The following is a 105,434-nucleotide window of genomic DNA, read 5'->3' as shown; positions in this document are numbered from 1 at the left end:
AACGAGATTCTTCAAGTTTAGTGGAACGCCATATCCTTTCAAGTTGTCTCGACTTTTGCTTTATTTTGCGGGTTTCGGCATTATGCCATGGAGCTAATCTATGTTGTTTTATTTTCTTCTTTTTCAAAGGAGCAACAGAGTCTAATTTTATTCGCAGCGCATCTATAGCACTATCAACAACATGATCAATTTGGGGTGGTGTACATTTTGTATAAGTTTCCTCCCCTACATGCAGACATGCTATCGAGTTAAGTATTGGTGGAATCTCTTCCTTAAATTTGGCTATAGCACTAACAGATAGGTTTCTGCTGCAAGAGCTTTTGACTAATGCTTTGTAGTCTCGTAAAAGTTACTAAGAAATGGTCGGATAAAGCAGGATTATGCGGTTCGAATAATAGTTGCTCAATTTCAATACCATAAGTCAGAACAAGGTCGAGAGTGTGATTATAGCAGTGGGTTGGTTTATTTACACTCTGACAGAAACCAACAGAATCTAATATAGAGTTAAATGCAACAGTAAGGCTATTTTTATCATCGTCAACATGAATATTAAAGTCACCTACGATAATTACTTTGTCTGTTTTAAGAACCAAAGTTGATAAAAACTCAGAGAATTCTGATAAGAATTCTGAATAAGGACCTGGTGCACGATACACTGTAACAAATAAGATTGGCTGCAAATTTTTCCAGGTTGGATGCGTAAGACTAAAAACGAGGCTTTCAAAGGAGGTATAATTTAATTTTGGTTTAGTATTGATAAGTAAACTTGAGTCAAAGATAGCTGCAACTCCACCTCCTCGGCCCGTGCCTCGGGCAATATGAGTGTTGATATGGCTGGGTGGAGTGGCCTCATTTATGCTGACATATTCTTCATGTCTCAACCAAGTTTCAGTGAGACAGCATATATCAATATTATAATCTGATATTAAATAATTTACCAATATTGCTTTAGATGCTAGAGATCTTATGTTTAAGAGACCACATTTAATCTTCCTGTTTTGTTGCACTGTAGTAGTTGTTACATTTACTTTTATTATTTTATGAGCTTGGTATCTATTTATCACCTATTCACCTGGGGTGTCTCCCCAGCAACAAGCAAACAACAAGCTGAGGCTGAGAGAGAGTGTAAGCTGAGCTGGCAGACAGCCTTATGTTCCTTCCTCTGCAGCATCTGCTGTCCTTCAGAGTAAAAAATACACACTGTGTATACTTGAAAGAACACATTGCAGTCCGCCTGGCCTCAAACACTGGCCTGTCTCCAGAAACAAAAAGGCAGCACTGACGCCAGATACATGCTCTGGTCATAAACACACACCCCGACTGTCAGAACACATTCTTGCACATCAGCATCTATTCCTTTCAGTTCTGAACCTTCTCCTTGTGAATAAACTACTGAACAGCCACTGTTAATCAGCTCCTTTCTCCCTCCCCGTTCCCAGGACATTTGCCAAGGTTACAGAGATGGGAGGGGAGGGGAGCTGACACAAAGAAGCACAGGGGGGGTGAGCCGCATGCAGAATGTATGAGACAGCTCAGAGGAGGCAGAGGTCCACTCTGAGCGGAGCAGCTGCAGTTTTGTGAGGCAGCCTGCGACAGGACTTTCCAAGGATTTCCATCACATTACATCTTTGTGGGACATAGTGGGACAACACATTTGGATGCTTCTGGATTGCGTCAGGAGTCAGCTGACTGGGGGGGGGGAAGGAGAGGAAAGAGTAAGAGGTGAGGTGATAGAGGAGGAGGGTGCAGGAGCTATTGAAGCAGAAGGAAGGGGGCTGGGCCTCTCTGACAATGCTTGTGTAACCAATAAGGACTTTCGCAATGTGTGGACTTTATTCTCAGGGCGCAGCGTGCAGGCAGTTTATCTCCGGCTGTGTGTAAGAGGACACTAACCGCATGGTGAGCTTGTTGTGAGCCGGTCACCAGCACGGGAGACGACATGCAGAATGTACCAGAGGAGTGGAGGGAAGGAGAGGAGAGGATGGAAGAGATGGTAGTGAAGAGGATAGTGGACTCAGAGGGGAAGAAGAATGAAGGGCAAGGAGGTGGAGAGGGGGAGAAGGAGTCGCTGATGATGGAGCTGACCAAGCTGGTGCAGAAGGTTGTGAAAGAGAGCAGCTGGTGGGAGAGGAGAGGGATCGATTGCAGCATCCTGGCAGCAGCATTCCTCTGTCTGGCCCCGGGTAAGACTTCAGGCATGCTTTGGTGAAAAATCAAACGAACATCATTATGACATTTCCCAGGTTGATTACTTTCATTAGGACAAGCATTTTTTGTATTAAAGGTTTTCTGAAAACGTATGTTTGAATATGCATGTATGGTATTATTTTATTAAATATGCTATTGTTCACTCTTTTCTCAAACATAAATCTAAACATTTGATAAATGTTCAGGTTCAGATGAGTATTTTGGAGGTTTCTTTTTCCATTAGTCTGAAAGCAAAAGTGCTCAAACCCTTAAAACTGACCAGTGTCTGAAGAACGTTTCCATCAGTGTCTCATCTTAAATGTTGGGGTGATGATAAGTACTGTAATACGGGATGTTATTGTTTATCTTAATTTGTTATTTTCTATAAATCTTTTTATTTTCATGGATTGGACTATGTAACAAAAGATAGACACATCAACTTGGACTGCAGATATCATATTGATGTTAACTAATGTTGATTTTAATTACAAGATATTTATATCAACGGCTTTAACTAAGGACTATTTCAATATAAGTCTGTCCATTATTTTATTAATTAATAGACTATTATGACCAAAAAAACTTGGGGGAAAATGTATTCTAACAATCACCTAAAGTCCAAAATAGGCTAGCAACTCACCTTTAAGACAATTTAAAAACATTTTTGGCATCTTAAACATAGTTATTTTTGTATCAATCATGTTTTAAACTTTCTCTAGTCTCAGTCCAACAGTGTTGTTATCCATCAGTGCATTACATATTCACAGCATCCTATGGATCCCTGTATCTGGGTCACTGGTGGTCATGTTACTGACCTTATTAGGACTGGTGCCTATTGTGACTCATGTCACTCGATCATTGGAAGTGACAGCTCCCAGCAGCAGGACGACACCTGGTTCAAGCTGCAGCTGTAATCTAGACTGGTAGACTGGCTGCCAGTTAACACATCACTACAGCATTCAGCTGGGACTAGCCACTCCAACCAGGAAAATACAATGTTGTATATATATATATCCCACTATGGATCTTCTATCCCACTAAGCCCTACACAATAGAGTGCCCTTGAACCCTCACTAATACACCCCGCCCCCACCATTAGGTCTTAAACTTATTATCTTTTTTTTGTCTTTTTGTTTTGCCCATAAATGTTGATCCTATTATGTCACCCTATAGTGACATATCTTGCTTCACTAAATACAAATAAAAAATACGTCTAAAACGATAAATTGAAGGTTCAATATCTAAAATATTTTCTTAATGTAGTTTCATTTTTTGTAAAGCACTTTGAATTGCCTTGTGTTGAAAGGTGCTATATAAATAAACTTGCCTTGCCTAATATATCCTCATTAAAAGATCTTAAAGATGACTAGATATCCAACAATTTTATAAGCAATAGAAATCTGTATTTCTAATAAAAATGCAATGGTTTTATTTGATCTAGCCTACTAATGACGTTGTATCCCCTTTGACCTACATCAGCGTTATGTTTGTCAGAGGCATTCATATTATTATAGTACATTTTAAATCTTTGTTGTTTTAACTATGTATTTTTGACTAACTGAAGGATTTTAGCCTGAAGTTATCAGAGAAACAAGCTAAGCTAACGGTAGCGGCTAGCTAGCAGTCCACTGAAACACTGATGTTTAAAGTGAAGCTGCTTTACTCAGTGTTTGTTTTGGAAAGGATCACTGTGGATATTTTGGTTTCTGGTCAAATCATCCTGAATGATGAACAATGAAGGAGAAGTGCCATTATGACAATTAACCCTAACCAAACACTGTTTTGTTTTTGTTTTTATTGAGAGAATATGGGAAATGTACATTTACAATGTATTTTTACTACTTTACTTCTTCAGCTTTTATAATTAGTGAGTTACATACAGCATATCCCTATCTTTAATATCCCTAGAGAAGGGTTTTAATCTCACTGTGAGCCGAAGGAGGCATCTGTCATTGTGTATCACAGACCGTGACTTATCACCTCAAAATAGTCTGCTTTGAAATAGGAGGTGTAGTATATTAGCACCATTTTATTGAGTAAGGAAGGGAAACACAAAACCTGGCGGTACAATTCAGACAAAGGATCCTCACCGGCTGCTTGTGTAAAATTAAAGAGTAAATCTGTGAGGCTGCTTTTCATTCACTATTTAAAGGGATTAGACGTAAATAATTGTATCATCAAACTGAATTTGCTGACAGGAAGTTTAGCTGAGTTTTATTATTTTGATGTTTGAGAATATTGGATTGAATGATCTGACTTGTATTGTATACAGGACAAAACAATTAAGAAAACCCTGGGAATACAATAAATGCAGGAAAATAAACAGATATATCTAAATAATAACTGTTCACGGCAATGTCGTCATGCAAAGGTGTGAAATATGCAGAATGAAGTTACTTTCTTTCATCTGATCTTCCTGCATGTCATGGTTGAAAGTCACACCGCTACTGCATTTAATGCTCACTGATAACAGAAACACTGATCCTGGCAGTGTGGGTCCTTTAGTCTGTTATGACTACGCACTTTTGCCAAGAGACTACGGAAGGTTATTAGTGCCAGGTGTAAGGTGGTCAAAAGGAGGAACATTTTTGTTAAACATTTTAAGTTTTGTGAAGTGGAACTGTCAAGAACAAGTCTGAATCTTGCAAATAAAGTCCAAACTTTCAGTATAAGAGCTAACGGCAGCTTTATTCCCAAACTTTCATATTGTTCATTCAAAACGTTTTGTCTACTGACTTAAAAGCCTGGCACTAATACTGAAGTTTCAACTTTTTACATTGCATTTAGCTGACACTTTTATCCAAAGCGACTTACAATCAGTGCATTCAACCAACAAGATACAAACTTGAAGAAAACAGAATCATATAAGTACATCAGGTTTCATAGAGCCAAAACATTTCAAGTGCTACTCAACTGGCTTTAGATAAGCCAGTCCTTTATTAGTATAAAGTGCTTTGTTAGTAATTCTATCGCTCGAAGTGGAGTCCAAAGAGATGAGTTTTCAGTCTGCGCCAAAAGATGTGCAGGCTTTCTGCTCATTCCACCATTTTGGAGCCAGGATAGCAAACCCACGTGTTTTTGTTGTTGGGGAGTGGGACAATCTTTTCCCCGAAGGAAAAGCAGTTCAGTCTCGTCAAGGTTGAGCTTGAGGTGGTGAGCAGACATCCACTGAGAGATGTTCGCTAGACAAGCAGAGATGCGTGCGACGACCTGGGTCTCTCTCTCTCTAATGCAGTGGTATGAAAAACCATGTGGGCTAATGACTGATCCGAGCGAGGAGAAGAGTAGAGGACAAGGAGAAGAGGAGGGGACCAAGAACAGAGCCCTGAGGGACCCCTGTAGTTAATTGACAAGGGTCGGACTCGGACCCTCTCCAAGTTACCCTGTAGTTACAGTCTTTGAGGTATGAGGTGAGGAGGGCAAGTGCAGAGCCTGAAACTCCAAATTCTTGGAGAGTGCAAAGGAGGATCTGATGGTTCACCGTGTCGAATGCAGCAGACAGGTCCAAAACTTTAGTCTTCACATATAGACACTATGCAAACTTTTTTTTTTAAATGTATCTTTGTCAAATGTTTTCTCCTCATGCCCTCTTACTCTTCCATAAGTGTCCCGTACCTCTTATAAAGAAAGTGAAACAAATGTAGATTAAGGTCCCTGTGCTCTGTGTTGCAGCCTTCCTGCTGCTGGGCTCCTCTCAGGTTCTGTACTTTTCGGCGGGCATGCTGCTGATGGGCATGGCTCATGCTGTCATCGCAGTCAAAGGGACACATCTGGCCAGCCACGGGTCCCTGAGCGAGTCGCAGGCCTGGGCGAAGGTCTGGGCTGTCTTCTTTATCGAGGTGAGATGTTCAGAAATCTGAGTTTATTCTCACTGTAGCTTTGTTGCAGTGATGAAAATACTACTGCCAAAGTGGCAATGCGATAGGAACTTAGAAATACTTTAATATTTGGCCAAAAAAATATAATTTGCTTTCTTGCAAAGAGTTAAACAAGAAGATATGTAGCAGAAGAAAATGTGCTTTTAACTCAAGATACTGCATTACAAGCTGTGCCAAGACAAGGCTTTTAGACTTTTTTGCTCACAGCTAACAGCAGCATTTATTTTCTGAAAAACACCGACGCTGTCATTGGAGGCAGTCGCAATTTCTACAGGCTCGCACTTACCTGTTAGCATCTGGCATTCTGCTTACAAACTTTTAGCCATCCCTACTTATACAAGTAGTAGTTTTAGTTGTCTGCGATCTGCGGAGGCCTACTCCCACCTGTCGAGTGCGGCTGTACTGAGGTGTTTTTCCTCCGGAGACGTCACGAAGAGACGGAGCGGCTCCACCTGTTGCTGCATGCGATCTGCGATTTACGGAGGCCTGCTCGTCGCGAAGAGATGGAGCGGCTCCACCTGTTTGCTGCCTGCGATCTGCGATCTATGGAAGCCTGCTCCCACCTGTAGAGGCTGTACTGGAGAGGTTTTTACCCCGGAGTCGTCGCGGAGAGACGGAGTGGATCCACGCTTCGGGCTTGGCCTGCTTCCACCGGGCGTGTGCTGCTGTACGCAGGAGGATTTTACCACCGCTGGGGCCTGCTTTCCACCTGTCCTGGTTCTGCTGTTGCAGAGGCCTGCTTTCACCTCGGGGATACCACGGAGGGACCGGAGCGCTTCCACGCTGCTGTTTTCGCCTGTCCTTTGCTGCTGTGCTGATTTTGCTCCAGGAACATCGCAGATACTGTGTGCTGGTCTTGGAAAATGGCCCATATCGGGATTCTGCTGTGCCTGTTAACTGTTTTGGTCTATGAAAAGATCTCTAGTCATTCTGAGAAGACTACTGGATTCAGGTCTGTTCTGCCACCCGCAGTGGGCATCCCCTGCAAAGGTTCGGATGTGTTGCTCAAACAATTACCGGTTGCCTTGTCACAGTCAATCTGCTCGACAAAATATGTTTGTCTTTTTTATTTTCCTGCGATGATGGTTCTTCAGGACTGCTTCTTAAGCTCTAATCACACTCTCGCAGACTTTTCCGGTGTTTCTAAATTAGATGACAATGTATTTGTGTCGTTTAAGAGGAAAAGATGCCTGTTTTTTTTGTTGTTATTACTGTCAGGAAATGTACAACCTAACCCTGGTCCGCCCTGTAGTAATAGTCAGATCGCTACTCCTGCTGATTTTAAAGCTAGGTCTGGGTTGGGTTTCATCCACTTGAATGTGCGCAGTCTGTTAGGTAAACTAGATTTTGTCCGTATCTGGGCAAAATCGACTGACGCTGACGTCATTGTTTTATCTGAAACATGGCTAAACAAGTCTATTTTGGCCTCTGACATTGCCTTAAATGGTTTTAATGTGTATCGTACCGACCGGCCTAATAAAGGTGGTGGCGTTGCCATTTATGTTAAGAATAAGTTCAGTGTAACCACATTAGTTTCCAAATCGATCAGTAAGCAACTTGAATTTTTAGCCATAAATATAGAAGTGGCAAAGGGTCAACAGGTCATGGTAGTGAGTTGTTACAGACCCCCCTCAGCTGTCAAAGACTCCTTGTCTTCACTAGCAAATCTTTTATCACAACTAGACTACAAGGAAATAGTGCTACTTGGAGATTTAAACTGGGACTGGTTAACTGCAGTGTCAGAGGATTTTAAAAACCTTTGTATCTCTTTAAATGTTACTCAGATTGTGGACAGTCCTACTCGCCCTAACATTAAGTCCCCTAATAAATCCTCCCTAATTGATCTCATTTTAACTAATGTTCCCCATAAATATTCATCTGTGGGAGTATTTGCAAATTATCTGAGCGATCACTGTGTTGTAGCCACAATTAGGGACACTAAGGTCCAAAAGGTTAAACCTCGCATTATCATCAAGAGAGACATAAAACATTTTGTTGAGCAGGGTTTTGTGCATGATCTGTTTGATTTTGATTGGGGTAAAATCGATCTGTGTGCTGATGGTCTTATTTTTATCTTGGTTTTATGGAGATCATTGATAGACATGCACCCCTGCGTAAATTTAGAGTAAAGGGACGAGACAATCCTTGGTTTTCTGCTGAACTGTCTGGTCTCCTTCATGAGAGAAATAAGGCCTGGGCAAAGGCTAGGCAATCAGGCTCAGAGGTAGAGTGGCTGCGTTTTAGGCAGCTAAGGAATAGCTTCACTTCAAATGTCAAAAGTGCAAAGTCGAAGTACTATTTGTCAGTTACCACAGAAAACCTAAATAATCCTAGGAAATTTTGGAAAGCAATAAAATCAATATCCACCGGTGATATCCGTAATGAGCTTCCTCCGTGCCTAATTACCACAGCATCTGGCACTATATCGGACAGGGCTACTATGCTAAATTGCTTTAATGAGCATTTTGTGTCCTGCGGTTCTATGTTTGATTCTGTGACTAACTCTGCTTCTGTGAACACCCCAATCCGTGACTCTGAACAACATGGTCTGGAAAACCCTTTCAGTTTTACTCCTTTTACTGTCAAGGTTGTTCATGAAGCCTTATCTAAGCTAGATCCTAGGAAACCGGCTGGCCCGGACAACTTAGAACCTTTCTTTTTAAAGATAGCTGCAGATTGTATTGCTCCACCTCTTACTTCTCTTTTTAACCTCTCCCTCAGCACGAACACAATTCCAAAAGTATGGAAGTCTGCTTATGTCTTGCATTTACTGAAAGGAGGGGAGGCAACTATTTTAAATAACTATAGGTCAATCTCTAAATTGTCAGTTCTGGCTAAGGTGCTCGAACGACTTGTGAGTGAACAAGTAAAGGAGTTTTTATGTATAAAAATGTCTAAGCATCAGTCAGGATTCAGAAAGAAACACAGCACCATCACTGCCACAATGAAAGTGGTAAATGACATTACTAGTATTTTAGATAATAAGCAGAGTTGTGCAGCTCTGTTTATTGACCTTTCCAAAGCGTTTGACACCGTTGATCATCGCATTTTAAAGCAGAGGTTACTCAGTATAGGCATATCCAGCCTTGCAGTGGGGTGGTTTGTGAACTACCTCTCTGAAAGGTCCCAATGTGTTCATTTTGATGGACTGTCTTCTGAGTGGTTAAACATTTCTAATGGTGTACCACAAGGTTCTGTTTTAGGACCACTTTTATTCTCCATATCAACAGTTTAGGTGATAATGTGGATGAAGCTACTTTACAGTTTTATGCGGATGATACTGTCATGTATTGTGCAGGTCCCACCATTAAAGAGGCTGTTGTTAAATTACAGGCTGTTTTTAACACTATTCAGACTCAGCTCTCTGAACAAAAGCTTCTTTTAAATGTTGAGAAAACCAAGGTAATGCTCTTTTCAAAAGCAAAAAAGACACCAGAGCCTGTTTTTGATATTGTAACTACGCAAGGAACAAAACTTGAAGTTGTTGCCTGTTACAAACACCTTGGTATCTGGCTTGATGATTGTGTTACTTTTAAACTTCAGGTCACTAATCTGCTTAAAAAGCTGAGGGTTAGGCTAGGTTTCTTCTACAGGAACAAGTCCTGTTTCTCATTTGAAGCCAGGAAAAGGCTAGTCACTGTGACCTTTTTACCTGTGCTGGACTATGGTGATTTGATATATATGAATGCACCTGCCCATTGCCTGGAAAAGTTAGATGCTGCGTATCACAGTGCTCCGAGATTTGTTACTAACTGTAAAGCACTTACTCATCACTGTACCCTGTATGCCAAGGCAGGTCTTCCTTCACTAACTGTACGGAGGCTCAGTCATTGGTACATGTTCATTTATAAAGCCATGTTGGGTAAACTACCTTTTTATATCTGCTCTCTGATGTCTCGACGAATTGAAAGTACGTATTGCCTGAGATCTCATGATGTTTTATTAAATGTGCCAAGTGTGCCAAGCCAACTGTCTTAGGGAAGAAAGCTGTTAGATGTGCAGCTCCACTAAATTGGAACAGTCTGCAAACCTGTTTAAAACTGAGCACTTTGGTTCCCCTGCATCATTTTAAAACTTGGCTGGGTGCCATGCTGTTTGATACTCATGGTACCTGTCACTGTACATAGAGTTTTGTAAACTGTACCCTGTATATTATGTTGTATGTCATCCTTATTGTTGTTCTGTTGTTTTTATGTTACATGTGTAACTAATGTCCTGCAGGTCACCCTTGAAAAAGAGATCTTTTGATCTCAGGGGCTTCACCTGGTTAAATAAAGGCTACAAACAAACAAGGGTGTTACGGCCCGTCCACACAGCGGCGTGCGTTGACGCTTGCCGGCGGGCGTGTCTGAAACTCGACCAACAACCAATCACATGAATCTCCCGCCCCTGACACACAAGCAGCGGTTTGATTGGCTAGAGCTTGTACTGGCATATGATTCGATTGGCTGACGCCTCGCCGAGGCGTCAAAAGTTGAACATTGCTCAACTTTTGCAGCGAGCCACGCCAGCTACGCTCCACGTCGCTTCCCACGATGCATTTCGGCTAAAAGTGACGTCACCCCATTCAAAGTGAATGGGGAAGCGTCAACGCACGCCGCTGTGTGGACGGGCCGTTAGCGACAGAGAAAGGTCTCGAACAGAGTTAATTGTCTCTCAATTGGTTCGTCCTAAAAATGTCATTTTAGTGTCCGATTATTGAGAAGTGTGAAAATGGGCCCAATTGTTAGTCACTCACAATTGGTCGCAAGAATCAGCTAAAATCTGTGTTCACATTTATTTCTCTTGGAGTGACAGACTCGGGATCTGTTGCTAGTCTCTAAGTCTAAGGGAACAGAAAAGTGGAGAATGCTACACAGATACAGGAAATTGTCTCTCATAGATAACCCGTGTCCAAATGTAGTGTAACAGATTAACTTTAAAGGTCAGTAATTCAACAATCATATCTTGTTTAGTCTGTTCATGCACAAAAGACAAGGTGTACAGGGAAGTTATGTCCCGGACATTTTTGGCTCTGCTGGTTTCTTAGAAACCAGCCGCTGATTCCGGGAAGTCACTGCCAGATCCAATAAATGTTAGCCTTCATAAAACCTAATCGGTTTTAATTACTTGGTTCTAAAAATAAAAACAAGATGTACAGTGTTTATCATTTAGAGATGCCGGTGGGAGCGTTTTATTCCCTTTGGACAGAGCCAGGTCAGTCGTTTTCCCCCTAAATCCAGTCTTTATGCTACGCTAACTAACTGTTGTTTACATGTTAGCGCACAGACATGAGAGTGCTATCAATCTTCCTATCCAACTCTCATCCAGGAAAGTAAATAAACGTATTGTATTTATGGCAGACTAATTCACCAAACTCCCAGCTGTTACAGTGAAACTTCGCCAGTTGATTACATGCTCGGGACAAAACATTATTGTATTACAAGTTATCCTATATTGTATTTATATATCCAAATGAGACATTATTTTTTATAAATATTTGCTCATTTGCATACAGGCATGCAGGTTCAACAGTTTGTTTTGTTAACATATTAGAGACAAGGAACTATAAAAAAGGGAGCTCTGAACATGTCTTTGTATTCCCACTTTACATCAGAATATACTGTCAGCAGCCATAAAAAAATTACATTTTCTGCATGTTTTTAGGGATACATCAGAAATAAACCAAGCTATAAAATAAATATGAAGAAACCCCTCTGTGTCACGACCACAGGTACAGATCAGAACCCAATAGCACGACTCAGATACAACCAGTATATAGTAATGTTCAGTTTATTCCAGGTCAAGGACAGGCAGAGTCAAAACCAGTAAATCCGTCAGACAGGCAGGCAGGAATCGAAAACTGGGCAGGACAAAACTCGGGACTAGAGCACAACACTCACTGGAGAGCTTGGCGGAAACGACAAGACAATCTGGCAAAGGACAACTGATAATGAGGTGGTATAAATACTGTGGAGTGATGAGGGAATGAGTAACAGGTGAGGGAAATGAGCTGATTATAAGGGCCTGGAGGAAGGCGGGATCTGAAATGACAGGAGAGTTTAGATGAGCCACCAAACAAACAATAATAGAAGTGTCTAACTTGTGACACTTTGTTGTAAAGCTGTAATGTGATTTCCTGTGATTGAATGCACCTACAGAGGATGCCGAGGGATTGTTAACAGGTTTAAGGAGTCATGGATTACATGTATCAGATTGTATTTCTTCTTTGTAAACTGTAAATACAAAATCAATTAAAGACAATGTTCTAAAAACAACAATAATCTTTGCAAGACACTAAAGGTTAATAGGGTTTAACGAAATGTTAACTAGGCCTTATCCATATCCCCATGAAAAACAACAACAAAGGAGGCATTGAAACATTCATTGTCCAAGTGCTAGAATAATCAATTCAGTAAACCCTTGAACCTGTGAATTCTGTTCTCTGCCCCCTATTGACTACTTATGAAAGCAAAACACAGCAAAACAGCCTTAAGAAACTAGAGTAAAGTCCATCAATACCATTCAAAGCCTATGTATTTCCCTGCTTGTTTTATAAGTTGCATCAGTGATGGTGTTTTTGTTTGATGTTCATAATCATACCCATCTGTGCTTGTGTTCATCCACTCAGATCTGTGGCTCATTCTCAGCGCAAGCCGGCATTCAAGGCCACATTAAGATGCATCATGCTCATACTAATGTCATTGGACTGGGGGACTCCAGCGTGTGGAAGGCCCCCTTCCTGCCTCGCACTGTCTACCTGTTCATAGCACCCCTGGCCGTGCCTATCATCACTCCACTTGTTGCTCTCGGTAAGAGGCGCCAAAGCACCAAAAGAAGTCCAGACAGTTTATGAGTTTGCTCAAATACTTCAACATTAAATGTGACTATCAGCATAACGTTGAGATTTCCTACCCTCTGATCCTGTTCAAGTTCCCCTGCTACCTCGCCTCCCTCACTTAGCTGTGACTTTATTCTCATACATGTGATTCTCTGGCTTTGCAGCTCACCTCAGAGGCAACTCTGTGGCTGTCATGGTCCGGACCATCCTGATGGTAACACTGGGCCTGTATTCCCAGTACTGGCTGCTGATACACGTCTCCGGATTCCTGTCGCCTCTCAGCGCGTTGCTTTGTATGCTTGTTTGCAGAGCAATGTTCTCTGTGACCTTTATCCATGTCAACGTTTTCCAGGTGAGAAATACCTTCAGGAGGCATCTGTGCTTTACATGTTCAGTGCACATCCTCAAACAAGGATGAGTCTGCAGTCATGCTAGCCACCTTGTAAGGGTATTTGTGGACACAGATTTGAGCTATATGCTAACAGCAGCATGCTAACATGCTTACTATAACAATGGCAATATTGGCACCCATTTGCTAACAGTCCAACGATGATAAACCTCTATGAGCAAGGGGCCATATGTTTGGGGTTTCTGTAGTTAACAGTCCGTAAACAACTTGAAACGAGAGAATGGAGTTGAAACCCAATGTCCAAGATCGGAAATGTTCACACTTGTTACATTAACAAGCTAATTTGGAGCTAATAAAAAGCGAATTCATCATCAGACTTTGGCCAATGGGTTCTGAGATTGGATCGGCCAAATTGCTTCCAACAATCTTGCTCAGTTGTCTACAGATTCACATCTGTTTATAGAGATTATGATAATGGTACTTTTCTGATGTTTAGCAGGCATAAAGTGCAGCATTATTATAATTTAAAAATGCTATTATAATGCTAACATTTGTTAATTTTGACAAGGTGATGGCGCTAGATGAAAATTGAGTCAGGCAATCTCAAGGATTTAAATTTGCACTCACGAACCAAACTAATTTACTTTCTCACAATATGATTAGATCACACACAAATCCAATTTATCAGGCTTAAGGTATCATCATTTTTTCAGCGTTTTAATTAGCATCCTGTGAAGAGCTACATAAATAGCTAAATGCGTCATTTAGGTGAGCGAAGACATCTGATTATTTAAAAATAAAATGGTAACTCCAAAGATGGTTAGCCTAGATCAGGGGTGTCAAACTCAAGGCCCGGGGGCCAAATCCGGCCCGCGACTTCATTTTATGTGGCCCCACAAGAGCTTGCAAAAAATATGATTTTATTATACGGTTACATGCTACTTTACAGAGGCACGTTGCCCATAAAATACATGTCCCACAATGCATCTGAAATTTGACTTTTCTCTCAGAATTTGACTTTTCTTTTTTTAAATGTCACTTTTTTTTCAAAATGTCACTTTTATTTTTTGATTTTGACTTTTTTTCCAGAATGTGGCTTTTCTTTTTAAATCATTTTGTGACATTCTCACTGAAGAGACTTGCAATTATTTGCCCTAGACTTTCTTTCAGACGTAGTTAATTATGAAGGTATTACCCTATCCGATAATAATCCAATGCAGAGCAATAATGTAATATAATACATTATTTTATATATGTTAAACATTATATGTATTTTTATATAGTCTTAAAGTTACAACCGGCCCTTTGAGTGCAACCATAATGCGAATGTGGCCCGCAATGAAATTGAGTTTGACACCCCTGGCCTAGATGTTGCAATAGTATCAGATATATCAGAACGAGAGTATTTTCTATCAGATATAGGAGCAAAGAATAGCACTGTTTTCGCCCTTCTCAAGACTTTTAAATATTGAATTAGTTTATTTGACTGGTTGCTTGAAGTTAGCCTGCGTTAGACTTTGTTAGACAGTATGTTCATCCAATCACCTGCCAATATTTTCCAAAAATGCGCCAACCTGCTAGTCAATGAAAAGTCGCGATCATCTGTTGAAAATGACATAATGATTAATTGAATTGTTTGACAAATATAGATATACTGATTTTATAATATTTCGATTTTTATGATTTATAAATGAACTCTCCAGAACAGCTTCTACATAAACTTCTACTCTGCTAGCAATACATTCCTCTCTCACAGATTTGGTGAAGAATGCTGGTTGGGTCATTTCATGCCAAACAGTCATGAGTGCACCTCTTTCAGCGCAGCCTTGTGTTCCCATAGATCAGACCAGCCAGTGAGCTAAAGGGATAAAAAGGAACAATTCATGCATGATTTCCCACATGGAGTCTGAGTGCTGCACGTCATTGTGCATTGTTCTGATCAAAATGTGAGACGGTGGATTAGAAAAGGCATGTTCTCAGTGTATGAAGTCAGGAGTCTAACAGGGGCAAATGTTTGTTCTCTTTGGGGGGTCACGAGAACCTGCCCTCCCCTGGATCCTGGTGCTGTTGTTGGCCATTGGCTATCTTTTCCCCCTGAACACAAGGCTACTCTGTCCTTTTAGCCGACGATAACCTTGTCTCTCATTTGTAAACATTGTGTACTAAAACTCTTTCTTTATGTTGGAGAAAACACGTTTTACAAATGTGTACACATTGTAAACCTGGACATCGTGGTCAACAAATGATCTAACCAATGTAATTTCTTATATACTATTACTCAACTTGTCTAAAACATTGTGTTCTTGACAGCACATTGGCCTCCACATGTTCTCTGCGACCAGCCGACCCAAGAGGATCTACCAGATGACCCACGGGGTATTGAACCTGCCGCGTAACTCCCTGCTGGACTGGATGTTCGGACACTCGCTTATCAACTGTCACGTGGAGCACCATCTCTTCCCCTTCCTCTCTGATAACATGTGTCTAAAGGTGAAGTTTAATCCCCAAATCATTATATATTATCAGTTTGCACATGCTTTCACTGCAGATCTAGAGGATTGTTTTGCAACACAAAGGGAGATTTATGCTTTATGTCACAAAAAAAGATAATTATTTACTTGTCACAATTAAAGATAATTATCTACTAAAACAGAAGCCTAATTACCAAGTACTTATGTGTAGATTGTCACTCATTACATATGAATTTAAACGTGTTTCAACCTACTACAATGGGTTTTCCCTTATAACATGTTTGAAATAGTCTATATGAAAGCTTTCCTTGCCTATAATATGAGTATTACTATTATTTTAATATTATAATTTTTTATTGAGCAATTAGTTGTGTTTTTACAAGGCATGCGAAGCAAATACTTTGTACAGGAACACATTTTTAAAATGTATAATTTCCCATTAAAATAATTTACAGTTATGTATTAATAATTACGTTATGAATGCCTATACTAAGTAATGTATTATAATTAGGGAATATCTTTATCGAAGAACATCTGGCAGGAAATCACATTTTTTATTTGTTTTACGATTATTATTATTATTATTATTATTATTATTATTACACTCATATATTACAGTAGATATGACAGGCACCTTTAAAGCAAATATTATGGATCAACACTGATATTGATTTTGAATCTCCCTGGGCTCACAGAGCTTTATTATTCTGTGGGCCATCATTTGGAGAGGAGGCTGTAAAAACACACCCACAGATATGACACATGCATGTCAGTTCACTCCTCATGGTGAGTTCTCTTGAGGACATTTGAGCAGGGATTTAAGCGTGCGCGAACAACACCTCCCCGATTTTAGGTGCAACCCATCGGCATGTGCCTGAACGCTGTATAATATGGTCAGTTAGCTAACCACAAAACTATTTTGTGAATGATTTAAATGTTTAAAACGGAATAAAAAAAATACCCTGCACACTGTTAGTGTTTATTAGCCCATATCCAAAAAATGATTGGTTAATTTGAACATATGCCTTTTTTTTTGCAATTATGCTATCCGTCTAAATTAAGCGTTTTGCCTGCCAGTTCTTTGTTATGAACTGTCAAGTGTTCAAACCTGATTCATTTAAATAAAAAACACCCATTTAATTAAAGCACTAAGTCTTACTTAAGGGCAAAAATGACACAGAAAATCTAAATCAACTTCAGAATCCAATCAATTTATTCCAATAATAGTTTGTAAAATAGTCTTGACACTAGTTTTGGTCCTTCTTTCACAACTTAAGCCCTCTTACTCTGCGTGTGTAAGCTCCATAAACACCAAAGCAAATTCCTATACGTTTAAACCTTTTTAGCATTAAATCGGATTCTGATTCCAAAAGAATTACCCCTCATCCCCTGGGAACAATTACTTGATAAAAGAAAAGGGTCCTGAGGATTTCTAACTTTAGCAATGTCTAGCTAAACACACATTTTGCAACCAAAATATCAAAATAACACAGCTCAGACTTAAAGTCAGAATCTTTTTAAAAAAGAAATCTGTTTTGGGTGCCATCCAACTGAATAGGAGAGCAATACTCTCTGAAGTATTATATTTGTTTTTAAACTAAATGTCCACTTATAACCACTTATATCTGAAAGTAGAGAGCAACTCAATTCCAGTTACAAAGTAATTTAAGATTTTGATGTGGTCCTTTTTGTAGTGGGTCTTATTGATTTGCACCTTTCTTTTGGATTTGCACCTTATTGTGATTGAACGCTAGACTTTTAGGCCCCGGCCACACGAGGACGAAAACGGCTAAACGCATAGGATTAACGCAAACGCAATCGCAAACAAGCTTCCGTCCACACGCAATAGTTATCCGGATAGTGTCTGTCCACACGAGACCGCTCCGTTTAGCTCCAGCCGCTGGAGAAGCTGCAGTACATGCAGGAGCCTGTACGTGGCGCTGTAACTTCCTCCACAAAAGCAGCGAAGAAGCATGGTTATCATGGTTGCCCTTCTGTTTATTCTCCGCGGTGGGGGCCGAGGGAACCGGGCAGAGTTTTTCGCCAGTCAACGTGTGTTAAAGTTTAAATCTTCCGACAAAATGATAAAAGTGCCGGTCAAAGGTCTTCTTTGTTATTTATTGAGCTTTAAAACAAATGAATAACGACTCTATATAATATAATAATAAAATACACGGAGCCTCTCTTTTTCCTCCCTCTCTTCGGACAGCGTCAGTGTCTGTCTCATGCAGAATCTGATCCAGTAATCAGTGACCCGGCCAACAGTAAAAATAAACATATTTATAACTAGTTTAGGTAGTTTGAGAGGTGTCTACGTCCTGTCAGATTAGACTTCACTCGCGTTTATGTCCATATCGAGAGAAAGATAAATAATCTGAATTCAGTGTGCAGTTTACTTTGACAAGGGGGTGAGCAGCAGAGGTGGGGAGGCGGGGCTAGTGCCTCATCATTATCAGAAAATGATCGTATAGGCCTATAGTGCGTAAACACGGAGCCGTTGGACCCCCCAGAGAGTTGCGTATGCCGTTCTATCCACCTTGGGACTTGGGACCCGTTATCGTTTCCGCAGTCGTTTAGTGCCGTATTCGGTCGTCCTCGTGTGGCCGAACGGTCTATATGACACTAAACAGTAACGCAAACGACCGTTTTCGTCCTTGTGTGGCCGGGGCCTTAATGTGTGCCCTCTTCTCACTCTGTCTGCTGCCCAGCAATACAAATACAGTTGTTTCTCATATCATCTGTAGTATTGCATGCCTATTTACTGTAGATACTGTTTCTTAGTAAGAAATGACATGTGACTTGTATATATATATTCCTCCTCTTTCCAGGTGAAGCCGGTTGTTTCCAAGTATCTGATGGAAAAGAAGCTCCCGTACCAGGAGGACAGCTACTTCTCCCGCCTCCGTCTTTTCTTCAACAAATACCAGGAACTGATGGTGTTTGCCCCACCGATCACAGAGCTGGTGGGGGTGCAGTAAGGAGACAAACTGCCCAGACTGCTGCTGCTGCTGCTGCTGCTCCAAAGCACAAGCCCGAGTGTTAAAGTGTTATCTACTGTCCAGGTTTTAAGTCTCTAACATGCAGAATATAGGTTTTAATCAATAGCACACATGTAGTTTGGTATTAGGAGCTACATCCATCATGTACAAATAAAATATCATTATGTTCTGCACTTTTAGCGGTAATTTAATGAATAGAACAAAGATAAGCACTCAACCAAAAGTTGACCTGATTATGTATAAGTCAGTGTAGACATGGTTTCAAATCACCTCCTTTAACTCTAAATGTAATCACATTCTAGCATCATCAGGAGATTTAGAGGATCATATTTTAGGATCTAAGGGAGATAGAGTTATTATAGCACAAATAACATAACAATTAATAAAGCACAATTGTAGTATAATAGAAACAGCAGTACAATAAATAGGTTTTTACTGTTTCATTTGTTGTTTCCTCAGCTCCAGTTACAATACACATGCACACAGAGGTGCTTCAGTGTGTTTCTAATAATACATTTTAAATTAATTTTCATGAACTACACATTGTTTCATTGCCTTTTTTTCAAATAACAAAACAATTGTGGAACCAAGAGTAGAGCAAAAATGCTTCGCCTACTCAATCAATTCAAAAATCATGTTAATCTTTTTTTATGTGGTAATGTATTCTTTTTTTAAAGCAGTGGTAATAGTTGTTTCGCCACTAGGGGGCAGCAGAACACACTGTAGACATTATTATGTCATGACATTTGAAAATTAGCGAACAGTTGCCTATTTAGTATTTACTGATTGTTTCATTAGGAGATGCAAAATGCAAAATGTGTAAATGTAATATAATATTCACTCTCTTGTCAATTGTATTGACTTTAAAACAAATCTGTCATTGATATATAAAATAGTGAGTGCAGTTTGGATTTTAGAAAAATCACAAGCTCTTAATGTTTGATTCAGAGCCCATTACAAAGACTGCATCTAATATAATATGAAATATGATGATAATCATGGGGTGTTTCTCAATGTCGAGGAAGGCTCCTCCAGAGCCACTATTTCAAGGATGCTACTTCATCGAGTCCCGCCGAAGGACTGTTCCAATGTCCAGGATTCTTAGAATTCGAGGCCGTCGTCCTTCGTTGCGGGAAATTTCGAGGCTGCACACATGTGTATCCTCCGCGGTCTTAAAATCCCCACAATGCTTTGCGCACTGAGCAATTTCCAAAATCTTTGGCGGAAACCGCGCTCCATTTAAGGCAGGCCTCGCATATGACGCACACCTGTTAGCCTGTTCCACCATTCGTTGTTTTCCGAGGCTAGGAAGGATTCTTGCCTGGCTTCTGAAGCAAGTGACTCGGAAGACATGTCCTACCAAGGAAGCGTCCTCGACATTGAGAAACACCCATGTTCTTTTAAACAATAAGTATATTTTAAGAACATAACTTTTCTTTACGTACTTTTTCTAAGATACATTCAGGATGTTCCTGCTGCCTTTTTTCCTTTTTTGTTGTCTTCCTCAGATTCCAAAAACAGGGTTTCTTCTTTTAGGGTATTCCAAGTAAAAAAATGCAGTTGAACAAAAGTAAAAAGTATTTAAGACATTAAAAGACATTAAAAATGTTTACTTAAAATGAACCGATTTTTTTTAAAGGGTCAATTATCATACACGTATGAGGGGAAAAAAGAAGTTCATATTAGTTTCTGAACTGTAATTATTTCTATGTTCACTTTAAATGAAGACAACAGGAAAATGTTACTATATATATATATATATTAAAAAAAAAAGTGCATTAGATAATAAAATCAATAATTATAAAAGAAGTGCGAAAAAATGTTGGAGAAAAAAAGTGAAAGTGGATGTTGAATAAATGATTTAAACAAGGGTATTTCCCACACATGTTTGTTTTACACATCAACATGTTTCTAAATGTCCCTTCTTATATTTGTCTTGAATGTGTATCCTTAAGCAGACTGTCTTTCTTGCTCCAGTTACATTATTTTTGAGTTACCACTATTGGGAACTTTTGTTAGTTTCATGTGTGAATTTCCTTAATATAAAAAAAAAAGAACACACAAATACAAATACCCTTTAAAAACGTAGTTTTGTAGACCTTTGCAAAAATAGAAAATGAAAAAAAGACTTGTCTCGCACACATGTGATTAATCACATGTTTCCACATTTCCAAATTCCCACTTCAGCAAAGAACTACCTTGCGACGGGCTGGTCACTGGATGGCAGCAGCTGCCCTGATGTTTGCTCTCTGATCCGCTGATTCACTCACTATCTGCATTCTCACTGGAACTTCCACTTTGGAGCACAGAAACGCTCCCATGATGTTAGAGAGGAAGCAGGCTGGCAGACAAAAGGCTGCAGCAGTGATCTGCTCAGTCTAATCATGATGATACATCAGATATCAACAAACAACAGTAAGGGTAAGATATGTGTGTGTTTCGCTTCATGATCAAACACAACGCATGTGGGGGAATGCAACTCTACACCTCTGTTCCTCATTTACAGTGTGGGCTCCACCCTGTGGCTTCTTTTTCCTAGGGGAAGGGGAGGGCGTGTGTGTGTGTGTGTGTGTGTGTGTGTGTGTGTGTGTGTGTGTGTGTGTGTGTGTGTGTGTGTGTGTGTGTGTGTGTGTGTGTGCGCGCGCGTGCGTGTGTGTGTGTGTGTGTGTGTGTGTGTGTGTGTGTGTGTGTGTGTGTGTGTGTGTGTGTGTGTGTGTGTGTGTGTGTGTGTGTGTGTGTATGTGTGTGTGTGTGTGGCTGGCTCAATGTAGGGGCGGAGAGCTTTTAGACTGAAACTATGGGTTTTGACTCCCGCTCACATCCTCGAGGTGTGGCCTTTCAGGCTCTTCAGAGTGATCCAGGAACTGCCGGCTGACAGAGCGGCCGAGCCAGTTCTCTCCAGAGAGCAGAAGAGAGAAGGCTGACAGACAGAGACTCTGAAGGCATGGCAGACACAGCAGCTGTAGCAGCTCCAGTCTCCCAGCAGCAGTGTGCTGTCTGCTCAGGTGCACTGAGTGGGGAGAAGACAGCAGCCTGCCCTCACGCTGTTTGTGGCTCCTGCTTGGGGGACAAAAACAAAGGATGTCCCAAGTGTCTGCAGAGCTCAGCCCAGCCTAAACCTGAACCCAAACAGAACGGAACAGAGGCTGACACTCCGGAGATCAAGAGCAAAGAGGAGCAGGACCCTAAAACAACGGGGGAGATCAAAATCCAAGAAGACCTGAAGGAGTCTGAAGACCCTCACAAGCCTGAGGAGGAGAAGAAAGAGGGGCCACCACAGACACATGGAGAGAAAGAACAGGTGAAAGAAGAAGAGGAGGTGAAGGAGGAACCTCTGGGCCCCGACGATGTGGTGTGTGACTCCTGTATCGAGAGCCCCTGCAGGGCCCTCAAGTCCTGCCTCACCTGCCTGGTGTCCTACTGCGAGGCCCACCTCCGGCCTCACCTGGAGAACCCCAAGTTTCAGAACCACCGGCTGGTGGAGCCGCTCAGGGACATCGAGAGGCGGACCTGCGAGAGCCACAAGTGGCCCCTGGAGCTGTTCTGCTGCGCCGACTCCTGCTGCGTGTGTCAGGACTGTGTGACGGAGGAGCACAAGGGCCACAACACCATCCCTGTGGTGGAGGCTCGCAGTCGGATAGAGGCGAGAGATACTTTTTTCAAAAATAATCTTTTTTTGTATTTAATTAGAACTCCTCAATACTATATATCAAGAAATAATATATAATAATATATATATATATATAATAATATATATATATTTTTTTGAGTAATTAGTTGATAAACTAACTTTTTTAAAAAGTAAGCATCACAGGTCATAAATTCATTTCAGAAATTCTCCTTATGAAATATTTGTGTTACCTCAAATGATCAAGGTGTCCAGTTTTTGACACAAAAAAAGAGAAATCAGGAACAATTCTAATTGTGTACATAATGTTTCTAAATCATTTATCAAGCAATATCTAAAATATTCACTGGCTACAGGTTGCTTTTCTCTGTCTGCCATCATATATTCAATATATATTGCTTGTTTTAACCCAACAATCCAGACTACATTCAGCATTATTCGTATTAAACAGGGAATATGAAGACTTCCCTTACAAAATGTTGACATTGTGTATCATGGTGATTATAATCCGTGTTGGGTGCAGCAGATTTGAACAAAACAACATATTTTCATATTACAGCATGTCTAGAGTGCGGTGTTGTTATCTTAAACCTCGGTGAATGCTTTTATTTGTTATGGATTTGTCACTGTGTGGCAAAGGCTGAGTCCATTACAGTTTGAGCAGACACACGAGGGCTAAGATATGTTTTATTGAGCCATAAAATCAACCAAAAGTGTAATTACTTTTCAATTATATCCCAAGTGGTGCTTTCATGTACTAAAAAAGAGGTGTCTAATTGAGAGGATTTGATGAGCACCAGTGTAGACGGGAATGTATCCTCAAAATACACCACAGTTGTTCTCACATGTCCAATAATGATAATCTCTTTAAACCTAAGTAGGACAGTAATTCTCACTTAATATCCACTGTAAAGGTCATCATATTCTAGGCTCGCTTTGTGTGATTAACAACAACATTTGGTTCTCTGGAAATTCTATTTAGCGCCTCTGACGCAGAAACAAAGCTCCAGCTCGAGTGTCATCAGTCTCTTTGTCTGACAGCTCATGACCCTCAGGTTAAACAACTGTAGTCCAGATTCCTGCAGGGAGCTGTAGCTTCTAGCGTACACCTGTTATGTGCAGTGTGTGTGTGTGTTGCTCAACCTCAAAGTGCTTCATCAGAGCAGTACATCAAACAGTGATGGTGGCTCACTGGAGCGGTTTGAGCTGCATAAAGAATCCCCCGCTGTGTATACAAGTCAAATAGATTCTAATGGAGGACATCAAGCTGCATGTTTTAAGCACTCAATCATTTCCCCTTAAAAAAAAAAATGTATTTCCACATGACAACCTGAAGATAATAGCGTGAGTGACATGACTTCCTGTCCGGGTCATGTTCCACATTGTCACACTCTTCCTTTAATAGAACTCAGTGGATGCATCTTGTGTGTTAGCATCACATTGGAGTAAACGGTTAGCATCTGTTTTAGTCAAGATTAATATGCAATATTTGAAGAATTTAGAGGGGTTTTTATCAGAGATCTGTAATCTGAGTCTGGATTAAAACAAGTTTCCTTTCGCTGTAGGTCAAATAACTGTTTGTTGCTCAAATTGTGACAGTGTTTCCTATCCAGTTAACCGAAAGTGAAGCATTCCTTGGTGTTTTTTGGGAAAGGAAGTAACAGTAATAGATTCATTGTGGTCCAGAAACTTTGCTTACTCGAGTTTGGTGTATCAATTAATCTAACATGGATGAATAGAATGTCAAAGCCATATTTTTTTATCTCATAGACATACATATATAGATACAAAGTTACACAAATACAAGCAAGATCCAAAAAACATTACAGCAAACATGTTGATATACAGTCAGTTATGGTATTTATTTGTTCAAATTGGTTAAATATATCAGAATATCAACTGCAAATAAATTGATAAAAGTTGTATTAAAGGTAGGGTAGGTAATTCACTTGACCAATTATCTGCCCCGGCCCGGGTTAGATAATTGGATGGCCTACCTGCCTGTCAGCCTTCCATCTGTGCACAAACTTATCTCGTGCCCTCATTGGTCATGTGCGCGTTCGTGTGTTGGAGGAGGGGCTCTGTGAGGAAGTCTGAAGGAAGGGGCAGATTTGTTTCGGTTGTGTACTTTCAAATTCTAGCGCACTCGAGCTGGGGGGTATACTACGAAGCAGGATTTTCGCTTAGCCGGCTAACTTCAGGGAAAACTCGGGGTTTCCGGTCCTACGAAGCTGGATCTCTTTTTAGCAGGCTAGATCTCCATGGTAACTTATGCAACCCTGTCTCCTTCCTACCTTTAACTGTATTAACATGTTTCTGTTTTTCACCACTGCACTTGCATTTCCTGTTGTCTTTTTAGTCCTTGTTGGCCCTACATATGTCACACTTAACAACAAATCTAGCAGAACTGAGAGAGGAAGTAGTCCCTGTCTTGAACCTCTCTCCAAATGAAATTCCTCAGACAATACGTTTTAGCTGTAGGAGAGCAGATGTCTATAATCATTTTAAAAATGTAGGTAAAAAAAGACATAGACTTGATGCTCTATTACTACGTCTCAAGTAAGGGATTTGTAGATTGCCCCTCAGCGTCTAACCCTTCGACAGAAAGGTTGGAAAGAATTCTTTCACCAGCTGCAGCTCCAGAGATGTCTGGACCTGCCGAGGAATTCAGACTTGAATCATAAAAAAAGGCCACGCTTTGAAAGCTATAATGTCACAGTGCAGAATACAATGTCTGCTCTCCCGCACCTAGAGGAGAGGACGCTCAGAAACAAAACCGTTTCCCTGAAGAAACAGCCTAAATGTTTACATCATTACATCCATACATTCAGTTTGCGTCTGCCAGGATCTGACCTATGTTCAGCATGACCGCATGGTTTGTGGTTACTGTGAAGACTCTGTGCTGAATTCTTTCTTCTCCTCGTGTTCACAGAAGGAACTGAGGGACAAGCAGATGGAGATGGTGAAGACCGTGACCGCAGCAGAGAACGCCATCAACAAACTCCAACTCAACACAGTGACTATCGAGGTAAATAAACACACCGTCTGAATAATGTGAAACGGACTCACTGTGTGTGTGACACATGGATGTCACAATACTTCATTACCCAGCAGTTATATTTGGCTTAAGAAGCACCCGTGTAAGCCCTGAGGCGTTAGAGCCGCCCCAAGAGGAGAAGTTGCCCTGAGGTGATAGAGCCGCCCCAAGAGGAGAAGTTGCCCTGAGGTGATAGAGCCGCCCCAAGAGGAGAAGTTGCCCTGAGGCGTTAGAGCCGCCCCAAGAGGAGAAGTTGCCCTGAGGCGTTAGAGCCGCCCCAAGAGGAGAAGTTGCCCTGAGGTGATAGAGCCGCCCCAAGAGGAGAAGTTGCCCTGAGGTGATAGAGCCGCCCCAAGAGGAGAAGTTGCCCTGAGGTGTGGGAGGGAATGCAACCGTCAATGTTTTTCATGTGTTTGAGAGGCAACCAGGCATTCCCTCCCTGAGCATGTTATGTAAGATTATCATGTGACTTCATACACACACACACACACACACACACACACACACACACACACACACACACACACACACACACACACACACACACACACACACACACACACACTCTCTCAGGGGGGGGGGGGGGACAGCGGACAGCTCACACTGTCCGCTCCTCACTGCAACGAGCCGCGCAACGTCCCGCCAACACGGCACCCAGACCCCACGCAGCATTCTCATCTGTTTGTCAGCACAGTGGGCTCACAGGGAGGGGGGGGGGGCAGGAGCTCCAACAAGGCGTGTAGGACAGAGAGTGAATACGCAGACTATACAGAGATGCTGTGAGAAACCAATGTGAGTTTGGAACATTGCACAGTATAAATCTATTCTAGTAGACCTCAACAATGGAATTATGATCAGTAGAAATGGCCGTGACATGGGACCTTTTAATTAAAGGCAAGGCAAGGCAAGGCAAGGCAAGGCAAGGCAAGGCAAGGCAAGTTTATTTATAGAGCACTTTTCAACGCAAGGTAATTCAAAGTGCTTTACAAAAAAAAAAATGAAAGACATTAAGCATTAAAAAAGAAAAGCTAATCAAATAAACATTAAGGAAAAATACATGGATAAAAGTTACAGTGCAGTCTAAAATATAAATAGTTCAATTAAACATTACAAGAAAAAGTACATGGATAAAAGTTACAGTGCAGTTTAAGATATGAATAGTTCAATTAAAAGCAGCGACAAAAAGAAAAGTCTTTAAAAATTAAAGAGGCCCTATTCTGATTTTTGGAAGTTTTCCCTTTCCTGTAGTGCTACAGTATATGCTGTAGGTGTATGTGCATGTAGGTCTGCAAAGGCTTGACACGCCTCCATCGGACTCCTTTGTTTACTTCCATAATAAAGTGACATCACAACTACATTGTACATGATAGGCTAAGGGGCGGGACATCTCTAAGCGGTTGACCAATCGCAACAGAGCCAGCCAGCTAACCAATCAGAGCAGACTGGGCTCTGGTTTCAGACAGAGGGTGAAAAGAGGTGCTGCAGCACAGGAAAAATAAAGAGCTTTTTGAGACATGTCCCACCAGAGGCACACAATCAAAATATGGACCTGAAAATAAGCGCATTATGTCCTCTTTAAGTCAGAACTGATAAATAGAAAAGATCTAGTTGAGTTACAGACATTATAAGTTATATACAGGACAACAAGAGTATAACAGAAAAATGTACAAAAGTAGTTTGCTCTCATTTCAGAGTTTCAGTATAAAATCAATGAACTTGACTTGACTGTCCCACAGAGTTCAGTGACAGAGGTGAAGGCGGTGATTGAGACCCAGTTCGAGGAGCTGAAGGCCGTGATGGAGAGGGCGAAGCGGGAGGTGACGGAGATCCTGGAGGCCGACGAGAAGCAGGCACTGAGGCAGGCCGACGGCATCCAGGTCCACCTGGAGCAGAGGTGCACGGAGCTGAAGAAGACGCAGGCGCAGGTGGAGAAGCTCTCCAAGAACAAAAATGATGTGGACTTCTTACAGGTAAGGAACAAAGCCAACACGAGGACAAAGTGAAACCAAGGGCTAACATCTTCTTATACCTGCATGTTGCTGTGTTTGTCTTACAGGAGTATTCGGAGTGGAAGAAAGAGGCCACTGATAACTCTCTGCCTGGGGTCTCCATCGGCCTGATGGACCGTCTGACCTCCTTCAGCAGCGTCATCGTTGAGTCCACGCGCGAGCTGTGTGCCATGCTGGTGTCTTCATACGTAGAGAAAGTGAAAGAGACCTGCAAGAACGGTAGGAGAAACTAGAAGAAAAGATACCATAGGGGAACTCAGAAACCTTGACTTAAGTATAGATGTACTGATAGTTGTTTCGCTGTCAGGATGCGTTCACACATGTAAAGAATGTTCAGCCTGTGTGTCATAGCGCTATCACACAAATATGCTTCCAACCACCTGAGGGCTTCGAGGCACACCTATGTATGTGTGTCACTTCCAGAGCCGACAGACAGCTCATACTAGTTTCCCTGCGATGCGTTCGTGTGCCAGCTGATGACAAAGCTAATACATCTAACTTGAGTTATGTTCTAACTGAAATGGACTTTCTCTAATTGCAGACAAAATGGGAATCAAGACAACAGTTCATGAAATTGTTGCAGCAAAACAGAACATGACTATACCGGATCCCGTGACACACACCGACTTCCTCAAGTGTAAGTGTTTTCGGTAATTTAATATGAGCCATCTGGCTGAGAATCTGCAATCATTGTTGTAGTGAGGAATTTAGAAAATACGAGAGTCCCCATTCCCTAACATACCCTTAATCCATTTAAGAAAAGCAACGCGTTGAATTTGATCGGAATTACATTTCCGAGAACATTGGAATGACTCCCGTTTAAAGGGGACACATTATATTTGTTGGGGGTTAGCCCTTTCCTGTAGTGTGTTATAGGTTTGTGTGCATGTAAATGGTCTGCAAAGGCTAACATCCCAAAGTTCCTCGAGGGAGTTTCTCTCCCACACACTCCCTTAAACATTAAAGCATGTACACATGTCACAGTAGAGGCACAACATAGCGAGACAACAATGTTTAAAAGCACACCAATGTATAAATAGTATATCACAAGTAACACGTTGTTTAAATACAGAAGTGTTATCAGCCACATCTTTCAAAAGCACAGGTTCTTGTTCTGCAGCAAAATAGGACATTATTAAGAGAAGGAGTAACAACTACTTTGTATACAGTTAGTCCAGTGGTTCCCAACCTTAGGGTCAGGCCCCTCTGGAGGGTCACGGGATAAATGTGAAAGGGTCGTGAGATGATTAATAGCAGATACATTTAGGAAAAACGAAGTTATGATTCACACAGTTATGTTTATATTTTGGAATATGGAATCCCTTCCCTGTATGGGCCTCAAAAACATGTTTTTTTATACAAAGTCACAAGCCAAAGTTGTGACTGAAAATAAAGATGGAAACAAACAAAAGCAACACTTTATAGGGTATGACGTCTGGCACCTCAGGGGTATTCACACTCCTGACTAGTCTTACATAACTCTTACAACATATAACATTTACACACTCCTCTCCCAGATTCCACCAACGTGAGCTTTGACGCGGAGACCGCCCACAAGTTCCTGCGGCTGACGGAAGAAAACAGGAAAGTGACGAACACCACACCCTGGCAGCACCCTTACCCTGACGTACCTGAGAGGTTCGAGAACTGCCGCCAAGTTCTGGCGACGGAGAGCTTCTATCTGGGCCGCCACTACTTTGAGGTGGACATCGGCGGCGAGGGCACGCACTTGGGTTTGACCTACAAGAGCATCGACCGCAAGGGCAACGAGAGCAACAGCTGCATCACGGGAAACAACTTCTCCTGGTGTCTACAGTGGAACGGACGCACCTTCTCCGCCTGGCACAGCGACGTGGAAACCCCTCTCAGTGTGGAGAAGTTTACTCGTATCGGGGTTTACGTGGACTACTCAAGAGGCCTCCTGGCTTTCTACGGTGTGGATGACGCCATGACGCTCATACATAAGTACAAGGCAGAGTTCCTTCAGCCTATTTACCCGGCTTTCTGGTTGTCCAAGAAGGAGAACATCGTCGCCTTGGTGGCACCAGGGGAGCTATTACGACTCAAAAGCCCCTCTCCTCCAACCTCACCTGCAAACGGAGCAATTGTTCCAAAAACAGCGGCATAACATTGATAAGAAGTCCGTTCTTTCCGGATCATTTATGTCACCATTCAACCTGGTGAGACTTAATAATGTTTTATCCCACAATAGACTTTATTTTAACTCTAAAATATGGACAGTCTTCCCGTGGTAAACCTGTTTGCAGCAACCTATTGTTGACATGAATTGTGAATGTTTATCATGTTTTTTTGGCCCAAGTCGTATTTATACTACTCTTCGGAGGGGACTTCTGTTACTTTGGTCTTACTGTGAATTCAGAGGTGTTCTATGTTTTTCTCCTTGAAAATAAAAAAGTGCTACTTACATTTTCTTTTGTGTCTGTTTTTGTTCACAGCTTGAGCTTTCACACATCATTAAAATAACTTCCTAAATTAAACAATTTGTGGGATCATTTTAACCATAATCGATTACTTTGGACATTCTCCAAACGATGAATGGACTATCTGTGACACACGCCACACATTTTGGTCGACGTGTAGGAAAGTATTTGGGCTCTTGAATCAAAAAAGAGTCAGAGATGTTGTCATAATCACATTATGATAAGTTTTAATGTTTGCCTGTTTAAGTGCAAGTGGTGTATGATAATAGAGTGCAGTCTTACACATGATGTGCTGTATGAAGAAATGATGTAGAAACATGATGTTCACTCTAAAACGTCTAATTGAGCATAATCAAAGTTTCCGAGAACCATTTTAACATTTTCCTATGTTTTAGAATGAATGTTGGGGATATTTTAAAAGTTTTTTAAAGCACCTAATAGTTTAGGATTGACATATTTTAAAGATTTGTCGTTTTGTAATATTTCACAAGCTCTCATTATTTCTGTTCAGTTTTTAAATACACTGACATTCACTTCATATTTGTTCTAATACATTTGTATTGTCTAATTGTATTGTTAATTTGCATTTGCCGATTGTTTTGTAGAGAACATTTGAGTTATATCTCTAGTTTTAAAAGTGGTCTATAAATAAAGCGTATTATTATTATGTTTATTCTTATTTATAGAAGCATTTTATTATTATTATTATCCAATAACATTCTGTGAGTAGAAATAGGCTACATGTAAAGGTAGTATAACCATAACCTACATAACTACAAATGAATTACAAACAGTACTATGAATATATCAGTAATAAGATGCATCACTGTCCCGACGTAGCACGATGTACGTGGCACGCTTGGGTCACCTGACCACCTTGTACAGTGACGTGATTTCCAACTGAGCATGTAACCAGGAAGAGAGACTGCTACTGTAAATTTCATCATGCTAAGAGAAGTAAGTGACACATTTGTAATGTTCATCTATTAAATACAATATGTATTTCAGCTAATTTAGCCTAATCTTGTAGGACCATTGACAGTTAATGAAATCGTAAACACGTAATATTCTCCAGCTGAGGGGAATATTTGTAGTGCTAAGTAGTTAGCTTGCACGCTAGCTGTTGTAGCTATTTACATTTCTACAGCTAACGTTATCTTGGCTTTACCGTTCCCAAACCACTAAACGATTACGTTAACTTGTAATAAAATGTCTTGCTTGTTTACATATGTTCAAGCATAGTAGCTAATAGCCAGCTAACTTTAGCAAGCACCTTTACATTTTCCAGTTTAGCTTACGTTAGCTAAAGTTAGCTACATGGTCCCGTCCTTATAATCATTAACAAAAACCTACGACAACACTGAGAAACCGGACGTTGACTTGTTGTTGGTTTATTAGCCATTTTTATTTTAGCAAGCGAATATCTTCGGTGTATGGATAAGCTTTGAGCAGTTGACTGTTTTTAATCAAAATTACACTTTTAAACTCGTACAAATATTTGCTAAGTATTTTTATTTTACGCATTTGTATTGTTATTTTTCTGGTTCTATTATATTCTCGACTTCAGCTTTGCCTGTGTTAATTTCACCCTGATGCGATGTAAACACCTGTTCCTGATTATGAAGTCTTGTAGTAACTTAAATGTAATGTTCTGGATTTAAATAAAAATGCAGTTACCTCCGAAGTTCATATGAGCCATGAATAGTGTGTATGGAAACAAAGATGAAGCCTTAGTTGAAATATGTCTGTGTACTGAGTCTCTGTGGGTTTTCCTCTTCCTTATTGATCCCTCAGGATAATGATGAAGACGTGTCTCTGTTTGACGCAGAGGAAGATGCAGGGAAAAGGTCAAAGAAGTCAAATATGAAGTAAGTTTACAGAGGACCGATTGCTATTACTGTATCTCAGTGCTTGCTTATCACTTAAACCAAATATGTGATAGTTGCAACTTCTCCAATTAAAGGATTAGATTGTTTTCATATATGATAGCAGTAGTGGAAAACATGTTCTTGTAAAAACACTTTCTGTACTTTGTTCAATTTATTTTGTTGCACCAAACATCAAGAATTTTTATTTTATTGACATAAATAAATAGAATAATATTAACTTGCATCCCTGCCATACTGCAACATTGCATTAAATGTGTTGACAATTGTTTTTGTAGGCATCCACTGGCCTGCTTCTTCCACCTGTTCTTCAGAGTCAGCGCCGTCATCGTGTACCTGCTCTGTGAGATTTTCAGCAGCACATTCATCGCATGCATGGTCACCATAATCCTCCTGCTCTCCTGTGACTTCTGGACAGTGAAGGTGTGTCTCTTCACTTTACACAATACGTTTTAGTGAATTTAGTACTCATTAGTCGAGAACAGGAAACATTTTCATAATGCTGATTAATTAATTTAAGACCAGAAATATAATGTGTATTAACAGAACATCAGTGGGAGGTTGCTGGTGGGTCTGAGGTGGTGGAACCAGGTGGACGATGATGGACGCAGCCACTGGGTGTTTGAGGCTAGGAAGGTAAGATGTGTTGCTTTGTGATGTGTCTCAATATGACCAATTACATGTGCTATTGTGAGGGCATACCAATACGAAATATGGCACTTATAATGGTCAGTAAGTTGTCACACTCAACAACCACCGTCTTCACTACAGTACATAACGGAAGTTGCGGGACCAGCCGCAATTGTGTAGAAGTGTTTATTATTTCATATTTGAATGTACTACTGATGAAAAGGAGCCATTGTTAATTTGATTGGGTCAATTGAACATTCTGTAAGGATTTGCTACCATGAACAATATTAGTTGCTAGCTAGCTAGCTAGCTAACAGCAGCAATGGTCACTTAAGCTGAGGTCACAGCAGTGGCTTGCGATTTGAAACGAACAACATGGCTGCAATTCAGACACTGCACAAGTGTTCAGTGCACGACATGACGGCATACTAAGAAGAGTATCTGAATTGAGACACAGTGTTGGTGTTTAAGCAGTGGTTCTGTCCCACACGTGGGACTGTAACCCCTCATGATACTGACCTCTTGTACTCTATGGAGTTGATATATGTACTTGTTTTCTTCTCAACAATCTTTAGAGTATTTGCAGATGTCCTAACTGTGAGAATATCCTGTTTTTCTTCAGGGGACCGTGAAGCAACAAGCGTCAGATTCTGAGTCCCGAATCTTCTGGATTGGTCTGATCGTGTGTCCCATCCTCTGGGTCATCTTTGCTTTCAGCACCCTCTTTTCCTTCAAGCTTAAATGGGTGGCAAGTTCTCAACTTTAATAGATAAATATACGTTTTGTATTATTCTTATCTCAACAAATTCCATAAAAAGCCCAATGTGCTCACAAAATTACACCACACCAAATTCCATTCTAAAATTGAACACTTTAAAGTTTATTTAAATATGTATCAGATATTTTTCCCCAAAACACTCCAGGACTAAAAGGACGTCACTCCCAGCGAGCTGAACTGAAACAATAAGGGCGACACAGCATCCCATATCTGTTTGTTAACAGCAAACACAAGTTGGCATTTTAGCAGAGCATGTTTGTCACTGGTGGACTACCAACACAGCTATCTTGACTTCATTTGATAACTGACATCAGCAATTTAGATAACAGACACTTAAATATCCTACTGTTAATACAGAGTAACCACAAACACTTGGCCATTTAATAAAAACACTGGCATGGATATTTGGGGATATTTTTGGCACTAAACAAATAGTTTGTGTTGCCTTGCGTGGGTTCCCTCGAGCCTGCCAGTCTGCAAGTCCTTAAAATAAATAAAAAAACAGCTTTTGTTGGGGACTATTTTCAGTGACGAACCAATCCACATGTGGGTCTCTGCAAACTATTTGTGGCAGCAGGGTGGTGCATGTGTGACTAAGACACAATAAACTACAGTGTATTTCTATGATAATGAAGTCAACAGCATGGCACATGGCACATATCAATGTGCCATTTTAACAGTTTTTCTGACAACAATGGCACAAAGGAAGCAGATATATCAGGCTTTGGTGCACACAAAACGTGTTAGCAGATTCATGATGGTTGGTTTTGGTTATTCATCATGAGAGAAATATCATTTTGGCTAGTGCTGTCAAATCAAGCTGTGACTGTCCTCTTCCACACAGCCGGTGGTGATCATGGGAGTGGTGCTACAAGGAGCCAACCTCTATGGCTATGTGAAGTGTAAAGTGGGGGGCAAGACCAGCCTCAAGAACATGGCTACAAATTATTTTGGACGACAGTTTCTCAAACAGGTGACTTACATTTTGAGTAATATCCTGTGAAGTCACATTATTTGTTGTTTTAAAATGTCTCACTTGTGTCATGTTTATCTTCCACAGGCGATGTCTAAAGAAGAGGAATCGTAGGGTGCCGCTCTGCGATTTTAACATGTTTGCATTATTCTTAATGCTATGATATCAATTATTTGACCAAGTGGATCCGTGGGAAGACGTCTTTTTTGCTATATGAACTGATACATATCGTGTTTCGTTTCTTACTAATGTACTGTGTGACTCGACCAGTCCCCATATGGAGTTTTCTTTGTTTTCCACAGAGGTGTGGCAGTTGCTTCAAATAACTCGAGACCAGCAATAAACCCTCACTGACTTTAACTGATACTGATACATGTAAGTGCATGAGTTAAAAAAAAAGGGTGTAATGGCTTGAAATGTTAAGCTGACTAGTTTGATGTGTCATGTAGTCTCTCAGCTCACTGATGTATCTTATTTAGTTTGTTTTAATTATTTGTTTTCTTTATTTGATCTAATAATGTGGTTTCTGGGAGGTATTGTTCAAACATTTTTGTTTGTATAAGAGGCGAGTTTGTAAAGTAACAGTGTTAAGTATGCCAGGAGTTTGTAAATATGTATTTAAAGAAACTATGTGGGACACCTTCTTATGTGCAAATACATTTGTAACATTTTTCCGAACAGCGTGGTTGTTTTTATTTCTGATAAAAGTTGTCATTCACTGCTCAACTTGTGAAAAGGAATGATTTAAAAAGTCAGGGAATTTAACTATGTAAAGTGAAATAAGACCATATGAAGAAAAAATGACATGAATTAATACGAACAAGGACCGAGATTTTGTTGCATTTAATTTTTTATTAATTCCAGCATTTTCTTTTATTTCAAACGTCATTTTCTAAAAAACTGGTTTCGATTCCCAATGCCACTTTAAAATCAAAAAATCCTTGTCTTCAATCAAGATAACCGTGTGATTATCTATCACTTTAATCAGACTGAGGAAAAAGCTTAGGGGAAGATTTTGAAAATAAAGTAAATTGAGATAATCCCCTAACCGCTGTACTACACTGAGTGTACTCAGTGTACTACAGCGACTACCAGAGGTTTGTTTAGGTCATTGAATGAAAGTGCTTTATGTTGTCCTTGCTAACCGATAGTGTGTATAAAAGACCTGGCAGTATTTCACAAATACTATGCAGAATAATGTGCCAATTATTAACTACATTATTGTATCAACCAAAACGGCGTCAGTCAGTCAGTTTGGTTACACACACTCCCAGGATGAGACGGACACGGAAGAGAAGTGTACATGTAGACCGGAACTAAGAAGATGTTATTTTCAAAAGAAAGACGATTCACATCTCATCTAGTAAACAGTCAAATATGCATTTTATTGAGCGGTACATTTCTACACATGATTAACTTAGTAACCACATATTTTTGTTTGGGCGACTAACTAACTAAGATATTAATTCAGTTGAAACTGTATATTTTAGTGTCACGTTTGTTGACAATTCTTTAATAGTGGATTATAAATATAACTTACATTTAGGGTTATTATCAATTTCTTTGTTTAGTATGGTAAGTAACAATTTGAAACAACGTCCTGACACATTTCAATAACAGTGTATTTTACTTTGAAACTCAAACCGGAAGAATTGTAATCGTAAAACTGTCTAGCTTGACGTCGTTTAGGTTAGCTAGCCACAACAGTACGTTTTGCTCGTCATTGTTGTCATTTTAAAGACTTTAATCGAGCTTTTAATCTTTATAAATACACTGGTGGCCGTCCTGTGATGGGCATTACCTCCAGGATGATTCCTACCGAGGATGCGTCCGCCAGGAAGCGGGAAATAGAGGAGAAACTGAAGCAGGTCAGTTATGGCTGGAGAGGAAGGAAGCATCACTGACGAGCTTTTTAGTGGAATATTTATTTAACCTGCTGTATGGATTGTAATTATTAGTACATATAACATGCTAACTCCCACTGACAGCGTGAGAATGTGAAGTTAATGTTTTTCTGTGTGATGTTACAGGAGCAAGAGACGCTGTCATTCATCCGAGAAAACCTGGAGAAGAGTGATCAGCTGACCAAGGGCATGGTATGAACACACACGCACACGCACACGCTATGATGTACCTTATACCAGTAAACACCTACAAGGAACTGTTACCAAGTCCCACAAACTAACTCTTTTTTTATTCCCCTCCTAATTAACGTACCCATTTCATTGTAAATGTTTTCTATTTGTCCTTTATTTTGACTTAACTTAGTTTGATTTCTGCACAAGGAAAACAAAGATATTATAGTTTCCATGTCCAGTCGTAAAAGGTCTACATATAGTGTTTTAAAAAGTAAAACATTCAAGAGATCCAATGCTTTATATTCATATGCACAATAGACACAACAAAAATAATACAATGGTACGGGTGAAAATAAGAAAACAATGCCAACCAATAATAAGATATAACAGAACACAAAAATGAAAGTAAGAAGCAAGGCTCATGATCTCTAACTGGGTTTTAACAAGTCTTTATAGTCTGTTTTCCAGGTTTGACAACCATTTTAATCTAGCTAGTGCTTCGATTTAAAAAAACCTCCTGCTCTTCAGATCTCAGCTTCAAACACCAACAACAAAAAAGAAGAGATGGGATGTATGTTATGGTCTTTGTTCTTGTTTCTTGTCGGCGGATAAATACTTATTATGATTTTGTTTCTCCAGGTCTCCATCCTGTCGTCGTTCGAGAGCCGCCTGATGCAGCTGGAGAACTCCATCATCCCGGTGCACAAGCAGACGGAGAACCTGCAGCGCCTGCAGGAGAACGTTGACAAGACTCTGTCCTGCATGGACCACGTCATCAGCTACTACCACGTGGCCAAAGACACAGACAGGATCATCAGAGAGGGGTGAGACTGAGGGGATCGTGGGTTGTTCTGCCTGATCGGTACAACAATCAATCAATCAATCAATCAATGTTTATTTATATAGCCCAATATCACAAATGTTACATTTGTCTCAGTGGACTTCACAGTTTGTACAGAATATCAGTATGACAATACGACACCCTCTGTCCTTAGACCTTCACATCGTACAAGGAAACACTTCCAGAGAAAACCAACAACTTCCATTTCTAGGCAGAGTTGATGGATTCTGAGCAGATGTAGAAAACTGACGTATCCTTAATCCTTTTGTTTCAGTCCGACAGGCAGACTGGATGAGTACCTTGCTTGTATTGCAAAGATTCAGAAAGCTGTGGAATATTTCCAGGATAACAACCCTGACAGCCCCGAACTCAACACAGTGGTACAGTATTCAGCTTTATTTGAATATTTATGAGCATTTTGGTAAACGATTACATGCCTCATTAGTGAGATTTAGATATAAGTTAACTTCTTTATACGTATTTAAAACAAACCAGATAGTGACACTATTTTTCTCCTTACATCTAGCCTTTAAGCTAAGTGGCTCGAGCTTCACATTTAACATACAAATATGACATAAGGATGGCGTCAATCTTCATTTCTATCTCTTTGCAAGAAAGATAATAAGCGTCATTCCAAAATGGAAAAGTATTTCTTCATATTTGACACAGGTTTTTTTTTCTTTCTTGGTGGCTTTAAAACTAATGAATTGCAGTGATCTTTGATTATTGTCTCTACAATTATTAATGCCATGATTTGCCTTGTAAATATATTTCTAAAATATTTTACTACCAAAAGTCTAGGAGGTGCTGGTTGCAGAAAGATCTGTGTAAATGAGAAAAAAATCATGCCGTTTGTTGTTTAAATGTAAAACTGACCTTAATTACATTGAAATAACCAGCCAGATATACATATCACAAGCAGTGTAGGTTTATACGTTTTTTATGTGTAAGAGAACAAAAGTCAAATTCCCAGGAAATTGACAAACGTTTCCTTTGTGCAGAAAGCGCGCTTTGAGAAGGGCAAAGAGCTGCTGGAGGCGGAGTTCCGCAGCCTCCTGACCCGCTACAGTAAACCCGTTCCCCCCATCCTCATCCTGGATGCCATCAGTATGGACGAGGAGCTGGAGATCCAGGAGGATGTGGTGCTGGAACATCTGCCAGAAGCTGTGCTCCAAGACATCATCTGCATCGCCGGCTGGCTGGTGGAGTACGGACGCAACCAGGGTGGGTTTCCTGCTGGGCTCTCCATACTGCTCCTACTCTAGCTTTCCTTCCTGTTGTCTTTTAGTTTTCCTGTATTCCATGTCTCACACAGAGAGAGATATTGTGATCAGCTGGGAAAACCAAAAAACATCTATTCTGAAATTACGCTGTGTACTAGCCTTAAGGCGCTTTCACACCGGAGTACTTTTCCCAGCAACAGTTCCGATATTTCCTGGGATTTTGCGTTCACACCAAAAAGATCTGGAACTAGAACTTTTTTTCGGGAACCTTTTCACCCCTTTTCAGTGCCTGCTAGAGAGCAGGGACTTTCCTGGGGAGAAAAGGGTTCCAATTTCTGATTGGCTGGGCGAATTGCAAACCACGCCCCGTAAAACTCCGAAAAGTTTCGCGAAGCCGCCATTTTATTTGCTCGCATTAGCATTATTAGCATTAGCCCAGCGCACCAACAAAGAGAGACTTACTTATGGCAACACAAAAGAAAACATGGGAGCGGTGGAGTGATGATGAGGTTCTGATGAAGAGCGCTTCTGGCCATTTACTCGGAAGGCTTCTACTGAAGCCAGTCCCCAACTCTGGGGACTTCCGGCCGGGGACTTCGGGTGGCAGTAATACGCCGTGAAGTTGTTTGCGGTCTGCCAGTAAACCCAAAGCAGAAGAAGAAGAAGTAGTGACGTCAGCGGCTTCATTTGCGTAATCCTCCCTCAGGGACTTATTCCGTTGTGAACGCGATCTAACTAGATAGTTCCGGAACTAAAAGGCGCTTTCACACCAGAGTACTTTTCCCAGGAATAGTTCCGATAGTTCCTGAGATTTTGCGTTCACACCAAAAAGATCTGGAACCAGAACTTTTTTTCGGGAACATTTTCACCCCTTTTCAGTCCCTGCTAGAGGTGGTACTTTCCTGGAGAGGAAAAGGTTCCAATTTCTGATTGGCTGGGCGAATTGCAAACCACGCCCCGTAAAACTCCGAAAATGTTTGTCAAGCCGCTCCATGTGTGCCCTATTGAATTTCAATGTTTACATTACACAGCATTTAGCTGACGCTTTTATCCAAAGCAACTTACAATAAGGGCAATAAAGATCAAACTAAGGACAACAATCCCCACGGGAATTAATAAAGGTCCACCTTATCTTATCTTATCTTATCTTAACAAGCTGAACAGATAATCAGTTGTTTGTTGTGAAAAGTGTTGTGGAGCACATTGCAAAAAACATGGTCAACAGACGGTCATCGACGTCTCCAACTTTATGGCCGTTTAAAGATAAAGCTCCTTATTTGAAAGGAAAACCTAATTTGTGTATCCATGTATTTTGTCAAAGTAATTAATAGACAACTATTTTTGAAATTGAACCAGAGAGCACGGCAGCTGCGGGCGCTATTTGCAAAGCAATTCAGTTTTATCATTTTGTCGGTTAAATTCCCTGATGTTGTCAGACATAATAATAGTAACAGACAAAAACAAGCCCTTTTAGTGGACCGACATTGCGCAGTTAGCTTTTTAGGGTAATATTTCAGCCCATTCATTGCTGCAGAGCTTTCTTGACCAATGTCAAACATTTTTGTCTCCATGACTCACTGAGACATCATCATTGGTCCTGTATTGAAGGAGAGCGCTGCCTCGAGCAGGCACTTAACGGGCCGCATTGTAAACCTTATAGGCACTTCAGTTTTATTTATATGATATATTATTGGGTTATTTCCATTATGTTGTCCGACACTTATAATAAGGATCTTACCCTCTCAGTGGCAAAACAAGCATTTCGAGTAGACGTACATTGACGGTGCTTAATTGCTGCCTGCCATTGTAGCCCTTTAAGATGCTCCAGCGCCACCAGTCAATACTCGACTAATTATAACAATTGGTTTTCCCCATCACTTTAAAAGAATATTAGGGTCTACTCTCGGTTGGAAAAGGCCATCCTGAAGAAATCATCATTGGTCCACAATGAGCGAGAGTGCCGTAAGAGTGCCGTAACCCTTAAGGCGTTCGCGATCTTGCTCAAGTCAGACTGATTTGAAAAGTACTGATGTTTATTGACATAATCATTGGTCCAGTAATGAGTAAGACTTCCACGGACTGTACAGAAGCGGCAGCGCTATTGCTCAATACTGGACCAATATCAAAAATCTTCTTTTTCTGATCAGTCATTCGGAAATTAAGTCCATCTTTTTGTCAACAATGACTGAAGTTACGCCACGAACCTCGACCTTACTCTTAAACTCTTCTTCTCTTCCTTGCAGATTTCATGAACGTCTACTTCCAGATCAGGTCCAACCAGCTGGACCGCTCCATCAAAGGCCTGAAGGATCACTTCCGCAAGAACAGCGCCAACTCTGGGATCCTCTACTCGCCCGCCGTCCAAACCAAACGCAAGGACACGCCCACCAAAAAGGCCCCCAAGAGACCAGGTCAGCAGCAGGCGACACCCACGATCACTGCACCCCTCTCAACACTCTGATTTACAAGCCTCTCCTTACAGTCTAACAAGTGCATGATTCTGCATACTGTTGATTTCATTATAGCCGCACCGTCACGCCATTGTTTGATCAGATCACCATCCAGCCACATTATTCCGTTTCAAGCATCCTCCACCATCTTTTGTAATGATCCTATTCACTAGCACTCCACGCTGTGTTTCCTTTTGATTTGACAGTCATCTCCAACTAATCCTACATCCTTTTCCTCTTGTATAATCCCTATGGTGTGAGGACAGTCTACATCCCAGGTAAACAGAAAGCGTTGGCGTGCCTCCTGCTTGCTTCTGTCCGTCCAATGTGAAACCTCACGGCAAATAGAAGGCAGCATGCGTTTGTTTAGCAGTGAGAAGCAGGATGTTGGAAGTGTGTCAGTTCTCTGGAGACATGAAGTATGTTGTGGTTTTAGTTGGTTGTCAAAGAACTGCTGGAAACTTCTGCAGCGGTATGGGATTGACAAAGTGGAATTTATTAAAAATAATGACTTTCAACCAGCTTTGAAATCGATTTGACTGGCAGTTCTATGACAGAAGCATGCTCCCTCGTGCTAAAAATAAGTACATGTATCTCCCATGCTGTCGTGACTTTATGTCTATATTATATCACACATACGTGGGGTGTGTTTTTGTAAATGGAAGGGAGAGGAAAAGCCAAATATTCAAGAGTTAAGCTTCGACTTTGAAAAAGACAGTCAAACCTATACTAATTACAACAATTTAATTAATACATTAATAATAAGGAACAACATTTACAAAGACAGATTACAATTTAAATAGCAGACCACCTCAGTGTCATACAATTGTCAATTGTCATACAACCCAAATCAGAATGCTATATGTATGCCGGCAGGAAATAGGGTTATGTGGCAGTTGCTCCACTTTAGAATAGAACAAAAAAATCAATAAAGATATTTTTAAATAATATTTTTTTAAACATGAGCAGTTAAAATATAATATAAAATAAAATAGCATAAATGTATGAATATAAACATAAAAAGTTAAATTAAAAATGTGAAATAAAAAGATCAAATAAAATAGAATACAAATATTTATGTAAACATAAGAAGTTAGGGTAAGTAACAATTCAAAAAGGATAAAGATGTACAAATATGTATATTACAATATGTATTTTTGGTGGTTTATTACTATTATTAATACATATGTTATTGCTAAATTTAAAAGAATTTGAGTTGCCGATGGTTCGGTAAGAACAATGTTAGTCTTTTGACTCATAGTGCCTGGAATAAAGTGTCATATCCAAGCGTGTTCCCAATACATAATATATATTTAAAAGAATGAAAACACTGGTATGCTCATAGGCATACACAACACATCCCATTCGCCTCTGCGTCTCCAGCAGTTAGCCACCATGACATTAGAGCTTGCAGAGTTTTCAGTGTGTGTGTGAATGCAGAGTGTGTGTGTGTGTGTGTGTGTGCTGTGACAGAACTGGGTGTAGTGTTGATCAGAGATAACAAGTACACAGCTGAACCTCAGGCCCAATTCCGTCTGCACTGAAATAATGAAACAGCCTTTTTTATTTATTAAATTCAATTTATTCTTTTGTTGAAAGTTCAGATTGGAATGAGCTCCACCAACAGCTTGGACATGCTATTGTTTGGTGACATAACAGCGCCATTACAAGAAACATGATATAGTCAAGAGAAATATCCTGCCAGCGAAGCGTTTGGACATATCTTTCTTACCTAATCTAACCCTCTCGAAAGCTTCACTTATCACTATTATTATTCTTATAAATGGATCAGATGACTGTGATGTAAAACATGTCGTTTACAGTGATGATACTCTATGAGCTCCTTTTGGTTCTACAGAACCTTTACTGCATGTTCCTGTCTCACAGCAAACTGTTTTTTATTTAACAAAAGCTCTGACACAGCTAGTACGCTACCTGCTGCTACCATCATTTCATTTCAAACCTTTATTTACCCAGGTGTATCCCATTGAGGTCATTGATCTCTTCTTCAAGGGAGACCTGCTCAAGTAGTTCCACATGAAACATAACAACATAAACAGAACAACAAAAAGAACATCATAGAGCATCATTACAGGGATTACAATGTACATAACTATCCACATGAGCAGGTGCCAACAGCTTCCGATTGACTAGCATCCAACCGAGCTTTAAAAACATTTAGTGGCACCAGATTGCTCAGTTTCCATTTCAATTGCAGACTATTCCCAGACGGAGGAGCTGCATCTAAAAGCTGTCTTCCCTAAGACAGTCCTAGCAGTTGGCACATTCAATAAAACCACAGCATGCGATCTCAGGCAGTAGCCACTTACAATTCTCCGTGAGATCAGGGAGCAGATGTAGGATGGAAGTTTCCCTAACATGGCTTTGTATATGAAAATGTACCAGTCAAACTGCTGACGGACACAGTTCACGTTTAACTTGCTGAGCAAAGTAACGCATGGAGCTGATAAGGAGACAGATTTGTTCTTAGGAGGAGATGGAGATTTGATTTCATTGGCATCTCAGCCAATAGTTCTTTATCTGGTCACATAGTGAAATGTTAAAGCTGTCATCCAGCTGCAGGTTGTGTGTTAATGAGAATGGGAATGGTGCCAGATGTCTTCTATTCAACTGGATCGATAACAAAAGTATCCCTCGAACATAAGCAACATTTATATAGAACAAATTGCCCGACTGCGTTCGGTCTTCACTTGGACAATAACAAAAGATGTTAACGTTTGTTAAACCCTGGGCAATTATTTTAATTGTTTGATGTCGGCATCTGTCAGACCTTTTTGAAGATCCAAACCACTGGATCCATCTTTTTAAAATAACATTTAGAAGGTTTGCAAAGGAAAAACATGACTACCGTACTTTTCGGACTATAAGCCGCGACTTTTTCCCCCATTTTCTTTGTACAGCTAACGGCCACTAGGGGACCTCCTAAATCTATGTATTTTACAGGTCAAATTAACCACCTTTAACGCTATGGGCTCTATGACCGGTCCGCGCCCGCCACCTTTAAGCGGCGGGCTCCAGCAGGAAAAGCTGGAGGCCGGAAAAGAGAGAGACAGGTAGCGCGCCAAAGTAAAAGTGGAACCGAGAGACAGAACGAGAGCAAGACAGACGGACAATTTAGCTGCTGCGGCTTATATGCAGGTGCGCTTTATAGTCCGAAAAGTACGGTAGATAACAGTATAGTGTGCTGAAAGGACTCGTGGTGGAGACCAAACCGGAGCTAAAACGGGTTGGTATTGGACTTTCATTCATTATTCAGTATTGGACACTCCACTTAGATGATAACATGGCTGTGTGTGTGCTGCATGTGTATGTAGACAGCTGTCTGCTGAAGCGCTAGCCATTACATCGGCGGAAATAAGCCAGTTTTCAGCTTTTTGCAAATGTCTTCTTCCCACAAAGCCAATCTTCTCAAATCGACGAATGCAGCTTTCAGTGTGCAACACGCTAACAATCTCACTAACTAAACTAATATACTGTTGTTTAATCCTGAGAATATTAATGTTCTGTAGATCTGTCTAAACTAGAATGTGATGGTAATATTAATCCTGTATATGATTGTTAATTGTGTACTCCTGACCTAACCTGTGTGTTCTGCTCTCACATGCCCCTGGGCACCGTGTCTGCAGCACATGTGTCCAGCTGTGTTTTCATGACCTAGCTGTGGTTGTCTCACCTGGTCATCCTGTTGTGTAGCTGTGGTGCTAGGCTGTGCCCCCCCCCCTCCACATACATACTATGCTGCCTGTCTCGGTGGTGGTTTCTGTGTTTCATCACTCACTTCCCAGCTCTCCGTTTTTCTTCTTCTTCCTTCTTCTGTTTCCTCTTGGCTGTTGGACCTCGCTGCCCCCCCCCCCCCTCCTCCTCTGGACTCTGTCTCTGTGTTTATGGGACCAGGGACCATTCGCAAGGCTCAGAACCTTCTGAAACAGTACTCACAGCATGGGCTGGATGGGAAAAAGGGGGGCTCTAACCTCACTCCCTTGGAAGGTAACGCACCTCTGTCTTCTCTTCGGTGTCTTCTCTCCCTCCTCGCTCACAGTGTACTGGTTGTGTTGTGCCTCCATGTTTCTCATTCAGAGCAACAGGCACAAATACATCTCCTCAGAACGGTCACAACAGCTTTAAGATCAGGCAGATGTTACATAAAAGCATACAGATATCTGATGCATCCTCAAAAAAGGAAGCTGAATATGGTTGTATTTGTCTCCTATCAATTTGTGAAGCCAAACATGTAATGTTTTAAAGCATTGAAATCCACCCTGAAACCCTGTTCACTGTTAAACATGATATGAGCAATAACATATAACTAGCAAAGCTATCATTTCTGATTTCTGTTTTGTATTTGTAATTGCTATGGATTATTAGCTGCATGTAGACATGAGACACACAGCGCAACTGCAACATGTCTGTGATGATCGTAACAGTAGGTGTGAATTGTTTTTGAACAAATTAAGAATTACCGTAACTTATTGAAATTGCATTAAATGTGCATTAGAAAACATTGAGTTCCTTAATACTTTAAAACAAAACAAAAGTCACATAAGTGGCAGATCTTCCAATTGTGTATTTAGAAATGACAAGGTATTGCATTATTGTCAAAACTGGCAGTTATATTTTGCTGATTTCTTATTTATTACAGAAACAAATAGTACACATGACCACAGCAACACAACATGACAATATAACCGCACAAAAAGGGGGAACAATTGGAAAAAAAATGAACTAGTGGACTATTTTCATAAAATTAAATATATACTAATTTACTTGAAACCAAGTTATTTTTTTTCATAGGAGACGATAAAGTATAACATTTTTCAATTGAACTATTCAAGTCATATTAAAGGCAACCTGTGGAGTTTTGAGCCACTAGAGGCGCTGTAGAGAGCTCTTGGGCCTTTTGTTTGTGTCCTCTGCTACATATAAATATCCAACTGGGGTTGGGGAATGGCATTCTGGGAAATGCACAAAACTAGAAGTGACAAGTCAGGTTTATAGGAAATTGGCCAAATTGTATTATTTTGGTAGCCCACAATAAAAAAAATGCTTTATTTCTTATATGATATTTAACAGTTTCAGTTTTTCATGTGAAAGGGTGAACAATAACTCATCGAGCTGCAGGGATCAAAAGCTGTTGTGACATTTCTCTTGAAGCTCGTTGCTCTCATGTAGCTGAAACACACACTGACTTAATGAGTCACACACACACACACACATCCCAACACTTACTTCAAAGGGTGTCCCCTGCTTCCCTCCCCCTGCTGGGTGCTTGGTGGTGGTCGGTACAGATGTTCCAGGTTCAGGTTTGCCCCCCCCCTTCACTATGGGCCTAGTCACGACCTCTGAGGTTTGACTCGGCCTGTGTCCCTGCTGCCCCCCCACCCCACCCACCAGGTTACGATCATGACTCTCGGGTCAAACACCTCTCTGACGCCGTGACCGAGAAGCACGGGGCCGCCGCAGGTGAGTGAGGGGAACAGTGGGAAAGAGAAGGAACACATCCAACAAAACGACTGAGTATGGAAGCCCATTTCTGCCAATGTGATGAAAAAGAGAGGATCCTGTATGTCATCATAATGAGAAGACTTTTTATAATAAGGTTTAGCATCTAAAATGTATTGTAATATAAATTATTATTTTGCAATATTATAATTATTTTGTTAAACCAAGTCATTTTGAGATACGTAATTATTTTGAGATTTTAAGCCATTATTTACTGATACGATGTCATTAATTTGAGATACTTAGTCATGACTACTACATGTTAAGTCATTATTTTAAATACTAAGTCATTATCTACAGATACTAAGTCATTCATTTGAGATACTTAGTCATGACTACTACATGTTAATTATTTTTTTGAGATACTTCGTCATTATTTCAAAAATACCAAGTCGTAATTGAAATGTTTATGTCATTAGCATTTAATATTAGGTCAATTATTGTAAGAACATTTGTCATCATTTTGAGAAACTCAGAAAGTCATATTTTCAAGTAACTTAGTAATCAATTTGACAAAGTTCATCATAATAAAATACAGGATCTGTTTTTTTTCTACAAGACTTTTTTTGTCTTTGACTGGCATAAATAGGCTTCCATAGTTGATATATAAATGTATCACCGACTGCAGCTTTAATAAAACATCTTATTTTCTTTGACCAAACAAGTAGAGTCACAGCCTGCAGGTCAAACACAACTGTAACTGTCTGTTCATGACCACCCAACACCACAGACCATGTATTGTAGAAACATCTTTTTGTTTACTGGATCTTTGGTCGTGTACCTCTCAGGAAAAGACGATGTTCTGGACATAGAGATCGACTCCTACATCCACTGCATCAGTGCCTTCGTCAAGCTGGCCCAGAGCGAGTACGCCCTGCTGGCAGAAATCATCCCCGAGCACCACCAGAAGAAGACCTTCGACTCTCTCATTCAGGTCAGAGACACTCATTCATTCAAATGTAAGGTATAGGTCATATACTAAAACGATTGAGGCTTATACTCAGGATTTCTAACTGTTAAATAGTCCTTCTGATTATTCCCCCTAAGTGTGACTTATTTAAATTATTTAAAATCACAAAAGGCATTTCTAAAAATCTCACTCTGGAATGGGGGGAAATGTTTAAATTCTCTAATACTTTTATCTCTGATCAATTATCAGCTATTGTGTGATCCTCTTTTCATTACTTATGTCATATCTTTTTACTTCCATTCACTATGCCTAACAGTTTGCAGCCCCCCTGAGGGTCCCCTTCTCAAACTTTGAAAACCTTTGGCGCAACGGGAAAATAATATGGCATCATAATCAATGAATAAGAACATTCCACTCGGAGTGACTTTTCTTTAGGTAATGCACAAATCAAAACCTGTCACCAACTAAGGGCTCAAGAGCGTACAAGTAATATTGAAGCATCATAAGATATACAAAAAAAACAGCAGGTTTTTAGTGAGCTCTAAAGGAATCACAACCAAGTGTGAGAGCTTATTTTTCTTCCAAAAGCCAGAGCCATTGACATCGTCATCGAAAGCAATGTTTGTGAGTTAACATTTTTAAATAATGGCCAGAGATGGGGTCGTTACTAAAAAAAAGTAATATATTACATATTACTTTTAAAAAAAAAGTAATATATTACACTACTTCTTTACTCTCTACTTAAAGTAACTCGTTACTGTACTCGTTACTTTACTCGTTACTTTACTCGCAGGGCCGGCCCGCCCCTCCCTGCAGGCAGATCACGCAGACTGCTAAAGTTTCAAATGTTCTCTTTAGTTCAGTTTCCATTGTCGCATAAGACTGATCCAGATCCTGAATGTTTTCCTATCTGACCGTGGCTGTCCTGTCTCCTGCTATCTGTATATTTTGCGCAGTCTTTCTCTGCTCACGCTGTTGCGTCGGCGTGTTCTCCTGCGTGTTGGCCATGTGTTGCACTGGAACCAGACACCGCAAAGACTTCAGCTGAGCACGTACGAACGGCACATGCGCGAGTGGCAATAACTCTCCTTACCAGCAGGCGGCGGTAGTGTGTATTCGTCATTCAAAACAGGCAACAACCAGAAAACAGAGAAGAAGAACAGACTACATGATATAAACAAACAACAAATAGCTGTGCGTTAGCTTCACCTTAGCATGTGTTCTTTGCAGGTGTTTGTTGAGGTTTAATTATGACTGATTTTAGTAAGTAACGCGTGTCGGGACAATGTTAGTAACTGTAGTGTGATTACTGAATTATAAAAGTAGCGCGTTACACTACTCCGTTACCGACAAAAGTAATATTATTACAGTAACGCGTTACTTTGTAAATGTTACTTTGTAACGCGTTACACCCAACTCTGATAATGGCCAAAGCCCTGTTTTGTTGGGGGTTAGTATATTGAAAAATACATAAAGAAGAAATGTAAGTATGAAAGGACTGCTTGTCTCTATGTGGAACCCTCTGAGATTTTAGGAGATGCTTGGGAACATGTTAATGAGTACTAACATGTTGTTGAGATGTTAAGTGAATAACCTGGGCTCAGCCACATTCAATTGCCTGATGTTTGATTTGAAACAGAAGCTTTTTATAGTAATTAAACTGTGATCTGTACCTGTTTTCACGTTAATATAATTTACGTCTGAAGCTGCCTCCGCACCTCATCAGTTTTACTATAAACAACCCGCTTCCTTTTTCCTTCTGCTGTCTTCAGGAGGCGCTGGACAACCTGATGCTGGAGGGAGACAACATCGTGTCAGCAGCTCGCAGAGCCATCATGCGCCACGACTACTCAGCCGTGCTCACCATCTTCCCCATCCTCAGACACCTGAAGATGAACAAGGCTGAGTTTGACTCCACGCTGCAGGTCTTCATCACTTGAGTCTCATTATGTGCACAGCATGATACGTAAACATGCTGGATATGTGGATTTAATTCAAATGTGTGTGCAGGGAACAGCAGCAAGTACCAAGAACAAGCTGCCCACTCTCATCACCTCCATGGAAACCATCGGAGCCAAAGCTCTGGAGGAGTTCGCAGACAGCATCAAGGCAAGACGCTCATATTTTAGCATCTGTCACCCAGTACCCAGATCCAGTACTTAAGTAAAAGGAATACTACCACATTGTAGAAATATTCTATTACGTCAAGTACAAATCTGGCATTCAAAATGTTACTTAGGTACAAATTAATTTGCATCACAATATACTCAAAGTACCAAAACTCAAATCACTCATTATATAGAATGGCCACTTTAGGAATAGTATATATTATATCCCTGGTTTCCAATTGAATATCCTTTCATGGTAAATCATTTCAATCTGGTGAAGATGGACATGCATTACTTTTTATTAAACGTATCTCCACCTTGTATCTTAATCTATAATAGTGCGTCATAATTACATATGTATATCTTACAGAGTGATGTCACTATTTGAAGGAAGTAAACAAACAAGTCCAATGAAGGCGTTTCAGGCAGGTTGGGGGATTTCCCCCTTTGCAGACCATTTACATGCACAAAAACATAATAACAAAAGGGAACACTCCAAAAAGCCTAATATGGCCTATTTAAGTACATTGCTTGAGTTGATGTACTACTTCGTCACTTTTCACCATTCTCTGTCACCAATGACTCACTCAGTAAATGCTCTCTTTTTACCCTCAGAATGATCCGGATAAAGAGTACAACATGCCCAAGGATGGAACCGTGCACGAGCTGACCAGCAATGTAAGCTCACTCTCACTCACTCCTGTTGCGTAACACGGCAGGATTTATTTGCTCTCTGCACTTCAAACTCAACACCTTTCCGTGAGGCTTGTTTTGTCCGTCTCCGTGGATCCGGGTGGTCTCCATGGAAACGGCGAACAGCCCTCAGTGTAATGAATAAGCGGGGGCCCCTCTCACCCTGCCCTCTGTCCTGCAGGCCATCCTCTTCCTGCAGCAGCTGCTGGACTTCCACGAGACAGCCGGAGCCATGCTGGCCTCACAAGGTACAGACCCCCCCACAGCAGCGTTAGCCTTCATTACCTTACACCCCCTGCTACCCTCCTGAGAGGCTGTTTGCTTCAGTGGTGCATGTATGTGATTTAAACTAAGCTTTTTATTGTGAGCTGGAAATAACCTCAACGTAGTAACACTTAGTATTCTGTCGGCCCTGTTCTTCAACACATTCAGTTGGAATGTATACAATATGTTCAAAATCCTGTTTCCTTCGATTTATTTAAGTATGTTCCTAAACAAATAAGCGCTTTTTAAAAATCAGCATGACTTTATCGACACTTTATTTCTCTGGTCTCATCATTTTTCCATCATTTCCTAGTAAAGAAGTTAGGATGCAACTATCATTGATTATTTCTTCATCAATTAACCATTCATTGAAAAAATAGTTGTCTAATTAGTCAATAAAATGTCAAAAATAGTTTGTCAGAGTCCACATTGTTTTTTCGAACCAAAATAATATCAATATTCTTTATCAATTAAGCCATTCATTGAAAAAAAAATTGTCAGATAAATCTATAATATGTTGGATAACCCTAACCCTAACGCTTCAGATGTCTGGTTGGGTCAGACTATAGGTCACACCGGTTACAAATAATCAGGGGGGTGAGAAGAAAAGGACTTTAAGTCATGGGTCAGTCACCATGACAACTATAACAGTCTCTCAAGTTCTTCCAGCTCCGAGTCCTTCACGCTGAGGGGTTAGATTATAAGAGTGGTATATTGGAAGGATGAAGGTGAAAGGTTATCAGAGCGGGCGTTCATACGATTTTAGATAATAAAGGTCAAGTTAATTATCGTCATTTTCATAACAATTATAAGTGAAAGACATCAAATAGTCCAGCAGCAAAAGTATAAAAAACAAATACACTATAAAATAAAAATACTTTGAACGGCAGGAGTATAATAATAGACAATTGTAAAAATCATATTGTAAACAGATTGTCAAGTAATATAGAACATTGAAAACAAAATAGTTGTTTGGTATATAAAATGGCTAAAAATAGAGGAAAATGTCCATCCTAGCTCTTCAAAGTCCAAGGTATTGTCTTTATAATTGTATTTGGTCAGTTCAAAATGTAAAGATATTCACTTAGCTATGATTTTAATATAGAGAAAAGCAGGAAATACTCATATTTGGGAGGCTGAAATGAGTTTTTTCAAAATACACGATGACGACGCTCCATTAAAAATAAACCTATTTTTAGTGAATTACTGAGTTTAGGCACGTTAATAAAGTTTTAATGAAGTTGACTACAGTATATTCATATTTATTAGTGCTTTCATGTCAATCGACGAACATATGATACATTAAATGATCGTGAGGATGATGATAACAAATCGTTGAGCCTGGCTGGATTTCCTGATGAAAAAACAAACCGATGATCTTTGTAGTTGTAGTACGCCAACGTGGATTAAACAACATTATTTTGTTAAATAAAAACATGGTGATGTTTTGTAAATGATTACATGTCTCTTATTTAGCTCATAATATGATCCTATCCGTGACATATGGATCTTAACAAACACCCGCTATATCAGATACCTGTAGATCTATCAGCTGTTTATTTCACATGAGTTCCAGTGTGGCATCTTTGTAATCACTGCTCCCCCTGGTGGATCCATGATCCAGCTGGTTTCATTATAATTTAATATATTTATCAAGGGGGCGTATCAAGTCATGCGGGGGTTTTCCTTTCAGCGAGGGCCCACCCCGTGCCGATCACGGACCCACATCCGAAATGAGGTGCTACATCTGTAGTGACAATGTTTTTTTTATGAATCACCTAATTTTTGCAGCGCTATTAAACAGGTTGTAATTCATATATTCAATGTTGTGTTCACAGCACATTTAGCTTCTCCCAAGCAGCCAAAGAAAAATCTGCTTTAACCTCATTCTTTAATCCAAATGTTAGTACAGAGTGGGTGGGAACAGGAACACTTGTTACTGTCACTGAGACTGCAGTGTATCTGAGACCCTAGTCCTGATGTATGAGGGTGAACGACTGACTCTTGTTATCTCCTCTGTGTTCACACCATGGCTGTCTGTGTCTGTTACGGCCCTCACGCTCATCTCCTTGAAACTCTCCTTCTGCAGCTCCAAAACGTTGCTGTTCTTCCAGAGGGAGCTCGTGATTACACTCACTGCACCAGTCCCAGTGATAATCTCTTTAAACATGTATTCATTTGTTACAGTTAATCATCTCTAATGTAAAGATAAGATGTACTTTATTGATTTGTTGTTGTAGGGTTATAATAAGTGTTAATAATTTGACTAGAAATGCATTGCGATACAATTTGAGAGTACATTTTCTAAACATTAATCACATAACAGTTGAACAATGTAAATGATCCCCGTGTGGGACCCTATTATTCTTTTTGGGTTTCTGCCTGAAACGCCTCCATTGGAATCCTTTGTTTACTTCCATAACATGGTGACATCACTATGTAACACTCATTACTTCTATTGTCTAACACATTGTATATTATAGGCTAAGGGCTGGGACATTTCAGTCACATCTCTAAGCAGTTGACCAATCGCAACAGAGCCGGCCAGCTAACCAATCAGAGCAGACTGGTTTCAGGCAAAGGGTGAAAAGAGGTGCTGCAGCTCAGCACATGAACATGAAAGCATGGAGACATGTCCCAGGAGAGACACAGAGTACACATATGAACCTGAACATGAGCAGAATAGGGCCCCTTTAAGTCTGTACCGTTTGTAGGCCGGGGTTAACTCAAAATGATCTTTATCACTTATTTTGCCTTTACCAAATACTGCGCCTACTTCGATTTGTGATATTTAGTTCTGTTAAATTGTGCAGCCCTAACCCCTCTGTGATGCTCTGTGGCTCCCTCCTGTTGTTTTCAGCTTTGCTTTGCCTTCTTTTCGGAGCCTCCACCCTCAATGCATGGCTGGTGATGACTTACTCTGCACTAACAAATCTCTTCTAACCTTTTTGCACTTGTGCCTCTTTCTCTTCTCTCTTCTGCCTCGGCCCTAATAGTACTGGGGGACACTTACAATATACCTTTAGACCCCCGAGGTAAGCAAAAGGCCACGTGTAAGCCCCCGGTGAGGAGTTAGTGTTTTATTTTGATGCTAATTTACCATAATTGCAGATAATTCTTCCATATTAGCCCCTCATCTGATGTGCATGTGCTGAAAGATGTGTAGATGCTACCATGGGAACATGAGTGCTTTGACTGTTGTGAATACTTTTAGTTTGAGTGGAGATTTTCTCGCCAGTCCTGATCCAAATTGAACATGAAATACGTACTAATAGATCCAATTAAGTAGTAAATTGTGGGTCATCGAGTTTATCTGAAGCAGATGCTAACAGCGTCTGTATTTATCTCCAGAGACGAGCTCTTCAGCCATCAGCTACACCTCGGAGTTCAACAAGAGGCTCCTCAGCACTTATATCTGTGAGTACAGAACACCCCCCCTCCTCTCTGTTGTGAAATCCAGCTTTAGTTTTGGAAAGTGATGCGAGTCTTCCTCCTCAGGTAAGGTACTGGGGAACCTGCAGCTGAACCTGCTCAGTAAATCCAAAGTGTACGAGGACTCGGCTCTGAGCGCCATCTTCCTGCACAACAACTACAACTACACCCTCAAGTCTCTGGAGAAGTATGCTTTCTTCTTTTTATTTTATATATCTGTGTAGATCAGGGGTGCCCACACTTTTCAGCTTGGGAGCTACTTTTAAAATGACCAAGTCAAAATTATCTACCTACATTAAAAATGCTAAACATATATTTATTTATCTATATACTGAGTATACCTGATGTTGGTGTACCTTGCATAAATGCATGAACCCGTATGGCACAATACAAGTCAGTACATTTTTGGTCATTACGTCAATTTTATACCCTTTCTTTAGTAAAATTGTATACATTGGAAGGCTAACTAGGTAATCAGCTCGCCAGTGTTAGAAAAGATGAGATCTCAGACTGGCTTACCTGTACGTCAATCAAGTGGCAAATGCCATAGTAAGGATGGATGATAGGCTAACGTGTGCGATCTACCCACATTACCTTTGCGATCGACGTATTGTGCACCCCTGGTGTAGATGAACTGCAATCGCCATTCTGATGAACTGGTTCCATTATAAAGACATCAAATACAAAATGGAGACGGAGATATTAATAATTCAGTGTACACAGTAACGTCAATTCTTCCGGACTATCTTGAATGGGCTACATCACTGTTTAGCGAATAAACCTTAAACATTTATTCAAAGTTAAATATTTCTGCCAATCATTTTCAAATGCATGACGGTAGAGGGGAAAGAAAAAACAACCACATTAACAAACTGAAATTAAATTTGCGACCATCTTAATATATGTTAATAATGGACTACATTTTAAGCAAAAACACCAGCTTTGACAACATTGTTGACCAGTTTAATCTGTTTTTGAACTTTTGATAAATAAAACAGTTAATAAAAAAAAAAGGTTTGCTCGTTGCAGACCTAGAGGAAAATATGAAACTTGCTGATTGTAATCAGATCAGATGTTACTCAGTTACCTTGTGCGCTAATTCAATATGCACATCTTGAATACTTATGTTAATTTTGACATTCATGAGAATGTAGTGTTGGAGTCGTGTGGTTTTTACAATCCACCTCGGCTCCACGTGTTCGTTTGGGGAGCATCTTGTAAAATCATAAAGGAAGGAATTCAAAGCACCAGATACAGGGTTAAACAATAATCTGTTTTAATAATAAACGGTAATAATACAATACACTTCTCAAAGGGGTCAGGCCTCCCCCTGCTCTGGTCCTAATGCCGGGAGAACTTATCATCTTGACGGCAGCAGGAAAGAACCCAAGGCCGAACAGGCTCACATACACGAATAAGACAGGAGGGGTTGGGTCAGCTGGTCATCTTTTCAGGTCATCTCATTGGGAGATGCAAAAGATGCTGTGTCGCAGTGAATCAGCGCGTGCCAGCAGAGGACCCGTAAACAGTCTCAGTTTGAAACAAAACAAACACATCTGGCATTCGCTGTCTCATATTTCTACAGCCTCCACACACACATTTCCCCTAAAACATTTCTAACACACACATCTGTTTAAACTAGAGCCGCGACTCGATTAAAAAAATCAATCTAATTAATTAGAGGCTTTGTAATTAATTAATCGAAATTAATCGCATTTTCAATCAAATATACATATTTGACCTGAGAACAGTGAGAAGCAATTTTCACATGGATTTGACTCCAAGTGGTCTACAGTCGAGTGCAATCCAGTGAGCTGGTTATTCTCTCAGACGTGGACTTACTTATCCTGGCCCTGAAACCAGTCGTCTGGTTGAGTGTGGGTTGGGTCAGGGTGTGGTTCCTTGCACTCGGAGTCGGGCTAACGTCCACGCTAGCTGCTACATGCTTTGCATTTAGGTGATACTTTAGGCTTGATGTGCTGCGGTGATATGCAAATTCTTTTTTGCATAATTTGCACACAACCGTGCTCTTATCGACGCTTCCATCCGTCCGTTTTTTAAAACAAAATGTCCCATCCACGGGGCCGACCAAAGCGGTCTCATCAGCTTGTTCGTTCATGTTTGACTATTGATCACCGTGGTTTGTTGTTGTTTGAAGTCCCATGCTGAAGTCATGAACGTTAGTTGGTGCTCCAGTATAATCGGTACGCCTGAAACTCATCCAGTGAGAAACGTTCCGCTGTGCAAAAATACGTGCGATTAAAGTGCGATTAAAATGCGTTTTTAAGTCTTTTAACGCATTTTTGTGTAATTAATTAATCTTAATTAACGCGTTAAAGTCCCGGCCCTAGTTTAAACCAATTATTCCAAAATGTGGTGGTAATTTAGTACTTATAACATGAAAAAACAAAACACATAGTTTGAGCAGTAATTATACCTAGCTACTACAATAAACACACACATCCTCCCTATGCATGTTTGACGCACACATATCTTTATCATTAACAGAAGTTGATTGTTCTTTTTAGCTTACGGGCTTCTGTGAACTTCCTTTCACCTCGAAGTCCGCTTTACTGGACTGAATGCATTCATTGACAATTCAGACTGACTATTGTCTCTCTTACCTGTGTGACTCAATGCTCAAGGCCTGCAGGATGCGCATCAATCAATCAATCAATCAATGTTTATTTATATAGCCCAATATCACAAATGTTACATTTGTCTCAGTGGTCTTCACAGTTTGTACAGAATATCAGTATGACAATACGACACCCTCTGTCCTTAGACCCTCACATCGTACAAGGAAAAACTTCCGAAGAAAACCCAGTTTAAAGGGAACATGAGAGAAACCTCAGGGAGAGCAACAGAGGAGGGATCCCTCTCCCAGGACGGACAGACGTGCAATAGATGCCGTGTGTAAATTGAAGAGATAATACATTTGCAACATAGGTAGTCCAGATGTTTGGAAATGCATGTGTGTATAGTAGGAAGATGAATCCACGAGGATCATTAACTTAAGAAGAACTTAACCATTATATCTGGGGAAAATGTCCCTTGTAGTTCCCTTGTTAATTTGCAAAGATGATTAACCATGGCCCCTAACTGCAACAAGACTTTCTGCCATTCAAACATAACACTTCTTATATATCAGGGGACATTAAAATGAATATACCAAAAATACGCTGTATCAAACTTTCAAGTTACTTCAATTTTCCCTCAATTCCTCAACAGTAGCGAAATTAATCATGAGTGCATTTAGAAACCAGCTGCACACCAACTATTCCTCATTAAGATGTTCGAACACTGAGGTAAAGGATAAAGGAGGGGTGTTACACATACAGTGAGTGTAGATGAAGTCTAATGACACACGAGTAGAAGATACCATCTTTAGAAATATCCTTAATGCAAATGAGTTGGTACTTTAAAAGAGTGATAAATGGCAGCGTGGCCTTCATTGTTTTCCATTCATCTCTGTATGTAATGAGGATCTCTGAGCAGACTTCTTAAACAGGCTTGTGTAATCACTGAACATCTGCATTCATGTTGTCAGAGTTATTTAACTGCAGACCCTTCGGCTCAAACTGATGAATTAAGAACAAGTTTCAAGAGTTTCATCATTGATTCCCATACGAAATAAATGTAAAGCAACGGCTGCATGAAGCTCAAAGAAATGACAACTAGTCTTTAAAAAGGCAGCAGCATGGGTTGCTAGCCTTCTAAGCCGTGCAGTAAGTGCTGATGGATGCCATGTGGTCTAAAACATCCTTTTCAAACCACAGGAAGGATAATCAGAGTGAGAGATCTGTTATCTGTAAAACATTGAATGTGTCGTGTGTGATCCCTTCAGGTCAGAGTTGATTCAGCTGGTGACGGTGACTCAGAAGAAAGCTGAGTGTTCCTACAGAGAGCTGATCGAGCAGCAGATCCAGATGTACCAGCGCAGGTAAACATCTGGAATACAGAGGGGCAGCACCACATTGTATTTTTTTAACTGCAATTTTTTTTTTGTAAGTTTTCAAATTAAGCTTCAATGGTCAGTCGTTATATTTTATAACGCCACCGCCCTAAACAATATATAAAATAAAACTCTTCATTTTGCAAGCAAGAGAGAAAACGCTTTATTGAGAAGCTAAACACCAGCGCAAATGAATTGAAGCAGCATTTTTGTTAAGATAAAAATGTATTGTGAATGTTAGAAATGACCACATTTATTGTATTACAGTTTTAATGTACAGTATTATGATGTATTGGAAATGTTTGCATCACACAAACAAGTTAAAAAAAATCCTACAGACTTAAGTAGAATCATAGTCTATTAGTGCCAAATGTTTATGGATACATTTGTAGTGGGTTAATATTAAGGTTACAAACATTAGGTACAGCCCTAAATAGAGTTATCATTTCTTATGTCTTTAACCCACTCATTCTGACTGCTGGATGTGACCCTGTCTCAGCTGGCTGAAGGTCACGGAGCACCTGACGGACAGGAACATGCCCGTCTTCCAGCCCGGCTCCAAGGTCAGAACTTTATCATCTCTTATTCTCTGACCAGCTTTGGAACAGGGGTGTCGACTTTAACACGCCTGTATGATTTGTACCACTGAAGATCAGGTGATAGTGGGCCAGTTGAACAGAGTGTGCCTCCTACAGGTGCATCACCACAGCACTCAGTACCAACATGTGTTCACTGTATAAACACACATATATACATTAGGGTAGCACAACATTTTTTAAATGGGGATGTGTGAGGTACTTATCTAGAGAAGACGGCATGTACTGCTGTGTACAGTCTGCTACAACAATTATTATATCTACTTCTATCTATATTTTGAAAATGTTCACCTCTTTACCTTGTGGTAAAACATTTACACAGTCTATTTTTCTAGTGAGGAGCTAAACCCGTTATCTGTGTGATCAGTACAGCTACCAGACTGCATTGAAAAAGGCAATAATGTTACCTTAGAACACGCTGGGGTTTCGCTGCCTCTTTCCTTTTTTCAGATTTACCAGCTAAAACAATTACACAAACAGACGAGCAAGTCCCATCTTCTGTTGGGTAAGATTACAGTTTTTTCAATAGAGTCTAGGTTTTCTTTAAAGAGTGCAAATACACTTACACTGATTGTTGGGTTGATATAAATATGTTTTGCTGCTGCTCCAGTCCAAAGCAGTACATCGCTTGGTTTCCATGGTATCTCCAAACTTGGGACCTGCTGACTGCAATCTCCAGTCTATAAATAATCCAATTCTAGCCCAATATCATAAATTACACAAAGGCCTAAAGGGGCTTTACAAATTGTACTGTATGTGACCCCCCCTGTCCTTAGACTTCTGCAGCAAATAAAGAAAGACTCTTCCTGAAGTAGCCCATTAAATAAGGTGAACAAATCCTCAGTGAAAGCAACTGATACGACTCCTTTTCCAAAGACTTGGAGAGATGTGCAAGTACTCCATAAAACCCCCACTTCAAACCATCCCTTTAATGTCCTAAACATATCTACTCTGTCGATACAAAGTGTTCTCTACGAGTCATTTGCAGTGTCTTGGCAGAATGTTGTAACTGATGTTGTCTTCCTCCAGCTGAAGGACAAGGAGCGGCAGGTGATAAAAGACAAATTCAAGGTGAGGTCAGAACGACGCTGGCACCACATCGTCAAATATCTTCATCCCACATTGTCTTTGGTAGCATGGATGTGAAGAACAAACAGACCTGACCTCTCCCCCCCCCTCAGGGCTTCAATGACGGGCTGGAGGAGCTGTGTAAGATCCAGAAGGGCTGGGCCATCCCAGACAAAGAGCAGAGAGACTTCATCCGCCAGGCCCAGAGGAGGGTGGTGTCGGACACCTACAGGGCCTTCCTGCACAGGTGTGGGGGAGGACCAGTCCTATTGTCAGGAGTTTAGTTTCAACTCATTCATATTCCTGAGAGATGATATTACCTTAGAGATGTTTATGTACAGTACGTTGAGTGTAAAGTCTCCACAACGATTTAAAAAGAGGCTTCCAAGAGTCAGACTAACCACCGATTGTTACACTGTAACAATGTGCATGTGCTGAAAGACTTGTAGATGCTACCATGGGATACCAGTAATCCCCATTTTCTTTCCTTTATTAAGGTAACAGTAATCTGATAAGGTATTTTTTTTATGAAACTAAACATAGCACAACAAGTAAGGAACTGTGGGTTTGGTAGATGATTTCTTTGTTGTAACGGAGCTTCTTGGCAATACATCTTATATGTTGGAAAGCCTGTTTATTTCAATGGTGCCACATTTGTGAGGGAATGGGATGGGCAGCAGAGCGGAGTTTGTGGGTTGGGCCCACGTGAGCTTCAGCAGCTTTGTTTAGCTGCTGACTCTTGTTTGGTGTTGCTTGGTGGATTGGATTATTCAAGTCTGATGAAAGGAGACATTTTGGCAATTTGAAAATGCATGTTCCTCACACATGTGGCACCATTTGAAAGGGAAATAAACAGGCTTTCCAACGACATTTATACCAAGAAGCATTGTTACAACAAAGAAATAATCTACCAAACACAAACTTCCTTATTTGTTGTTATGTTTATAAGGGAATAGAGGCACCTTTTTTTGTCTCCTGATTACATGTTTTCCATTATTTCCCAAGCGTGTCTCTATCCTGTTAATTACATGTGATCAATTTCATTCACACATTACTGAAGAATGACTTAACAAAAGCAGACTTGACGGATGTAGAAATCACTCTTATGTGGCACTACATCTACCAGCCAATCAGAACCCTTCACTCTGAACCCTTTCTCCTCTCTAGGTGCGCCAACATCTCCTTCACTAAGAACCCCGAGAAGTATCACAAGTACCGTCCGGAGGAAGTGGAGGAGATGATCGGGAGGCTGTTCGACACGTCCGCCTGAGCTGCACTTTAAACCCCCCCCCCCCCTCCAGACACGTCATAACCCTCACCCGGCACTCACCCTGCCTGTGTCTGATGGATGTTTTGTACAAAGATATGAACCTGATGTATGTATGTAATTTAGCCGTTCCAGATCAGCATTTCAAAATGAATAAAGGGACTCTGAAGCAGCGGGTCGTTGTTGGTTTTGTTGTTGACAGTTACACAAGGCATGTAATTAGACAGCATCACTGACATGAATGAGTGCCAGCTTGTTATGCAACTTCGATACAACTTCCCTTTTTATTTCAGTTTGAACTCAACATTGACATAGATGTTCTGTACCTCTGTTCAGAATCGCATCATTAGAGCCTCCCGATGAACATCCTGTAGGAGGAACACTTGAAAGCTCCTCAGTGGGATGTCTTCACCGGATTGGGACCTTTGTGTTGGTGACTTAATGAGCCCAAATAATCCAAATGCATGTGTGGGGAGTTTACAGCCTGCTGTTAGAGTGGTAGAGCCTGCTTGTGTGTGTCCATGGGAACGACTGCTGCAGTGTTATAGCTGCTGAGATATTTACAGACGTTGGTCGCAAAAAAAGGAAGAGGTTAAGTTTTAGTATAGTTTATACAAAAAAGTCATGGTTTAGTATGTTAAATAAATCTGAAAAAAGTCATAGCATTTAGTAATACATATTTAAAAAATCCCATAGTTAGAATGTAAAAAGTATAGTACAATGAATAACAAATCATCGTATATTATATCAGATAAAAACGACATCGTTCAATATGTTTAAAAAATAAAGCACACAGTATTGTATGTGAATAATATTGAAGAAAACAATAGTATAGTGTGTCAAAAAAATCCTGAAAAATAATTGTGAAAAGTACCAATAGATCTCACTTTTGTTGATGGTACATTTCACTCTTCCTGTCAACAACAAACATCTCTGAGTAAAAGATGTCAAACTGGAGTGCTGTCTGAAGGACGGCAGGCTGCGTCTCTATATCTCTGACAGGTGCAGTGTGCTGCTGGAGAGTCAAAGATAGCAGGATCACCAAGACAACCAGACCTTCATGAGGTTCAGGTTTCCATGGTGATAAAAAATTGTCCAATATCCATTCTTTCCTTCTCCATGTTACAAGGTTTGAGGTTGTTGCTGACTGAAGGTAATCTTATATGAGGAATACAAAAAACTGGTGGTTATGCCTTCAAGTATCAATGACTCCTATTGAAATTGTTTTGTTAATTTTAAACAAAATAATTAGTTCATGTTCATGACCATGCGTGTTGTTGAATGTTGTCAAAAAGTCATTAAAGATTTCATAATATAGTCAGTCATTAGCATATAAACTACAGCACGTCATAAAATGGCATCAAAAAGTAATCGTATAAATGATTTCAGCATTCTAGTTTATATGATATTTTAAAAAGTCATAAAACATTTGTAGTATAGTTTGCTTTATAATAATATTAAACCATAAATGTATAGAATGCCATAATAATGTCATGTCACTAAAAGGTATTAGTTTAATATGTCATACACAACGTAATGGGAAACGCCTGAAGCAATGGAGTCGAAACACAACGAAACACAGGAGAGCTGGAACTGATGGATTATTCTAAATTACGGCCGGAGAGCTGACAAAGACATTTGCTGCAGCCACAGGGTGACACAGCGGTTGCTCAAACCAATTCTGAAGAATCTGTCCCTTAGTTCAGAAAGAATAAATTAACATTCTTAATATTAAGACTAAACAAGCAGGGCAATATAACTGTTTGTCCATCATTTAAGGTTGTCTGCCAGAGGAACTACATCTGATATACTGGACTTCCAGGTGTCCCTGGACAATACACCATCTTGTGTAAGCTTGTGCTGGCCAACATTTGAAATAGAAAGAGACAGCTATGTGAAAGAGATAAAAGCAACTCCAAATGCTACATGCGTGAGCCATGAGAAAAAATGGAAACAGAGAGAAAAGAATGATGGAATATTCCACTAAAAACACATAAAAGTCATAGTCATTAAATAGTATTTTATTTGTATAATACTCTGTTAAAGTATAGTATAACAAGGAATCCATAGCATAATTAATCGAAAAAACGTCATAGTATATCACAAAGAGGCCAGAGCATGCCTTAAAGGGGCCTGATATAGTCTGTCTGTATAGCATGTCTTAAAAGCTTCACGGTAGAGAATGCCACCAAGGAGTTTGTGTAGAGTATGTCAGGCAAAAAAGTCATCGAGATGAATTTCACAAGTATATAACAATTATAGTATGTAATTAAAAAGTAATGATAAAAGGTCATCATATAACACATGGTCACACAAAAGCCACAGCATAGGGTGCCATAATAACACTGCTGGGTTTAGTATGTCAGTAAAAAGTAGTTGCATGTGTTCTCCCAACATCCTCCCACAAAGGGGGGAATTATTGAGGAAGCCAATGATTTAAGAGTCTTGAACACGCCTGTTCTCGACAGCGACGCTCACTCACATGTTGTGGAAACGATTTTTGCAAACCGAATCCCTGCAGGGGGGTCTGGGGGAATGTAAACTACGCATTCTGGTACTCTCTGACAAAGCAAAAAGACAACATTTACTTCAGGCAAATGAGCCAAACAACATTGCCGCATGAGTGTGGGTCATTTTAGAGTCAGTAGAGTCAGGAGGAATTATTATTACTTTACTTTTTTACTGTGGATGAATTTCCATTTTAGTTCAATGTTTTGAAAACATTTATAAATATTTAACAACTAAAAACGATCGCCTAAGCTCAGGAATCTTTGTTGTACCTCATGAAACAGAAATTGTCCTTTTCCTTCATAAACTCGTGAGTTGTTCATCTGAGAAACGATCAATACCCGTATAAGTGTACATAGAATCAGCAGCACAGCTCATTATGCAATGACATGTAACAGGAACCACTCGTCATGTGCGACATCTCAGAAGGATCAGCTGTTGGAGCTAATTGAAGTTAATGAGCTATGGAAATAGGGACACAATAAAACTGCCAGAAAACACACAAAGAAACTTGTTAACTGTATACAACACCAAGGCATATTCTTTATGTTATCATATATTCACAGCCATATATAATCAACATACAACACTGAGGTTTCCAATGACGACAGATGATCATGCAGCAAGTCAAAATCACCGGAGAACATTTGAGCTTGTCGAAGTTTCTGTACAAAATGCTGAATTACACACAGACACATATTCAGATCTGGAGTTGAACATCTATCTAGCTTCAGCTTGTTTCAGAGCAACTCCCACACACAGCTTCTCAGTCGACTTCCAGACACGTGTTGTACCACTCCTTTGAGCGTTTAACCCTTAACTGTCGTGACTCACTCCTTTTGAAAGTTCTTATTATTTTGGGTTACCCCGATGAACCAAATCAGACAAGGTAGCTCGTTATATTTACATTCTAGCTTTCTATGTTGTTGAGTATTAAATCCTTCATTTAAGTCATTCATATTTTTCTGGCATTGTCTTTAAAAAACATCTTTACAACTTGATTTGTTTTCTGTTAAAGTTACTTAAAGTCACAGATATATATATATATATATATATATATATATATATCCCTTACTCAGCTCATTTCATTTAAAGTACATTATTAGTAATTTTACAGACAGAGCCATGTTAGCATGTTAGCATGGCTCTGTCTGGCGGGTCTTACCTTTTAAGTTATGTGATTTCCAGGAAAGGTACTTCAGAATTTGGTCAGGTTCATAGTATTAGATGAATCATTTACACCTTGCTTCGTTGTGTTTAGACATGTTGTTGCAGTTAAGGCCTACAGTATGCTAGTTTCTGACATACAGAATATTGATTAGACATGAATGAAGGTCATACTCTCTTATTGTCCTATTAAATAATACCTTTAAAATGGATCTAAATAAGTAATCACTTGGGTTTTGCTACAATTTGTTCTTGATGTGCTTCAGAAAGTCTACAGCAATGATAGCAGCTCTTTCAGACATGATTATAATAATAATAATAATAATAATAATAATAGATTTAATTTGTTAGTGCTTTACAGGTGCTCAAAGACGCTTTACAGATATAGTGAAGATAAAATAAAATAAAGGAACAACAAATAAATATATAGTTAAAGTTAAAGTCAAGCAATACAAAACAATCACACATTAAAAGCCAGATTGAAGAGGTGAGTGTTTTGAAGGTGGTGAGGTCAGGGCAGTCTCTGATGGGTTGGGGGAGTGAGTTCCAGAGGGAGGGGGCAGCGACGGAGAAGGCTCTGTCCCCCCAGGGCCGGTGATTGGTGCGGGTGGGGATGGATAGGAGGTTGGCTTCTGATGAGCGGAGGCAGCGGGAAGGGGTGTGGTGGTGCAGCAGGTCTGTGAGGTAGGGGGGGGGGGGTGTGGTGGTGCAGCAGGTCTGTGAGGTAGGGGGGGGGGGTGTGGTGGTGCAGCAGGTCTGTGAGGTAGGGGGGGGGGGTGTGGTGGTGCAGCAGGTCTGTGAGGTAGGGGAAGGGGTGTGGTGGTGCAGCAGGTCTGTGAGGTAGGGGAAGGGGTGTGGTGGTGCAGCAGGTCTGTGAGGTAGGGGGAAGGGGTGTGGTGGTGCAGCAGGTCTGTGAGGTAGGGGGGGGGGTGTGGTGGTGCAGCAGGTCTGTGAGGTAGGGGAAGGGGTGTGGTGGTGCAGCAGGTCTGTGAGGTAGGGGGGGGGGCCTGATTGTTGAGGGATTTGTGAGTAATGAGGAGGACTTTGAAGTTGATTATTTGACGGACGGGGAGCCAGTGGAGGTTCTGGAGGACGGGAGTGATGTGGTCTCGGGAGCGGGTGTGGGCGAGGAGGCGGGCAACAGAGTTCTGAATATGTTGGAGTTTATTGATTAGGTTGGATGGTATGCCGTAGAGGATGCTATTGCAGTAGTCGAGTCATGAAGTGATGAATGCATGAGTCAGGGTTTCAGCAGCAGAGGAGGAGAGTGATGGGCGGAGACGGGCAATGTTTTTGAGGTGGAAAAAGGCGGTCCTGGTGATGTGATTGATGTGGTGGTTGAATTTGAGCTGACTGTCGAAGATGACTCCGAGGTTGCGGATGTGAGGGGGGGGGGTAGAGTGTGGCTGTCAATGGTGAAGTTGAAATTCTGGATGGCTTTGGTACGGGATGGGGGGCCGATGATGATGATGTCTGATGTGTTCTGTTCAGTTGGAGATAGTTTGTTTGCATCCATGCTTTTATTTCTGAGAGACAGTTGGTGAGAGTGGAGTGTGTTGTGGGGGTGCTGGTTTTTGTTGAGATATAAAGTTGGATGTCATCGGCGTAGCAGCGAAATTGAAGGTTGTGGCGACTAATTATTCTGCCAAGGGGGAGCATGTAGAGGATGAAGAGGAGGGGGCCAAGCACCGAACCCTGGGGGACGCCTCGGGACAGAGGAGCAGTTGTTGATGCTGATAAACTGATGTCTGTCGGTGAGGTAGGATTTCAGCCAGGAGAGTGCAGTGTCGGTGATGTTGAGTGATGATTCGAGGAGGGAGAGCAGGATGGCGTGGTTGATGGTGTCGAATGCTGCCGTGAGGTCGAGGAGGATGAGGATGTTCAGGTTGCCGGAGTCAGAGGAGAGGAGGAGGTCGTTTGTGATTTTCAGAAGAGCTGTTTCTGTGCTGTGTTTTGATCGGAAACCGGATTGAAATGGCTCAAAGAGATCATTGGAGCTGAGGTGGGCTTTAAGTTATGAGGCAACGACACGTTCAAGTATTTTTGGCAGAAAGGGGAGATTTGAGATGGGCCGGAAGTTGGACATGATGTCAGGTGTGAGTCCAGGTCTTTTGAGAATGGGTGTGACAGCAGCCAGTTTGAGAGAGGGGGGAACTGATCCAGATCTGAGGGAGGAGTTAATGATGGTGGCGATGAGTTGGGAGATGGCAGGGAGGCTCTCTTTAACAAATGTGGAGGGCATTGGGTCAAATGTGCAGGTGGAGTTAATTCCAGTCATGAAGTCGGACAGTTGCATGGGGGTCAAAGGGGAGAAGTGGGACAGGGGCTGTGAGGTGAAGGGGGGGAGCCAGGAGGGGAGGTGGGGGGTGCTGATGAGGGTGTCAGATTGCTGTAAATGTTGCTGATTTTGGTTTGGAAAAACGAGAGGAAAGAGTTGCACTGTTCGGTGGTGAAGGATGAGGTGGCGTTGTCACAGGGTTTGAGAAGTTTGCTGATGGTGGAGAACAGACGCTTGGGGTTGCTGGAGCCAGACTGAATGAGTTGTGAGTAGTAATTAGACCGGGCTGCTTTGAGTGCGTTACTGTACTGCTGGAGATAGTCTTTGTAGATTTGAAGATGGACTGTTAGTGTGGTTTTCTTGTGTTGGCGTTCAAGTTGACGTTTCCTTGATTTGCGGATTGCGGAGTTCGGGGGTATACCAGGGGGCGGAGTGTATGAAAGAGACATTTTTTGTTTTTGTGGGGGCCAGTTCATTGAGACAGAAGGAGAGGGTGCTGTTATAATAGTCCACAAGTTCAGATGGGTTTTCAGAAAGTGGGGGGGGGGGGGGAGACAGACATCTTGCAGGTAATGGAGGCAGTGATTGCTGAAGGTGAGATGGATTTGAGATTTCTGTAGGTTATTGTGCGTTTTTGCTTTTGGGCGGGGATGGGGATGTTGATGTCCATGATGATGGCCAGGTGATCAGAGATGTGGAGATTGAGGCTGGACAGATGATGGATGGTGAGACCAGTGGAGCAGAACAAGTACAGGATGTGACCACGGCTGTGTGTTGGGAAGTTGTTGTGTTGAGAGAAGTTGCAGCAGTGAAGGGTTTCCTTAAATTCAGAGGCATATTTGCAGGTCGGGTCGTCAGCATGAATGTTAAAATCACCTAACAGACTGCTGAGTGAGAATGTCGAAAGGAGGGGTTTGGCTTCGGGGGACGGTAGATGATGGCTGTGACCAGGGGAGTGGGACCAGAGAGTTTGAAGATCAGGTGTTCAAATGAAGAAACATCAGGGACGGGGATTATGGTAGCTTTTATTTCCTTTCTGATAATTGCTGCTATACCACCACCCCGCGCTTGTGGGCGAGGTATGTCAATGTATGTGAATCCTGCTGGGGTTATTATGTTAGCTCAATGCTAATGTAAGCAAGCCAAGATGCTCACAAGGTCTAAAATATGGAACTTTGAAAGGTTCAACATGTGCACTGTCTTAGTTTAGTGTGTTAGCAACTTAGCTGATCAGCACTAAACAGACATACAGCTGAGGCGGATGGGAATGCCATAAGTCCTTCAGGTATTTGGAATAAGTCAAAAATAATGGACAAAGAGATTTTTTTGAGAGTATGATGGCTCTAGTCTAGTGGGAGGCTGTGATTAGAGCGTTGGTGTTGGGATCAGGGGAGCACAGGTTCAAACCCCGCTGCAGTCAGCATGTCGTTGTGTCCCTGAGACACTTCACCCCAAATTGCTCCTTTGGGGATTGCCCACAGTGTTGAGTATGTAAGTCGCTTTGGATAAAAGCGTCTAACAAGTGACATGTCATGTAATGTAGTGGCAAATTCAGAAGATCCATAGGAAGTTATCCTCTGGGAACCATGATTATCTGTGTCAATGTCAATGTCACTTTAGGCGATAACCACTCTTACATTTAACCAAAATGAAAAATGTCAACCCCCCCTCCTACTAGAGGATAATTAAGGGGAAGACAACAACATACATGCTCTTTCCTCTTTGGATAATGCATATACTACTAGAACTGCTACCGCTGCGACCCGACTCCAATAAGCGGTAGGAGACGGATGGATAATGAATTTATCTACCAATTTTCATCGCAACCCAGTTGTATACCAAACCATGGTTAAAACAGTAGCCTCACCCTCCTTCCTTTCTTTCAAATACAGCATTATTTATTTTCCTCAAAGGAAAAGGTTTTCATACATTCTAGGGAGGTCAATATAGAAGAATGTTGCTTGTGTTAGCCCAACATCCATTGACTGGTAGCCATCCAGTACATTTTAAAGAAATAAAACACAAAATGTAGTGAAGTACAAAAAGTGTTTAGGTATGGCACTTTGTTGACATGATGAGCTTTGGCAGTGCCAACAGGGCTGTGCCAAAAAGGCTGTGCCAAAATGTTCATTTGTTGGTAATGATCTTGTCTGTCATTGCGAAGCATGCGATGATCGATCACACATTGACTGTTTTCGGGCGCTACATAGTTCGGTCCCTTGTCTCTTTAAAGTCCAATCAGATGAGACATAGATTCTGAATGGAAATGTTTTCAACAATCATTTGCTTGCTTTCTCGCCTGCTATATAATTAGCTTTGAGAGCGAAGACAGCTGGACGCACACTCACTGGGTTCATTGGAGAAGCTCATCCTCTCTGAACAGCCCAATTAGACTGTACATTAACCTCTAGACCTACATGCGTCACTGGTCGAAAACACTCGTGTTAATCGCCACGTAGTGTTTAATCATTGACAGCCCTTCTCCATTCATCAGTTTTTCTGTAATTACCGGTACAGCCTCTTCAGCTTTTCTGAGGTCTGAGGTATTCTCATTTGTAACAGTTGTGTCATTAGGGTCCTTCCTTAAAGACAAGTGTGCTCCACAGGCTTGATGCTTTTAGTTCAGTGAATGTAATACTTTTGGTACTTAGTTTCATCTAAAGCACGTTTTTGAGTATGTTCATAATGTTCAGTTGGCTCACCCTGTCCTCCATCTTGTCAGGTTCAATGTCTTTGTGTTCAGTTGGACATCTCCATGCTGCTGACCGTGTTCACCGCCTGAACCACGTGCACCTTGTTGACCTCCCTCCTCCTCAGGGAGCAGCTGAACACCTTCCTGAAACCTTTGCGAAAGTGCTTGGAGATGAGCGCATAGACGATGGGGTTGAGGCAGGAGTTGGTGTAGGCCACCAGGTGGGACAGGATGCGCAGGACGTAGGTGGTGTGGTTGAGCGGGAAGCTTCCGAACCACATGCAGAGGATGACCACGTGATGGGGCAGCCAGCAGAGGCAGAAGAGGGCCGCCACCACGATGATCATCTTGGTGACTTTACGTTTGGCCCGTCTCGACTCGGACATGTCCTTCACGGGGTCCACGCTGGTCCACAGGTACCGGATGGTGCGGGCGTAGGTGAGGCCGAGCACCAGGACGGGGATGAGGTAGCCGAAGACGAAGGTGCACACGTCCATGATGATGCGTGGCTTGGACTCCCAGTCAGGAATACACACCACAGTGCCAGCCAGGTCCATCTGTGAGTAGTAGCTGAGATACGGGCCAGAGAAAACCAGCGCCAAGGCCCAGACCAGGCAGATGGAGATGATCGCGTTCTTGGGGGTTCTCATCTCTCGAGAGTGGAGCGGGTAGCAAATGGCTAAATACCTGCAAGAGATCCAGATGTTCGTTACTGACGGCTGTGAATCATTAGTAGTTTGGTTAAGGTGATACTCTGCATGGACACTTTGTTTTCAGTTATTAAAGGTGATTCTCAAGTTGATTTCTATACAACTAAACAAATCAATAATCTTCACCTAGCCTATGTACATGTCGAAGATGGTACATGTTAAAAGACCATGAAGCCCAATAAAAGAAAACAAACCCATACATCTTGACTGAGTCTAATTTTGAGTATACAACATGATTTAAAAGTGTGTTGTCATAAACATTTTACATTTAATAAACCTGATATTAAAGTAATTATCTATGTCCATATCCTGTCCTTTCAAATTGATTTGATTTTGCTTTTAATCATTTGGATTGTGTTTTCAATATTATTTTTTTATAATTTGCAAACAAACTGTATGTATTGTTTGTATTGTACAGGCTTTGTTGTCAAAAAGCAAAACCTTAATGGTTGTGGCACTCTGTCCTTTAACTTTTGTTTTCCTTCTGAGTTTTCGTTTTATTCCATCTACATTTTTTCATTGTTCATTATTTTGCTTATTATTTGTACTTTACTTACATACTTTAGTATTTATGTCTTAATCCATCTATAATCCAGAAACGCCCCTGGCTGTTACTGACAATTTAATAAAGTGTTACTTAACATTTAAAGTAAATGCCAACTGCCAACATGCAACCTCCAACATATAATATGTTTTCCTTTGAATGTGCAGGTTGTGTAATTAGGAACCATTTATATTATCTAGGAATACTTTTATAAAATGTAGCAGACTCACCTGTCCAGGGAAACAGCTGTCAGGGTGAAGATGCTCGCGTACATGGTGAGGAAAATTATGAAGTGCACCAGTTTACACACCACAGGACCGAACACCCACTCATCCAGGGTGTAGATGGTGGCCTGAAAGGGCACGCAGAAAACAATAAAGCACAGATCTGCTATCCCGAGGTTGAAGATGAACATGTTGGTGGTTTTGGTGTTCATCTGCCCGTTACGGAACAGAACCGCGAGGACCAGAGAGTTTCCCACGGTGCCGAGCAGGAAAATGACCGAAAAGCCCAAAGAAATGACCAGCGACTCCGCTTTCCAAGAGGAGGAGTTCACCAAGGAGAGATTCATATTTAGGTTATATTCATTCAAAGTTCACGCGGTCCGAAATCCGTCCAACAACATTAAGGAAAGGCTCATGGAGACGCGCCGTGCGTTTGCGCGCCACATGTCCCTATCCAGACGCAGCGCCACAGGAGACGGACCCGGATTATTCAACTGACTGTGAAACAAGCCTCCACAGTACGGAACTAAAGGAGGCTTTCACACTCTCATAACCTCACAACACGATTAGAAAAATATTGCAAAAAAAAAATGCTTTGCCTTGCAAAATATATAAATAAAAAAGCCACCATTAATTTAGTTAGGCTACAATTCAGTGTGGACCAGGAAAATACCTTTTATTTGAAGAATAAAAGACTATATTCTAATAGTAAAAATACTCATCTGTTTAGGGTTGCGTTGACTGAGCAAAACGAGCCAAATGACCCAACTGCTTGCTCTCAGTCACCTGTTGATCCTCTTTATTTCAATCTGTGAGAATAAGAGCAGTCCGCCCGCCCCCCTTTGGTCAAAATGGCCCCCTGCTCTGTTGGTGCTGGATATCATTTACTGCATGTCTGCTGTATTTACACCGTGATATCACTACAGCGACTGCAGCAGTGCTATTTGAATGGAGGTTGTGTCTGCTGCACACATTTGCACTGTGGTAATAAGTTAATCGTTTTAAAACTGAGCACATCTGCACACTTGCATGATATTGCTTTGACAAAAGTGGTCACACAAGTTAAATGTATCAGCAAGTGGTGGCCTTGTGTCCCTTGCAGCTTTGCTTGCAGACAGGACTGCTCCATCCCCAGACAAAAGGTCACATCCATATCCATTGCTTCAACGTATTGTCTGGTGACATCATATATATATATTTTTAAAAAACGGAACGATTGAAGGACCGGTGTGACGTCCAGAAAAGTAGTTTGTTGCCTGAGGGCACCAGTATGCCATAGACATAGAGGGTTATCAAAGCAACACAAATATAAAACTCTGGGGTTATACACTTGAGTTAAATGTATTATATGTCTCCACTCTGATATGAAACTGCAGTGATTTGATATATTTTATATCACCCCAATGACCCATCAATAACTGACATTAACTGTTAACTGTAATGGAGGAAAACAAACAGTAGTAACGCACTGACGCCAAAGGGTGGCGACATTTCACACAAATAAGTGCCTTCACTTCCTGAAAAGAAACCATGCCATTTATCAAGTTATATACACTTCCATACGAAGTCTGGACTATGTCAAATTGTCAAGGAGTAAAAATACCTGCAGAGAATATATATTATGAAGATTATTCCTTCGAACAGACTGCACTTGATACAAAGAAGTGTTTAACGCTGTTTTCTTCAAGTAAAACACATATTTTAACCTTGTAGATCTAATTTATGTTGATTTATGCATCAAAAAAGACAAAATGCAGACCTTACGGAATAAAATAAATGTGTTATTTTGTGTCTGAAAATCGTCCATGTGTTTCTCAAATTGCATAATTGGAGGAAACTGTATTACAGGAGGAGGCCCATATGCTGTGATGGAAACTAAAGTATTATGGTTAGTGATATGCATTCATATATAATATTTTCCATGGTCAAGGACAGTGTTTTGCAATAAGTGGATCATTTATTAAAGGAATGGTATGCTCATGACACTCATTTTTAAATAATTATCATCCGATAAAACAGACCAGTCTCTGCCAGTCTTTCTTTTTTTTTTTTAATCCGATGACATTATCAGTGATTTTAAACTGATTATATACCGAAATAACATCAACACTGTGGGCGCCGCCATTTTCCGGACGTGACGTAAACCATGCATTTGGTTTTCGAAGACACGTTGATCTCCATGTTATTTACTGTAGTTTCTCTCTTCAAATATGCCTCACTGTATCGCGAAATATTGCCACAATTCTGATAGGAACAATCCACGGAATGCTCGGTTCCATCTGTTGCCAAAAGGTAAGCGTAAGAAGTACATTCAGAGGCAGTGGCTAGCGAAATGTGGCCGGCCCGAACCGAAAGATTCACAGGCTCATGTATGCAGCGAACATTTCAAATTGCCGGACGACTACTCTGAGAGTATGATAAAACATAACATGGGATTTATGGAACAACCATTACTTAATGGAGATGCAGTACCATCGGTCTTTCTGGTGTCATCACCGACCAGGACACCAGTTCGGCCAGTTGAGAAATCGCCCTCTGCAAGTGTGAAGCGACGGAGGAGCAGAAGTAGTGCTCGGAGTAAGAATAAGGTATGTTATAGCGCATTTCCATTGCAGCGGCTAGTCCCGTTTTAACGTCCTTTAGCGTCCAGGCCAGGACAGTTTTTGGTGGCCTTTCCATATAGCGTAGTACTGACTAGTGTGTATTTTCCCCCAGTTTTTTCCGGCCCCATAAAATCGTGATTCTATGGCCAGGGACAACGAAGCTGAGTATGCTAAACTAGAGAGGGAATCGCTAGCAAGGGTGGTACTACATGCATACATATAGTATCTTATATCATCTTCCTATTATAGAGAGGCGAAGTCACGCCCATCTATTTCCGGCCCATGGGACCCCGGAAGCGAAAAATTTACATTGAATTCAATGGAGAGAGAAAACGTATCTTTTGATCCCGTGTGAATTGTGCCACGAACTACACATATGATGTTTGTCAATCTTAAACAATAAGTTCCATGTCAAAAAAGTCACATTTTGTCGTAAAACTGTTGAAATATAAGACTATGAAAAATACGCGACTACAAAGACTACAAATCCCAAATCCCATTCTGGCTCGCATAAGTGATGTCACAGGCGATAATGCTCCAAGTGGTTGCGACTCGTAATTAAAGCGAAGAAGAAGATCTCATAACTGATTTATTCCCTCCAATAAATAAGAGATTGCTAAAAATAAATTCACTTTTACAAGATGCCTGTGTGCTTTGTACCAGGTTGTAATCACATAAGTAATCATACCACTTTGCTCGTTCTATCGCTTCCCGTCTGATGAAAGGACCAGGAGTTGTTGGATCAGACATATCAGGTAATACACATGTTTTGCATGGAACATAGTCAAGCTAGCTACATAGCTAGTAGCGAGCACGTTAGTTAGCATCACATTACTTAGCCTTGTCATTTGTATTAGCCTTAACATGAAGTAACCCCAAATGTTAAACAGTAAGACTAGTGATGATGGTAAGTATTTTGTGAAACATTTGAAGAGGAGCCTATCGCCCCCTCCACCAGGTGCTAAGGGGGCGGGAGGTAGGCTAACGGCAGATTAGCATCTGCGATCTTTTCTACTTAATGCTATCTGCTCAAATGGTTAACATTGAACATTAAAAGATCAGGCCGTTCAGGGAGAGTCGAAGGAAGGAAGGCAGGCAGGCAGCTTTGCATGACATTTATTTATAGAAGGACCATGCATACAAAAACATTAATGTCAGCAAAGAGAAGAGATGCAATATGCCAGATTATAGCTAATTTCCATCTGTGGTCCATTCTTCTGGACGTGTTTCATTGTGATGATAGTGAGTCAATCTGTTTGTTGGAAAGACAGTAGTTGAATGATTACTGAGAGAAAATTATTAAAAGAGATAATTATTCAAAGTGTTGTTACTTTAAAGTGTTGTTATTGACCTTTTTCTCTTTTATTTCCTTTCCCTCACCTGTAACTGCTGAGACCCTGAGGAACATGCACACTGGACTGACCTGCTCTGGCAACCTGATTTCCACTGTACGTAATAGTATTTGGTTATGGTATATTATTTATATACATCAGAGGCACAATGCACCCCCCAGAGACACACATGTATTGAGTGTGATATTGTGCATAGGTCAAGTGAAATCATCTTTACATACTAGAAAACTGTAGGAGCGGCAACTTGTTTTGAAATTGAATTTTTAATATCCGATAATAAAGTTGATCTGTTTTCTTTATTCTTCTCTCTTCTCAGCTCCATCCATCACCGTGCTCTGTTCCTGCAGGTCCTGCTTGCTAATCAATGCTCATATGTTTTTACACAATTACAAATAAAGTCAATGTATTGTATGACATGAAGTTGTGCTTCATTCGGAGTCAATAATAAATTCATTCTGCCTTCAACTGCACAATGACTGTGGACTGCACCGACATCCATGTAGCTGCCCCCAGTAAGATGAACCAAGCAAAGAGGGTCACCATCATGCCCAAGGACATCCAGCTGGCCCGCCGCATCCGCGAGAGAGGGCTTAGACTGACCTAAGACCAGCACACCCAAACACAACGGCTCTTTTAAGAGCCACCTACAGTTTCAAAGAGTTGCAATCCTACGTTATTATAATTTTCAAACTGGTTCATGTATCACTTAGTTTACTGAACTGTGATGAATGAAAGAAATGAGTGAGGTAGTGGTTTAAAGAAGTTACAAAGACATTAATATATGAGTAACAGGTCAGTGTAAACACAAGCTTCTGTCAATTATGGATCATTCAAACTATTTATATAAAAATATGTAATAAAGTTCTAAAACAAGTATTCGGTATATTCCTTGATAGCTTTTGGAGAAGGTTGTTTTTAAGTTTACTAAAATCTATCGTTTCAACTGTTTCACTTTATAAAAAGGAACAGGTGAGTAGAGCATCATTGAGTTTCTTATTCTGTCAGTAAATTATCCAAATGAAATGTTTATCATTATTTTATTCAACCCTAAACAAATTGATTGTACCTTTTTAATAATGACCTTACATGGTTAAGTTAAATTAACTTCAGAAAATCAAATCTGTTCTGAGAAAAAACTAATAAATGTTTAAAGATAGGAACTTGCCATCCCACTGAAAAACAGTCCGTAGAGATTTAAAGGCGTAGTTGTAGTTCAGTCCAACGTTTCATTTGGATTCATTTCTCCAACAGTCAACTATTTTCATAAAGAATATATATATTTTTCAAAGTCAACTTTATTGTCAATCTTATTCAGTTTGTGTTTATAGACAGAGAGATCAAAAAGACTTTTAAATCAAATAAAATTATACAATTTACAGATATGTATACAAATATATATATATATATATATATCCTATATAAAGATGGTGGACACTTCACCTCCAGCAGGGCAGATGGCTGCACAAGTCCATCGGGGGATGCTCCCAAAACACCGACTCACTCACAAAGAGACCAGACTCGAACACTGTCTCCTGATAGGCCTGCACAAAAGCCTTCACCCCTTCGGCCTCGTTTACAACCGCCCAGTTGACAGCCATGACTCCGTCCAAGTTGTACCCCCCGAGCACCCTCTTCATGAGGGACGCGCATGGAGTGGATGAAAGTCCCGACCGCAGCACAGCACCAAACTTGCTGGCTGTCAACCTGCCCCGCCTGTGTAACTGCCAGAGGATTTGTCCGCTGTCCTCCGGTGGCTGTCTGGATGGCAGCTTGCTGGTCTCTGCTCAGTCGCATTGAGGCAAGAATTGCATTGCATTGAGGCAAGAATTGCCTCAATGCGACCCCGACCCCCCGACCCCCATGCCCCTTCACCAGCTCCGGCACGGTGACAATGGCCTGATGTTGAGGCCGCGGCTCTGGCTCAGGTGACAAAAGCCATGCCATGCCACACTGTGCGCCCCTCAGTGCAGACCTGAACCAGTCTACATCCTGAGTGGCGATGTCTCTGGCCAGTGGGTTGTATGTCTCCTCTTACTGTTGGTAGAGTTGAGACACCGGCTGGACTACTTTGGAAGTGCCAGGCTTCCTCCACTGGCACTCAACATCTGTGGAGCTGATCTGCCACATGGCACATATTGCCAATGCTGCAGCGTGGCTGCATTTGTACATCCCCCGTGCACAATCACAGACAGCGCTCTGCATCGCGCCATCGTCTCCCATGCAGATCTGTACAAATAAAGTAAGTACCATGTTTGTTAGCATGCTATAATAGATTGAATGAGCAATAATACAAGGATGGTCCGGATCTGGGGGTGGGAGGGGTTATTTTTCCATAGATTTGTCTGATTGTTGTTATTGTTTGTTTTTTCTGTATTTTTTGTAATGTGTGTTGTACTGGTTGTGATTGTACATTGTATTTTTCTAAATGTGTATGAATACATTTTTGAAAAACATTTGATCAACAATAAAAAAGGATTTGGTCAGGATCTAGACTCAGTGTGTAGTTTATTAATTAATCAATGCTCTCTACATTAGGAAAACACATACCAGTGTACCAGAGGGAGTCACACACAGCTGTGCCTAGATAACCAAACAAATTGACAATATAACCAAAACCCTTGAATCTACACACAGCAAATAAACTCAAATGACACAACGAGATGTAAAAGGAGATCACACATACAGTATAGTCGATATAAAACTGGCCGCTTCAATCTGAAGAGCAACTAAAACAAAACACGGGAGTTTATCTTGTTCTTGTGAACATTAATGTTATCCACAGCATACACAGAGACCTAGAAGTTCTTAAGGAGAAAACTAGTTACTGAAACAAAACACGTTAGTGTACCTTGTTAGCTAATGTTAGCTAGCTGACATTAACGTTACACATTGCACTCATATTACTCACCAACATCTTGTAAAGCCGGTCCCGCTGCTCTTACAGAACCGACTAACTCCCCTTTCATATATGTACAGCTCTCAACGTGTCCAGACTTGTAGTGATTTTCACCTCGTTGTATACTTTTATTCTCATTCTGAAAGAAACAGGTGAAATTTGCTAACGTGACGGCCGTCTTTGTGATGGTGACGCGTATTGTGCGAGACGAGAGACCTGTACTTCACTCAGCGGTTTCACACAAAAAAATGTGTAACTTCACAGTTTTACGACACATTCTAATTTTTTTGACTTGCAAAATATTCTTTTAAATTGACAAACATCATATGTGTAATTCGTGGCACAATTCAAACGGGATCAAAATATAACCTTTCTCTCTCCATTGACTTCAATGTATAATTTTACGCTTCCGGGGTCCCATGGAGGCTCCCGGAAAGAGAGGGACTTCGCCTCTCTATACACACATGCATTTCCAAACATCTGGACTACCTATGTTGCAAATGTAAGGCAAGGAAAGGCAAGGCAAGTTTATTTATAGAGCACTTTTCAACGCAAGGCAATTCAAAGTGCTTTACAAAACAAAAGCAAAAAAAATGAAAGACATTAAGCATTAAAAAATAAAAGCTAATCAAATAAACAAATAGAAAAAATACATGGATAAAAGTTACAGTGCAGTCTAAAATATAAATAGTTCAATTAAACATTACAAGAAAAAGTACATGGATAAAAGTTACAGTGCAGTTTAAGATATGAATAGTTCAAATAAAAGCAGCGACAAAAAGAAAAGTCTTTAGCCTGGATTTAAATGTATTATCTCTTCAATTTACACACGGCACGTCTGTCCGTCCTGGGAGAGGGATCCCTCCTCTGTTGCTCTCCCTGAGGTTTCTCCCATGTTTCCTTTAAACTGGGTTTTCTTCGGAAGTTTTTCCTTGTACGATGTGAGGGTCTAAGGACAGAGGGTGTCGTATTGTCATACTGATAAAACATCAAAACTTCTTCCTCTGCTGACGAGTCCGAACTCAAATATTCAGCCATGTTTCCGTGTGTTGACAAAGTGAACGCATGGATGACGTCACGACCATCACGTGACTACTGAAAATGGCAAAAATGGCGGCGGCCAGACGGAATATACAGGTCTTGATAAAAAAGAGCTATAAAATCATTATTTACCGGGGAATATCGCTGATTTCTTCAGGGTATGGTTTAAACATAATGTTTCACTAAATACTGAAGTGTTGATTAATTATCTAATGAGTGGACCATTCCTTTAATGGCAAGGTTGCATTTTTCTCAAATATTGTCAAACGTTGTTTTTGCACATCTAGATCATCTTTAGGTTAGTTTATATCCATGTATATGTCCATGATTCAAAATCTAGTTTTAAGCATTATTTTTGTTTTAATTTTGTTTTGCCAAGCTAGGTATTTCCATTATATTAAATTAAATGTGAACACAATACAGTTTGAGCTGGCCTCACGGGAGCTCTGCGCGAGACTTGAGGGTTCCATGCATGCATTTTCTATGCAGGCTCTCCAGGTTTATGCTCTTACTTTGAAAAAACACAAACTTGCTGACGGTCAGAAACTCAACACTTCTGCTCTCACTCGACAATTTCTCTGAAAAAAACCCACAAATCTGAGACGTTTTGCTTCCGGACCTCTCCCTAAACCCTACTGTCAAAACGTACAGGACGTTTTTCGGGTTAGAAAAAAAATCACAGAAATAACTGACAATATTTCTTATGTATTCTATCTTCAGTGTTAATTAATCAAATTTGAGTGAAATAATGCTGATGTGATCAAATACTGTTGAAAAAGTTAGCATGCTAACATATGTGCATATAGCCTTCTTTTTACTTTGTAGTGCTACGTAGGCTATACCATAGTGCAGAGGTGCCCAGTACGTCGACCGCGGGGGCAATGCTGGTAGATCGCGAGTCATTCATAAAAAAAAAAAAATCCAGTTCCGTTAAAATAGACAAAACAGGTTTTGATCCCTCCTCCCTTGGCCTCCCTCTCACTTAATTCAGGAGTTTACTTGATTGACAGAAAAAGCGACCTATCGCTTTCCAGTCTGTTAACCCAGAATGCAAAGCGATACAAAATCAGTCAAGTGCCGGGAAAACTATAGGTTACTTACGTAACCCCGGTACTCAGAGTAACATGAAGTGAGTTGTCTCACTATGGGATGCGCCTCAACGCGTATGCAAACAGAAGCATCAATCTCATTACGCCAATCCTGATTGGCTGGTGATCTTGACGTCAACGTCACGGAATCCACCCACCCTTTAAGTAGCTTGCGCTACGATGCAGCGTCATTCAAAATAAGCACCTCTTCTCGCTTCGCCTTAGCAAGAAGGGCCGTCTGGTGAGACATCTCACTTCATGTTACTCTGAGTACTGGGGTTACGTAAGTAACCTATAGTTCTCATTCATAATACTCCGTTCGATGTCTCACTATGGGATATTGAAACTCCCGTATTGCCAGACGAGCTTATCTCGAAAATCACCAAAAACAACCAGAACTTAACAGGTAGAACCCTGTCTCAACACGGGACCCAACACTGCGCGGGCCACACTTGGAGCAGAGACATTAAGCCTGTAAAAGCGGACAAAAGTGAGCGGCGAGGACCAGCTCGCTGCTGCACAGATGTCTTGGATGGAAACACCCTTGAACAAAGCCCAGGATGTAGCCAGTCCACGAGTAGAATGAGCACGCAGGCCCGTTGGTGCCTGCAAACCCTGACTCGTATAAGCCAGAGCAATCGCTTCCACAATCCAGTGGGAGAGCCTTTGCCTGGTAATGGGCTTGCCCTTCTGAGGGTTAGCCCAGGATATAAAGAGTTAAGTGACAGAAAAAAAAACGTTATAGTAAAGCCGCGTCCGGAAAATCAGGAAGCAACGTTACAATGCTATAATCGATTATCTTCCGTCACTGCATCAATACCAAATCGTCCACGTCCGCATCGCAATGCATCGTAGAAACGACTATTTTCAACACCCCTAATACCCGGTGCGCGTAGTCTCTCCTTACTTGACTCCCGCTCAGGGGCGGATCTACCGGGGTGGCATGGGGTGGCAGCTGCCACCCTAAAACACATCCTTGCCACCCCAGCTGCCACCCCAGTTGGCAGCTTTGTTTTGAAATAAAGGTTGTGGCTCATCGGACATTTATGAGAAAAAATCTCTAATTTCCGAGTGAAAGTGAATGCAGCACAAGACGAGAGCCAGTCCTTGGCGCGAGCTGAAATGTGATTGGCGGCGATTTCATTTTGAACGGGACAGAACAAATAGAGAAGCATTCGGTGAAGTAGACGGAAGGAATGAGGTAAGACTGATCAACTGCGTCTCCTGTGAAATAAGTGTAGAACAAAGCTAATGTTTTCAGAACGTTACAGAAAAGAGAGAAGTTAGATATGTCCATGTGAATCATAACGTTAATGCTGATATTGAAACGATACAAATCCGGTTGAGTAACGTTATTATCAGTAACTCTTTACTTACTGTACGTGTGCGTGGAACGTTAGCTATGTTTAAAAAAATGTCATGCATGAAATATTTTATATTATCAATCATTTAGCAAGATGTACGACCTGATCAAGGCTAAACGATTCTGCTCTTCAATAATAACTTTGAATCTTATTTCAGGAATCTGTTTGGATTGCAAGCAAAGATTGGGCCACAAGCTGGAGTTTGAAGCACACAGTAAGTGGGACAACAAGCATTTGCCCATACAGCATTTTAATTTGAACACCATTATTAATAATGATTACTGGTAATATAAAAGAAAACAACGTAATAAATGGACTTTGAATCTTATAGAAATGAAGAGGAAACGTGGCATTGCAAGTTTTTTCTCACCAAAGAGGATAGAAAGTGAGGCTGAGCAACAGGGAAGTGACAAGGTAAATGACCAGGGACATGAGGAGGTGGAAGGAGATGAAGAACAGCAACAGGAAAGTGTCAGTGATGAGATAGAAGGCAAAGATGAACACGGACAGGAGGAGGAAGGAGAACACAACAGAGAAGAAGAGACGGAAGAGGGAGAGCATCACATAGACAAGGTGCAAGAGGGAGAGAGCGAGAGACAACAAGACGGCATGCAGAGCTCAGACAGTGAGGGGGAAAGGAATATTCCTAAGCCCTTGCAACCAACGGCTAGTCGAGTTGGTCCACATGGTATGAACATTTTTAATATAAAGTATAATGCATCTGAATAAGATGCAAAAATCACACAAAAGGACATTTTGCAAAACAGTTTATTTAAGAGACAGGGCTAGCCTCAGTCTAATAAATATATTATTAATTCAGATAGTTTTGAGTATGAGGAAAAGGGTAGATTGTGAGTATTTTGTGTACAATGTATTTTAGACCTATTATAGCAGCTGAGGTTGAAATTCAAAAATGACCCAAAACAATACACACCCAGGCCAACATGTTGTGCTGCACGCATTAACACAGCCAGTAGGTTAAACACATATTGAATACATGACAGCTCCAAGCTGTGTTATAATTAGTTGATTATAATGTGTAATCAGTTAAGCTCTATTACAGTTTGAATATGTTTTACTCCCATTTTCTAGACATATCCAAGTCCAGGTGTGAGGAGCCAGCTCAGCCGACACGGGAGAGTTTCCCAAAGACCCTTCAGGGAGGAGCCAGAAGAAGCTTCAGAACGGACTGGTACAAAACTCATTCATGGCTTGAGTACTCACAGTCCAATGATTCAGCGTATTGTTTCCCCTGTAGACATTTCTCTTTACCTGATGCCCCCAAGACCGTTTTCACCTCAATTGACGGGTATCGTAACTGGAAAAAGGCCACAATGAAAGACAGTGGTTTCTGTTCTCATGTCCGATCTGAAAGCCATGTAAATGCAATGTTTGCATGGGGAGAAAACAAGAAAATGAGTGACAGAAATACCTCAATGATGGGAATAATGGATGAGCAAAATAAGAAACAGGTGATTGAAAATCAAAACTACATTAAAACACTAGTGAGATTCTGATTCTAACTGCCACAGAAAACACAGCCCAGCGGGGTCACAGGGAGAATCCTGACTCAGAACAAAAAGGTGTTTTTTTAGCTATGTTAGATTTGCTGGGAAACCATGATCCTATGATTAAAAAAAGACTTGAAACGCAAGCTAAAAATGCAACATACACCAGTAAAACTATCCAAAACGAGATACTGGAATGTTTGGCTGCAATGGTTAAGGAAGAAATAATTCAAGAGGTTAAACAGAGCAGGCAGTTTTCAGTTATTGTAGACGAAACTAAAGATCTTCAGAAAAAAGAGCAAATTTCATTTGTTCTGAGATACTATTACAATGGTGTTGTTCACGAGAGCTGTCTGGAGTTTGACATGGCAGAAGGATGCTGCTGCGTTAAGTGGTAAGATTATTTGTTTTCTTGAGAAACATGGGCTGGAGTATAAAGAAAACCTTGTCGGTCAGGGCTACGATGGCGCTGCAGTGATGAGCGGGATACATGCTGGTGTTCAAGCGGAAATAAAAGAAGTAGCCAAAAATGGTTTCTATGTGCATTGCAGTGCACACTGCCTAAACTTAGTCATAGTAGACTCTGTCAAAAGTGTAACAGATGCGGGAAACTTCTTCTCATTGATGGAACGATTGTATGTGTTCATATCTGGGTCTTATGTACACAACAAATGGCTGGAAGTGCAGCGGGAGATGTTTGACGGTGCACCAAGGGAACTCCAAAGGCTTAGTGATACACGTTGGGCCTGCAGACATGTAGCATGTCGCAATGTTATGGATAGGTTACCTGCAATAGTACAGCTGCTTGAAGAGATTTCCTCTGAGAACCATCCACATAGAGCTGTTGAAGCCAGGGGGATATTGGTTCAGATTGATCTGAATTTTGTTGGATGCCTTGTACTGTTCCGAAAGGTCTTGAGTGACTCTACATTGTTGTCAGATATGCTCCAGTCCAAAACATTGGACTTGGCTAAGGCCGTGGAACTAGTTAAAGCACTTAAAGAGACACTGGGTACAATATCGCAGTGAAGCCTCCTTTGATGAAGTGTCGAGTGAAGCACTTGTTTTGTGTGAAAGAAGTAGCATTGAAACAAACTCAGCAAAAGCCAAAGAGGTCAAGACAGATGACAAGGACCCTTCAAGATAGTGTCATCCCTTCCACTTTGGGACAGCATGTAGTTCCAGATGGCAAACACTCTTTTTGCGTCAATGTGTACTATACAGTTATGGATAACATGATTGGAGAAATAGAAAGACGCTTTTCTCACACAGATTGCAACATAATAATAGCAGTAGTTTTACCGGTGAGCAGTGCATCCTGTGAAAGAAGTTTTTCAACTCTTAGGATCATTAAGAGTTATTTGAGGTCTACAATGACAGAAAAGAGACTGTCAAGTTTGGCTGTACTCAGCATTGAATCCAAACGCAGTAAAGCTTTGGATCTCAATAAGTTTGTGAGGCGTTTTGCTGAACAACATGGACATCGCCGCATTCAGCTGTTATAGCCAACTTGATGCTCTGCTCACGAATGACTCGATGAGCATAGAAAACTGTTAACGTGATAAACTTGTGTTAAGGGAAATGTGTACATTTGTCCTCAGTTGTTAAATATATATATTCTGTACTGCTGCTCACAAAGGGATGTCAAAGGGATGTCATGTTATTATTGTACCACTGTGAGGCAATACATCTTGTTATTCTAAGTTAGCTCGGCTGAGCGAAAGGATGCACCTGCAGTGCAGAGTAAAATAAACCATGCCTAAGGACTTAACAGTTCATCGTCTCTGTCTCAACTATTTCTCTCCGAGTGCAACGTATGAGGAAGCTGCCATCCTTAACCTCTTTGTGGGGGTCTAACATTGATTGTTAACATTGATTGATCTGACTGCGATTAAATCAGCATGTACTTCTGCCACCCCTCAACATTTCCTGCCACCCTCTTGCCACCCCATGAATATGTTTCTAGATCCGCCCCTGCTCCCGCTTAAGGCTGAAAGACTTCCGCTGAACGGATGATGGGAACTTAAAGCGCGTCGTTAATATCTGCTTTGAAGAGCCAGCCTTGCCTGCACGCTATTAAGATTACATTATCTCCGTGCGTAGAAAGGGGGAACATTGACCTTGTCATCGAGATTGCCCTGAGCAATACCAGTCATGCTAGTAGCCTACGCTAAAGCGAATAGAGTTGTAACGAGCAGTAGCGCTTGAACAAAGTGACTAGGACGCGACCGCACCTTGAAATATTTATACAGTCGGGCAGCACTAAGAGTCTGTTATTGTGTAGGAAACGGTTTAATGCCGCAATGATAGTAACAGTAGTCAAGATGACTGATTACCTTGGTTGTTAAGCAACATCACCTGTAGGATGCCAGAGAACCTTAATGACGTTGTTGTGATGCCGACGGCGTAAATTCATACTGAAACGCATCGCTAACAGATGGGAAATATTTATAGCTGCTGTTATGCCGTGTTCGTTATTCTCGCGTCCAGGAGAGAAGGTTAAAAAGGAGACTAAATGGAGTCTCTGAGAAGGTTCAAAATTGGTACTTTAATTAATAAAAAGCGTGGTAATGTTACAAACAGGATATTGTTCAGTCAGGAGAGAAATGCTGCAGCTTCCTCTCCCAGGTGCTGGCCGTGCAGAAGAGAGCTTACAGGCCTTCGTCTTTCCCGCTTGCTGGCTGTTCGCTCCTCCTCTCTGGGAGCTGTAGTGACGTAGGGGACTTCCCCCCTCGTTCGCCTGTGTCCGATATCGCGTTAAACAGAGGATTTCGATATTTTACATTCATTGCTTACTTCCACATGCCTTTTCTCCTCCTTATCTCTTTCATAACTTTATATGTAATACATGTTAACGGCGTCAATAGCCACTTTAATGATACTAATGGGCGGTAGTCCCGGATGTCGTCATGAAGGATTTTCAGAACAAAAGCTTGGTATTGAGAACTTCCGTTTTTTTCCAGAATAAAATAGCATTTAAGGTACATTATGCCATAAAACATTGATTTTAATTTCTAACACTGCTTATATGACAGTCGGACAGTGAATGCTTAACGACGACTGCTGCGTGTGAGTTAACAGTGGAATAGCTCCGGTGCACAATGCACTGCAGCGGCGTTTATGCCGCTGAACCACGTGATAACCGATACAACACGGCCTTCTAGAAAAGTATAGTTTGAAGAAGTAGTTCTGATTGAATCTGGCTTCGTATGATTGAAAACTACCCGACACAATCCTCCATGATGTTGTTTGACAGCGGTAAGGGAGAAAAACGGCGACGTAAACAAACGCAGACGCGATATTACACCTTTGAACCTAATTCACCTCTATAATGTGTAAGGATTTAGTGGATCAGAGACTGTGAACGGATTTGGACAGTACTGCCGAAAATATGTTGTTGTTGCAGATCCAGCCGTTGGTACACCGAAAAACGGAATATTCTAGTGGAGAAAAAGAAAAACGATCATTAAGTCAATAAATCGTTCAATTAGAGTGAATTCCTAATTTATTTAGTATCTGGTCTTGTCATAAACAGGAATGGGCAGCGACTTGGTCATTGAGGAAAAGAAGCCCTACGAAACACCATTCATTCCAGGTACACTGTGATGAAGCTTGAAACTGCGTTAGTTACTGAGCACGTTACGCCCAACACTGCCTGGAACTCACCTTAACCCTGAACTAAAGGTAGCAATGCATAGTGTTAAACTTCCTGTCGGCTCCCAGACCGTAGTCGAGGAAACGGGGGGGGATGACTCTCTGTCGTCTCCCAGGCAGAAGCAACGCTTCGGGTTCAATAACCCATTTATCGGAAAGACTGAAGAGAGGCGAGCTCTTCTTGGGAGGTCGTTGCATTTATTTAGCTCTTCTGTTTCGGAAGATGGATTCGCAAGATCACGGACCTTCCTTCTGCTGCCTCGTTTACTTCTAGAAAGCATGTATCCCGCTCGCTCGCTCTACCACACCCACGCACACGTGCATGCACCACACCCCTCTCTTAAAGGGGTAGCGATCTCAATCTGCATGACCCAATGCAACACACTCTCACTCCCTAAGCGTCCAATAGCGACGTTTGGTCAGTGTCCGTGGCGTCCAATTGTGACGCTCCTAGGCTCCTTCAGCGTCATAAAGGGACGCAAATAGCTTTCAACTGATTGCAATGTATTCCCATCTGCGTCGGGATTTCACGCTCATGGAAGCACAGCATTCGTTTATGTCGGCTGCCCTTAAAGGCAATGTGAGCGTCCATTCTCATTGGATAACGGAGAATTGTACACCCGGAAGTAAGTATTCCTCTTACTGTCGATTGATTTTACAGTGATATCTGCACTACTCATCGACTAAAAAACACCAGATTATCCTTGTTAATTACACAACATTGATTGGTTTAAATTGTGTGCAATGCTTTTGTATTTTTCCCCTTCGATTCGGAGAAACAAATATTTTTTCTGAGTAAAGGATGGCAGAAGACACTACACTACCCAGAATCCCCAGCTATCGTTTGGACTACACCATGTGCTCTGTTTGACAAACCCCGTTTTTTTTTCACCATTCATTCCGATGGCTGGCGTCTATGTCACATGATCTTCAAATTTCTCCCTGCAGAAAAAGAAAACATGGCCGAACTTCGTTTTATTCTAGGTGGAAAATGCCTATTTTAAAGTTAGTTTGGCCATTAAAATGCGTTTTGATGTCATTTGATGCGAGAAATATGAGTTGTTATTTCAGATTATGTGTGCAGTGGATGTACATGATCTTTAGTTTGCTAGTTATTACGAAGATTACTTCAGGAAATCGCGATGTTTTCATTGTTACCAAGGTGGTTGCTAGGGACGCTGCTATCGATATTATTTCTGTTATGTTGTGTAACTGTTTAATGGTGTTATCTTTATTGCTACCCCCTTCCCCGTCAATGTATAGTGTTGGTCCACAGCCTAAACATATTAGTTTAACAAAATCCGCATCTAAAGATAGCCTACGTTATTTCCCCCCTGTGCAATTCCAGTATCACATCTCAGAGCACATCGTCATTAACAAATACCGGAAACAGACCGAAAACATTTAAAAAAAAAAAATAATAATACTTTATTCGGAGTGTGCTTGCTTTTCTCTTTGAAAGTCATCACATAACAGCATTGTAATACACGGTTCGGCTGCATTACATATTACATATCTGCCGTAGTTCTCTATTTATAGAGCCCTGATGAGAAGACAAACATGAGGAACTGAAAACGTGACGTGGATCATAAATATATCAGCCATTAAACATCTTAAATTTCTTTTCACACAATACGTCTCCTTGCAGTATCAACACTAATTCGGCTCACTTTTATATTTGATCCAATTGGTAGATAGGCTGTATTTACACCATAAAGGTGCACAGCTGATATAAAGGGACACCTGGTGGTTAAAGCATGTTATTGAATTTAATTATTTTAATTATTAGATATTAATACGATCCCTATAAAGTATATTCATTACTCGTTATTCTCTACTAATAGTTAATTAAAGACTGTATGTAATGACTATTTTGCACATCCCTTTCAAGATTTCAAGATTTTCTAAGGTTTATTGACATATCATATAGGCCTACACAACTGTGGTGTAGTTCTGCACTGAATGAAAAACTTGGGTTGCAGGTTCCTCAATAGTGCATTACAAGACATCTATCAATATGTGGGCATACCTCCAGCAATGTTAACTATGTTGAAGCACTTATTTTAACTGATATTATACATAATGTATTATACTCTTATAAGATGTATGTAGATATTTCATCTCCGGCCTTGTCAGGTATTGAACAATCAATAAATAAAGAACACAGAATTGTTGAATATAAAACACAGAATTTGTGTGATTATACTAAATGATTTTCAAATAAACACAACTGCATATTTAATAACTGTTACACATGCTGATGTAACGCAAATGTTCCAACTTGGGATCAATAAAGTATATCTTATCTTAAGCTGATCGATGGCTACTGCCATATTTGCAAAATGTGCCTCTGAACCTTGACAAGTGCATGTTTCAGGCTTATCAATTAATGTAATGTAATGTTATCACAGGGGTCACACACATAAGACCAGCTGTTAAATAAAGCTCTTCTGATCTTAGCTGGCATGTGGGTATATATATTAATGCTGCCCATAATGGGCACAAGCAATTTTCACCCATTTATTAATTATATGTTTTAAATGTGAGTGTTTCCTGTCCCCTAAACCTCCAGGGATGTAAACAGTTTAATACTGGCAACTTCTTATTATGGGAAATACGAAAACGTCTTTTAAAACTACAACTCCCAGTAGAGACGTGCCATAGAGAACATGTTGCGAAACAGAATAGCCAGCATGTGTAGTTCTGGGGACGGGGTGGGGGAGGGGGGACGCGGTGGACCCGTTCAAATCCAGTTTTGGACAGTCTGCCGTGGTTCCATCCCATTTCAAGTGCTGTTCGAGAATCGGCTTAACCCTCGGAGCACACTCTCCAATCACAGAGCTTGAGGACTATCACGGGTTTGTCAAACAGAGCACATGGCGTAGTCCAAACGATAGCTGGGGATTCTGGGTAGTGTAGTGTCTTTATGGACGCTCACATTACCTTTAAGGGCAGCCGACACAAACGAATGCCGTGCTTCCATGAGCGTCAAATCCCGACGCAGATGGGAATACATTGCAATCAGTTGAAAGCTATTTGCGTCCCTTTATGACGCTGAAGGAGCCTAGGAGCGTCACAATTGGATGCCACGGACACTGACCAAACGTCGCTATTGGACGCTTAGGGAGTGAGAGTGTGTTGCCCAATGTCATAACAATATAACGAAACATCTCGTGAATTTGTTGCAACTCCCTTTTGCCAGCGCTACCCTGACGCCTGTTTAAAGTGAGCGCAGGAGGAAGTAGCTTCAATGGAATATAGCTTAAGCCCTGCCTGCCTGCAGGAGGGGTTGTGGTTGAAGCCAGAATGGGTAAAACTCGCATGCGATGAGGACCCGTTCCGCGTGAAGCGCCGCATTAGGCGGCCCTGATGCCAGTGATGCCTTCTCGAGAGACTGAAGGCGTGCGTCAATTGTTTGCGTGAAGTAGCCATTCCCATTAAGCCGGAGGAACTTCCATGGAGCCCGATTTCCTTGTCTTTTCCTCCCGCGTCCGAGTTTGCGGGGCGGCCGGCTGGACCCACTAGCCGACTGGGGAACGCCGCCTGTAGCTTAATCCGCAAGACTGCGGAGCTGATGAATAATGCCTGGACCTGGAGCGAAGCCCTCAGCTGGAACGAAACCCTGCTGCTGCTTGTGTGTTGACACCTGAAATGACAACTGACAGGGAGGGGAGAGCAGATTTAAAGGGGTTAGCAGGTGCGATGATTGGCTAGCCGGGGCGTAACGCCCCTGATCACTTATTGAGATAACTTGTGACACCCGATGATATTGTCTTCCTGATTTAACTTACGCTGAGCTACATTTGTATGGCTTGCGAACTAATGTTTCATTACTTTACTAACTACAAGGAACTCTCTTTTTGAAAAGAGGGTAATAATGATTGAAAGATCTTAATGACTCCCCTGATATTCTATTTTTAATGTTTAATTACTTCACACAACTATTAAAGAAGCCCCATATGAAGTTATGTGAGGTTGTAGAATTAGCTGTATGCAGCAAAAAAGAGATGTTTTAAAAATGTTTTTCTGTTGTTGTATTCATTCCAGGGCGGATCCAGGGGGGTGATCAGAGCAAAGAAAGGCTGTAAACACTTAAAAAGCACAGAATTAAGAGTGTGGGGGAAATGACATTTTTCAACATACAAGGCTTGGTCTACTGAAGATCAATGTAAGGGTAGAGTTTCACTCTGTGTGGAAACAAAAGAAGCACCCTAACGACTCGTTAACCACACCCAAAACACACTCTCTGGACATGGACAAAGGACTCTTTAAAGTAGAGACACGACATACTGATATACACCTGAACATCAGCAGGAGAGGACTCTTTAAAGTAAATACACTATAAGGTTAAAATAAGATATATATGTTTGGTTGTTTATGATGAACAGGGTCAAGGACTTTGGTGCTTCAAGTTAAGCTCCATTTTCCCCCTTAGCTATTTAAAAAAAACCTTTTCACGATTTATTTTCTATATATACATATGCAGAGACACATTTCAAATATTTAGATAAACATTACAAACATGTAGATACACATTAAAACATGTAGATAGTAGATACACACTAAAAAAAGACTGTAGAATGTTTTCTATATCTTCATAAGAAAATAAATCGTGAAAAGGTTTTTTTAAATGTCACTCTCTGCCTTTAACGGCTCGTTGTAGCTCCAATAGCTCCAGCCCCCACCCTTCCTGTGAGCACAGTGTGCTCTGATTGGTCGGGACACGTAACATGAACGTGCCGGGTGGCGCGGTCCCGTGGGTTAGATGCGCGTTCATAATGCAGAGGGAAATAACTCTCAGAATAACATTATTAGCACATTATTACAACTTGAGGAACGAATGTTTTTAATAAGGGCTATACAAGTGTTCATACTGGGTAGTTTATTTAGTTTAAAAAAAATTATCCAACGATTTACAGACCACTCTTTCCCCATGTAAGTCAATGGGAAAAAGTGTTTCCGGGCCTGGCAACCAAACGGAAGTGTAGTACCGCCGTTTGGCCAGCACGAATATTTTCATCTGAGTCCGGCACACTTCCTGGGAGCTTGGTTTGCGCAGCCTCATTTTTGTTTTCAATTCTGACACCAATGTCCCAGGTAGGCGGGACTTTCAGGGGTGCGTCCCCATTGGCTACTCAGTTTTTGAGTGACAGCCCAGTCCTCCAGCGATTGTACAGTGCAGCTGCGGTGCGGTACTAGCTGATAGTGATGGGAATTATGGCTCTTTGAAGGGAGCCAGATCTTTCAACCTTTCAAAGAGCCGTTCAAAAGAGTCGTTCAAAAGAGTCGTTCAAAAGAGTCGTTTTTTTTAAAGGTTTATCTGCGAAATAATCACCAGGATAATGATTGACTGTATTGCCAGACCTAATGTCAATAATCGGCATTGTAAACATGACACAAGGTGGCGCCATATCCATGTCATTCATGTCAGTGAATGTACTTTTGAATTTTGAATTTACCCTCTGTATGTGTTAAGTAAATACTGTTGCCTTGCCTTGAATGAAATTCATGCAACTCTTAATATTAGATATATACTGTGTTTTTAAGTGGCGATGGAGATTATTTGTTGACCCTGCTTTAAAGGATATTCTGTATCTATAATTAGAGCAACAGACTAATGATGTGGTCACTGGAGTTTAACAGACTGTCTCAGCCTATTCTTTTCCGTCTGATGGAGACTTCATACTGACTTCAACATGTTCCACATATTTTAGACATTATTGGTGACGTATGCTTTTAGTTCTAAAGTTTGCAGTTCAAATATTCTGCTGCTTTTTCATGCATTTAGACTTTTATTTTCTTGTTTTATTTCACATTCAAGTCCCCTCTGTTCATGAACCCTTTAAAGTACTCCAAACCACTTATATACCAGGTTGAGTTAATCTTTCAAATACAAGGTTGCTTGTTTGATTCAAGCTCTCAACATGTCAAGGTATTTATCCCTAACATGTTATCAGCTAACTAATGACACACACTCAGAGGATCTTTAAACATGACTCTTATAAATCACTTTTAAACCAGCGATGCACTACAGCAGGGGTCGGCAACCCCTGGCACGCGTGCCAACATTGGCACGCGGCACCGTAACCAGTGGCACACTAGAAATAAGTGGAATAAGTGTGCAAAATATTTAAATTGTATTTTCGGATCCTGAACGAGACCGCTGCCAGAGCGCGTCTCCCCGTTACCTGCAGAAGGAAGCCATGCACGCAAGCAGCCCCGCTCTCTTTAACTCCAGGTGACTTTCTGCCGCTTTCCTCCGTGGTGCTGATCGTTTCACCCCAGAGGAAAGCACTTCACTAAGTGCAGCACCCATAAGGAGCTGTACAAATGCCGCAGTTTTTGCGTGGCTGTGTATTTAGTTGAAAGCCCAGTGGCGATCTGCTCATCTCTCATCGAAATAATATGCTACAAAGGGGCGGACTGGCCATCTGTGTGTTGCACTTTCCTGTCGGCTCCCAGACCGTAGTCGAGGAGGGGATGACTCTCTGTCGTCTCCCAGGGCAGAAGCAACAAGCTTCAGGTTCAATAACCCACTTTAGCTGAAATGACTGGAGAGAGGCGAGCTCTTCTTGGGAGGCCGGTGCATTTATTTAGCTGTTCTTCTGTTTCACAAAATACATCACAGACCTCTGTTTTTCTGCTGCCTCCTTTCACTTCAAGAAACATACATACACACGTTCCCTCACTGTCGCTCTACCATCCACAAACACGTATGCACAAGCCACACCTCTCTCTCTCTCTTAAAGGGACAGCGATCTCATCTCTGCATGACCCTATGTGTGCTCTGGAGAATCACAGAATGGACGATTGTCCTTATTATTATGCCGTTTAAACCAATTATTTAAATGTGTTTGTTAAATTCGGCATCATGTAAGTTGCGCTGACAGGTCCACACACTTCTTCCCTGCAGCGAGGCTCCCCCACCCTCCTGCTGATAGTTGAAGAGCTCCTCAACCCCCCCCCCCCCCATTGATAATTCTCGATCGTTGGCACGCCGATAACAATTTTTTTTAAATGGCAATTCATATCAAAAAGGTTGCCGACCCCTGCACTACAGTGTCAGCTTTTCTAAAATAGAAACTTCAATGTTCACATCTTTCTAAATGATTTTACTTTTCATCCATCCATCCATCTTCTCCCGCTTATCTGTTGTCGGGTCGCGGGGGTTAGCAGTTCCAGCAGAGAGCCCCAAACTTTCTTTTCCCTGGCGACATCAACCAGCTCTGGCCAGCGAAGAGATATAATCCCTCCACCTGGTCCTAGGTCTACCCCTTGGTCTCTTCCCAGCTGGACGTGCCTGGAACACCTCCCTAGGGAGGCGCCCAGGTGGCATCCTTACTAGGTGGCCGAACCACCTCAACTGGCTCCTTTCGACGCGAAGGAGGAGCGGCTCAACTCCGAGTCCCTCCCTGATGACCGAACTTCTCACCTTATCCCTAAGGGAGACACCAGCCACCCTGCGGAGAAAACCCATCTCGGCCGCTTGTATCCGCGATCTCGTTCTTTCGGTCATGACCCATCCTTCATGACCATAGGTGAGGGTAGGAACGAAAATGGCCCGGTAGACAGAGAGCTTTGCCTTCTGGCTCAGCTCCCTTTTCGTCACAACGGTGCGGTAAAGCGACTGCAGTACCGCTCCCGCTGCTCCGATTCTCCGGCCCATCTCACGCTCCATTGTTCCCTCACTCGAGAACAAGACCCCGAGATACTTGAACTCCTTCACTTGGGGTAAGGACTCATTCCCTACTTTGAGTGGACAGTCCATCGGTTTCCTGCTGAGAACCATGGCCTCAGATTTGGAGGGGACAGCACGGAGGGGGGGGCATGGCGAAAGACCTGCACCATCTTCATCCACGCTGGGCGTTGCTGTTATCACTGGCTCAGTGTCATTTCATTTGACCAAATGTCTTTACATATACATTTAATATATGTTATTATTATCCACCTTTTTGTTGTATATCCTTTTATTTAAAACATTCTTTGAGACTTAATCTTCTGGTTAAAATGTCAATACATGTAATAAAAATAAAAATAATAATAAATTGTATTTCTATAGCACTTTTCTTGAACCCAAAGACGCTTTACATTTGGGAGGGAGGGAGACAAACCACACAAAAACAAAACCAAAAAGAAACAAAACAGAGAAGCAGTCAGGAGGAAGTTGGTTGAGAGGGGGGGGGGGCTTATGGATACAGAGTTGAAGAGGTGGGTTTTGAGGCGGGACTGGAACAGGGTGAGGGACTCAGACTCACGGAGGTCTTGGGGGAGGGAGTTCCGGAGCTTCGGGGCTGCCACAGAGAAGGCTCTATCCCTGAAGCTCCGGAGTCTGGCCTTGGGGATGGAAAGCAAACCGGCTGAGGTGGATCTGAGGGACCGGGGTGGTTGGTAGAGGATGAGGAGGTCACTGAGGTGGGGGGGGCAGATGGTGGAGGGCTTTGTAAGTGAGGACCAGGAGTCTGTAATGGGTGCGGTGTGAAACGGGGAGCCAGTGGAGTTCTTTGAGGACCGGGGTGATGTGATGCCATGACTTGGTGTGGGTGAGGACTGGAGTCTGGCGGCTGCGTTCTGGACACGCTGGAGTCTATTGAGGGAGGTGGAGCTGATGCCGTAGAGGAGGGAGTTGCAATAGTCAAGGCGGGAGGAGATGAAGGCGTGAATGAGTCGCTCAGCTGCAGGGCGGGTGAGAGAGGGACGGCGTTTGGCAATATTGCGGAGATGGAAAAATTAGGTTTTGTCAACTTCACGGATGTGGGGCTCGAGGGAGAGGGTGGGGTCAAATATAACGCCAAGGTTGCGTGTCTGGGTGGAGGGGGAAACAGGGGCGCCATCAATGCTGACTGTCAGGCTGGGGGTTTTGCTGAGGGTGGATTTGGAGCCGATGAGGAGGAGTTCAGTTGTATTGCTGTTGAGTTTGAGGAAGTTGTGTTGCATCCAGGATTGTATTGCAGTCAGACAGGATTCAATGTGGGTGAGGGGGGTACTGCACCTGAGTGTAAGCAGGGTGGTGTGGCTCACGGTATCGAAGGCTGCACTCAGGTCGAGGAGGATGAGGATGATGTAATTTGTATAATCACTCTTTTGTCTTTATTCTACATGAACATGTTAGAGATTCCATTCAAATCTGTTGATTATTCAGATCTTCCTCAGGAATAGTATGTCGAGTTTTTAATGCTAAATGTATATCATTTTCTCACAGGATATATAATGAGACAACACAGTTTGTATCCATTGTGTATGCTTCAGCTCTTCAGACCAACATAGTAAGATGTGAGCATGCTCCTAATTGTGTTGGTATGCAGCCTAGGTCTGCTCTGTTTAATAAAGCAAATCTGCCACTTTTATATTGTAGAATTTGTTAAATTAAAGCAGTCTTTAATTGTTTGTCCTAAACATAGCAATATATGCTTTTGAAATGTAACTTGTCTTTGAAAAAATAATAGTATACAGTTTATATTGTGCCTCACCTTTAGCTTCAAAACATATGTGTTTTTTTATCTATAAATTACATAGACAGACAGACAGACACTTTATCAATCCCAAATTGGGAAAATATTTAACAGCAGCAGTGTGTTCAGGTATTAAAATATGTAAAGTTGTAATAAAGTATAAACTACACAACACAAGTATAATGCACAGCAATCCATAAGAGAAGTCCGATATGTTCATGAAAACTCAGGAGACACCAACACTAACGTGGCCGAGTGGACTCCGGAGTTTGCTGCATGAGTTGCACTGTATGATCTGTGGTGTAGTGGGCTGTCACTTAAAAACTGAGTAGCCAATGGGGACGCAGCCCTTAAAGTCCCGCCCACCTGGGACGTTTGTGTCAAAAACAAAAAATGGGGAAGCGCAAACGAGAGGGCTGCTGCGAGAGCAAAAGTCTGATCATTGAGAAAGAAGCAAAGAGAACTGCAAACAAAAAGATATGTTGAAACAAAGAAAAAATACTTATAGTTGACATGATTACACAAATGATTTGTTTGCAACTTCTAGTTTTATTTTTGAAATTAAATTTATTTTGCTTGACTCAGTTTTTTTCTCTCTCAAACTCTTAGTTTTGCTTTATTCTGAGAAAGAGTTTATCTTTATGGAACTAATTCCATAGTTAATGCACTGTTGAACAGAAAGCTGTAGTCATCAGTCCACTCCAGTGTTCCTGTCTGACCCCACTTCCCCCTCAGTCCCTCCATCCTCGTTGTGTGAATCACGTCGTTCATACCAACACACATACATTTAGAGCAGCACGTGCACAAACACACACAAATATCAACCCCTTGCAGCAGCTGTACAAATGCAAACACCCTCCCTCCACTACATTGAACAGGTTTCTTTATTTGTATCCAGGAGGAAGCGGTCCGTTTGTCTCCTCTGGGAGTCTGGATTACTCCACGATCAAACATCCTGGAAGTCAGAGGAAGTTGGACAAGTCTAAAGAGTGCACATGATCTTTCTATTATATAAACTCTTTTGAACAATTCCCACATTACAACCTTTTCTAGTGATACATTAAGTGTTGGTATACTGTGTGATGTTGTAATACTTTTGATCAACTTTGGTTACTTTTATATACAGACTGTTTTTGTAATAATATCAATACATTTTTTGTTACATTTGTGTTTGAGAGTTCATACATTTAGTCTGGCATATGTAATACTATTCCATGTATTTAGATTTGCACATGTCATCTGTTTTCTATGTAGACTTTATATTGTAAGACACTGTTTTACCATTTTAAACATCCATTAACCTTCATTAATAATCAGAAAATCAGAAAATCTATCATCAGAAACAATCCTTACATGCACTATTTCTTCACATTGAGTGTAAAACGCCCGCTGGGTCCGAACACTGGTGGTAATGTCGCTGGGATTGTATTTGATGAGGAGATGGGATGAAGAGGATGCTGAACATCTGGATTTGATAAAGAGTGGTCTTTGGATTAGTGTTAATTTCGTCAGCTATTTTTGTATTTAGTCGTAGTCGTAGTCATGTATCAAATGTCCTTTTTAGTTTTAGTCATATTTAGTCACCGTCATCCTGTTTTTAATTTAGTCAAGTTTTAGTCGACTAAAAGTCTGAGCATTTTAGTCTTATTTTAGTCAATGAAAACTGTTTACATTTTTGTCTTTTTTAGTCATCAAATTATATTGAACATTTCAGTCCAACTAATCTAGCCAAAACCAATAAGTTGCCATTTTAGTCAAACTTATTTCACAATAAGATTATATGTTATTCTTATTTGATGAAAAACACAGGTTGAATGATTAAGAATGCAGCTTTGCACTGGATGAGACCTGGGCACTGGATGTGATGACTGGAGGTGGAGGAGGGCCTCAGCGTTAAGCCTGAAATGACTGCTGACTGCAGGAGAGAGGAGAACATACATTACATTTTGACTGCAGCACTGTGATTGGCGGCTGGAGATCGGGATGAAATGTAATTGGACGCCCATAATCAGCTGATTAGATGCAGCTGAGGGATGAATGAATGTAAATCCTGGCTGAAAATGTTTTGTATTTTGGTATGGTATGGTAATAAATGATTAATTTAATTGATTAACACAACTTAATGGAGGAAAGATATCCCAAAAAGTGCAGTGAGACATGTTATAATTGTGACTTCAAAAAGGAAATGCTAATTTGAAATATGACTGGCTGTTAGAAAGGGAATATTCCTCGTTTCCACCGGCAGATAGCAGCACAAGCACAACACAAATAACTAGACCGTACTGACTTCCTGCTCTGGCTCATTGCCCACAGTGAGTTCATTACTCTCGTCTCAGCATCCACCAATCACGTCCGCAGCCACCAGGGCCCTCTCAGCCTCTGTGATGCATTAAGTCATTGTGTTCTCCATGTGTCAGTGCTGCCGGGTCGAGATAACAGCCATGTGAAATGACGACTTCATCTTTGCATGACACTCCTCTGGGAGTGTTTGGTTGGAGCAGGTTAGCAGCTGTTGGAGATTGCGTGCTGTTTGGCGCAACAACCATAATTCATCAGCGAGTATTTTCAAGTCACTTTGAGGGAAGACTTGTTTTCAGGAGGTCACGCTCAGAGGTATCAGATCAAGACTAACCTGGGTCACGTTTGAGATACTGTCTGCTGCACGGAAAAAACGTCCCGTTAACCATGAAGGTAAGAGCGGGAGACCCTGGAGCAGGACATGACATCACGTGTGTTTGCTGGTTGACCGGGCCGTGCAGGAATGTTGAAAGCAGCCTTCTGGGTGAGAGTGGTAACCAGACGCCACGGACTGGAGGTGACTACACATGGGAATATTTGAACTACAGAAGAAATCATTAGAGTCTGAGTGGAGAGGGCAGCTGGAGGCCATGGGCTCAAACAGGGATGAATAACATGGAAATAAAAACGCTGCAGTGGATGAACAATTATAGAACCTCCTTCTGTGTGGCTTAAAAATCTCAGGTTGCGGAAATGTCACTGCACATTGATCAGACGATGGGAATTGCAGTTGTAGCTAATCATCGGAGTTTGAGTATATGACCAGCCACTCAGTCTGTGCTTCCTATGGGCCACAACCCACACATCATGAATCCCTCATTAAGTATGAATCCTACCCACAAGTGTCAACACTTGCAGGGAAGCGGATCGAGAAGCAGTGACCTCAAAACATCCGCTCATCCGCTCAAACTACAGTGAAACTGAGGCAGATAAACCTCAGGGTAGCGGTAATTTTGAAGCACTTTCTCTCACACACTAACTCACACAATGCCTTCCACATCCTCTCAACTCCCCGCCAGCCTGCCTCGCTGATAGTCTCACACTTTATAAATAGCGTGCACTTTTAATATGCGCGTGTGTCCAGTGGATAACGTCAGCGCTTTGGGAGAAAGGCTCAAGGAGTGTTTCATTATAAACCTGTACCATTAAAAACTCGCTGGCTGGGTCTGGATTTTGGCTCTCACGTCCCCTCTCACAGTTTTATGAGGCCAGTTATGATTCTAAATCGATGCAGGAAACCGAGATGGAGGAGTTGGGTAAGGTAAGCGGTGCCATGACCTCACAAATTAAAAAGGTAGTGCTGGTGTGGCTATTTGCACCATCGTCACAGCCTATAAGAGTCTATAAAGTGGCAACAAATTCAAATACTCAAGTCCATACTTAACAAAGTAAATGGACTTTATATTCCATGAATTAAAAAGGAAGTGTGAAGTTTAAGTGCTGACAATGGAGTTTCATTTGATGTGGTGCAAGTACGTTTTAGATTTTGATCAATTGCTATAGGCTATGTTAGCTTGTTGTTGCCACTTTGTTAGCTTAGCAACTAGCCTAGCTTATAGTTACTTACTGAAAAAGCATTAAATCAACTAAACAAAACCACCAATAAGTCGATTAATCATCTTAAAGGGGGGAGCCTTGTGGAAACTGTTACTATTGAGAACCTTTAATTTGGACAAGTAAAAGGTACTCTATGTAGCTATAGCCCTAGACTTGGTAGCATTTGTTGATTCGTGATTTTGAGCTCCATACAAATACAAATCCAATTGAAAAGTGAAACGGTCCTGTCTGCTTGAAGGTTTGAAAAAGTGTTATTGATGTGCTCTTTTGCACACAAAAGAAGAAGAAAAAGAAAACCTCCAATTCGCTCTTGTGGCAAAAAAAATGTAAAGCCTTAAATGAGATAGCAAATAACCTGCATTGTCTATGTTTTCGGGCAGCGACCCGACCACGGATAAGCAGGAGAAGATGGATGAATGTCTATGTTTTCTGAATATCACAGTGAAACAGCCATCAGATTAAATGTTTTTTTTAACTTAATGCACGAGAAGTGGACGCTTCTTTTTGAGAAAGTCCAGTGAGCTAGACGATACACTGTAAGAAAGTCTATGAATCTTACAATGTTTACTGAAAGACGTCACTTCAATGATCAAAGTCATTCGTCTCATATCTAATATGCTTAAGTATGGCCAAAAACATAGAAAATGTATATGTTGCTGTCTAAATACTAACAGACCACGATATTCTGGCAAATAGAAGTTACATGAGAACTGTCTCTCTGGCCAAGTTCAAAGGTCAAAGAGGTCAAGCAGCAAGCCCTGCAGGTGCTTTAGAGAGCTGCAGGAGGAAGTGAAGAGGGAAAAGCAGAGAAGTCTGTGAGAGAACCACAATCACGCAAGTTGCGTGTGGTTTCCAGCTCCCTGCCAATACCTCTCACTCTCTGCGTCCCAGACTTTCTCCCTGAGTTATCCAATCCCCTTGTCATCTCCACTGGCTGCCCTCCCCACTCCCACTATCGACCGCACACAAATGGTTTGAATAAGAAGGCTGCATGACTGGGCTGTGGCTGCAGATGAAATCCCGAAGAGTGATAGTTTACTTAGCCTAAATACCCCCGATTAGACAAATTGAAACATTGTTGTTATGCGGTGGAAACTCAAGGACCTATTGGCCGGGTCTGTGAACCCTATTCCGGAAAAGGCTGTGCTTGCGGACTTTCGTCATGGATAACCACAAGATCTGGCACAAGTGGAAAAATAAAAAAAAACCTGCATCGAAATCAACACAAATCTGCCACCAAAACAAATACTGTAAAACAGAAAATGAATACCGTCAGATAGAGATTATTCACAAAGGAGGCATGCGCACGCGACTCAGGCTTCTTTAACTACTGAAAAACATGTCCAACCACAAACGTTCTGTCTTGACTTATGGTATGCTTCATGATGTCACATTTTCCTCTCATTTTGATCGTCTCCAGGTTCACAAACAGGGGCTGGCTGCAGGGATGTGCTGCTCTGAATTGATCCCAATAGTCTTCTAGAAAACCACACAATCACTCATAGTTTCACAATTAAGGAAGAACTAATTTAAATACGACTAAAATGTTCTGACTTCCGATTCCTACAGTGTCTAACGTCAGCCAACGGTCAAACGTCCCTTATCCTGTTAAAAGTTGTCATTTCTAAGGCTTTGGAGAACTTTTGTTTAACTACTTGAATATTACAGCACACACATGTAGTGCACATGCACACTTAGTAATGATACACCAGAATGATTCTACCAGACTGGAGCTAAACAGCCGTGGAGACTCATAAAAAGGAGCAGTAGCTGCTTCATTCTGCCAGCAGACAGTCTGGTGTCAGTGCTCAGCGGCTGGACGCGGCCATTTTCGTTCCTACCCTCACCTATGGTCATGCAGGATGGGTCATGACCGAAAGAACGAGATCGCGGATACAAGCGGCCGAGATGGGTTTTCTCCGCAGGGTGGCTGGTGTCTCCCTTAGGGATAAGGTGAGAAGTTTGGTCATCAGGGAGGGACTCGGAGTTGAGCCGCTCCTCCTTCGCGTCGAAAGGAGCCAGTTGAGGTGGTTCGGGCACCTAGTTAGGATGCCACCTGGGCGCCTCCAGTGTAGGGAGGTGTTCCAGGCACGTCCAGCTGGGAAGAGACCAAGGGGTAGACCTAGGACCAGGTGGAGGGATTATATATCTTCGCTGGCCTGGGAGCGCCTTGGGATCCCCCAGTCAGAGCTGGTTGATGTCGCCAGGGAAAGGAACGTTTGGGGCTCTCTGCTGGAACTGCTACCCCCGCGACCCGACCACGGATAAGCGGGAGAAGATGGATGGATGGATGGATTGTTCTTATTTGATGAAAAACACAGGTTGAATGATTAAGAAAGCAGCTTTGCAGAGAGTATCTGGTTTGTGGTGTTTTCTGTGTTATGGCCACATTGCTTCCCTTCTGATAAAACAATGCATTCGCTTTTTTTCTCCGCCTCATTGTAGCGAAAATGGGCCCAAATATCACATCGTTTCTTTCTCCCAAGCAGTGGTGGCTTTAGACTTTTGATGGACAGGATTGTAACATTTCCGTCATAATCCATTATTATCCGTCGAGTGCACAATTTATCAATCACTCACGCTGACGGGGGGGTATTCGGTTAACGCGAGTGCGACCACTGCTTCCAAGCCCTGTTGTTGCCATTTTATTTTCTGTTAAATAAGGTTAGTTAGACCATGAGTTAGACCCGAGTCTTCCTGACAGTTCACAGTGTGCCGCTGCCCGGTGTAATTCAAATGTACCGCCGCGCGCACCGCAGACACACAGCTGCTGCCCAGCCGCAGCACCGGAAATGGAACTGCTGGGAGAAAAACTGACTATCAGAAATGTAACGTTATCTTTAATAATATTTCGTCTCCTCATTTTTCGTCAACGAAAGTAAAGAGAGATTTTGGCATAGTTTTTATTTAGTAAACTACATTTTCGTCTAGTCACTTTTCGTCAACGATATTGCATGATGATTTCGTTGCAGTTATTGTTTACTGCCGTCGGTGCCGTCTCGTCATCGTCTCGTTTTCGTCATGAAAAAAAAGGTCGTTGACGAACATATTTCGTCATAGTTTTAGTCAACGAAATTAACACTACCAGAAAACTATCGACTTCACTAAGTTTCTAACTTCATTTGACAAGACTACATTTAAAAACATAATGGTAATGTTATGATTAACTTAGGACCATTAAACATTTTACTAAATACAGCTATAATTAACCTTGTTTTTTTTTTTTAGGTCAATGGCACCTCTGGTATCACCTTCTAACAGCTAATAGCATTACTATGACTTTTTACCAAATGACAGGGTCTTGTGATATACCTACCTGGTTGTATAACACATTTTGGAACACAATTGTTTAAGCATCTCTTGCTATCCTTTAAGGAACTATTAAGTTATACGTTGTTCAGTCTTACTTGTGCACATTTACCAATAGCATGTTGTGAAATGACAACGGGTCACACCCAGACCCGGCGGCAGACATACGTCTCTGGGCGGGCATTTGATGTACCAGGGCGGGCCCACCCCGAAACTTACATTTCCCAGGAAAACTGAATTGTGAAAGAGCTGACATGCTGAAAACCCAACGCCTGCAGGGGGGTCTGGGGAGATTCTCCCCCAGGAGATTTTTTGAAATACTAACATAAAATACACATTCTGGTCCTCTCTTGAGAAGAAAAATAAATAAATCTATTACTACACAACATATTTAAAAAAATGAATGCCATTTCAGGCTGTGAATTACTTTACATTGTGGATAAGGGTGGATTGCCCCCATTGTTCTGTGTGTCAAAATGAAAGACAGCCCACACACCTATCAATCATCAAACCGTGGGGTCTTATTTAATTACGTGTTGATTTCTATCAACACGTAATGTTGTATCGATGTATATAGAGATGTACTACAGCGAAACTATTCTCCGTCGGGACTTCTGCAACAACACCACGTCGTTATCTTGATTCTGATTGGCCAGAAGACATTATCAAAGATGTTCTATTGAGAAGACGATCACTACGTGACAAAAGTTTTCAAACCGTTTCTAGTCTTCGGTATTTCCAGACGAGTGGCTGCTGAAATCAATCTTACTAACTGCTGTCTGTGCAGTTTACTCCGCGTGAGTTGGCGGACTTTATTTAGCTTACTTTAAAATCATTTTTCATGGTGGGGCCATTTATTGGTATGGCTGTAGCCTACCCAAGTATACCCTGGCGCTGCCACTGAACATAATAATAAAACAATTAAAATGTTGTATTCAGCCCAGATTAAAACAGCGGGCCCAAATCCTGGATGGTCGGGCCCAAATCCTGGATGGGCGGGCCCGGCCCCATGGGGCCCGCCCATGACGCCGGGTCTGGTCACACCTACGAGGTCAATTTGCTTTAAACAGATGGATTATCAAAACTGCTGGAAACCAACTATTCCAGATTCCTTCTGATGTTGAATATTGGGCGTCCGGCAGTTTTAGAACATTTTAAAATCTTACACGAGCCCAGATGAACAACGTTGGAATGTGAAACTATTGTTCTGTTGTGGCCTCATGGGGTATTGCAACTTCCAGGATCAACACAAGTCACATCCTGGCAAATTGGAAGTAAATGTCTTATAAACTAGCATGTGTCAAATGTGTCATAAGGTTTTTCTGATCGGATGGATCTATCTGCAAGGTGACATTGTTTGTTCTTTCTGTTTTACGATGCAACAATGCTACATTTAAAGTTTGGTCAGGGTTAAGGAAATCTCCCTAAATAATAATGAAATTGGGTAAATTACCAGGTTTGTGGTCCAGTGGTGGAGCCAGGACATTTTCAGTGGGGTGGCCAGGATGGAACCAGTGATCATTTTGGGGTGGCATTGAAATCACTATTATATGAACATAAAAATACATCTCACTATAAAATAAGGGTTTATTTAAGGCACCTACAACACACCTCTACATTATTTGGGATTAAGTGGTGGAGTAGATCAAATAATATTCAGTATATCTAACTATTTTTTTCGTATTCCCGCAGGCAAAGTATCAACGAAGCTTACATTATACAAATGTAATGCAATATACAGACTGTTTAGCTTATGGTGATCAGGAGCCCTATGAGCTCATTCTCTCAGTGTATCATCAGGAATACAGAGACACACACATCATTTAAATAACAGTTTTTAACTTAAATGATAGGTTAAGAATAAACATCTTAAAGTAAATAACAATAAACAATATTCCTTAACCCTGTAAGGCCCCAGGTTGTAATTTTACAACATTACTTGAAGCTATCCTAAAAAAGTCAGTAAATGTTTTTTTTTTTTAAAGACTACATTTACATAGTCAAAAGGTCCTTTTGTTCAGCCTCACAATGCTATTGGGTAGGAAATGTGTTATAGGTCCTGCCCTCTGGCCATACACGCCAGGGATTTTGGGCCCCATGAAAATATATCACATTGGGCCCCACCACCAGGCCCAGGCCACACCAACCAAGCACACTTGCTGTAACCACACCTCCAGAACCCAACCGACTCATTCATGCTTTAAATAACTCTACCTGTACAGGCTTGCATCTATCTTGTAGTCCAATACTAACTGCACAATATGTACTGACACTGAGCTGTGAAAATATAACACTTATGGGGGGACAAGGCTGCTAAGTCTAGAGATGGATCTGTTGGTCCTGGCACCAGGGGGAGGGACAATTGATTTAGTATGAATAGCTGTTAAAAATGTACTTGCATTTACTAAATGTCAGCTGAAAGAGGAGTACAATTAAAAACCTGTATAGATCTTAACAGTACTTAATGTCAGCTTAGTAAAAAAAACATAACAATTATTACTTACCATGGACTACACTTAGCTAACAGACACATTTCCACCACTCATAGACCACACCCACCTTTTCTTTTGAAAAACTGGGTTACATACCCTTTTGTCCCTCTCTCTTGTCTTTCTCTCCTTTCTTTTCTCTTTTGATAGCCTGACTTTGTTAGTCGTTGAGACATCGTACACACGTAAGTACTAGCATCCCTGCTCCTCAC

General features: G+C 41.2%; 5 protein-coding genes and 1 long non-coding RNA gene across 17 annotated transcripts; 5 read left to right on the top strand and 1 right to left on the bottom strand.

Annotated features, from left to right (window-relative positions):
- Nucleotides 1-1,517: 1,517 nt before the first annotated feature.
- On the top strand, nucleotides 1,518-20,574 carry fads6 (fatty acid desaturase 6). Its single transcript, XM_034106686.2, has 6 exons — nucleotides 1,518-2,183; nucleotides 5,860-6,026; nucleotides 12,676-12,856; nucleotides 13,050-13,237; nucleotides 15,545-15,724; nucleotides 18,534-20,574. The coding sequence occupies exons 1-6, from the start codon at nucleotides 1,940-1,942 to the stop codon at nucleotides 18,681-18,683; spliced, it is 1,110 nt and encodes a 369-aa protein (XP_033962577.1). The 5' UTR covers nucleotides 1,518-1,939; the 3' UTR covers nucleotides 18,684-20,574.
- A 252-nt stretch (nucleotides 20,575-20,826) lies between these two features.
- Nucleotides 20,827-29,803, top strand: trim16 (tripartite motif containing 16). Of its 2 annotated transcripts, XM_034106693.2 has the most exons (7): nucleotides 20,827-21,125; nucleotides 21,547-22,347; nucleotides 25,265-25,360; nucleotides 27,106-27,339; nucleotides 27,426-27,597; nucleotides 27,920-28,015; nucleotides 28,896-29,803. In XM_034106693.2, exons 2-7 carry the CDS (start codon nucleotides 21,649-21,651, stop codon nucleotides 29,504-29,506), a joined length of 1,908 nt encoding a protein of 635 aa, XP_033962584.1. In that variant the 5' UTR covers nucleotides 20,827-21,125; nucleotides 21,547-21,648; the 3' UTR covers nucleotides 29,507-29,803. The 2 variants fall into 2 exon arrangements, with proteins under 2 accessions (XP_033962584.1, XP_033962583.1); XM_034106692.2 differs by lacking the exon at nucleotides 20,827-21,125 and having other exon boundaries at nucleotides 21,486-22,347.
- An 869-nt stretch (nucleotides 29,804-30,672) lies between these two features.
- tvp23b (trans-golgi network vesicle protein 23 homolog B (S. cerevisiae)) lies at nucleotides 30,673-34,764 on the top strand. Its single transcript, XM_034107933.2, has 7 exons — nucleotides 30,673-30,776; nucleotides 31,614-31,687; nucleotides 31,984-32,128; nucleotides 32,252-32,341; nucleotides 32,958-33,083; nucleotides 33,958-34,086; nucleotides 34,174-34,764. Exons 1-7 carry the CDS (start codon nucleotides 30,765-30,767, stop codon nucleotides 34,198-34,200), a joined length of 603 nt encoding a protein of 200 aa, XP_033963824.1. The 5' UTR covers nucleotides 30,673-30,764; the 3' UTR covers nucleotides 34,201-34,764.
- Nucleotides 34,765-35,748: 984 nt separating this feature from the next.
- On the top strand, nucleotides 35,749-60,664 carry exoc7 (exocyst complex component 7). Of its 11 annotated transcripts, none has more exons than XM_034107393.2 (21): nucleotides 35,749-35,954; nucleotides 36,117-36,182; nucleotides 36,804-36,988; nucleotides 37,280-37,385; nucleotides 38,007-38,229; nucleotides 40,472-40,639; nucleotides 44,594-44,686; nucleotides 46,091-46,159; nucleotides 46,987-47,132; nucleotides 48,881-49,033; nucleotides 49,119-49,217; nucleotides 49,832-49,894; nucleotides 50,091-50,157; nucleotides 53,170-53,208; nucleotides 53,525-53,590; nucleotides 53,672-53,792; nucleotides 57,453-57,548; nucleotides 58,060-58,123; nucleotides 59,186-59,227; nucleotides 59,338-59,471; nucleotides 60,392-60,664. In XM_034107393.2, the coding sequence occupies exons 1-21, from the start codon at nucleotides 35,877-35,879 to the stop codon at nucleotides 60,492-60,494; spliced, it is 2,181 nt and encodes a 726-aa protein (XP_033963284.1). In that variant the 5' UTR covers nucleotides 35,749-35,876; the 3' UTR covers nucleotides 60,495-60,664. The 11 variants fall into 11 exon arrangements, with proteins under 11 accessions (XP_033963284.1, XP_033963283.1, XP_033963281.1 ...); XM_034107392.2 differs by lacking the exon at nucleotides 46,091-46,159 and adding an exon at nucleotides 40,945-40,956; XM_034107390.2 differs by lacking the exon at nucleotides 53,170-53,208 and adding an exon at nucleotides 40,945-40,956.
- An 8,519-nt stretch (nucleotides 60,665-69,183) lies between these two features.
- Nucleotides 69,184-70,976, bottom strand: LOC117464296 (galanin receptor 2a). Its single transcript, XM_034106667.1, has 2 exons — nucleotides 70,621-70,976; nucleotides 69,184-69,823 (listed from the first exon to the last, which is right to left on the bottom strand). The coding sequence occupies exons 1-2, from the start codon at nucleotides 70,959-70,961 to the stop codon at nucleotides 69,184-69,186; spliced, it is 981 nt and encodes a 326-aa protein (XP_033962558.1). The 5' UTR covers nucleotides 70,962-70,976.
- A 9,761-nt stretch (nucleotides 70,977-80,737) lies between these two features.
- Nucleotides 80,738-82,427, top strand: LOC117464479 (uncharacterized). The gene is made up of 3 exons (XR_004554096.2): nucleotides 80,738-80,795; nucleotides 81,116-81,172; nucleotides 82,051-82,427. It is a non-coding gene; the product is annotated as an uncharacterized lncRNA (long non-coding RNA).
- Nucleotides 82,428-105,434: the final 23,007 nt, after the last annotated feature.

Source organism: Pseudochaenichthys georgianus, chromosome 19 (genome assembly GCF_902827115.2).
Source record: "Pseudochaenichthys georgianus chromosome 19, fPseGeo1.2, whole genome shotgun sequence".
NCBI classification, from domain to species: Eukaryota; Metazoa; Chordata; class Actinopteri; order Perciformes; family Channichthyidae; genus Pseudochaenichthys; species Pseudochaenichthys georgianus.
The sequence above is the reverse complement of the archived record's forward strand: the minus strand, read 5'-3'. Positions and strand labels throughout refer to the sequence as shown.

Bases quoted from the DNA above. Each gene is read 5' to 3' on its own strand.
- LOC117464296 (XM_034106667.1), bottom strand. From the start codon at position 70,961: ATGAATCTCTCCTTGGTGAACTCCTCCTCTTGGAAAGCGGAGTCGCTG. The intron at 69,824-70,620 runs GTGAGTCTGCTA...GATCTCTTGCAG, and splicing joins ACAGCTGTTTCCCTGGACAG to GTATTTAGCCATTTGCTACC.
- fads6 (XM_034106686.2), top strand. From the start codon at position 1,940: ATGCAGAATGTACCAGAGGAGTGGAGGGAAGGAGAGGAGAGGATGGAA. The intron at 2,184-5,859 runs GTAAGACTTCAG...TCTGTGTTGCAG, and splicing joins ATTCCTCTGTCTGGCCCCGG to CCTTCCTGCTGCTGGGCTCC. The intron at 13,238-15,544 runs GTGAGAAATACC...TGTTCTTGACAG, and splicing joins TCCATGTCAACGTTTTCCAG to CACATTGGCCTCCACATGTT.
- tvp23b (XM_034107933.2), top strand. The intron at 31,688-31,983 runs GTAAGTTTACAG...TTGTTTTTGTAG, and splicing joins TCAAAGAAGTCAAATATGAA to GCATCCACTGGCCTGCTTCT. The intron at 34,087-34,173 runs GTGACTTACATT...TATCTTCCACAG, and splicing joins GACGACAGTTTCTCAAACAG to GCGATGTCTAAAGAAGAGGA.
- trim16 (XM_034106693.2), top strand. From the start codon at position 21,649: ATGGCAGACACAGCAGCTGTAGCAGCTCCAGTCTCCCAGCAGCAGTGT. The intron at 25,361-27,105 runs GTAAATAAACAC...ACTGTCCCACAG, and splicing joins TCAACACAGTGACTATCGAG to AGTTCAGTGACAGAGGTGAA. The intron at 27,598-27,919 runs GTAGGAGAAACT...CTCTAATTGCAG, and splicing joins GAAAGAGACCTGCAAGAACG to ACAAAATGGGAATCAAGACA.
- exoc7 (XM_034107393.2), top strand. From the start codon at position 35,877: ATGGGCATTACCTCCAGGATGATTCCTACCGAGGATGCGTCCGCCAGG. The intron at 38,230-40,471 runs GTGGGTTTCCTG...TCTTCCTTGCAG, and splicing joins GGAGTACGGACGCAACCAGG to ATTTCATGAACGTCTACTTC. The intron at 49,218-49,831 runs GCAAGACGCTCA...TTTTACCCTCAG, and splicing joins AGTTCGCAGACAGCATCAAG to AATGATCCGGATAAAGAGTA.